Source organism: Durio zibethinus, chromosome 11, assembly GCF_047325235.1.
Source record: "Durio zibethinus cultivar Kanyao isolate XHJ-2024 chromosome 11, ASM4732523v1, whole genome shotgun sequence".
NCBI lineage: Eukaryota > Viridiplantae > Streptophyta > Magnoliopsida > Malvales > Malvaceae > Durio > Durio zibethinus.
Window position 1 is genome coordinate 11127997 of NC_143172.1, and position 144179 is coordinate 11272175.

At 42.3% G+C, this 144179-nt stretch overlaps 6 non-coding genes and 19 pseudogenes across 6 annotated transcripts; 11 read left to right on the plus strand and 14 right to left on the minus strand.

Annotated features, from left to right (window-relative positions):
- Nucleotides 1–2110: 2110 nt before the first annotated feature.
- Nucleotides 2111–4239, minus strand: LOC149516103 (25S ribosomal RNA; annotated as a pseudogene).
- A 230-nt stretch (nt 4240–4469) lies between these two features.
- On the minus strand, nt 4470–4625 carry LOC149516104 (5.8S ribosomal RNA). Its single transcript, XR_016346715.1, has one exon. It is a non-coding gene; the product is annotated as a 5.8S ribosomal RNA (ribosomal RNA).
- A 288-nt stretch (nt 4626–4913) lies between these two features.
- Nucleotides 4914–6707, minus strand: LOC149516105 (18S ribosomal RNA; annotated as a pseudogene).
- A 14551-nt stretch (nt 6708–21258) lies between these two features.
- On the minus strand, nt 21259–24621 carry LOC149516106 (25S ribosomal RNA). Its single transcript, XR_016346726.1, has one exon. It is a non-coding gene; the product is annotated as a 25S ribosomal RNA (ribosomal RNA).
- Nucleotides 24622–28651: 4030 nt separating this feature from the next.
- On the minus strand, nt 28652–30486 carry LOC149516107 (25S ribosomal RNA; annotated as a pseudogene).
- Nucleotides 30487–30738: 252 nt separating this feature from the next.
- Nucleotides 30739–30891, minus strand: LOC149516108 (5.8S ribosomal RNA; annotated as a pseudogene).
- Nucleotides 30892–31187: 296 nt separating this feature from the next.
- LOC149516109 (18S ribosomal RNA) lies at nt 31188–32983 on the minus strand (annotated as a pseudogene).
- A 1853-nt stretch (nt 32984–34836) lies between these two features.
- LOC149516110 (25S ribosomal RNA) lies at nt 34837–37668 on the minus strand (annotated as a pseudogene).
- Nucleotides 37669–37898: 230 nt separating this feature from the next.
- Nucleotides 37899–38054, minus strand: LOC149516111 (5.8S ribosomal RNA). Its single transcript, XR_016346766.1, has one exon. It is a non-coding gene; the product is annotated as a 5.8S ribosomal RNA (ribosomal RNA).
- A 290-nt stretch (nt 38055–38344) lies between these two features.
- LOC149516112 (18S ribosomal RNA) lies at nt 38345–40144 on the minus strand (annotated as a pseudogene).
- An 867-nt stretch (nt 40145–41011) lies between these two features.
- LOC149516113 (25S ribosomal RNA) lies at nt 41012–42683 on the minus strand (annotated as a pseudogene).
- Nucleotides 42684–42915: 232 nt separating this feature from the next.
- LOC149516114 (5.8S ribosomal RNA) lies at nt 42916–43071 on the minus strand (annotated as a pseudogene).
- A 283-nt stretch (nt 43072–43354) lies between these two features.
- LOC149516115 (18S ribosomal RNA) lies at nt 43355–45152 on the minus strand (annotated as a pseudogene).
- Nucleotides 45153–56647: 11495 nt separating this feature from the next.
- On the minus strand, nt 56648–58028 carry LOC149516116 (25S ribosomal RNA; annotated as a pseudogene).
- Nucleotides 58029–61053: 3025 nt separating this feature from the next.
- Nucleotides 61054–62506, plus strand: LOC149516117 (18S ribosomal RNA; annotated as a pseudogene).
- Nucleotides 62507–62797: 291 nt separating this feature from the next.
- On the plus strand, nt 62798–62953 carry LOC149516118 (5.8S ribosomal RNA; annotated as a pseudogene).
- Nucleotides 62954–63182: 229 nt separating this feature from the next.
- LOC149516119 (25S ribosomal RNA) lies at nt 63183–66447 on the plus strand. The gene has a single exon (XR_016346728.1). It is a non-coding gene; the product is annotated as a 25S ribosomal RNA (ribosomal RNA).
- A 31843-nt stretch (nt 66448–98290) lies between these two features.
- LOC149516120 (25S ribosomal RNA) lies at nt 98291–99400 on the plus strand (annotated as a pseudogene).
- On the plus strand, nt 99401–100904 carry LOC149516121 (25S ribosomal RNA; annotated as a pseudogene).
- Nucleotides 100905–108965: 8061 nt separating this feature from the next.
- Nucleotides 108966–110739, plus strand: LOC149516122 (18S ribosomal RNA; annotated as a pseudogene).
- Nucleotides 110740–111029: 290 nt separating this feature from the next.
- On the plus strand, nt 111030–111185 carry LOC149516123 (5.8S ribosomal RNA; annotated as a pseudogene).
- Nucleotides 111186–111412: 227 nt separating this feature from the next.
- Nucleotides 111413–114791, plus strand: LOC149516124 (25S ribosomal RNA; annotated as a pseudogene).
- A 20217-nt stretch (nt 114792–135008) lies between these two features.
- Nucleotides 135009–136811, plus strand: LOC149516125 (18S ribosomal RNA; annotated as a pseudogene).
- Nucleotides 136812–137101: 290 nt separating this feature from the next.
- LOC149516126 (5.8S ribosomal RNA) lies at nt 137102–137257 on the plus strand. The gene has a single exon (XR_016346714.1). It is a non-coding gene; the product is annotated as a 5.8S ribosomal RNA (ribosomal RNA).
- A 229-nt stretch (nt 137258–137486) lies between these two features.
- Nucleotides 137487–140850, plus strand: LOC149516127 (25S ribosomal RNA). Its single transcript, XR_016346716.1, has one exon. It is a non-coding gene; the product is annotated as a 25S ribosomal RNA (ribosomal RNA).
- Nucleotides 140851–144179: the final 3329 nt, after the last annotated feature.

Below are 144179 nucleotides of genomic sequence, written 5' to 3' on the forward strand. Positions count from 1 at the left end.
TAGCTTATAGTCTTTCTTGCCCTTGCCTTTCCCCTTAGGCTTGGAAGACTCAAACTTGTTTTGTGGCTTAAACTCCACCAAAGACTCAGCAACAGTCATGGCCTTGGCCAGATCATGAACTTCCCTTCTTTGTAGCTCGTGATTCACTTATAGCTTAAGTCCATCCATAAAGGTGAAAAGATCCTCAATCTCAGTCAAATCTAAAATCTGTAATATCAAGTCAAAGAACTTCTAGACATTCTTCCTTATCTCACCCTATTGGGTAAGTCAATGTAACTTTGCATGTGCCTTATCATTGGCATACTCAGGGTAAAATTGCTCCCTGAATTCCTTTTAAAACTCCTTCTAAGTTCTAATCAAGGCAACATCGCACCTCACATCATCACACTTGTGCCTCTACCACAACAAAGGAACATTAGTAAGATACATAAAAGCAGTGCTTACCTTAGTAGCATCATCGTAAATGCCTGTGGCTCAAAAGTACTGGTCCATTCCCCATAGAAAGTTGTCCACTTCCTTAGCAAACCTAGTGCCCTTGAAATCCTTAGGCTTAGGGACAACCATGCAGGGCCTAGGCACTTTGACAATCATGCCATTCCCAATGGCTATTTTGCAAGTAGTGAGCTCTTAATTGAGCTCCTCCATCTCCTTAAGCAATGGTCTCCACTAGGGCCTTCAAGGCCTCGTTCCGTTGGGTGAACATGTCAATGGTCTAATTTAGAGTAGATTACAGCTGATTTGAGCACCTCCTCCTTGGAGTCCAAATCATCAATGTGAGTCTCCACCTTGTCAAGCTTTTCCTTCACATCAGCCATTGTCACTTCCACCTTGGCTAACCACCCATCCATGGTAGACCAAATATCCCTCGAACCAGCTTTCATGCCCTTTCTATGGCCCTGCACCTGGGCCTCTAGTTGTTAGCTAGAAACATCGCTCTGAGATGCCATTTCCTTAAATGCCTTGAGTGTGACCTAAACACAACCTCCAAACAGAACTTGCTCTAATACCAACTGTCAGGGGCTCTAATTTTAAGCTAAACTTTGTACGACCTCTAGTTGGGAATATACTCTATATGCCTAAGTCGTCCTACAAAACAAGCGTGCGAGCACAAAACTAACACCAAAAGGTAGAATATACAAGATTAAGAGCATAAGGGAATGCTAGAATGCTTTATATATTACTCAATGGTGAATGCTTACAAATGAGGATAGGGTGGCCCTCTATTTATAGTTGAGGCCTCAGCTATGGTATTTTAGTTCCTAATATCAAATGATTACAATTTCAAATTCAAAAAATACAAATTATATAGATTATATTATGAACCTAAGAATTGACTTGGTCCCCTTTTGTGTGTTGCAAATCCAAAAGGCTTCTAGATGGTTCTAGGTCGACCCTACTCTTTGTGCCCACTTGGGTGTGGTGCGGGTATGTTACGATCTTGGTCCTGATACTATGAGTAAGCCTAACTATCAAGTAGGTAGCCTGGATGCTTTTACCATGATTATTGTATGAATCCCCACCTTTGTCTCTGGTGCTCAAGCCTTAGCCGCTAGGGCACAGTCCTCAACACTTGGTGCCCCCACTCAGGTTGTGACACCATTATCTACCAAAAGGGTGTTCGAGGCAACAACTTGCACCAAGTGCCAGAATCTACCATAAAGGTGCCTGAGGCAACAACCCATGCCAAAAGTTTGCTTACATGAAAAGTGGCTGAGGCAAGCACCCACAATAAGTGTCTATATTTGGCGATGGTGTTGAAGGCAACATCTTGCCCACATTTAGGGCCTAAAATCTGCTAATGTTGTCTAAGGCAACAACAGGCCAGCATTTGGTGATGGTATCTGACATAACAACCCACCCAAAGTAAGGGCTAGTGTGTGAGGGTAGAAGGAGTTTAAGGCAAGTACCTGTATCAAGGGCAAGCCCATGCCACTATAATGAATACTAAAGGCATTTAGTTGTCATTTAATTGGACACTTGAGAGAGGGATGTCATTGCCTAAGCGAATTGATCACAATAGAGAACACCATTTATCCTCAACCCTAGAGGGGTGTAATGTAAAAAAATAAAGTGAGAAGGCTTTGGTAGGTGTGGAGTAAGGAAGGATGAATCAAAGCGAAAAAAGGTTGAATCTCAATGAATCATGGCAACCAAGCCACTCTGCCACTTACAATGCCCTTGGGGGCCATAGGCCCCTATTGTGGGTCTATAATCAGGTAATAGGCACATGTATCGCTTTTAGCTTGAATTTTGACTTAGAGGCATTCAGTCATAATCTAGCACATGTATCTTCATGCCATTGGCTTTTCCCGAGGTTATGGATCCATTTTGTCGACTTTCCTTGCCTATATTATTCCATTGACCAGAGGTTGTTCACCTTGGAGACCTATTGCAATTACAAGTATGATCGAGTGCAGATGGCACTCAATTCTGTAGATTTTCAAGGGTTGTCAGGGACCAATGGACACCATGCGATTTATGGTGCTCTTCTGGCCACTGGACCCTACCTCTGGTTATGCTGTTTCCAGGGTGGGTAAGCCATTAAATAGAAAAGATAATGCTACTTGAGGCCCTTGCTGATGTCTCTAAAATCCCTAACATTGCTGTCAGCCACCACATTTCAGTTTAAGAATTTTAACCTAATTCCCTTTCAAAGCTCATGTCAGATGCACTATCAAATGGACTTCCCTCATCTCTTCAGATCGATTAACCCATGTGCAAGTGTCGCTCATAAGGAACCTTTCACTTCTTTAACCTTCAAAGTTCTCATCTGAATATTTACTACTATAACGAAGATCTAAACAAATGGCTACTTTGCTCGAGCTCGCACCTCAGGTTTTATGGCAACCACCGTGCCTTCCTACTCATCGAGGCCTAGCCCATGCACTGACAATCGAGTGTAGGTCATACACTTAAGCACCATCCATTTTAAGGGCTAGCTAATTCAACAAGTGAGTTGTTGCACCCTCTTTAGAGGATTTCAACTTTCATCACCATTGTCTTACTGTCTTAATCGACTAACACCCTTTATGGGTTTTAGGTTAGTGCACAGTTAGTCACCGTAACCCAACTTTTGGTTCATCTCATATCACTAGTTTTGCTTACTAAAAATGGCCCACTTGGAGCTCTTGATTTTGTGGCATGGCTCAATGAAGTAGCTGCATCATCCTCCCTATTTGAAGTTTGAGAATAGGTCAAGCATGTTGCACCCCCGATGCCTCTAATAATTTACTTTACCCAATAGAACTTGCTAAGGGCTCTAGCTACCTTAAGGGAAACTTCAGAAAGAAACAACTACTAGACAATTCAATTAGTTGTTTGCCCCTATACCTAAGTTAGATGAATGATTTGCACATCATTATCGTTGTAAGCCACTGCCAGAGTTTGCTTTGGCTTCATCTCGTTTAGGCATAGTTCACCATCTTTTAGGTATCGACAAGCATGTTCACACTCAAACCCTTCTCAAAAGATCAAGATTGGTCGGTGGTGCACCTGCGAGGGATTTTATCAATCAGCTTCCTTGTGCCTTATGGGTTTTCTAGCCTATTGACTAACACACATTTCAAATTCTTTGGTCTATGCTTCAAGATGGGCTGGATAGAGAACCCGTAGGTTGATGCTAGAATCACGTCGATGCCAAGGCATGCCAAGATAGTGGATGCTGCATTCCATGATCACGATGACAATGTCTCTATAGGCAAATCGAAAGCCCGAGCTTGGACCACTATCACAACCTGTGTCAATCCACGCCTTGAGCTGATTAGTAGATCGGTGCTTGTTGTTCCGCATCTAATCAAGGTGCATTGCTAGCCCCATCGACTTCCTTCCTAACAATTTTAAGCACTCTTTGACTCTATTTTCAAAGTCCTTTTCATCTTTCCCTCATGGTACTTGTTCGCTATCGGTCTCTCACCTGTATTTAACCTCAGATGGAATTTACTACTTGATTAAGGCTGTATTCCTAAACAACACAACTCATAAATAGTGCCTACTGGTGTGACAATGTCCAGGCAAAACAGGGCTCTTACCCTCTTTGACACCCTTTTTTAGGGGACTTGGGCCCCATCCACTACTGAGGATGCTTCTTTAGACTACAAGTTGGATGCTGGGGGTGCTCAATTCTCAAGTTGGACTCTTCTCGGTTCACTTGCCATTACTAGGGGAATCCTAGTAAGTTTTTTTTCTTTTGCTTACAGATATCCTTAAACTTAGTGGGTAATCTCCCCTGACCTAGGTCACAATGCAAGCATCGACTGAGCAATGCAGGAGGTTTAATGGGGTTTAGATGGATAACAACCATGCATCACCAAAAACAAGGCATACCAGAAGTTTTACCACCAATGATCATGGCACTGTCATTGCCAAGGACTTGCTTTTAAACTAACCATGACTAATGAGATCACAAGAGGCCATATTCCACCCCCTGATCTACAACCTGATGGATAGGGGTTAGAGGGGGCAACAATGCATGACACCCAAGTAGACGTGCCCTTGGCCTAATGGCTTAAGGCACAACTTGCATTTAAAGACTTGATGGTTCACAAGATTCTACAATTCACACCAAGTATTGCATTTTGTTACGTTCTTCATTAATGCGAGACCAGAGATATCCATTGTCGAGAGTTATTTTGGTTTTTCAAGACAAAAGGAGTCACGGTGCCCCCTACGTACATTGCGAATGAGATGGCAATGGCATACGTGCTCTTTTTCATTCTAGTTCCTTAGCATGATTCGCATTGGGGTTCATTATTTATCTATGGCCAACAACACTGATTGTTTCACTCACTCAAGTGGTGGAATGAAGTGACCATCACCCCTGACCAGGGACAAAAGGGACTCGGGGTATAGAGGCATGCTTACCCCTTTAGTATTTCTTTAATGCATTCACATGTCATTCATTTAGTGGGTTTTGACAATAATCCTTTTACAGGTTCACCTATGAAAACCTTGTTACAACTTCTCCTTCCTTTAAATGATAAAGCTCAATAGATTTCTCCTGACATCATGAGTAGCGAGTCATCCACATTGCCATGATCTGAACACTTCACCAGACCATTCAATCATTATAAGTGTCAAGCAGTTTGTACAAAGGGTAGAGACATAGTCAACATGAGCTGATGACTCGCGCTTACTAGGAATTCCTTGTTAAAAACCAATAATTACAATGATCTATCCCTATCATGATGAAATTTCAAAGATTACCCAAGCTTGTTGGACAAGGCTATAGACTCATTGAATACACCAGTGTAGTGTGCATGTGGCCTAGAACATCTAAGTTTATCATAGACTTATTATTGCCTCAAACTTTCTTGGCCTAAGCAGCCATAATCCCTCTAAAAAGCTAGCCACGAAGGATCACCTCTGTGTAGCTAGTTAGCAAGCTGAGGTCTTGGTTATTAACAAAATTAACCAAACAAAGTGCTTCACCAACTAAGAACGGCCATGCACCACCACCCATAGAATTAAGAAAGAGCTCTCAGTCTATCAATCCTTACTATGCCTGGACCTAGTAAGTTTCCCTATGTTTAGTCAAATTAAGCTTAAGCTCCACTTCTAGTGGTGCCCTTCCATCAATTCCTTTAAGTTTCAGCCTTGTGACCATACTCCCTCTAAAACCCAAAAACTTTGATTTCTCATAAGGTGCCGACGGAGTCCTAAAAGTAACATCCATAGATTCTTGGTCGGCATCATTTATGGTTGAGACTAGGATAGTATCTGATCATTTTTGAGCTCTCAACTTTTGTTCTTGATTAATGAAAACATCCTTGGCAAATGCTTTGGTAGTTGTTCGTCTTTCATAAATCTAAAAATTTCACTTCTGACTGTGAAATATGAATGCCTCTAACTATCTTTGTTCATCATTACTCCGATCTTGACGGCTAACATAATAAGATCAAAATCCTATGATGTTATCCCATGCTAATGTATACAAGCATAGACCTGCTTTGAGCAATCTTGTTTCTTCAAAGTAATAGAGCTGGGAGAATGACTTGACTAGTTAAGACTAGAAGTGCATCATCGGTAATAAAGACGAGTAGAACAGTGCTCACCATGAGGCAGCTAGACAACCTAACTATGAGCTTTTTAATTGCAATAACTTAAATATATGCTATTGGAACTAGAATTACCGCGACTGCTGGCACCAAACTTGCCCTCCAATGGATCTTCATTAAGGGATTTAAATTGTACTCATTCCATATTCTAGACTTATAGAGCCCAATATTGTTATTTATTATCACTACCTACCCATGTTAGGATTGGGTAATTTGCGCACCTACTATATTCCTTGGATATGCTAACCATTTCTCAAGCTCTTTTTTCAAAATCAAACCCTAATTCTCCATCACCCGTCACCAACATAGTAGGCCACTATCCTACCATTAAAAGTTGAATGGGCAGAAATTTGAATGCTACATTGCCAGCACAAAGGTCTTGCGATTCATCGAGTTATCATGAATCATCAGAGCAATGGGCAAAACCTATGACAACCTTTTATCTAATAAACACATCCCTTCCAAAAGTCAAGGTTTGTTGCATATATTAGCTCTAGAATTACTATAGTTATCCAAATAGTAGATACCATCAAACAAATTATAATTGATTTAATGAGCCATTCACAGTTTCATAGTCTAAATTAGTTCATACTTACACATGCATGGCTTAATCTTTAAGAGAAGCATATAACTATTGGCAGGATCAACCAAGTGGCATTACTTTGAGACATTGGCACCACATTGGCCTTAATGCACCGACCGAGCAATGTAGAGAGCCAATAAAAAGCACAAGTGTCAAGCACATAAAATGCATGGTATTGGACTAACAAGGGCCAAGACCCCATGCCTACAAAACATTTTGCATTTGAAAGCACGATTGAATACCGATGCACTAATACAACCACTGAGGTTTGGGTGGCACACTTGGGACACAAGGCACAATTGAGGTCTAACTCGTAGCCCTTAAAGACATAAGCTGGATGAGAGATTGCAAGACATCCAGTTTCTATCAATTTAGGTATGCAAAATTGGATCCTGATTGCACCCCCAGGGTACGATGACCATATGAAAGGAGATTGAAGAGGATGATGGGTCGTTAGGTCGATGCATCAAGCATGGAGCCAGCCAACTTGCACAACCATAGCATGACTCATATGTTCATTGCATACAAGTGGCAACATCCACGCACACCAGTCCACAATGAACCCAATCGATTACTCGATGAGAGAGTGGATGAAACAATGTATGAGCCCATGCACAATCGCTTGGCATAGGAAAAATGCATGCAAGGGCCATGAGACTACCACTGCCATCTAACAGGCAACAACGGCATGGCATCACCAATGCTTGGTCTAGCCAAGACTGCACATGCAAACTTTATTCTCACCACCCTAGAGGGACATTACCTAATTTTAGGACTTGTTCGTAGGGTCTTAGGTAGCATCAGCTATGTGCACAAGCTTAACCAAGCTAAGGCATTTTTGTAGTCAATGAGAAGGGACCATGATACTACCAAATACCTAAAAGACTTAGCCAAGCCAAGCCCACAACCATAGCTTTTGCTTACACGACCCAATGAAGCCTTTGCCCGATTCAAGGACTTAGGCTAAGGACTGGGCCATCATCAGCCCTAAGCACGGTCTTGAGCTCAGCACAATCAAGCTTTTTTTTGCATGTACACCAACTGATCAAGGCCATGGGTGCCTGTGGGTTATCGGAGTAATCAGTCATCGGATAAAATGGCTAGAAGGCATGCATGGCTTGGATTTTGCTCCAAGGACATTGCCATGGATGTACCTAATGATAGGCCCATCATGCACACCTACTCCTCTCATGGGAAGAGAGGGTAGGCTTAGGCAACCACCTCTTAAAGAGCATGAGAGATTTTATAGATATGCTAGTAGTAGACATTAAAGTGTGTGAAATAGGGGCACTATTTTCAAACATGCATATCTCACATTGAAGGTCCACAGGTGCCAATGGTGGTCAAGGCATATGTCTGTACCAAAGCCTAATAGGTGGTAATAAAGTTTGAGCAATAGCTCACACCAAGGGCCATCTTTTACTGATGCTATTTGAGGCATGTTTGTGCATTAGGTCCAGATTGTGCCAATGTTGATCGAGGCATGTGCCCACACCAAGGCCTAGCATATGCTGATAGTGGTCAAAACAAGTGCTTGTACCAAAAGCTGGCATGTGCCGATAGTGGTCAAGGTAAGTACCCGTACCAAAAACCAACTTATGCTAATGATGGTCGAGACATGTACTTACACCATGCACCAGCATAGGCCATTAATGATTAAGGCCTTGGCTAAAGTTCAAATCTAGGCCATGATGTACGTGCTGCGCTCAGGCATGTGTTGGTTCCACATTTTTTTGCTTCGGGCACATTGTTGAAGAACCTAATTGACGGTATTGGGAGTTCTAGGGATTGAAGGTTTGGGGCTAGAGGGTATGCACACATGATGTGCGATGGGTGCTAGTCTTTGGCCTTTATATTAGTCCCCTACCCCCAAGAAATCTTGACAACTGACACCCCCATAAAGAGCATAAGAGCTTTTATAGGTTTGCAGCTAGTAGTAATTTTAGTGTTTGAAATGGGAATGCTTTTTTCAAATGGCCACAAAATCTTCCACACTTTGATTTTTTAGCTAATTTTTTTATGGATGCTAAAAAAAAAAGAACAAGGATCATGAATACCATTTTTAGGGCCAAAAAACCTTTTTAAAAAGTTAAAAAAAATATTTTGAACCATAAAAAATTTTGAAAAAAATAGAAAACAAGTCATCTTGCCACGAGACTTCACAAGAAAGCTTAGGAGACCTTTAAATGAATTTACAAGCCATAAAAATGGCATTGGCATAGCAAAAATATGAAACTATGTGTGAACCCATCTATTGCTTGGACGTGGTGTAAATGGTGCATGGCCCAGGCTTAGGATACCTATATGTGGTTTGTGGCCCAGCATGTGCTAATGGTGTTTGACAGAATTACCTACACAAAAGGCAAGCATGTGCCAATGGTGGTCGAAGCTTATGCCAAGACTAAGGGCCAACATGTCCCGATGGTGGTTGAGACATCTACATGTGTCATAGATTGCAAGGTAGTCCAAGCCCAGGGGTTCAAGTGGGATAGGGTTTGATAGATAGAGGGACCAAGCCTTGAGTCTTTCTAAAGGCCCAAGTCATGGGGAACTAGCCTGAAATAGTGGCATGGATACTATCGAGACTCAAGAGGCTCAAGCATAATGTTCATGTTTGATAGAATTGAGACAAGCCTAGTTGCGGGTGCTGGTGAGTGCTTACATGAATTTACAAGCCATGAAAATGTCATTGGCATGAAAGAAATATGAAGATGTACCTGAACCCACCCATTGCCCAGTTGTAGTGCACATTGGTGCCCATCCTGGCCTAGGATACCAGTGCGTGGTGTACACCCCAGGATGTGCCAATGGTGTTTAAGGGAACTGCCCGTACAAAAGGCCAGAATGTGTTGATGGTAGTCAAAGCTTATGCCAAGACGAAGGGCCAACATGTCTCGATAGTGGTTGAGGCATATGTATGTGTCACGGTCTACAAGCTGGTTTATTCCAACGGGTTCTAGTGGGATAAGGTCTGACAGCCAAGGGGACCAAGCCGTGAGGCCTACTAGAGTCCTAGGTCACAGGGAACTAGCCTAGAACAATGGTATGGGTAGTGATTAGGACTCAAAAGGCTCAGGCATAGGATTCATGTTTAACAAAATTTAGCTAGGCCCAGATGCGAGCACTAGTGAGCACTTATATGAATTTAAAGCCATAAAATTGGCATTAGTAAGGTAAAAATATAAACATGTGCCCAAACCTACCACTACTCAGTCATGGTGCACATGGTGTGTAGCCCAGGCCTAGGATACCCATCTGTGGTGTTCAAGGGAACTGCCCACGTAAAGGGCTAGCATGTGCCTATTATGGTTGAAGCATCTACCGAGACTAAGGGTAACCATGTCCCGATAGTGGTCGAGGCATATGCTTGTGTTGCACTCCACAAGCTGGTCTGCGTATAAGGGTTCTAGCATGATACGGTTTGACAACTAGGGGGACCAAGCCTAAAGGCCTACTGGAGGCACAGGTTTTAAGGAACTAGCTTGAAATAGTGGATGGGCAATGATCGAGACTCAAGAGGCTTAGGCACGGTAGTTCATGTTTGACAAAATTGAGTTGGGACCAAGTATAGGTGCTGGTGAGCATTTATATGAATTTATAAGCCATAAAAATGGCATTGGAATGGCAAAAATATGAAGATGTGCCTGAACCCACCCACTACCTAGTCATAGTGCACATGGTGCATAGCTAGGGCTCAAGATTCTCACATATGGTGTGTGGCCTAGCATATGCTGATGGTGTTCAAAGGAACTACTTGCACAAAAGGCCAGCATGTTCCGATGGTGGTCGAAGCATGTGCTGGGACCAAAAGCCAACATGTCTTGATAGTGGTCGAGTCAAGTGTATATGTCATGGTTCGTAAGCTGGTCCACACTTAAGAGTTCTAGCAAGATATGGTTCGACAGCCAAGGGGACTACGCCTTGAGGCCTGTTGGAGGCCTAGGTCATAAGGAACTAGCTTGAAATAGTGGTATAGGTTGTGATCAAGACTCTAGAGTCTTAGGCACAGTGTTCAAGTTTGGCAAAATTAAGCCAAACCCAGGTGTTGGCACTGGTGAGTGATGCATAGGGACACAATTAGTCCCAAGTGCAGGCATTGATTATCGAGGTGCAGGCATATGGTCAGACCCAAGTGTAGGCATGCCTAAACACAATCATGGTTCAGATTAGACTTGTTGGCTTCTGGAAGACCTTATACTATAAGATAATGTTTGACAGGCTGGAATTATGCAAAGCACTTGAGTTTTATAGGTTGACTTAGGTAGGCAGAGTCAATTCCCTATCCAAGGCCACATGGAGTTTGGCTTAAGAATAGAGCCAGTGACACATACACTGAGCATTTTTTAGTGTAGATGGCAATCAAGGGTAGACAAGTGCTTTAGGTAGGAGGGTCTCGGTACACATGCTACACCAAGTGCTGGCTTCTACCAAGGTGGTGTCTAAGGCAATAACCTGCACCAAGTGTAGGCATCTGCCAAAAAGGTGTCTGAGGTAACAACTTGCTCTAAGGGCCTGCTTGTGCAAATGATGGTCAAGGCAAGTGCCTGCACTAAGTGCTAGCATCTGGCAATGGTGTTCGAGGCAATATCTTTCCCACACCAAGTGGCCAACATCCGTTGATGACGTCTAAGGCAACAACGGGCCAGCATCTAGTGATGGTGTCTGAGGCAACCACCTGCCTGCAGCAAGACTAGCATATAAGGGTGGGAGGAGTTCGAGGCAAGTGCCTACGCTAAAGGTGAGCCCATCCCTATAATGAATACTAAGGGTATTTAGTTGTCATTTACTTGGACACTCAAGGGAAAAATGTCATTGCCCAGGCAAATTGGTTGCAATGGAGAACACCATTAATCCCCAACCTTAGTGGGGTATAATGTAAAAAAAATGAAGTGAGAGGGGTTTGGTGGGTGTGGAGGGGGGAGGGATGAATCAAAGAGACAAAGGTCTAAATCTCAGCGGATCATGGCAGGAAGGCCACTTTGCCACTTACAATACCTCGTCACATATTTAAGTTGTATGCAAAGGATTCTACCCATCGCTTGGTGTGAATTGAGCTCTAAAGAAGCATCTATGGCTTGTTTGCAACTGTGGCTACACATACAACATGTGCCCTTAGGGCCCCTTAAGGGCCATAGGCCCTTACTACAGGTTGGCAATCAGGTAGCAAGTGTGTTCATCACTTCTAGCCTAGATTTTGACTTAGAGGTGTTCAATCATAATCCAACGCATGGTAGCTTCATGCCACTAGCTTTTAAACCAAGCACAATGACCAATTGTGTGAATCAATGGTTCCCCTTGTACTAGGTTGAATTACTATTGCAATGTTACCATCAATAAGGTAAAACTAACTTGTCTCACAATGGTCTAAACCTAGCTTCTGCATTTCATGAGCTCGACACAGTCTAAATGAGTTCATAATTACAAATGTATGGCTTAGTGTTTGAGACAAGCATATGACTACTGGCAAGATCAACTAGGTAGCATTCCTTCAGGATATTTGCACCACGTGGGCCTCAATGGACTGACTGAGTGATAGAGAGAGCCAACATGAAGCACAAGTATCGAGCACGTGAAATGCATTACATTAGACAAACAAGGGCTGAAAGCCCATGCCCACAAAATGTTCTGCATCTAAGAGCATGATCGAACATCAGTGCACCAATACAGCCATGGAGATTTAGGCAACACACTTGGTACACGGGGCACAATTGAGGTCCAACCATAGCACCTAAGAACACAAAAAGGATGAGGTATAACAAGACATCTAGTTTCCATCAATTTATGTATGCAGTATAAGATCTCAATTGTGCCCCTAAGGTACGATGACCATATAAAGGGAGATTGAAAAGGATGATAGGTTGATAGTTCAATGCATCGAGCATAGGGCCTACTAACACACACAACCATAGCACCACTCATATGCCCATTGCATAAAAGTGGCAACATCCACGCACACTGGTCCATAATGCACTCAATCGGTTACTTGACAAGCAAACAGAGGAAACAATGTCTGAGTCCATGACAAAATCGCATGGCATGGGAAAAACACAAGCAAAGGCCACAAGACTACCTCTGCCATCCAACGGGCAACAACGGTATGACACTACCAATGCTAGGTCTAGCCAGGACTACACATGCAAACTCTGCTGTTACCACCCCAAGGGACATTGCCTGATTTGAGGATTTTTTTTTTGGAGTCTTGGGTAGCTTCAGTTGCATGCACAGGCTTGGCTAGGTCAACACATTTTTGTGGTTGATGAGAAGGGACCACGAAATTGCCAAATCCTGAGAGACTTGGTCAGGCCATGTCAGCAATTGTAGCATCTGCTTACACCACTTCATGGAGTTATTGCCCAATTTAAGGACTTAGTTTGGGGTCTAGAGTAGCATCGGCCATAGGTGCAGGACTAAGCCCTTTTTCGCATAGATGCCAACCGATCGAGGCCATGGGTGCTTGCAGGTAACCATAGCAACCTGTCACCAAACAAAACAGCTAGAAGGCATGCACAACTTGGATTTTGCTCTAGGGACATTGCCATGGATGTATGCAATGCTAGGCCCATCACGCACACTTACTCCCCTCTGTGGGGGGAGAGGGGAATCGAACAACCACCCTTTGAAGAGCATCAGAGATTTTATAGATATGCCAGTAATAGACATTAAAATGTCCAAAATGGGCACACTTTTTTCAAAAGCATATCTTGCATCAAAGGTCAGTAAGTGTCGATGGTGGTCAAGGCATGTGCTAGCACCAAGGCCCAGAATATGGCGATAATGTTCGAGACAAGTGCCCATACCAAAGACAAGCTTGTGCCAATGATGTTTGAGGCATGTGCTCGTATTATGCATTAGCAGGGGCCATTAATGGTTGAGGCCTTGGTCGAAGTTTGATTCTAGGCCACGGTGCAAATGTTGGGGTTGGGCATGTGCTGGTGGTGCATTTTTTTGCTTGGGGCACCTTCACTGGAAAACATGACTAACGACATTAGGGGGTTCTATCGATTGGGGGTGGAGGGTCGGGGGTGTGCGCACATGATGTTCAATGTGTGTTGGTCGTTGGCCCTTATATCGACCCCCTATCCCCCAAGGAACCTCAACAACTTAAACCCTCTTAAAGAACATAAGAGCTTTTACAGGTTCATTGCCAATTACCGTTCAAGTGTTTGAAATAGGGATGCTTTTTTCAGATGACCACAAAATCTTTTACACTTCAATTTTTTAGTTGAATTTTTTTATGGATGCTAAAAAAATAAGAGGATCACATATACCAAATTTAAGGCCAAAACTTCTTTTAAAAAAATTTAAAAAATTTTGAACCACAAAAAATTTTGAAAATCATGAAAAATAAAAAATAATATCTTGCCATGAAACTTAACATGAAGGCTTCAGGGACCATTATATGAATTTACAAACCATAAAAATGGCATTGGCATGATAGAAATATGAAAATGTGGCTGAACCCACCTATGATCGTGGTACATATGGTGCATGGCCCTATCTCAGGACACTCATGCATGGTGTATAGCCTAGTATTCGTCGATGGTGTTTGAGGGAATTACCTATGCAAAGGGCTATCATGTGCCGATGGTGGTTGAAGCATGTGTCGAGACAAAGGGACAACACATCTCGATGGTGGTCGGGGCATATGTAAGTGTCACGGATTGTAATCTGGTCTAGGTTCAGGGGTTCTAATGGGATAAGGTTTGACAACCAGGGTGACTAGGCCATTGAGGTCTACTAGAGGCCTAGTTCACGAGGAACTAGTCTGAAACAATGGTATGGGTAGTGATCGGGACTTAAGAGGTTCAAGCATGATGTTCATGTTTGGCAGAATTGAGATAGGCCCAAGTGTGAGCGTTGGTGAACGGTTATATGAATTTAGAAGCCATGAAATGGCATTTGCACAACAAAAATAAGAAGATGTGCCTAAACCCACCCACTGCTTGATCATGTTATGCATGGTATGCAGCCTGAGCCTAGGATACCTATGCATGGTACATGCCCCAACATGTGTTGATGGTGTTCGAGGGACAGCTCACACAAAGAGCCAGCATATGTCGATTATGGTCAAAGCATGTGCCGAGACCAAAGGCCAACATGTCCCCATGGTGGTTAAGGCATATACACATGTCAAGGTAAGCAAGCTAGTCCACGTCTAAGGGTTCTAGTAGGATAGGGTCCAACAACCAGAAGGACCAGGCCTCGAGGATTATTAGAGGCCTAGGTCATGGGGAAGTAGCCTGAAACAATGGTATGGGTAATGACCAGGACTTAAAAAGCTTAGGCACGGTGTTCATGTTTAGTAAAATTGAGCCATGCCCTGATGTGAGTGCTGGTGATTGCTTATATGAGTTTAAAAGCCATAAAAATGGAATTGGCATGGCAAAAAAAAAATAAAGATGTGCTTGAACCCACCCATTGCTTGATCGTGGTGTGCATGGCGTATGGCCCAGGCCAAAGATACCATGCGAGATGCATACCCCAACATGTGCCAATGGTGTTTAAGGGAAATGCTTACTCAAAGGGCCAGCATATGCATATGGTGATCAAAGCATGTGCCAATACCAAGGGCCAACATGTCCCAATGGTGGTCGAGACACGTGTTTGTGTCACGATCTACAAGCTGGTCCATGCCCAAGGGTTCTAGCGGGATACAGTCTGACAACCAAGGGGACCAAGCCTTAAGGCCTACTGAAGGCCTAAGTCATGGGGAACTAGCTTGGAACAATGGTATAGGTAATGATCAGGACTCAAAAGGCTCAAGCATGGTGTTCATCTTTGATAAAATTAAGACAAGCCCAGGTACGGGCACTGGTGAGAACTTATATGAATTTACAAGCCATGAAATTGGCATTGGCATGGTAGAAATATGAAGATGAGCTTGAACCCACCCACTACCTGGTCGTGGTGTGTATCGACTATGAAATATGAATGCCTCTGACAATATTTATTAATCATTACTTCGATCCTGAAGGCTAACACAATAGGACCGAAATCCTATGATGTTATCCTATGCTAATGTATACAAGTGTAGGCTTACTTTGAGCACTGTAATTCCTTCAAAGTAATAGCACTAGAGGAATGACCTAGCCAATGAAGGCCAGAAGTGCATCATCGGTAGTAGGGATGAATAGACCAGTACTTACCATGAAACAGACCAAAACTAGTTCCAACTATGAGCTTTTTAATTGCTACAACTTAAATATATGCTGATAGAGCTAGAATTACTATGGCTATGGCAATAGACTTACCCGCTAATGGATCTTCATTAAGGGATTTAGAATGTGCTCATTCTAGTTACTAGACTAATGAATCCCGATATAGTTATTTATTATCACGACTTCCCCATGTTAGGATTGGGTAATTTGCGTGCCTAGTGCCTTCCTTGGATGTGGTAGCCATTTTTTAGGCTCCCTCTCTAAAATTGAATGTTAATTCTCTATCACCCATCACCACCATAGTAGGCCACTATCCTACCATCAAAAGTTGATAGGGTAGAAATTTGAATGATGCATAATTGGCACAAAGGTTGTACGATCCATCGAGTTCTCATGAATCATCAGAGTAATGGGCAAAGCTTGGGTCGACCTTTTATCTAATAAATGCATCCCTTCCAAAAGTTGAAGTTTAGAGTTTTTTGCACATATTTGCTCTAGAATTACTATGGTTATCTGAGTAGTAGATACAATCAAACAAACTATAACTAATTTAATGAGCCATTCATAGTTTCACAGTCTAAATTACTTTATACTTACACATGCATGGCTTAATCTTTGAGACAAACATATGACTACTAGCATGATTAACCAGGTAGCATTCTTTAAGATGTTGGCATTATGTGGGCCTCAGTGCACTGATGAAGCAGTGGAGAAAGCCAAAAACAGAGCACAAGTGTCGAGCACATGAAATGCATGGCATTGGATGAACAAGGGTTGAAAGCCTGCTCACATAAAATGTTTCACATCTAAGAGTGCAATCAAACACCAGTGCACCAATAAGGCCATTAAGGTATGGGTGGCACACTTAGGATACAAGGCACGATTAAGGTTTAAACCATAGCCTTTAAAGACACAAGATGGATGATAGATGGTAAGACATCCAATTTCCATCGATTTAAATATGCAGCATAGTGTCCCAATTATGCCCCCAAGGTATGATGACCATATAGGGAAGATTGAAAGGGATGACAAGTTGATAGTTCGATGCATCGAGAATGGAGCCTACCAACATATGAAACTATAGCACCACTCATATGCCTATTGCATACAAGTGGTAGCATCCACTTACATCAGTCCAGAACTTGATCGATTACTCAATGAGCAAATAGAGGACACGATGTGTGAAGCCATGCCATAATCACTTAACATGGGAAAAACACAAGCGAGGGCCACTGCCTTACCATTCAATAAGCAACAATGGCATGACACCACCAATGCTTAGTCTGGCTAGGATTGTACACACAAACTCTGCTATCACCACCCTAAGGGGCAGTTGCTCGATTTGGGGACTTGTTCTTGGGGTCTTAGGTAACATTGATTGCATGCACAAGTTTGGCCAAGACAAGTCATTTTTGTGGTCAATAATAAAAGACCATGAGATTGCCAAATACCTGAGAGACTTGGCCAGGCCAAGCCCACAAATATAGCTTCTGCTTGCACCACCTTATGGAGTCATTACCTGATTCAAAGACTTGGTCTAGGGCTTAAGGTAGCATCAACCATAGGCATAAGCTTGAGTTCAGCACAACCACAGCCTTTTTTCTGCATGTACACCAACCGATCGAGGACATGGGCTCCTATAGGTCACCAAAGCAACCAGTCGCTAGACAAATGGCCAGAAAGCATGCACGGCTTAGATTTTGCTTCAGGGATATTGTCATGGATATAAGCAATGATAGGCCCATCATGCACACCAATAAGTGAAAGGGTCCCAGACAACCACCTCCTAAAGAGCATGAGAGGTTTTACAAATATGCTAGCAGTAGATATTAAAAGGTCTAAAAAGAGGACACTTTTTTCAAATAGGTATATCCTACACTAAGGGTCCACAGGTGCCGATGGTGGTCAAGGCATGTGCTTGCACCAAGGCCCAGAATATGGCGGTGGTGTTCAACGTAACTGCTTGCACCAAGGGCCATCTTCTATCGATGCTGATCAAAGTATGTGCCTACACAAAGTCTAGATTGTACCGATGTTGATCAAGGCATATAGCTGTAGCAAGGGCCAAATGTGTCGATGGTGGTCAAGGCAAGTGCCTGTAGTAAGGGCCAATATGTGCCGATGGTGGTCGAGGCAAATGCCCTTACCAAGCCAACTTGTGCTGATGGTTGAGACATGCGCCTAAACCATGTGCTAGCATGGGCTTTTAATGGTTGAGGTCTTGGCCAAAGTACAATTTTGGATAATGGTTCACATGTTGGGCTCCAGCATGTGCTGATGTTGTATTTTTTTATTTAAGGTACCATTACCAAAGAACCTGATCGACGGCATTGAAGGTTCTGACGATTAGTGTTGGGGGGCCAGGGTGTGTGCGTATGATGTGCGATGGTGTTGGTCTTTGGCCTTTATATTGGCCCTTTATCCCCCAAGAATCCTCAACAACTGACACCCCATTAAAAAGCATAAAAACTTTTACAAGTTTGCAGCCAGTAGCCATTCAAGTGTTTGAAATGGGGGTATTTTTTTCAAATGGCCACAAAATCTTCTATAGTTTTGATTTTTTAGCTAATTGTTTTTTGTGGATGCTAAAAAAATACAAAGATCACGTATACCAAATTTTGGGCCAAAACACCTTCTAAAAAAATTTGAAAAAATTTTGAACCATAAAAAATTTCAAAAATCATGAAAAATAAAAAATAAATAATCTTGCCATGAAACTTCTCTTGAAGGCATAGCGGGCTATTATATGAATTTATAAGCCATAAAAATGCCATTAGCATGGCGAAAAAATGAATATGTGTCTGAACGCACGTATTGTCAGGTCATGATACACGGTCTGAGCTCAAGATACTCGCATGTGGTGTGTGGCCTAGCATGTGCCGATGGTGTTCATGAAAACTGCCCACACAAAAGGCCAGCATGTGTTGATAGTGGTTGAAGCATGTACTAAGACAAAGGGCCAACATGTCCAGATGGTGGTCAAGGCATATACATATGTCTCAGACCACAAGTTGGTCTAAGCCCAAAGGTTCTAGTGGGATAGGGTCCAATAGCTAGCGGGACCAAGCTTTTAGGTTTACTGGAGGCCCAAGTCATAAGAAACTAGGTCATAATAGTGCTATGGGTAGTGATCGAGACTCAAGATGTTTAAGCACAATATTCATGTTTCGTAAAATTTAAACATGCCTAGGTACGGGCACTAGTGAGTGCTTATATGAATGTACAAGCCATGAAAATGGCACTGGCATGGCAAAAATATGAAGATGTGCTTAAACCCACCTACTACCTAATAGTGGTACGCATGGTGTGTGGCTTGGGCTCAGAATACTCGTGCATAGTGCATGCCTTAGCATGTATCAATGGTGTTTGAGGGAACTACCCACACAAAGGGCTAGCATATGCTGACGGTGGTCGAAGCATGTGCAGAGACCAAGGGCCAACTTGTCCCAATGGTGGTTAAGGCATGTGCATGACTCATGGTCCATAAGCTAGTCTACGCCCAAAAGTTTTAGAGGGACAAGGTCTGACAGCATAGGGGACTGGCCATTGAGGCCTACTGGAGGCCTAGGTTATGGGGAACTAGCCCAAAATAATGGTATAGGCAGTGATTAGGACTCAAGAAGCTCAAGCACAGCATTTATGTTCAGGTGTTCATGTTTTGCATAATTGAGTTAGGCCTAGGTACGGGTGCTAGTGAGTGTTTATATGAATTTACAAGCCATAAAAATTGCATTGGCATGGCAAAAATATCAATATGTGCCTAAACCTACCAACTGACTAATTGTGGTGTGTAGGGTGCACAACCCAGTCTTAAGATACCCATGTGTAATGCGTGCCATAGCATGTGCTGATGGTGTTCAAGGGAACTACCCGTACAAAAGGCCAGCATGTGCCTATGGTGGTCGAAGCATGTATTGAGATGAAGGGCCAACATGTCCCATTGGTGGTCAAGGCATGTGAATAGTCCACAGTCTACAAGCTAGTCTAGGCCTAAGGGTTCTAGTGGGATAGGGTTGATAGCCAGGGTACCAGGCCTTAAGGACTACTAGAGGCCTAAGTCACTAGAAACTAGCTCGAAATAGTGGTATGGGTAGTGATCAAGACTTAAGCGGCTCAGGCATAGTGTTCATGTTTGACAAAATTAAGCCAAGCCAAGGAACGGGCATTGGTGAGTGCTTATATGAATTTACAACTCATAGAAATGGCATTGGCACAAAAAAAATATAAAGATGTGCCTAAACCCACCCATTGCCCGATCGTGGTGCGCATGGTGCATAGCCCAAGCTCAGGATACCCACGCATGGTGCGTGGCCCAACATGTGTCAATGGTGTTTGATGGAATAGCCTGCATAAAGGGTTAGCATGTGCCAAAACCAAGGGCCAACATGTCCTAATGGTGGTTGAGGCATGTGTATGGTCACGGTCCAGAAGCTGGTCCATGCTAGGGTGCTCTAGCAGGACAAGGTATGTTAGGCAGAGAGACCAAGCCTTAAGGCCTACTAGAGGCCCAAGTCACAAAGAACTAGCTCAAAATAATGGTATGGGTAGTGATCAAGACTCCAAAGTCTTAGGCACATTATTCAGGTTTGGCAGAATTGGGCCAAGCCTAGGTGCAAGCATTGGTGAGCAATGTGCAGGGAAACAATTAGACCCTAGTGCAGGCACTAATGACTGAGGTGTAGGTGCATGGTCAAACCTAGGTGTGGGCATGCCTAAACATAGTCATGGTTCGAATCAAATTTATGGGCTTCTAAAAAACTTGGTACTGTAGAACAATGCTTGATAAACTAGAATTATGCTAAGCACTTGAGTTTTGTTGGCTAACTTGTTCCCTATCCAAGACCATACAGAGTTTGTCTTAAGACCAAAATTGGTGACACATACACTGAGTGTCATTTGGTGTTGATGGCGATCGAGGGGTAAACAAATGCCTTAGGTGGGAAGGTCATGGTACACATGCTACACCAAGTGCTAGCATCTACTAAAGGGGTATCCAAGGCAACAACTCACACCTAGTGCTAGCATCTACCAAATAGGTTTCTGAGGCAATAATCCGTTGCGTGGATGATGGTCAAGGCAAGTGCCAACACCAAGTGTTGACATCTAGCAATGGTGTCCAAGGAAATGTCCCACCCACTCCAAGGGGCTAGCATCTACTGATGGTGACTGGGGCAACAATAAGCCAGCGTCTGGAGATAATGTTTGAGGTAACAACCTGCCACACCAAGGGCCAACATATAAGGGCAAGAGAAGTATGAAGCAACTGCTTACGCTAAAGGTAAGCCTATCTCTATAATGAATACCAAGGGCATTTAGTTGCCATTTACTTGGACATTCAAGGGAGAGATGTCATCACACATGTGAATGGGTTACAATGGAGAACACCATTCCCTAACTCCAAAGAGGTGCGATCGACGTAAAAAAATGAAGTGAGAGGGCTTTGGTTGGTGTAAAATGGGGAGGCATGAATTGAAGTGACAAAAGGCTGAATCTTAGTGGATCATGGTAGCATGGCCACTCTGCCACTTACAATACATGATCATGTATTTAAGTTGTCTACAAAGAATTTTACCCACCGTTCGGTGGGAATTGAGCTTCGAAAAGACTAGTACGCCTTGTCTACAGTTAGAGCTACACCAACGACACGTGGCTTTAGGTGCTATAGGCCCCTATGCAAGTAAGCAATTGGGCAGCAGGTGCATGCATCACTTCTAGCCTACATTTTGACTTAGAGGCGTTTAGTTATAATCCAGAGCTTGGTAGATTTATGCAACTAGCTTTTCAACCAAGTGTGATGACTAAATATGCAAATGAATAGTTCTTCTCGTGCTAGGTTGAATACTATTGCAACCTTACCGTTAGTAAAGTAAAATTAACCAATCTCATGATGGTCTAAACCCAACATACATTCCCTATTGGTGGGTAAACAATCCAACACTTGGTGAATTCTGCTTCACAATGGTAGGAAAGATAAGAAGGCAACATCATTATGAATGCTTGGCTACCACAAGCTAGTTATCCCTATGGTAACTTTTCTAATACCTCTAGTTTTAATATTTGAAAGTCTAAAGGATCGATAGGCCATGCTTTCATGGTTTGTATTCATACTAGAAATCAAAATCAAACAAGCTTTTACCCTTTTATTCCACTTGAGATTTTTGTAATCATTGAGCTCATCTTAGGAAACCTGCATTATCTTTTAACAAATGTACTACCCCAGCCAAATGCCTACTTGAAAATGTTTTTTGCCTGAATCAACTAATCGAAGCTAGCATTGGGACCAAAAGAAGAAGTTGTACCTTGCCTCTAATTCATGGAATAAGTAAAATAAAATTAAAAGTAGTGGTATTTCAATTTTGCCCAAGGGCTTCCATATATCCTACACCTCTCAAGTAATTTCACAAAGTTAGACTAGAGTTAAACTTAACAGGGTCTTCTTTCCTCACTGATTCCATTAAGCCTATTCCCTTAGTTATGGTTTCATTGGATAGTAGATAGGGATAGTGGGAATCTCATTAATCCATTCATATGCATAACTAATTAGGTGATGAGGCATTCGGCTACCTTAAGAGAGTCATAGTTACTCCTGCCATTTACCCACACTTGGTTGAATTTCTTCACTTTGACATTTAGAGCATTAAGAAGAAATCACATTTCATGAGCATCCGTAGGGACCATTGTAATGCTTTGTTTTAATTAAATAGTTAGATTCCCCTTGTTCATACTAGTTTTGAGTCAACTATTCATTGCCCGGGGAAGGCCTCTGAGGGAGCCATTCCTAGTTCATCCCTCGACTAACATGCATCATCATGCTCTTGCCAGAAGAACAGCTCAAGTAGTGCACTGGTAGCTGATAGGTTAGGGACTAGGACCTCCATGCACAACCTTCAGAGCCATCCTTTTCTTGAGGTTACGGATCCATTTTGCCAACTTCTCTTCTTTACATTATTCCATCAACCAGAGGCTATTCACCTTGGAGACTTGATGTAGTTATAAGTATGACTAGATGCAGATGGCACTTGGTCCTTAAGATTTTGGCAGACCATTAGAGGCACACTAGACACCATATGATGTGTAGCGCTCTTTTGACTACTAGACCCTACCTTTGACTAAGCTATTCTAGGATGGGTAAGCCGTTAAATAGAAAAGATAACTCTTCTTGAGGTCCCTACTGATGTCTTCAAACTCCCTAATGTTGCTCTTAGCTACCATGTTCTAGTTCAAAAATTTTAACCTGATTCTTTTTTAAAGCTCATGTTAGACATGCTATCAAACAGGCTTCCCCTATTTTTTAAGATCGACTAACCCCTATGCAAGTGCCGTTCACATGGAACCTTTCCCTTTTTTAGCTTTCAAAGTTCTCATTTGAATATTTGTTACTACCACCAAGATCCGTACCAATAACCATTTCACCCGAGCTCACACCTTGAGTTTTATGGTGATCATTGCACCCTTCTACTCATCAGGGCCTGGCCCCTACCCTGAGAGTTGGGTATAGGTCGCACGCTTAAAAGCCATCCATTTTCAAGGCTAGTTGATTTGGCAAGTGAGTTGTTACACACTCCTTAGTGGATTTTGACTTCAATGACCATTGTCTTGCTGCCTTAATCAACCAACACCCTTTGTGGGTTTTAGGTTAGCACACAGTTGGGAATCGTAACCTAGCTTCTAGTTCATCTTGCATCACTAGTTCTGCTTACCAAAAATGGCCCACTTAGAGCTCTCAATTTTGTGGCGCTTCTCAATGAAGTAGCTGCATCATCTTACATATTTAAAGTTTAAGAATAGGCCAAGTGCATTGCACCCTCGATGCCTTTAATCATTGGATTGACCCGATAGAACTCGCTAAGGGCTCCAGCTATCTTAAGGGAAGCTTTAGGGGGAACTAGCTACTAGACGATTCAATTAGTTTTTTGCCCCCATAATGAAGTCAGACAAATTTTTTGCACATCAATATCACTGTCGGCCTCCATCAGAGTTTCTTTTGGCTTCGCCTCACTTAAACATAGTTCACCATCTTTCAGGTCCCAATAGGCATGGACACACTCAAACACTTCTTAAAAGATCAACGGTTGGTGGTGCACTCATGAGGGATCTTGCCAATCAACTTTTTTGTGTCTTAAGAATTTCTAGCTCGTTGATTAGCACACATGTTAGACTCTTTGGTTCATTTTTTAAGACAGGTTGAATGGAAAGCCCGTAAGCTAAAGTCAAGAGTCTATCGGTGAGGAGGCATGTCAAGATTGCATTTGTTGCATTCCATGATCTTAGCAATGATGTCTTTGCGGGCATGTCGAAAGCCCGAGTTTGGGCCATCACCACCACCTGACTCAATCCATTTCCCAAGCTAATTGGCAAACTGGCTTTTGTCATTCCACAATCAACCATGGAATATCGTCGATCCCTATCTATTTCCCTTCCAATAATTTTGAGCACTCTTTGACTCTCTTTTCAAAGTCTTTTCATTTTTCTCTCATGGTACTTGCTCGCTATCAGTCTCTGGCTCATATTCAGCCTTGGATGAAATTACCACCCGATTGGGGCTGTATTCCTAAACAATCTAACTCGTAAATAATGCCTTATGGTGCAATAGGGCCCCAGCAAATGGGGCTCTTACCCTCTTTGACACCTTTTCTAGGGGACTTGGGCCCAGTCTACCACTGAGGACACTTTTTTAGACTATAATTCAGATGCTGAGGGTGCCTAATTCTCAAGTTTGGCTCTTCCTAATTGATTCACCATTAGTAAGGGAATCAAGGTAAATTTATTTTCCTTTGCTTATTGATATACTTAAACTCAGTGAGTAATATTGCCTGACTTGGGCTCACGATATGAGCATCAACCTAGTGATGTAAGGGATTGATGATGTCTGAATGGACAATGAGTGTGCATCACCAGAGACGAGGCACACCGGGAACTTTATACGAATTTACAAGCCCTAAAAAAGGCATTAGCATGTAGAAAAATGAAGTTTTGCCTACACCCACATATTGCTTGATCATGATGGACATGGTGAAAAGCCCAGGCTCATGATACCTGTGTGTGGTACATAGCTTAGCATGTGCCAATGGTGTTCGAAGGAACTGTACGCACAAAGTGCTAGCATGTGCTGAGACCAAGGGCCAATATGTCTAGATGGTGGTTGAGGCATGTACATGTGTCACAGACCACGTGCTGGTCCAGGCCCAGAGGTTCTAGTAGGATAAGGTTCGATAGTAAGGGGGCCAGGCCTTGAGGCCTATTGAAGGCCTAGGTTATTGGGAACTAGTGCAAGACAGTGGCGTGGGTTGTGATTGGGACTCAAGAGGCTTAGGCACGGTGTTCATGTTTGGCAGAATTGGGATAGGCCTAGGTATGGGTGTTGGTGAGCACTTATATAAATTTACAAGCCATGAAAATGGCACTGGCACAGTAGAAACATGAAGATGTGCCTGAACCCACCTACTGCCTGATTGTGGTGCACATGGTGCATGGCCTGAGCCTAGGATACCCATGTATCTTATGTACCCCAACATGTGCCAATGGTATTCAAGGGAGCTGCCTGCATAAAGGGCTAGCATGTGCTAATGGCAATCGAAGCATTTGCCAAGACCAAGGGCCAACATGTCCCAATGGTGGTTGAGGCATATGCATGTGTCACGGTCCATAAGCTGGTCCATGTCTAGGGGTTCTAGCAAAATAGGGTCTGACAGCCACGGAGAGCAGGCCTTAAGGCTACTGGAGGCCCAGGTCATGGGGAACTAACCCATAATAGTGGTATGGGTAGTGATCGGGACTCAAGAGGCTTAGGCATGGTGTTTATGTTCAGCATAATTGAGCCATGCTAAGGTGCGGGTGCTTGTTAGCACTTATATGAATTTACAAGCCATAAAAATGGCATTGGTACTAAAAAAAATGAAGATGTGCCTAAACCCACCCACTGCCCAGTCGTGCTTTGCATGGTGCACGGTTGGGCCCCAACATACCCATACGTGGTGCATACCCCAACATGTACTGATGGTGTTTAAGGGAACTGCTTGCACAAAAGGCTAGCATGTGCCTATGGTGGTCAAAGTATGTGTCGAGATCAAGGGCCAACATGTCCCAATGGTGGTCGAGGCATATTCATGTTTCACGATCCACAAGCTAGTCCACACCTAGGGGTTCTAGTAGGACAAGGTCTAATAGCCAGGGTACCTGACCTTAAGGCCTATTGGAGGGCCAAGTCATAGGAAACTAGCCTAGAACAATGGTATAGGCAGTGATCAAGACTTAAGAGGCTTAGGCATGGTGTGTATCTTTCGTAAAATTGAGGCAACCCCAGTTGTAAGTGCTATTGAGTGCTTATATGAATTTATAAGCCATGAAAATGGCATTGGCACTACCGAAATATGAAGATGTGCATGAACCCACCCACTGCCCAGTTATTGTGTGCATCTGACCATGAAATACGAATGCCTCCAACTGTCCCTATTAATCATTACTCCAATCCCAAAGGCCAACACAATAGGACCAAAATCTTATGATATTATCCTATGCTAATGTATACAAGCATAGGCCTACTTTGAGTACTCTAATTTCTTCAAAGTAATAGCACCAGAGCAACGACCTACTAGTTAAAGCCAGGAATGCATCACTGGCAAAAGGGACAAGTAGATCGATGCTCACCATGAGGTAGATTAGACAACCTAATCCTAGTTCCAACTATAAGCTTTTTAACTGCAACAACTTAAATATATGCTATTGGAGCTGGAATTACTACAGCTATTGGCACCAAACTTACCATCTAATGGATCCTTGTTAAGAGATTTAGATTGTCCTCATTCTAATTACTAGGCTCATAGAGCCCAATATTGTTATTTATTGTCTTTACCTCCCCATGTTAGGATTGGGTAATTTGAGCACTTGCTGCCTTCCTTAAATGTGGTAGCCATTTTTTTTCATCCTTCTTCAGAACCAAACCCTATTTCTCTATCACCCATCACCACCATAGTAGGCCACTATCTTACCATCAAAACTTGATAGGGCAAAAATTTGAATGTTGCATTGTGGGCACAAAGGCCATGTGATCCATTGAGTTATCATGAATCATCAGAGCAATGGGCAAAGCCTGTGTCAACCTTTTATTTAATTAATGCATCCCTTCTAAAAGTTGGGGCTTGTTGCATGTATTAGCTTTAAAATTACTATGGTTATCCAAGTAACAAATACCATCAAACAAACTATAACTGATTTAATGAGCCATTTGTAATTTCATAGTCTTAATTAGTTCATACTTATACATGCATGGCTTAATCTTTGAGACAAGCATATGACTACCAATAAGATCAACCAAGTAGCAATGTTTCAAGATGTTGGCACTACATGGGCCTCAATGCACTGACCAAGCAGTAGAGAGAGCCAACACGGAGCACAAGTATCAAGCACGTGAAATGTATAACATCCGATGAACAAGGGGTAAGAGCCTACACCCACAAAATGTTTCTCATCTGAAAGCACTATCGAACACCAATGCACCAATATGGCCATGGAGGTTTCGGTGGCATACTTGCGACACAGGGCACGACTAAGGTCCAACCCACAGCCCCTAAAGACACAAGATGGATCAAAGATGGCAAGACATCTGATTTCCATCGATTTAGGCATGTAGCACTAGATCCCAATTACACCCCTAGGGTATGATGACCACATGAGGGGATACTGAAGAGGATGACAAGTTAACAGTACAATGCATCAAGCATGGAGGCTACCAACACATGCAACCATAGCACCACTCAATGCCCATTACGTACAAGTGGTAGCATCCATGCACACTATTCTATAATGCACCCAATCGATTACTCAATGCGTGAGCAAAGGAAATGACATATGTGGCCATGATAGTCCCATCACGCATACCTACTCCCCTCATAGGGAGGAGAAGGGGCGCTCAGACAACCACCACTAAAGAGCATGAGAGATTTTACAAATACGCTAGCAGTAGACATTAAAGTGTCTGAAATGGGGACACTTTTTTCAAAATGGCATATCCCGCATTGAGAGTCCACAAGTGCTGATGATGGTTGAGGCATGTGCCCGCATAAAGGCCTAAAATGTGGCAATGGTGTTTGAGGCAACTGCCCACACTAAGGGCCATCTTTTTATTGATACTGATCAAGGCATGTGCCTACACCAAGTCCAGATTATACCAATGCTAATCAAGGCTTGTGCTAACGGTGGTCAAGGCAAGTGTTCATACCAAGGGCCAGCTTGTGCCAATGGTGGTTGAGGCAAGTGCCCGTACCAAAGGCCAGCTCATGCTGATGATGGTTGAAACATGTGCACACATTATGTGTGATGGGTGCTGGTCTTTGGCCCTAATATTGGCCTCCTATCCCTAAGGAACCTCAACAACTCATACCTTCTCAAAAAGCATATGAGCTTTTATAGGTTCATACCAATAGCCATTCAAGTGTTTGAAATAAGGATGCTTTTTTCAAATGGCCACCTTAAGAGAGTCAAAGTTACTCCTGTCATTGACTCGTGCTTGGTTGAATTTCTTCACTTTGACATTCAGAGCACTGGGTAGAAATCACATTGCATGAGCATCCACAGGGACCATCGCAATGCTTTGTTTTAATTAAATAGTTGGATTCCTCTTGTCCAAACTAGTTTTGAGTCAACTATTTGTTTCCCGTGGAAAGCCCTCGAGGGGGCCATTCCTAGTCTATCCCTTAAGTGGCATGTGGTTACCTGATTTCACTATAAGAGTAGCTTAAGCAGTACACTGGTTGTTGATAGGCTTGAGCTAGGACCCTCGTACCTAGCCCTCAGAGCCAATCTTTTTTCCAACGTTATAGATCCATTTTGCCAACTTCTTTTGCCTACTTTGTTCCATTGACCAGAGGCTATTCAACTCAGAGACCTGATACGGTTATGAGTATGATCGAGCATGAATGACACTTTGTCTTCTAGATTTTCAAGGGCTATTAGGGGTGCACTGGATACTACATAATGTGTAGTGCTCTTCTAGTCACTAGACCCTACCTTTAACTGAGCCATTTCCAAGGTGGGCAGGGTGTTAAACAAAATCGATAACTTTTCTCGAGGCCCTTGTTGATGTCTCTAGACTCCTTAACATTGCCATCAGCTATTGCATCTTGGTTTAAGAATTTTAACTTGATTCTTTTTTAAAGCCACACCATACGAATTGTTGGACAGGCTTTCCCTATCTTTTAGGATCCACTAACCTATCTATAAGTGCCATTCACATGGAACCTTTCCCCTCTTTGGCTTTCAAAGTTCTTGTTTGAATATTTGCTACTACCACTAAGATCTACATCAACGGTCACTTTGCCCAGGCTCGTGCATCAAGTTTTGCAATGACTGCTACACTTTTCTACTCATTGCAGCCTAGTCCTTACCCCGATGGTAGGGTATAGGTCATGCGCTTAGGCACCATCTATTTTTTAGGCTGGTTGATTCCGTAGGTGAGTTATTAGACACTCGTTAATGAATTTCAATTTCCATGACCACCATCTTATTGTCATAATTGACGAACACCCTTTGAGTGTTCTAGGTTAGTGTGCAATTAGGCATCGTAACATGGCTTTCGATTCTTCTTGTATCACCAATTCTACTTACCAAAAATGGCCCACTTGGAGCTCTCGATTCCATAGTGCGGCTCAACAAAGCACTCACTCCATCCTACCTATTTAAAGTTTAAGAATTGATCAAGAGCATTGTGCCTTCGATGCCTTTAATCATTGGCTTTACCTGATAAAGCTCATTGAGGGCTCAAGCTATCTTAAAGGAAATTTCAAAAGGAACCAGTTACTAGATGGTTTGACTGGTCTTTCAACCCTATACATAAGTCAAATGAATGATTTGCATGTCAGTATCATTGTGAGCCTCCACCAAAGTTTCCTTTAGCTTTGCCCTACTCAAGCATAGTTCACTATTTTTTGGGTCTCGGCAGGCATGCTCACACTTGAACCCTTCTTAGAAGATCAAGATCAGTTAGTGGTGCACTCACGAGGGATCTCATCAACTAGTTTCCTTGAACCTTACAGGTTTTCTAGCCTGTTGACTTGCATACATGTCAAACTCTTTGATCCATGTTTCAAAATGGGCCAAATGAAGAGCCTATTGGCTGAAGCCAAGAGCACACTAGTGCCTGGGCACACCATGATCGTGGCGATAATGTCTCCATAAGCATATTGAAAGCCCGAGCTTGGGCTGCCACTACGACCCATGTCAATCCATCCCTTGAGCAGATCTATAGATTAGCTTTGGACATTCCATATTCGATTGAGGCACATCGCTAGCCCCTAGACGCATCCCTTCTAACAATTTAAAGCACTCTTTGACTTTTTTTTCAAAATTCTTTTCATTTTTCCCTCATGGTACTTGTTCGCTATCAATATCTTGCCCGTATTCAACCTTGGACAAAATTTACTATCCGATTAGGGCTATATTCCCAAACAACCTAACTTACAGATAGTGCCTCATGCTATGATAGGTTCCATGCATAATGGGGCTCTAATCCTTTTTGACACCATTTTCTAAGGGACTTGGGCCCAATCCATCACTGAAGACACTTCTCCAAACTACAATTTAGATGCTAGGGGCACTCGATTCTTAAGCTAGGCTCTTATCAATTCTCTCATCATTACTTAGGGAATCTTGGTAAGTTTCTTTTGTTCCCCTTATTGATATGCTTAACTCAATGGGTAATCTTGCCAAACCTGGGGTCACGATGCGAGCATCAACCAAACGATATGGGAAGTCTAATAAGGTTCAGATGGACAATGAGAGGCATCACTAGAGATAAGGCATGTCAAAAGCTTTACTACCAATGGTCGCGATGCTATCATTGCCAAGGATGGGTTTTGGGCCAACCACGACTGATGAGATCATGAGAGGCCATCTTCAACCCCCTCACTAAAGCCCAATGGGCTAGGGGTTGGAGGGGGGTGATGATGTATGACACCCAAGTAGGCGTGCCCTTAGCCTAATGGCTTGGGTGCAACTTGTTCAAAGACTCAATGGTTCATGGGATTCTACAATTCACATAAAGTATCACATTTTACTACTTTCTTCATCAATGTGAGAGCCAAAATATCCATTGCCAAGAGCATTTTGGATTTTCATGACAAAAGGAGTGACGGTGCCATCCATGCCCACCCCACGAATAGGATGGTGATGGCGCACACGCTCTTTTTCATTCAATTGCTTGGCACAATTCATGTCAGGGTTTGTTATTTGGCTTCAGGGGATGACATTAATCATTTCATCCATTTGAGAGGCAGAATGAAGTTATCTTCACACTCGTCTAGGGCCGAAAGGGGTTCAGGGCATAGGGGCACCTTTGCACCATTGCACCCTTGGTGTTTCGTTAACACATTCACAGGTCGTTCATTGAATAGGTTTCAATAATAATCCTTCTCCAGGTTTGCCTTTGGAAACCTTGTTATGACTTCTCCTTCCTTTAAATGATAAGGTTTAGTAGACTTTTCACAATGTCACAGGTAGTGAACTGTCCACTTTGCCATAATCCAAACACTTTACTGGACCATTCAATTAATAAGAGCAATGAACAATGTGTACAAAGGATAATGATATAATCAATGTAAGTTGATGACTCATGCTTACTAGGAATTCCTTATTGAAGACCAACAATTGCAATGATCTACACCCATCATGATGAAATTTCAAAGATTACCTGAGCTTGTTAGCCAAGGCTATAGACTCATTGAATACATTTGTTCAGCGTGCATACGACCCAAAGCATCTAAGGGCGTAATAGACCTTTATTGCCTTAAACTTTCTTTGCCTAAGTAGCCATAGTCCTAATAAGATGCTAGCTAAGGATCACCTTTATGTAGCTAGTTAGCAGGCTAAGGTCTTATTCGTTAATGGAACTAACCAGACAAATTGCTCCACCAACTAAGAACGACCATGTACCACCACCCATAGAATCAAGAAAGAGCTTTTAGTTTGTCAATCCTTACTATGTTTGGACTTGGTAAGTTTCCCCATGTTGAGTGCAATTAAGCCGCAGGCTCCACTCCTGGTGGTGCCCTTCCATCAATTTCTTTAAGTTTCAAACTTGTGACCATACTGCCTTTAGAACCTAAAGAATTTGATTCTCATAATGTGCTGATAGAGTCCTAAAAGTAACATCCATCGATCCCTATCAATATCATTTATGGTTGAGACTAATATGGTATTCGATCATCTTTGAGCCTTCAACTTTTGTTCTTGATTAATGAAAACATCCTTAGCAAATGCCTTCATAGTTGTTCATCTTTCATAAATCCAAGAATTTCACCTCTGACTAAGAATATGAATGCCCCTGACTGTCTTTGTTAATCATTACTTTGATCCCAAAGGCCAACACCATAGGAATGAAATCCTATGATGTTATCCCATGCTAATGTATACAAGCGTAGGCCTTTTTAGAGCACTCTAATTTCTTCAAAGTAATAGTGTGAAGGAATGACCTGGATAGTTAAGGCCAAAAGTACATTGCCAATAGCAGGGACAAGTAGACCAGTGCTCACCATGAATGAACTGAGCGAACCAACCCTAGGCCCAACTACAAGCTTTTTAACTACAACAACTTAAATATACGCTATTAGAGCTGGAATTATTTTGACTGTTGGACTAGAATTGCCTTCCAATGGATCCTCGTTAATGGATTTAGATTTTACCATTCCAATTGCCAAACTCATGAGCCTAATATTGTTATTTATTGTCACTATCTCTCTATGTCATGATTGGGTAATTTGTGTGCTTGCTGCCTTCCTAGGATTTCATAGCCATTTTTTAAGCTCTTTCTCTGTAATCGAACCCTAACTCTTTGTCATCCATTACCACCATAGTAGGCAACTATCCTAACATCGAAAGTTGATAAGGTAGAAATTTGAATGATGCATCACCGATATAAAGTCTATGTGATCCGTCAAGTTATCATGAATCATTAAGGCAATAGGTAAAGCCCGCATTGACCTTTTATCTAATAAATGCATCCTTTCCAGAAGTTAGGGTTTGTTGTATGTATTAGCACTACAATTACTATGGTTATCTAAGTAATAGATACCATCAAATAAACTATAACTGATTTCATGAGCCATTTGTAATTTCATAGTCTGAATTAGTTCATACTTACACATGCATGGCTTAATCTTTAAGACAAGCATGTGGCAACTGAAAGGATCAACCAGGTAGCACTCCTTCAAGATGTTGGCATTGTATGGGCCTTAATGCACCAACCGAGTGGTAGAGAGAGCCAATATAGAGCACGGGTGTCAAGCACGTGAAATGCATGGCATCGGATGAACAAAGGCTGAGAGCTTGCACCTATAAAATGTTTCACATCTAAGGGCATGATTGAAAACCAATGCACCAAATGGCCATGAAGGTTTGGGTGGCACACTTGGGACATAGGGCATGATTGAGGTTCGACCTATAGCCTCTAAAAACACAAGATAGATGAGGGATGGCAAGACTTTGATTTCCATCGATTTAGGTATGTAGCACAGGATTCTGATTGTGCCTTTAGGGTACAATGACCACATGGGTTGATAGTTTGATGCATCGAGCATGGAACCTGCTAACACATGCAACCATAACACCACTCATAGGAGGATCTGGCCTTGAGGCCTACTGGAGGCCTAGGTCATGAGGAGCTAGCCTGAAATAGTGGTATAGGTAGTGATCAGGACTCAAGAGGCTCAAGCACGATTGAGCTAGGCCTAGGTGTAGGCACTAGTGAGTCCTTATATGAATTTACAAGCCATTAAAATGGCATTGGATGGTAAAAATATGAAGGTGTGCTTAAACCCACCCATTGCTTGGTCGTGGTGCGCATGGTGCATACCCTGGGCCTAGGATACCCATGCATGGTACGTGCCCTAGCATGTACCGATGGTGTTTGAAGGAACATGCCACACAAAGGGTCAACATGTGCCTATAACAGTCGAAGCATGTGCCGAGACCATGGGCCAACATGTCCCGATGGTGGTCGAGGCATGTGCTTGTGTCACAATTTACAAGCTAGTTCATGCCCAGGGGTTTTAACGAAATAAGGTCCAATAGCTAGGGGGACTACGCCTTGAGGCCTACTAAAGGCTCGGGTCATGGGAAACTAGCCCAGAACAATAGTATGGGTAGTGATCATGACTTAAAATGCTTAGGCACATTGTTCATGCTTGGCAAAATTGAGCCATGCCCAGGTACGAGCATTGGTGAGTGCTTATATGAATCTACAAGCCATAAAAATGTCATTGGCATGGTAGAAATATAAAGATGTGCCTGAAACCATCCACTACCCAATCATGGTGCGCATGGTGCATAGCCATGGCTTAGGATAACCATGGGTGGTGAGTGGCCCACTATGTGTCGATGATGTTCAAGGGAACTGCCTTCACAAAGGGCCAACATATGCCAATGGTGGTCGAAGCATGTGCCAAGACCAAGGGCCAACATGTCCCGTGGTGGTCAAGGCATGAGTATGTGTCATAGTTTGTAAGCTGGTCCATGCTGGGGGTTCTAGCAGGATAAGATCTGATAGCTAAAGGAACTAAGCTTTCAGGCCTATTGGAGGCCCAGATCATGGGGAACTAGCCTAAAACAATGGTATTTGTAGTGATCAAGACTCTAAAGTTTGAGGCACGGTGTTCAAGTTCAGTAGAATTGAGCTAAGCCCAAGTGCAGGTGCTGGTGAGCGATGCACATGGACACAGTCAGACCCAAGAAAGGGCACTGATGATCAAGGTGTAGGTGAATGGTCAGACCTAAGTGTGGGCATGCCTAAACACAATCATGGTTCGAATTAAATTTGTGGCTTAGGCAGGTGAAGTCAATTCCCTGACCAAGGCGACATAGAGTTTGGCTTAAGATTAGAGATGCTGACACATGCATTGAGCATTATTTGGTGCCCATGGTGATTGAAAGGCAAACAAGTGCCATGGGTGGGAAGGTCATGGTACACATGCTGCACCAAGTGCTAGCATCTACCAAAGGGGTGTCCAAGGCAACAACCCACATCTAGTGTCGACATTTACCAAAGAGTTGTTTGAGGTAACAGCCCACACCAAGGGCCTGCTTGCACAGATGGTGGTTAAGGCAAGTGCCCACACCAAGTGTTGACATCTGTAAAGGATTCTACCCATCGCTCGATGGGAATTGAGCTCTAAAGAGGCTCACATGGCTTGTCTACCACTAGGGCTACACCTACAACATTTGCCCTTAGGGGCATGAGCCCTTACTATAGGTCAGCAATTGAAGGTAGGCACATGCATCACTTTTAGCCTAGATTCTAACTTAGAGGCATTCAATCATAATCCAACACATGTTAGCTTTAGACCACTGCCTTTTCAACCAAGCATAATGACCAATTGTGCAAATCAATGGTTCCTTCATAGTAGGTTGAATTACTATTGTGGCATTTACCATCAATAGGATAAAACTAACCTGTCTCATGATGGTCTAAAACCAACTCACATTCTCTATTGGTGGGTGAACAATCCAATAGTTGGTGAATTTTGCTTTATAATGATAGGAAAGTCAACATCAAAGGATCAAAAAGCAATGTCATTATGGTTTCACAAGATAATAGGCAAGGATAGTAGGAATCTCATTAATCCACTCATTTGCATCACTAATTAGATGATGAGGCATTTGGTTACCTTAAAAAAGTCATAGTTACTCTTGCCATTCACCCGCACTTGGTTGAATTTCTTCACATTGAAATTCAGAGCACTGGGTAGAAATCATATTACATGAGCATCCATAAGGACCATGGTAATGCTTTGTTTTAACTAAACAATTGAATTCCCCTTGTCTGTACTAGTTCTAAGTTGACTGTTTGTCGCCCTAAGAGGGCCCCTAAAGGAGCCATTCCTAATCTGTCCCTTGGTCTACACACAATGACCCACTCTCACCATGGGAGCAACTCGAGTAGTGCACCAATAGCTAATGGCTTTAAGTCTGGGACCCCAATTCCTAACCTTTAGAGCCAATCCTTTTCTCAAGGTTATAGATCCATTTTGTCGACTTCCCTTGCCTACATTATTCTATCAACTAGAGGCTGTTCACCTTGGAGACCTAATGTGATTATGAGTACGATCGAGCATAGACACCACATAATGAGTGGAGCTCTTTCGGCCATTGGACCCTACCTCTGGCTGAGCCATTTCTAGGGTGGGCAAGCTATTAAATAAAAAATTTAATTTTTTCTGAGGCCCTTACTGATGTTTTCAAACTCCTTAATGATACCATCAACCATCGTGTCTTAGTTTAAGAATTATAACTCAATTTTGTTTCGAAGCTCACACCAGATGTGCTATCGGATGGGCTTTTCCCATTTTTTAGGATCAACTAACCCATGCGCAAGTGCCATTCACATGGAACCTTTCCTTTATTTAGCCTTCAAAGTTCTCATTTGAAAATTTACTACTACCACTAAGATCTACATCGATGGCCACTCCACTAGGGCTCTTACCTTGGGTTTTACGGTGATCGCTACGCCCTGTACTCATTAGAGCCTAGCCCTTACCCTGATAGTCGAGAATAGGTCACGTGCTTAAGCGCCATCCATTTTTTAGGCAAGTTGATTTGGTAGGTGAGTTGTAACACACTCCTTAGTGGATTTCAACTTCTATAACCATCGTCCTACTATTTTAATTGATCAACACCCTTTATGAGTCTAGGTTAATGCATAATTGGGCACCATAACTTGGCTTTTGGTTTTTCTCGCATTGTTAGTTTTGCTTACCAAAAATGACCCACTTGGAGCTCTCAATTTTGTGGCATGGCTCAGTGAAGCAATCGTGCCATCCTACCTATTTAAAGTTTGAGAATAGGTTGAGGGTGTTGCACCCCTAATGCCACTAATCATTGGCTTTACCAAATATAACTCGCTAATGGCTCTAGTAATTCTAAAGGAAACTTTGGAGGGAACCAGCTACTAGATAGATTGATTAGTCTTTCACCCCTATACTCATGTTAGATGAATGATTTATATGTCAGTATCGCTGTGGGCCTTAACTAGAGTTTCTTTGGCTTTGCCATGCTTAAGCATAGTTCACCATTTTTTGAGTCTTTATAAGCATGCTCACACTTAAACCCTTCTTAGAAGACCAAAGTTGATCAGTGGTGCAGTTGTGAAGGATCCCGTCAATCAATTTCCTTATGCCTTATGAGTTTTCTAGCTCGTTGACATGCAAACATGCCAAACTCCTTAGTCCATGTTTCAAGATAGGTCAAATGGAGAGCCTGCAAGTAAATGCTAGGAGCACATCAGTGCCAAGGCACACCAAGATGGTATGTGCTACATTCCATGATCATAGAGATGATGTTGCCATAAGCATATCGAAAACCCAAGCTTAGGCTGGGGCCATGACCTATATCGGTCCCATGCCCTGAGTCGATCGATAAATCGGCTCTCATTGTTCCACATCCAATTGATGTGCTTCACCAGCCCCTATATGTTTCCCTCTTGACAATTTTAAGCACTATTTGACTCACTTTTCAAAGTCCTTTTCATCTTCCCTCATGGTACTTGTTCACTATCGATCTTTCATCTGTATTTAGCCTTGGATAGAATTTATCGCCTGGTTGAAGCTACATTCCCAAACAACCCAACTCACTTGTAGTGCCTTATAGTGCGATAGAGTCCAAGCACATTTGGGCTTTCATGCTCTCTAATGCCCTTTTTTAGGGGACTTAGGTTCAGTTTGCCATTGAGGACACTTCTCTAAACTGTAATTCAGACATTGAGGGTGCTCAATTCTTAAGTTAGGCTTTTCAAAGTTCGCTCACCATTACTAGGGAATTCCTTGTAAGTTTCTTTTCCTTTGCCTATTGATATGCTTAAACTCATCGAGTAATTTTGGTTGACCTAAGGTCACAATGTGAGCATCAACCATGTGATAAGGGGGTCCGATGGGGTCCAGATGGACAACAAGCATGTGTCATCGAATATGAGGCATATTGGGAGCTTTACCACCAATGGTCATAGCATTATCATTGCAGAGGACTCGGTTTTGGGCCAACTATGACCAATAAGATCGCGATAGGCCATCTTACACTCCTTTACCCAGAGCCTGATGGGTAAGGTGTTAGAGGGGTGACAATGCATGACAACCAGGTAGGCATGCCCTTAACCTAATGGTTTGGGGTGCAACTTGCATTCAAAGACTCAATGGTTTGCAAGATTCTACAATTCACACCAAGTATCACATTTTGCTATGTTCTTTATTGATGCACAAGCCAAGATATCCATTATTGAGAGTCATTTTGGTTTTTCATAATAGAAGGAGTCGTAGTCCTATTCGCACACACACCACGAATGGGATAGTGATAGTGCATGCACTTTTTTTCATTTCGATTCCTTCCGTGATTCAAGTTGGGGGTTTGTTATTCAGCCACGGGTAATGGTAGTTATCGTTTCGCCTATCTAGGAGGTGGAACAAAGCAATCATCATGCCTGTCTAGGGCTAGAAGGGGCTCGAGGCATAAAGGCACCCTCGCCCCCTAAATGTTTTGTTAATGCATTCGTAGGTCATTTATTGAGTGGGTTTTGACAATGATGCTTCTGTAGGTTCACCTACGGAAACCTTTTGCGACTTCTTCTTCCTTTAAATGATAAGGTTGAGTGGACTTCTCGTGACATCATGGCCAATGAACCATCAATGTTACCATGATCCAAACACTTCATCAGACCATTTAATTGGTAAAAGTGTCGGGCAGTGTGTACAGAAGGCAATGACATAGTCCATCGAGTTGATGACTTGCACGAACTAGGAATTCCTCATTGAAGACCAACAATTACAATGATCTATCATTTTCATGATGACATTTCAAAGATTACCCAAGCTTGTCGACCAAGGCTATGGACTTGTTGAATACATCAATGTAGGGTGCATGTGGCCCAAAACATCTAAAGGCATCACAAACTTGTTATTGCCTTAAACTTCTTTGGCCTAAGTGACCATAGTCCTTCTAAGAAGCTAGCCACAAAAAATCACCTTCACGTAGCTAGTTAGCAAGTTGAGGTCTCATTCATTAACAGAATTAAGCAGATAAATCACTCCATCAAGTAAGAATGGCCATGCACTACCACCCATAGAATCAAGAAAAAACTTTCAGTTTGTCAATCCTTACTATATCTATACTTGGTAAGTTTCCCCATGTTGAGTCAAATTAAGATGTAGGCTCCACTCTTGGTGGTGCCCTTCCATCAATTCCTTTAAGTTTCAGCCTTGTAACCATACTCCCCTCTAAACCCAAAGACTTTGATTTCTCATAAGTTGTCGATGGAGTCCTAAAAGTAACATCCATCGATCCCTGGTCGGCATTATTTATGGTTAAGACTAGGACAATATCTGATCATCTTCAAGCCCTAACTTTTATTCTTGAATAATGAAAATAGCCTTGGCAAATGCTTTCATAGTTGTTCATCTTTCATAAATCCAAGAATTTCACTTTTGACTATGAAATACGAATGTCCCTGACTGTCCCTTTTAATCCTTACTCCGATCCTGAAGGCCAACACTATAGGATCAAAATCCTATGATGTTATCCCATGCTAATGTATATAAGCATAGGCTTGCTTTGAGCACTCTAATTTTTTTCAAAATAATAGTGCCGGAGGAATAACTCAACTAGTTAAGAATAGGAGTGCATTACTGGTAGTAGGGATAAGTAGATCAGTGCTTACTGTGAGGCAAATCAGACAATGCAAACCTAATTCCAACTATGAGCTTTTTAACTGCAACAACTTCAATAAACGCTATTAAAGCTAGAATTATCATGGCTATTGGCACTAGACTTGCCCTCAAATGGATCCTTATTAAGGGATTTAGATTGTACTCATTCCAATTACCAGACTCATAGAGCCTAGTGTTGTGAATTATTGTCACTAGCACCCTATGTCAGGATTAGGTAAATTGTGCACTGCTGCCTTCCTTGGATGTGGTAGCCATTTCTTAGGCTCCTTTTCTAAAATCAAACCTTAATTCTCCATCACCCATCACCACCATAGTAGGCCATTATCCTACCATCAAAAGTTTATAGGATAAAAATTTGAATGATGCATCATCGACACAAAGGCCATGCAATCCATCGAGTTATCATGAATCATTAGATCAATAGGCAATGCTTGCGTCGACCTTTTATCTAAAAAATGCATCATTTTCAGAAGTTAGGGTTTGTTGCATGTATTTGCTCTAGAATTACTATAGTTATTTAATTAGTAGATACCATTAAAAAAACTACAACTAATTTAATGAGCCATTCATAATTTCATAGTCTGAATTAGTTCATACTTACACATGCATGGCTTCATCTTTAAGACAAGTGTATGACTACTGATCAACTAGGTAGCATTCTTTCAAGACATTGGCACCATATGGGCCTTAATTCACTGATTAAGCAACAAAGAGAGCCAACACAGAGCACAAGTGTTGAGCACATGAATTCATGGCATCGGACGAATAAGGGTTGAGAGCCCACACTGATAAAACATTATGCATCTGAGAGCATGATTAAACACTAGTGCACCAATATGGCCATGAAGGTTTGGGTGGCACACTTAGGACACAAGGAATGATTGAGGTCTGACTCATAGCCCTAAAGGATGCATGATAGTTGAAAGATGGCAAGACATCTGATTTTCATCGATTAGGTATACAGCATAAGATCCCGATTGCACCCCCAAGGTAAGATAACCACATGGGGGGAGATTGAAGAGGATGATGGGTTGATAATTTGATGCATCGAGCATGAAGCCAACCAACATCCACAACAATAGCACCTCTCATATGCCCATTACGTATAAGTGACAATATCTATGCACACTGGTCTATAATGCACCCGATCGATTATTCAAATAGCAAACAGAGAAAACAACGCATGAGTCCATGCCATAACTGCCTGGCATGAAAAAACATAAATAAAAGCCATAAGAGTACCTCTACCATCTAACGACAACAACAACATGGCATATCAATGCTTGGTCTGGTCGAGATTGCACATGCAATCTCCACTGTCACCACCTTAGAAGGATGTTGCCCAATTCGGGGACTTATTCCTAGAGTTTTAGGTAGCATCGACTGCATGGATGTACTTGGCTAGGCCAAGGCATTTTTATGGTTGACAAGAAAGGATAATGAAATTGTTAAAAACCTGAGAGACTTGGCCAAGCCAAGCCAGTGATCATAGTTTTACTTGCACCACCCCATAGAACTGTTACCCAATTCAAGGACTTGGTCTGGGGTTTGGGGTAGCTTCAGTTACGGGCATGAGCTTGAGCTCAGCACAATCGAGCCCTTCATTTGCATGCATGCCAACTGGTCAACTTTGCATCTAGTATAGGAATTACCAATTCCCTTTTAAAGCTCACACCAAACACACTATCGAATAGGCTTCCCCCATCTCTTTGGATCAACTAACCTAAGTGAAGGTGTTATTCACATGGAACTTTTCCCCTTTTTAGTTTTCAAAGTTCTCATTTGAATATTTGCTACTACTATCAAGATCTGCACTGATGGTCGCTCTGACCTCCTATTCATTAGGGCCTGGCCCTTGCTTCGATGGCTAGGTATAGGTCACGCGCTTAAGTGCCATCCATTTTTTATGCTAGTTGATTTGATAAGTGAGTTGCTACACACTCCTTAGTAGATTTCAACTTTTATGACCATCATCCTACTATCTTAATTGACTAACACCTTTTATGGGTTCTAGGTTAATGCACAGTTGGGCATTGTAACCCTACTTTTGGTTTATCCCACATCGCCATTTTTACTTACCAAAAAAAAAGCCCATTTGGAGCTCTTGATTTGTGGCACGGCTCAACAAAATAGCCACACTATCCTACCTATTCAACATTTAAGAATAGGTCAAAGGTGTTGTCCTCCCAATACTTCTAATCATTGGCTTTACCTGATAGAACTCGCTAAGGGCTCTAGCTATCTTGAGGGAAACTTTGGAGGGAACCAGCTACTAAACCATTCGATTAGTCTTTCACCTATATACTCAAGTTAGACAAAAGATTTGCACATGAGTATCACTGCAGGCCTCCATCAGAGTTTTCTTTGGCTTTGCCTTACTCAGACATAGTTCACCATCTTTGAGGTCCCGACATGCATGCTTACACTTAAACTTTTCTTAGAAAATCAAGGTTAGTCAGTGGTGCACCCACAAGGGATCTTGCCAATTAGGTTTTTTATGCCTTACGGGTTTTCTAGCCCATTAACTCACACAAATGTCAAACTCTTTGGTCTGTGCTTCAAGATAGGCTAGATGATGAACTAGTAGGCTAACGTCGGGAGCACATTGGTTCTGAGGCACACTGAGATGGTGTGTGTTGGATTCCATGATCATGGTGATGACATCTTCACTACTATATCAAAAGCTTGGGTGTCAATCCATGCCTCAAGTCATTCGATAGACTAGTTCTTGTTGTTCCTTATCTGACTAAGGCACATCACTAGCCTTTATCCACTTTCTTTTTGACAATTTCAAGCACTCTTTGACTCTTTTTTCAAAGTCATTTTCATGTTTCCCTCATGGTTCTTATTCACTATCAGCCTCTCACCTGTATTCAGCCTTGGATGGAATTTATTGCTCAATTGGGGCTGTATTCCTAAACAACTCGACTTACAAATAGCGCCTTATGGTGTGATAGTGTCTAGGCACAATGGGGCTCTCACCCTCTCTGGTACCATTTTCTAAGGGACTTAGGCCTAGTCTGCCATTGAAGACAGTTCTCCAAACTATAATTCGAATGTTAGAGGTGCTTGATTCTCAAGCTAGGCTCTTCTCGATTCATTCACTATTACTATAAGAATCCTAGTAAGTTTATTTTCCTCTTCTTATTGATATGCTTAAACTCAGTGGGTAATCTCACCTAACCCGAGGTCATGATGTGAGCATCGATTGAGTGATACAAGGGGTCAATGGGGTTTAGATAGAGAATAAGCGTGCATCATCAGAGACGAGGCACATCAAGAGCTTTACCAACAATGATCATGGTGCTATCATTGTTGGAGTCTTGCTATTAGGCCAACATCGATCATTGAGATGATGAGAGGCCATCTTCTTCTCCTCTCACCTAAAGCTTAATGGGTTAAGGGTTAGAGTGGGCAATGATGAATGACACCCAGGCAGACCTACCCTCGATCTAATGGCTTAGGGTGTAACATGCGTTCACAAACTTGATGGTTCATGGGATTTTGTAATTCACATATAGTATCGCATTTTCCTATGTTCTTCATCAATGTGAGAATATAGATATCTATTGCCATGAGTTGTTTTAGTTTTTCATGACAAAAGGAGTTACGGTGCTACTCGCACATACACCTTGAACGAAATGGTGATGGTGCATGTGCTTTTTTTTATTCTGGTTCGTTGGCTTAATTTGCATTAAGGGTTTGTTATTTAGCCACAGGTGATGACGCCAACTGTTTCACCTTTTTGGAAGGCAGAACAAAGCTACAGTCACACTTGTCTAGGCCAGAAAGGGGCTTAAGGCATAAAGGCACCCTCGCCCCCTTAGTGTTTTGTTAACGTGTTTGTGGGTCATTCATTGAATGGAATGATCCTTCTACAGGTTCACCTATGGAAACCTTGTTATGACTTGTGTTTCCTTTAAATGATAAGGTTCAGTGAACTTCTCGTGACATTACAGGTAATAAACCATTCACATCACTGTGATCTAAACACTTTATTGGACCATTCAATTAGTAGGAACGATGGGTGGTGTGTACAAAGGGTAAGGACATAGTTCACAAGCTAATGACTTGCACTTACTAAGAATTCCTTATTGAAGACCAACAATTGCAATGATCTATCCCAATCATAATGAAATTTCAAAGATTACCCAAGCTTGTCAGCCAAGGCTATAGACTCATTGAATACATTAGTGTAGCGCACGTGCAGCCTAGAACATTGAAGGGCATCATAGACGTATTATTCCCCTAAACTTCCTTGGCCTAAGCAGCCATAGTCCATCTAAGAAGCTAGCCATGAAGGATCACCTCCGCATAGCTAGTTAATAGGCTGAGGTCTTTTTCATAAATAGAATTAACCAGACAAATTGCTCCACCAACTAAGAACAGCCATGCACCACCACCCATAAAATCAAGAAAGAGCTTTTAGTTTGTCAATCCTTACTATGTTTGGACCTAGTAAATTTTCCCATGTTGAGTCAAATTAAGCTACAAGCTCCACTCCTAGTGGTGCCTTTCCATCAATTCTTTTAAGTTTCGACCTTGTGACCATTCTCCCCCTAGAACCCAAAAACTTTGATTTCTCATAAAATGCTGATAGAGTCCTAAAAGTAACATTTGTCAATCCTTGATAGGCATCATTTATGGTTGAGACTAGGATGGTATCGGATCATCTTTGAGCCCTCAACTTTTATTCTTGGTTAATGAAAACATCCTTGGCAAATGCTTTTGCAGTTGTTTATCTTGCATAAATCCAAGAATTTCACCTCTAACTATGAAATACAAATGCCTCCAACTGTCCTTATTAATCATTACTCCAATCTTAAAGGCTAACACAATAGGACCAAAATTCTATGATGTTATCCCATGCTAATGTATACAATTGCAAGTTGCTTTAAGCACTTTAATTTCTTCAAAGTAATAGTACTGTAGGAACAACATAGTCAATTAAGGTGAAAAGTACATCGTCAGTAGTAGGGACGAGTAGATCGGTGCTAATTATGAGGTAGATTGGATGATCCAACCCTATTTCCAACTATGAGCTTTTTAACTGCAACAACTTAAATATATGCTATTAGAGCTATAATTACTGTGGCTGCTAGCACCAAACTTGCCCCTCAATGATCCTTATTAAGGGATTTAGATTGTACTCATTCCAATTACCATACTCATAGATCCCAGTATTATTATTTATTGTCTCTACCTCCCGTGTCAAGATTGGGTAATTTGCACACCTACTGCCTTGGATGATGTAGAAATTTCTGAGGCTCCTTATTCAGAATCAAACCCCAGTTCTCTATCACTTGTCACCACTATAGTAAGCCACTATCCTACCATCAAAAGTTCATAGGGTAGAAATTTGAATGATGCATGGCCGGCATAAAGGTCGTACAATCCATCAAGTTATGATGAATCATTAGAGCAACAGTCAAAGGCCACGTTGACCTTTTATCTAATAAATGCATCCTTTCCAAAAGTCAAGGTTTGTTGCATGTATTAGCTTTAGAATTTCTATGGTTATTCAATAATAGATACCATCAAACAAACTATAACTGATTTAATGAGCCATTCATAGTTTCATAATCTAAATTAGTTCATACTTACACATGCATGGCCTAATGTTTGAGATAAGGCTATGGCTACTGGTAGGATCAACCAAGTAGCATTCTTTTAGGCCATTGGCACTACTTGGTTGTCAATGCATCGACTGAGTGGCAAAGAGTGTTAACACTAAGCACAAGTGTTGAGCATATGAAATGCATGGCATCGGATGAACAACGGCCAATAGCTCACGCCCACAAAACATTTTGTATTTGAGAGCATAATCAAACATCGGTGCACCAATATAGCCACATAGGTTTGGATGGCACACTTGGGGCACAAAGTAGAATTGAGGTTTGACTCATAGCCTTTAAGGACATAAGATGGATGAGGGATGGCAAGACATCTAGTTTCTATTTATTTAGGTATGCAGTACAAGATCTCGATTGTGTCACCTAGGTAAGATGACCACATGGAAGGAGATTGAAAAGGATGATGAGTCAATAGTTTGATGCATCAAGCATAGGGTCTAGCAACACATGCAGCCATAGAACCACTCATATGCTAATTGCATACAAGTGGCAACATCCATGCACATCAGTCTACAAATCGATTACTTAACAAGTAAGCGAAGGAAACAATGTATGAGGCCATGCCATAACTGCTTGGCCTAAGAAAAACACAACCAAGGGCCATGAGACTACCCTTGCCATCCAATAAGCAACAATGGCATAACACCACCAATGCTTGGTCTGGTCGGGACAACACACACAAACTCCACTATCACCACCTTAAGGGGATGTTGCCCAATTTAGGGGCTTGCTCCTAGGTCTTTGGTAGCATTAGCTACATGTGTGCATAATGCCCCTAGTGAGTGTAATAGAAGCTAAAAACCACACCCCAATGGCCAAGGCTTGTGCACTAGAGACAGAGGCAGGGGTTCATGCAATAATCATGGTAGAAGCATCTAGATCACCCATTTGATAGTTAGGCTTGCCCACAGTACTAAGACCAAGCCCACAACATGCTCTACTACACCCAGGTAGGCCTAAAGGAATGGGCCTGACTAAAAACCATTTAGAAGTTCTAAGATTTATAGCATACAACGGGGGACCTAATCAATCCTTAGGATCAAAATGCAATCTATGTAATCTATATTTTTTAATTTAAAAATGTAATCCCTTGATATTAGGAACTACCATACAAGAGCTGGGGCCTCAACTATGAATAGAAGACCACCCTTTCCTCATTTGCAAGTATTCACCATTAAGTAATATATAGTGCATTCTAGCATTCCCTTGTGTTCTTTGGCTTGCATATTTTTTCTTTCAATGTTGGTTTTATGCTTGCATAGTAGTCTCTTGGGTTGACTTAGGCATACGAAGTCTATTCCCAGTCTAAGGCTACAAGGAGTTTGGCTTAATATCGAAGCCTATGATAGTTGATATCAGAATAGGTTCTACTTAAAGGTTATGTTCGGGTCGCACTTAAGGCATTTGAGGAAATGGCATCTCAGAGCAATGTTGCTAGCCAACAACTAGAGGCCCAGGAGTAGGGCCATGAAAAGGGTGAGAAAGTGAGTTCAAAGGACATTTGTCTACCATGGATGTGTGGTTAGACAAGGTAGAGGTGACAATAGCTAATGTGAAAAGAAAGCTTGAGAAGGTGGAAACTCACATTGAGGACTTGGACTTCATAGATGAGGTGCTTAAAGGTGAGATGCAAGTTGCTGTAAACCAGACCATTGACATGTTCACCCAATGAAATAAAGTCGTGAAGGCCCTGGCTAAGACCATACATAAGGAAATGGAGGAGTTCAAAGGGGAGCTCATTACTTGCAAAATAGTTATTAGGAATGGCATGATCGTTGGAGTGCCTAGGCCCCACATGGATGTCCCCAAGCCTAGGGAGTTTAAAGGGATCAAGGCTGCCAAAGAAGTGGACAACTTTCTATTAGGGAAGGACCAGTACTTTTAAGCCACAAGCATGTAGGATAATGCTACTAAGGTAAGCACTACTTTGATGTATCTCACTGATGTTGCCTTATTATAGTGGAGGCAAAGGTGCGATGATGTGAGGCATGGTGATGCCTTGATTAGAGCCTGAGAAAAGTTTCAAAAAGAATTTAGGGAGCAGTTCTACCCTAAGTATGCCAATTATGAGGCGTGTGCAAAGTTACACTAGTTTACTTAGTAAGGTTAGATAAGGGAGTTTGTCTAGAAGTTCTTTGAATTGATATTATAGATTTCAGATTTGAGTGAGGCCCATGGTCTTTTCACCTTTATGAATGGACTTAAGCCATGGGTAAAGCACGACCTATAGAGAAAGTGAGTTCATGATCTGGCCAATGCCATTACTGCAACTGAGTCCTTAGTGGAGTTTATGCTATAGAACAAGTTTGAGTCTTCGAAGCCCAAAAGGAAAGTAAAGGGCAAGAGGGACTGGGAATGATAGTCCAAAGGTAGAAACTATGATCAATAAGCCAAAGATGAGGACTGAGACTATTCAACCAAGGATGGGTAGGGAAGGCAACCAGCAGGGAAGTGGAAGGCTAGGAGAGATTGGGAATCAATCACTTACCTTTTATGTGGAGGACCACATGTAGCACAACACTGCCCCAAGAAAGGCAAGCTGGCTGTCATAGACAAAAGGTCAGATGAGGAGCCAGAAAAGGGACTACAAAGCTTCACTCAGTTATGCTCAATGCAGTCTAAGGTAAAGGGAGTTACAAATTAAAAGATTGATGTATGTGAATCTATTGGTTGCGAGCAACAAAATGAATGCACTGGTGGACACAAAAGCTTCACATTTGTTCATATCTGGTGATGGAGCCCAAAAACTCAACCTGAAGGTGCACAAGGGGATTGGTACTATCAAAATAGTTAACTTCAATGAGGTCCCAACCATTAGAGTGGCACATAGGGTAGAGCTACAACTTGGAGATTGGAAGGCTAAAAAGATCATTGAGGTAATACCCTTAGATGATTATGAGTTTATGGTTGGTTTTGATTTCCTTGTTTGAATTAATGCCTTTCTTGTGCCTTTTGCCAAATGCATATGCATTCTTGATGCATGGTGCTAATGTCTTGTACCATTGAGGCATGGGTCTGGGCTTAAGACCAAGGTGCTATCAGCCATTCAATTTGCCAAGGTGGTGAGAAGGAATGAAGATACCTTCTTGGTGGCCCTGAAGCATGATAAACCTAATGAGCTAGAGTTTGACACCCTCTTGGAAGTGCTATAGGTGTTGGAGGCCTTTAACAATATGATGCCTGCATAGTTACCTAACAAGCTACCACTTAAGAGAGAGGTGGACCATAAGATTAAGCTGGTGCTTAAGGCTAAACCACTAGCCAAGGCCCTCTATTGAAGTTCACCCCTATAGTTGATGAGTTAAGGAAGCAACTCAATGAGCTAATTGATGTTGGCTACATCAGGCCATCCAAGGTCGCATATGGTGCCCTAGTTTTGTTTCAATGCAAGCATGATGGGTTCTTATGATTGTACATTGAATATCGACCACTGAACAAGCTAACTGTCAAGAACAAGTATCCTATCCCCTTTATTGCTAACTTATTTAACCAACTTGGAAGTGCAAGGTGGTTTAACAAGTTGGATTTGTGGTTAGGGTATTACCAAGTTAGGATTGCAAAGAGAGATGAGCCCAAAATCGCCTGTGTTACCCGCCATGGCTTTTATGTGTTCTTGTCATGCCATTCAGACTCTCTAATGCACTAACAACATTCTACATGCTCATGAACAACGTACTGCAACCATTCATTAATCATTTTGTTATGGTTTATCTTGATGACATTGTGATCTATAGCCAAACATTGGAGGAGCATGTAGACCACTTGAGGTATGTGGGTGAACGAACTATTTGTAAACAAGGAGAAGTGCTCATTTGCCCAATGAGAGGTATCATTTCTAGGCCATATAGTGAGAGGTGGCAACATATGTATGGATGCCAGCAAGGTCCATGCAATTCTGGATTGGGAACTAGCATCCAAGGTCACCAAGCTGAGATCATTTTTTAGGCTGGTTAAGTACTATCGACACTTCATCAAAGGTCACTCATCCATCGCCAGACCATTGATTAACTTGCTCAATAAGGAAAGAGTGTGGGCCTAAAGCATCGACTACTAGCAAGCCTTTGAATAGTTGAAGCAGGCAATGATCGAAAAGCTAGTCTTAGACTTACTAGACCATGTCAAACTGTATGAGATGCATACAGATGCATAGAAGCATGTGGACTACTTGAGGTAGGTGTTCTAGGTTCTGTGAGTGAATAAACTATTTTGCAAGCAAATGAACTATTCATAAAGAAAGAGAAGTGCTCATTTGCCCAATAAGAGGTATCATTTCTAGATCACATAGTGGGAGGTGGCAAGATACACATGGATGCTAACAAGGTCCATGCAATTCTAAGTTACATACAGATGCATCAAACTTTACGATTGGGGGTGTTCTAATACAGGAGAACCATTTGGTTGCATTTGAGAGCTAAAAGCTCAACAAAACTGAGTGCAGATACATAGTTCAAGAGAAAAAAGTGACAGTAATGGTGCACTACTTGCACACTTGGTAGCATTACCTGTTAGGGTTGAGGTTTGTGGTTAGAATCAACAACATTGCAACTAGCTATTTCTAAACACAGAAGAAGCTATCCCTCAAGCCTGTTGGTAAAACTTTCTTACAGAATTTGATTACTGGTTGGAGTATAAGCCTAGGCGTGCAAACACAGTAGCTACCACCATTAGCCAACCAGAACGGTAATTGGGGCCATGTATCAAAGAAGGGCTATCTCATGATCCTACAGCAAAGCCTCTCATCAGGCATGCCAAGTAAGGTAAGACTAGATAGTTTTGGTTGTAGGATGATTTATTATACACCAAGGGTAATCGATTATTTTTTTTATAACACGGGAAGCTTCATAGGAAGGTTATGCAATAGTACCATAATTTAAAGTGGGCTGGTCACTTGAGCTTGCACCACACTTTAGCCTTGGTAAAGTATCGATACTACTAGCTACACACAAAAGATGATGTTTAGGCCTATGAGAAAACCTATCTTGTGTCTTAACAAGACAAAGTAGAGCTCAAGCCATCAACTGATCTCTTAAAGCCTTTACCCATACCATAGTGACCATGGGAGAATGTCACTCTAGATTTCATAGTTAGTCTACCTAAGGTGGATGGGTTTTAGAGCATGATGCTAGTGGTGGATAGATTTTCTAAGTATGAAACTTTCATTCCAGCAACTAAAGAGTGCCCAGCAAAGGAGATAGCCTATTTGTTGCTAAAGAATGTGGTGAAGTACTAGGGAGTACCATAGACCATTGTTAGTGATTGGGATGAACAATTCACAAGGCAATTCTAGGCTGAGTTGCTCAAGCGGTTGGGGTTAGACTTCAACTTTTCCACCAGCATGCAACTCGTAGATTGATAGGCAAACTAAATGAGTAAATGAACTATTAGAGGTCTACCTTAGGCATTATTTTAACACCACACAATGGGATTGGCCTAAGCTACTTGATGTCACCCAGTTCTCATACAACCTGTAATAGAGTAAAATAACAAACCGTAGCCCTTTTGAGATCATGATAGTGCAACAACCACTAACACCAGGTTTGATAATAGTAAGTTACACAGGGCCTAACCTGATAGCATATAAATTTGCCAAGGTTTGGCAGGAGTAGGCCAACCTAGCTAGAGTTTGTCTACATAAAGCAGCAAAAAAGTCCAAGCAGTGGGTAGACCCAAAAAAAAGGGATGTACAGTTCCAAGTAAGGGACTTGGTCTTGGTGAAGTTGCACCCCATCATGTGTAACAAAGGTCTACATAAAGGCCTAGTCTAAAAGAATAAGAGACTTTTTAAAGTTCTTAAAAGGGTAGGCAAGGTTGCCTACAAGCTGGATATGCCACCAAAGTTGAATGTACACCCAATTTTCCATGTTAGCATGCTCAATTCATTCCATAAGGACTAAAGGGATCCAAGGAAGGCAGAGTCAAGGCATGAACCATTGAGAGCTAGGGCCTTATATGAGAAAGATATCCAATGCATTATTGTTGACTAGGTCATAAGGCATCAAAGTTATAAACCAAGATAGAAGTACTTGGTGCAATAAAAGAGGCTTTTAGATAGTGAAACTAGTTGGGAACCAGCTAAAGACCTATGGTAGTTTTAGGACCAAATCAAGTAGTTCAACATAGAAGACATGATAAGGGCATCATGAGATCAAGTGAAAGAGAATATCATGCCCTAAGTAGGTACACCAAGAACTAAGGACTGCACCCTTAGTGGCCAAGGCTTAAGCACTAAATATAGAGGTAGGGGTTTATGCAATAATCATGGTAGAAACATCTAGATCACCCACCTAACAATTAGGCCTACCCATAACACTAGGACCAGGCCCACAACATGCCTGCACCATACTCAGGTGGGCCTAGAAGAGTGGGGTGGGCCTAAAAGAATAGGGTTAACCTAGAACCATCTAGAAACCTTCAATATCTATAGCATAGAAAGACGGACCTAGTCAATCTTTGGAATCAAAATGTAATCTGTGTAATATGTATTTTTGAATTAAAAATGTAATCCCTATACATTAGGAACTACCATCCTAAGTTGAGGCCTTAATTATAAATAGAGGGCCACACTTCCCTCATTTGTAAGCATTCAGCATTGAGTAATATACAAAGCATTTTGGCATTCCTTTATGTTCTTAAACTTGTGTATTCTACCTTTCGATGTTGGTTTTGTGCCCACACGGTTCCCTCGTAGGCTAACTTAGGCATACAAAGTCCATTCTTAGTCTAAAGCCACATAGAGTTTGGCTTAAGACTGGGGCCTGTGATACATGGGCTTAGCCAGGCCAAGGCATTTTTATGGTCAATACCAAAGGAACATGAGACTACCAAATACGTGAAAGACTTAGCTAAGACAAGCCCATAATTGTAACTTTTGCTTGCACCACCCCATGAAGCCATTGCCCTATTTTAGGATGTAATCTAGGGTCTAGAGTAGCATCAATTATAGGCACAAGCTTGAACTTGGCATAACCAAGCCCCTTTTCTACATGCACACCAATTGGTTAAGGCCATAAGAGCCTGCAGGTCACCAGAGGAACCAATCACTAGAAAAAATGGCTAGAAGGCATGCACGACCTAGATTTCACTCCAGAGACATTGCTATGGATGTACACAACAATAGGCCCGTCACACACATACTCCCTTTGTGGAGGGGGAGAGGGAGACTCGGATAACCATTGCTTAAAGAACATGAGAGATTTTATAGATATGCTAGCAGTAGACATTAAAGTGTTTGAAATGGGGACACTTTTTTTAAACAAGCATATTGCATATTTCGCACTGACCATCCACATGTGCGAATGGTGGTCAAGGTATATGCCTGTACCAAGGGCCAGCATGTGGCAATGGTGTTCAAGGTAACTACCAACACCAAAGGTAATTTTTTGTCGATGCTGACTGCGGCATGTGCCCACATAAGGGCCAATATGTGTTGACGGTGGTCGAAGTAAGTGCTATGCCAAGAGCCAGCTTGTGCTAATAGTGGTTGAAGCAAGTGCCTATACCAAAAGTTAGTTTATGCCAATGATGGTCGAGGTATGTGCCTGCAACATGTGCCAACATGGGCTATTGATGGTTAAAGACTTTGCTAAAGTTTAATTCTGGGCCATGATGCACATGCTAGGCTTAGACATGCGTTGGTGCCACATTTTTTTTTGCTTGGGGCACCACCATTGAAGCATCATAGGAAAACCTGACTAGTAGCATTGGAGGTTTTGATGATTAGGGGTGAGGGACCAAAAGGTGTGCGTACTGATGTGTAATGAGTGCTGGTCCTTAGCCTTCATATTGGCACCCTATCCCTCAAAGAATCTTGACAACTCACTCCCTCTTAAAGAGCATAAGAGCTTTTTTAGGTTTATAACCAGTAGCCATTTAAGTGTTTGAAATGGGGACAGTTTTTTCAAATAGCCATAATATCTTCAAATGGCAATTAAAGATATGCTAGAACCCACTTATTGCCCAGTCATGGTAGACATGGTTCATAGTTCGAGCTCAGGATACCTATGCATGCTACTACTTTGATTAGCATATGTCGATGGTATTCAAGGGAACTACCTGTACAAAGGGCCAGCATATATTGATGGTGGTCAAAGCATGTGCCAAGACCAAGGGCCAACATATCTCGATGGTGGTCATGGCATGTACATATGTCACAGACCACAAGTTGGTCCAAGCCCAAGGGTTCTAGTGGGATAGAGTCTGACAGCTAGGAGAGCCAGGCCTTGAGGCCTACTAGGGGTCCAAATTGAGGGGAACTAGCCCAAAACAATGGTATAGGTAGTGATCAGGACTAAAAAGGCTCAAGCATGATGTTCATGTTTAACAGAATTGAGACAAGCCTAAGCACGAGCACATGTGAGTGCTTATATGAAATTACAAGCCATGAAAATGGCATTGGCATGATAGAAATATAAAGATATGCTTAAACCCATCCACTGCCCATCATGGTGCACATGGTGCATGGCCCGAGCCTTGGATACCTATGCATAGTTCACACTTTAGCATGTGCTAGTGGTGTTCAAGGGAAGTACCTACACAAGGGGTTAGCATGTGTAGATGGTAGTCAAAGCATATGCTGAGACCAAGGGCCAACATGTCCCGATGGTGGTTAAGGCTTGTGTATGTGTCACGGTCAACAAGTTGGTCCATGCCTAAGGGTTTTAGTGGGATAGGGTTTGACAGCTAAGGGGACCAGGCCTTGAGGCTTACTAGAGGCTTAAGCCTTGGGGAACTAGCCCAAAATAGTGGTATGGGCAATGATAGGGACTTAAAAGGCTCAGGCACTGTGTTTATGTTTGGCAGAATAGAACCAAGCCCAAGTGCAGGCACTAGTTAGTCTTATATGATTTACAAGCCATAAAAATGGCATTAGCATGGCAAAAATATGAATATGTGCTTAAACCCACCCCTTGTCCGATTACGATGTGTATGGTGCATGGCCCACACCCAAGATACCCATGTGTGGTGCATGCCCCAGCATATGCCAATGGTGTTCTAGGGAATTGCTTGCACAAAGGGCCAACATGTGCCGAGACCAAAGGCCATCATGTCCCTATAGTGGTCAAGGCATATGCTTATGTCATGGTTTGCAACTGGTCCTTGCCTAGGGGTTCTATCGGTATAGGGTCTAGTAGCCAAGAGAACCAGGTACTGAGGCCTACTAGAGGCCCAAGTCATGATGAGCTAGCCTAAAACAATGGTACAGGCAGTGATCAAGACTTTAGAGGCTCAGGCATGGTGTTCATGTTCGATAGAATTGAGCCAGGCCTAGGTATAAGCACTAGTGAGTGCTTACTGAACTTACAAGCCATAAAAATGGCATTGGCTTGGCAAAAATATGAAGATATGCCTAAACCTACCCACTAACTGGTTATGGTGAGCATGTTGTATGACACATGCCTAAGATACCCATGCATGATGCGTACCCCAACCTGTGTCGATGGTGTTCGAGGGAACTGTCTGCATAAAAGGTCAACATGTGCTTATGGTAGTTGAAGAATGTGTCAAGACCAAGGGACAACATGTCTCGATGATGATCAAGGCATATGCATGTGTCACGATCCCTAAGCTAGTCCACAACTAGGGGTTCTAGCAAGACAAGGTTTGATAGACAAGAGGACTAGGGCTTGAGTCTTATTAGAGGCCCAAGTCATAGGGAACTAGCCTAAAATAGTGGTATGGGTAGTGATCGAGACTCAAGAGGCTCAGGTACAGTGTTCATGTTTGGCAAATTTGAGCCAGGCCTAAGTGTGGTAGATGGTAAGTGGTTATATGAATTTACAAGCCATAAACATGGCATTGGCATGGCAAAAAAATGAAGATGTGCCTAAACCCACCTACTGCCTGGTCATGGTGCACATGGTGCATAGCTTGGAACCAAGATACCCAGGCATGGTGCATGGCCTAGCATGTGTCAATGGTGTTTGAGGGAACTGCCCATACAAAGGGCCAGCATGTGCCAATGGTGGTCAAAGCCTGTGTCGAGACTAAAGGCCAACATATCTCAATAGCAGTTGAGGCATGTGCATGTCCATGGACCAAAAATTGGTCCAGGCCCAAGGGTTCTAGTAGGATAATGTTCGACAACTAAGGGGACTAGGCCTTGAGGCCTAATAAAGGCCCAAGTCATAGGGAACTAGCCTAAAATAGTGGTATAGGCAATGATTAAGACTCAAGAGGCTCAAGCATGGTGTTCATGTTCTACAAAATTTAGCCAATCCTAGGTGCAAGTGATGGTGAGTGCTTATATAAATTTAAAAGCCATGATAATGGCATTCACATGACAAAAATATGAAGATGTGGTTGAACCTACCCACTATCAGATCATGGTATGCACGGTGCATAGCCCGAGCCCAAGATACCTGGGCATTGTGTGCACCTCAACATGTGCTGATAGTATTAAGGGAACTGCCTGCACAAAATGTCAACATTTACGGGTGGCAAATGAAGCATTTGCTGAGACCAAGGGCCAACATGTCTTGATGGTGATCGAGGCATGTGCATGTGTCATGGTTTACAAGCTAGTCCATGCCTTGGGGTTCTAGTGAGATAGGGTTTGACAACTAGTGGGACTAGGCATTGAAGCCTACTAAAGGTCTAGGTCATAGGGATCTAGCCTAAAACAATGGTATGGGCAGTGATCAAGTCTCTAGAGTCTTAGGTATGGTGTTAAAGTTTAGCAGAATTGAGCCAGGCCTAAGTGCGGGCATTAATGATCGAGGCACATGTGCATGGTCAGACCTAGGTGCAGGCATGCTTGAACATAGTCATGGTTCAAATTAGATTTGTGGGGTTGTAGAAAGCCCAGAATTGTAAGACAATGTTTAACAAGCTAGAATTATGCTAAGCACTTAAGTTTTGTAGGTAGACAGAGTTAATTCCCTATCTAAGGTTGCATGAAGTTTGGCTGAAGATTGAAGCTAGTGACACATGCACCGAGTGTTATTTTTTGCTAATGGTGATCAGGGGGTAGACAAGTGCCTTGGATGGAAGGGTCATGGTACACATGCTGCACCAAGTGCCAGCATCTACCAATGGGGTGTCTAATGCAACTACATGCATCAAGTGTTAGTATCTACCAAATAAGTGTCTAAGGTAACAACCCGTGCCAAGGGCCCGCTAGCAGGAATAGTGGTTGAGGCAAGTGCTCTCACCAAGTGCCAACATCTGGTGATGGTGTCCAAGGTAACATCTTGGCTGCACTAAGGGCCCAGCATCCACTTATGGTGTCTAAGGCAACAATGGGCAAGGATTCAGCAATGGTGTCAAAGGCAACAACCTACCCACTCTAAAGGCTAGTGTGTAAAGGTAGGAGGAGTTCAAGGCAAGTGCCCAACCAAGGGTAAGCCTATCCCTATAGTGAATACCGAGGGCATTTGGTTATTGTTTTCTTGAATCCTCAAGGGAGGGATGTCATCACTCAGGTGAATCAATTACAATGAAAAACTCCATTCATTCCCAACCCTAGAGGGGAGAGTGTAAAAAAATAAAGTAAGACGGCTTCAGTAGGTGTGGAGAGGGGAGGGACAAATCAAAGTGACAATGGGCTGAATCTTAGTAGAGCATGACAGCAAGGCCATTATGCCACTTACTATACCCCATAGCATATTTAAGTCATCTGCAAATGATTCTACCCACCGTTCAATGGGAATTAAGTTCTAAGAAGACCTATATGGCTTGTCTGCCACTAGGGTTATATCTATGACACATGTCCTTAGTGGTAATAGGCTCCTACTATGGGTCAACAATTAGGCTTAGAGACATTCAATCATAATATAGCACATAGTAGCTTTGTGTTATTGGCTTTTCAACCAATTGTGATGACCAATTATGTGAATTAATGGTTCCTCCCGTACTAGATTGAATTAATATTGTGACGCTACCATCAGTATGGTAAAACTAACCTATCCTACAACAGTCTAAACCCAGCTCATATTCCCTATTGGTGGGTGAGCATTCCAACACTTGGTGAATTTTGCTTTACAATGATAGGAAGAGACAACATCAAAGCATCATAAAGCAGTGATGCTATGATGCCACAAGCTAGTTATCTATGTGGTAACTTTTTTAACATCTCTAGCTTCAAAATTTAAAGGTCTAAAGGATTGATAGGCCTCACTTTCATGGTTCATATTTGTACTAGAAATCAGAATCAAATGAGCTTTTACCTTTTTGTTCCACATGAGATTTTTGTTCTCGTTAAGCTCATCTTAGGACACCTGCGTTATTTTTTAACGATGTGCTACCCCAACAAAACCCTTTAACTGACAATGTCTTTTGCCCAAATCGACTGATCGAGGCCAGGCTTAGGTCTAAAATAAAGGGTCGTGCCCCACCTTTGATTCACAGAATAAGTAAAATAATGTCAAAAGTAATGGTATTTCAATTTCACCCAAGGGCTTCCACTTATCCTACACTTCTCAAGTCATTTCACAAAGTTGGACTAGAGTCAAGCTCAATAGGGTCTTCTTTCCCTGCTAATTTAGCGAAGCCCATTCCTTTGGCTATGATTTATTTGGATAGTAGATAAGGATAGTGGAAATCTCATTAATCCATTCATGCACATCATTAATTAGATGATGAGGCATTTGGCTATCTTAAGAGAGTCATAGTTACTCTTGCTATTCACCCATGCTTGATTGAATTTCTTCCTTTTGACATTTAAAGCACCAGATAAAAATCACATTGCATAAGCATTCATAGGGACATTGCAATGCTTTGTATTAATTAAATAGTTGGATTCACAGGGATTGGCACATTGTCACCTGCTCACTGTAAGAGTAGCTCAAGTAGTGCATCGATAGCTGATAGGTTTAAAACTAGGACCTCGTGCTCGGCCCTTAGAGCCAATCCTTTTCTTGAGGTTACGGATCCATTCTATCTACTTCTCTTGCCTACACTGTTCCATCAACCAAAAGCTATTCACCTTAGAGACCTAATGAGATTATAAGTATATCTATATACAGACAGTACTCGATCTTTTGGATTTTCAAGGGCTTCGAAGGGCATATCGGACACTAGATGATGTGTGGTGCTCTTTTAGCCACTAGACTTTACCTTTGGCTAAGCCATTTCTAGGGTGGGAAGGCTATTAAGCAGAAAAGATAACTCTTTTTGAGGCCCCCATCGATTTCTTCGAACTCTAAAATGTTGTCGTCAGGCATCATATCCTAGTGTAAGAATTTTAACCCGATTCCTTTTTAAAGTTATCAATTGAATATTTGCTACTACCACCAAGATCTATACCGATGGTCACTTAGCTTAAATAAAGGGCACCCCTCCCTCATTTGTATCCAATTCACCACTAAGTAATATATAGAGCATTCTAGCATTCCTTTATGTTTTTAGCTCATGTATTCTACCTTTTGGTGTTGGTTTTATGCCCGCATGCTTGTTTCATAGGCTAACTTAGGCATACAGAGTTCATTTCCAATCTAAGGCCATATGAAGTTTGGCTTAAGACTAAATCCCATGATACGTACATGCAGCCAATGCCCCCAAGACCTCAAGAACAAGTCCTTAAATTGGGCAATGTCCTCTTGGGGTGGTGATAGCGGAGTTTACATGTGCGATGTTGGCTAGACCAAGCATTGGTGGTATTTTGCCGTTGTTGCCTATTGGATGGCAGGGGTAGTCTCATGGCCTTTACTTGTGTTTTTCCCATGCTAAGCAGTTATGGCATGGCCTCGTACATCATTTCCTTCACTCACTCATCTAGTAATTGATCGGGTGGATTATGGACTGCTACATATGGATGTTGCCACTTGTACTCGGTGGGCATATAAATGGTGCTATGGTTGTACATGTTGGCAAGCTCCATTCTTGATGCATCAAACTATCAACCCATCATCCTCTTCAATCTCCCCCTATGTGGTCATCATACCCTGGAGGCGTAATCGAGATCTTGTGCTACATACCTAAATTGATGAAAATTGGATGTTCCGCCATCCCTCATCTATCTTGTGTCCTTAGGGACTATGGTCGAACCTCAATCATGCCTCGTGTCTAAAGTGTGCCACCCAAACCTCCATTGCCTTATTAGTACACTGGTGTTCGATCATACTCTCAGATGTAGAATGTTTTGTAGGCATAAGCCCTTAGCCCTTGTTCGTTTGATGCTATGCTTTCATATGCTTGACATGTAAGATGTTTGTCCTCTGTGTTGGCTCTCTCTACCACCCAATTGATGTGTTGAGGCCCATGCAATGCCAATGTCCTGAAAGAATGCTACCTAGTTGATCCTACTAGTAGTCATATGCCTGTCTTAAAGATTAAGCCATGTATGTGTAAGTATGATCTAATTGAAACTACGAAAATATGAATGGCTCATTAAATCAGTTATAGTTTGTTTGATGGTTTCTACTACTTGATAACTATAGTAATTTTAGAGCTAATACATGCAACAAACCCTACATTTTGGAAAGAACGTATTTATTAGATAAAAGGTCAACATGGGCTTTGTCTGTTGCTTTCATGATTCATGATAACTCAATAGATCTCACAACCTTTGTGTCGGTGATGCATTATTCAAATTTCTACCCTATCAACATTTGATGGTAGGATAGTAGCCTACTATGGTGGTGATAGGTGACAAAAAATTAAGGTTCGATTCTGGAGAGGAAGTGTCATGGTCAGGCCCGAGTGTGCCTCGATCTTACCATGACTGACCTTAAGCTAAATAGTAATATAAGCCTTATTGGAGGGATGATGGTTCTAAAGCTGTGTTTGGGCATTTTAAGCATAGGAACATGTTACTGATATTATGAGTGAGAAGTGTGAGCCTTAGGCCCTAAGATGTGTGGGTAAGTGTGAGCCAGTAGGGGGCACCCTAGAGTTGGATAGTCAGTTAGGTGCAATCGGTTAAAGCTGTGTGCAAGCACCTTAATATGGATTGGTGGAGCAATGAGTGGAATACTAAAATTATGATGACCAAGAGAAAGGTCATTAGGCCCTGAGTTGGGTGAATAAAGGCCCTAAGATGGCTAGGGAGAAAAGTATCCCCATTTCAAACATTCTTACGATTCCTGGTAGGAGGCCTAGAAAAGCTCTTATGCTCTTTATAGGGGGATGACTGGTGTTAGCTCTCCACCACCCCTTGGGCTAGTAGACAAGTGGGAGGCTGGCTAGTATAAAGTGAGCTACCCCTAGGCACATGTGATGTCTAGGTTGGTAGGTATCATAGGGTCATAAGTGTGGCACAGTGTCTCCTTGCGTCATGGTAAGGGTGAGGATGGTTGGGGTTGATGGTCTTTATATCATGCCTTTGCATTAAACTATTAAGTAGTAGCATTGACTATGACCATCAGTTTCCCTTCTTGAGCAGGAAGGATCATGAGATGGTGTTTGCATAAGAAGGGCAGCATTGAGCCTGAAAGATGAATGGGCTAGTAGGTAGGCATGCTACTAGACCCTTGTGACCAATCAGTAGAGGGGTGCTACAGCTAGGGTAGAACACTTGAGTCCTCGAGGTAGGATGGGAATGATGTTGAGTGTCCATCATGAGTTCGGCTAGCCTAAAATGAGGCTAAGGGCTAAGGTCCTAAAAAATGTATTTCATAAGACGAGGTAAGCATAGTGGCTTTGGGCTAGTTGCTGACCAGTATCTGTGTTATGCTTACAAGATCTTGGCATGAGAGCTTGCATACAATGTAGATGAGCATGGTATTGGGTTCTCACCAGGCCATAAAGGAATAATATTATGAGAACTAGGGTTACAGGCCGCTATAAGAATTTAAGGGTCAGTGCTTGGGACCTTGATGTTATGGGTAGAAATAGGTGTTAGGGGCCACCCTAAGAATCATGGGCTAGTGAGTTGATGGGAGTTGGGTTCCTTCCCATCGAGGTATGACTGTACGGGGTCAGAGACAGGAAAGGCTCATGAGTATGCAAATTGAAGGATCAACATTGAGTTGTCCATGGGAAAATTGATTTGTGAAAGTTTGACCTTAACTATGAGTAGTCTTGGTGCGACACGGACATGTAGTTTTGGTCTAAAGAATGCATAGTTCATGATAGGGAGATTGAGAAATGGCTACCACATCCAAGGAAGGCAGTAGGCACACATATTAAATAACAATACTGGGCTCTATGGTAATTAGAATGAACACAATCTAAATCCCTTAACGTGGATCCATTAGAAGGCAGGTCTAGTGCCAGTAGCCATAGTAATTCTAGCTCCAATAGCATATACTTAAGTTGTTGCAATTAAAAAGCTCATAGTTAGAACTAGGATCGGGTTGTCTAATTTGCCTCAAAGTGAGCATTGGCCTGCTCATCCCTACTATTGGCGATGCATTCCAAGCCTTAATTGGCTAGCTCGTTCCTCTAGCATTGTTACTTTAAAGAAAATAAAGTGCTCAAAGTCAGCCTACACTTGTATACATTAGCATGGGATAACATCATAGGATTTCGATCCTATTGTGTTTATCTTTGGGATTGGAGTAATGATTAACAGAGACAGTTGGGGGCATTCGTATTTCATAGTCAGAGGTGAAATTCTTCGATTTATGAAAGATGAACAGCTATGAAGCATTTGCCAAGGATGTTTTCATTAATCAAGAATGAAAGTTGGGGGCTGAAGATTATTAGATAACATCCTAGTCTCAACCATAAATGATGTTGACTAGGGATCTACAAATGTTACTTTTAAGACTCTGTTGGTGCCTTGTGAGAAATCAAAATCTTCAGGTTCTAGGGGGAGTATGGTCGCAAGGCTAAAACTTAAAGGAATTGATGGAAGGGCACCACCAGGAGTGGAGCCTACAGCTTAATTTGACTTAATATAGGAAAACTTACTGGGTCCAAACATAGTAAGGATTGAGAGAAACTGAGAGCTCTTTCTTGATTCTATAGGTGGTGGTGCATGGCCATTTTTAGTTGGTGGAGTGACTTGTCTAGTTAATTTCATTAGCAAATGAATCATTAGCCTGCTAACTAGCTACTCGGAGGTGATCTTTCATGGCTAACTTTTAAAGGGACTTGGCTACTTAAACAAATGAAGTTTGAGGTAATAGTAGGTCTGTGATGCCCTTAGATGTTTTGGGCCACACCACGCTACACTACTATATTCAACAAGTTTATAGCCATGGTCAATAGGCCTAGGTAATCTTTGAAATTTCATTATGATAGAGATAATCATTGTAATTTTTGGTCTTCAATGAGGAATTCCTAGTAAGTGCGAGTCATCAGCTCGCATTAACTACATCCCTGCCCTTTGTACACACACCTATCACTTCTATTGATTGAATGGTCAGTGAAGTGTTTGGATCATGGTAATGTGGATGGTTCATTGCCTATGACATCATGAGAAGTCCACTGAACCTTATAATTTATAGGAAGGAAAAGTTATAACAAGGTTTTCATAGGTGAACCTATGTAAGGATCATTGTTAAAACTAGCTCAATGAATGACCCACAAACATGTTAATAAAACACTGAAGAGGCAAGGGTGCCTTCATGCCTTGAGCCCCTTCTAGTCTAGGGCGGGTGTGATGGTCACTTTGTTCCACCTCTCGACCAGGTGAAACAATCAACATCATTACCCATGGTCGAATAATGAACCCTTGACATGAATCATGCCAAAGAACCAGAATGAAAATGAGTACGTGCGCTATTGCCATTCCATTAGTGGTTCATGTGTAGGTAGCACTGTGACTCTTTTTATAGTGAAAAACCAAAATGACCAATAGCAATAGATATCTCAGCTCTTACATCAATGAAGAACATAGCAAAATGAGATGCTTGGTATGAATTGTAGAATCCTATGAACCATCAAATCTTTAAATGCAAGTTGTACCTTAAGCTATCAGATCGAGGGCATGTCTGTTGGGGTGTCATGCATCATTGCCTCCACCAAGCCACCACCCATCAGGCTCTAAGTGAAAGGGTAGAAGATAGCCTCACACGATCTCATCGATAGTGGTTGGCCAACAATAAGTCCTCAGGAATGATAGCACCAGACCATCAGTGGTAAAGCTCCCAGTATGCCTCATCTTTGGTGACACATGCTCATTGTCCATCTAGACAACATCAGACCCCTACATCACTTCGTCGATGCTCGCATCGTAACCCCAGGTCAAGCAAGATTACCTACTAACTTAGTAGGATTTTGCTAGTAATGGTGAGTGAAGTAGGAATAGTCTAGCTTGAGAATTGGGCACCCTTAGTGTCTGAATTGTAGTCTGGAGAAGTGTCTTTAGTAGTGGTCCAGGCCCAAGTCCCCTGAAAAAAGGCTTCAGAGAAGGTGAGAGCCCTATTATGCCTGGATCCTATCACACATGAGCCACTATCTATGAGTCAGGTTGTTATGGGCATGCAACCCTAATGGGGTGGTAAATTCCATCCAAGGCTGAATAAGGGCGAGAGACCAATAATGAATAAGTACCGTAAGGGAAAAATGAAAAGGACTTTAAAAAGAGAGTCAAAGAGAGCTTGAAATTGTTAAAAGGGAAGCGGATGGAGGCTGGCGATGCACCCCAATTAGATGTGGAACTACAAGAACCAGTCCACAGATCAGTTCGAGATATGGACCATCATGGTCTTGATGGTGGCCCAATCTCGAGCTTTTGATATGCCTATGAAGATGTCATTGCCATAATTATGGAATGCAGCACGCATCATCTTGGCATTCCTCAGCACCATCATGCTCCAACAGGCTAGAAAACTTGTAAGGTGAAAGGAAGTCAATTAGCAAGATCCCTCGCAAGTGCACCATTGATCGACCTTGATCTTTTAAGAAAGGTTCAAGTGTGAGCATGCTTGTTAAGACTCGAAAGATGGTGAACTACGCTTGAGTGGGACGAAGCCAGAGGAAACTTTAGTGGAGGGCTGCAGTGATACTGATGTGCAAATCATTTGTCTGACTTAGGTATAAGGGCAAAAGACTAAATAAACCATCTAGTAGTCGGATCCCTCTAAAGTTTCCCTCAGGATAGCTGGAGCCCTTAACGAGTCTATCGAGTAAAGCCAATGATTAGAGGCATTAGGGCCGCAACGCCATCGACCTATTCTCAAACTTTAAATAAGTAGGATGGCATGACTGCTTCATTGAGCCATGCCATAGAATTGAGAGCTCCAAGTGAGCTACTTTTGGTAAGTAAAACTGGTGATGATGGATGAACCAAATGCCAAGTTACGATGACTAACTTCGCCCTAACCTAGAACCCATAAAGGGTGTTGGTCAATTAAAATAGCAGGATAGTGGTCATGGAAGATAAAATTTGCTAAAGAGTGTGTAACAACTCACCTGTCACATCAACTAGCCTTGAAAATGGATGGCGTTTAAGCTATGACTTATACCTGGCCGTTGAGGTAAAGGCCAGGCCTCTATAAGTAGCAGGGCATAATGGTTGTCAAAAAACATAGGGTGCAAATGTGGGAAGAACAACTATCAGTGCAGATCTTAGTAGTAGTAGCAAATATACAAATGAGAACTTTGAAGGTCGAAGAGGGGAAAGGTTCATATAAACGGCACTTACACATAGGATAGTGGATCTAAGAGACTGGGGAAGCTCGTTCGATAGTGCATTTGGTGTGAGCTTCAAAGATGAATCAGGTTAAAAATCTTGAACTGAGACATGGTAGCTGATGGCAAAGTTAGGGAGTCCAGAGACATTGGTATGCCCTTGGAAAGAGTTATCTTTTCTATTTAATAGGCTACCTACCTTGGAAACAGCTCAGTCGAAGGTAGGGTCTAGTGGTTAGAAGAGCAATGCACATCATGTGGTGTCCAGTGCACCCCTGATGGCCTTTAAAAATCCTAAGGATCGAGTGCCATCTACCCCTAATCGAACTTATAACCGCATCAAGTTTTCAAGGTCAATAACCTCTAGCCAGTGGAACAATGGAGGCAAGAGAAGTCAGCAAAATGAATCTGTAACCTTAAAAAAAGGTTTGGCTAGGAGGGCTAGGCATGAGGGTCCCAGTCCTAAACTTGACAACTGTCAGTGCATTGCTTGAGCTACTCCTATAGTGAGAATAGGTCACTACATGTCAGCTAAGGAACAAACTAGGAATAGCTCCTTCAGGGGCCTTCCTCAAGTGATGAAGACTCAAAACTAGTATGTACAATGGGAATCCAATTGTTTAATTGAAACAAAGCATTGTGATGGTCCCTATGGATGCTTATGCAATGTGATTTTCACCCAGTTTTCTGAATGTCAAAGTGAAGAAATTCAACCAAGCATGGGTAAATGGTAGGAGTAACTATGACTCTCTTAAGGCAGCCAAATGCTATGTCATCTAATTAGTCACGTGCATGAATGGATTAACAAGATTCCCACTAACCCTATCTACTATCTAGTAAAACCACAGCCAAGGGAATAGGCTTAGCAGTATCAACAGAGAAAGAAGACCTTGTTAAGCTTGACTTTAGTCTGATTTTGTGAAATAACTTGAAAGGTGTAGGATAAGTGGGAGCCCTTGGGTGAAGTTGAAATACCACTACTTTTAATGTTGTTTTACTTATTCCATGAATCAGAGGTAAGGCACAATTGCTTCTTTATGACCCAAAGTGACCTCAATTGGTTGATCCAGGTGGAAGACATTATGAAGTGAGGAGTTCGGTTAGGGTGGCACATTTGTTAAAAGATAATGTAAGTGTCCTAAGATAAGCTCAACAAGAACATAAATCTCTTGCGGAACAAAAGGGTAAAAGAACATTTAATTTTACCAAAACAAATATGAACCTTGAAAGCATGGCCTATTGATCCTTTAGACCTTTAAAATTTAAAGCTAAAGGTGTCAAAAAAGTTACCACAAGGATAATTGGCTTATGGCAGCTAAGCATTCATAGCAACATTACTTTTTGATCTTTCAATGTCGGCTCTTCCTATCATTGTGAAGTAAAATTCACCAAGTGTTAGATTGTTCACCCATCAATAGGGAACGTGAGCTAGGTTTAGACTGTCATGAGAAAGGTTAGTTTTACCCTATAAATGGTAGTGTCGCAATAGTAATTCAACCTAGTATGAGAGGAATCTTTGATTCACACAATTGGTCATTGTGCTTGGTTGAAAAGCCAATGGTGTGAAGCTATCATGCACTGGATTATGACTGATCACCTCTATGTCAGAATCTAGGTGACAAGTGACACACACGCCTATCTCTCGATTGCCAACTCGTAGTAAGGACCAATGCCCTTAAGGGCATGTGTCATAGGCATAGCCCAATGGTAGATAAGCTGTGCGGGCCTCCTTGAAGCTTAATTCCCATTAAACGGTAGGTAAAATCCTTTGTAGATGACTTAAATACATGATGGGGTATTGTAAGTGGTAGAGTGGCCTTACTGCCATGATCCACTAAGATTCAGCCCTTGGTCACTTCGATTCATCCCTCTACCTCACCATTCCCATGAAGTCCTTTCACTTCAATTTTTACACTGCACACCTCTGGGGATGGAGATGAATAGTGTTCTCTATTGCAACCTATTCAACCAGGAAATGATGTCCTTCCCTTGAGCATTTGAGTAAATGACAATCAAATGCTCTCGATATTCATTATAGGGGTAGGCTTGTCCTTGGTGTAAACACTTGCCTTAAACTCCATTGGCACCCACTGGCCCCTGGTGTAAGTTATTGGCCCAAACACCATTGATAGCATCTAGCCCTTGGTTGATACGTGCAATCACATCCAACACCATCAGTAGATGCTAGCTTATAGTTGCCTCAAACACTATCACCAAATACAGGTACTTCATGTAGGTGTCATACCTTGGGTGGGCACACTAGGAGTTAAGGCCCAAGCACTCGCGGCCAAGGCTCAAGCACCAAGGATAGAAGTGGGGGTTGGCATAATAAGCATGGAAGAAGCATCCAGACCACTTGCACAGCAGCTAGGCCTACCCGAACAACTAGGGCTAGGCTTGCAAGATGCTCTCATTGCACCTAGGTGGATCTAAGGGAGTCTAGTCGATCCACAATCATCCAGAAGCATCCATCTAGGATTGGTAGCATTTAGTAGGAGATATGGTCAACCCATAAAAGTAGGAGGGGATCCTTAGAATCAGGGTGTAATATGTGTATTGATGTGTAATCCCCTTATTTTTAGGGATCATGAAATCCTTTGATTTTAGGAAGCAACCATAATTAGTGCTAGGACCTCAACTATAAATAGAGGGTCACCCCACCCTTAGTTATAACGTCATTCACACCCAGTAATATATAGCATATTCTATCATTCTCTTGTTCTCTTAACTTGCATATTCTACCTTTCTAGTTGGTCTAGTGTCACATGCTTGGTTCATAGGTTGACTTAGGCATAAGAAGTCAATTTCTAACTTAAAGCCACATGGATTCTAGTCTAAAGGTCAAAGCCTATGATAGTTGGTATGAAAACAGGTTTTGTTTAGTGGTGTTCAGGTTGCACTCAAGGCATTCACAAAAATGGCATCCTAAAGTAATGTTGCTAGCCAACAACCAGAGACCCAAGAGCAAGGTTATGGAAAGAGGGAAGAAAGCTAGTTCAAGGGACATTTGGTCTACTGTGGATAGGTGATAGTGGATGACGTGAAGGAGAAGCTTGATGAGGAAAGAAGTCCCTCTTCTTGGACCCTTAAATCCACAAGTATCTATAGAGGAACATTCATATTAAGGCATTGGACTCCGTGGAAGAGGAGCTCAAAAGTGAGTTACAGGTGGCTCTGAATCAGACCATTGACATGATCACCAATGAAATGAAGCCTTGGAGGCCCAGGTAGAGACCATGCACAAGGAGATGGAAGAGCTTAAGGGGGAGCTCACTGCTTGCAAGATGGCCATTAGGAATGGCTTGATCACTAGAGTGCCAAAGTCCCATATAGAAATCCCTAAGCCTAAGGAGTTCAAGGGGACTAGGTCTATCAAGGAAGTCGATAACTTTTTATGCATGATGGCCCAATATTTTTGGGCCATGGGCACGTAGGATGATGCTACTAAGGTAAACACCACTTCAATGTATCTTAATAATGTTACCTCATTGTAGTGCAGGTGTAGGTGTGATGATGTGAGGTGTAGAGGTGCCTTGATTAGAATCTAGAAGGAGTTCCAAAAAGAGCTCAGGGAGCAGTTCTACCTCGAGTATGCCAATGATGAGGTATGGGCAAAGTTATATTGGCTTACTCAGTAGGGGGATATAAGGAAGTATGTCGAGAAGTTATCTAAATTGATGCTATAGATTTCATATCTGAATGAGATCAAGGGTCTATTTGCTTTCATGAATGGGCTCAAGCCATGGGTGATGCACAAGCTATAAAGGAAAGGAGTTCGTTACTTGGCCAAGGCCATGACCACCGCTGAGTCTTTAGTAGAGCTGAAACGACAAAATAGGTCAGAGTTTAACAAGCTTAAGGGGAAGGGCAAGGACAAAAGGGATCGAGAATGACAGTCCAAGGGTGGAGATGGTGACTAATAGTCCAAAGAGGGAGACCAAGATCATTCAGACAAGGACGTCCAAGGTGAGCCACCAGTAGGGAAGTGGAAGGCTAGGAGAGATTAGGAGCTAGTCTTTTGTTACTTACATGATAGGTCACATAGAGCATGAAACTACCTTAAAAGGGGCAAGTTGGTTGCTATAGACAAAAGGTCAGATGAGGAGCTAAAAAAAGAGGCTATAAGGCTTGGCTCGATTGTGCTTAATGTAGTTCACGGTAAAGGGTGCCGCAAGCCATAGGGACTGTTGAATGTAGATCTTTGGGTTGTAAGAAAGAAAGTGAGCCCACTTGTGGACACAGGTGTTTTGTATTTATTTATTTCTAGTGAAGGAGCCCAGAAACTCTGCCTGAAGGTGCACAAAGTGATTGGTACCATCAAGACAATCAACTTTAAGAAGGTTCTAGCCATTGAGTGGCATAAGGGTTAGAGATATACCTTGGAGATTGGAAGGGCAAGGAGACCACTAACATAATACCCCTGGATGACTATGAGTTTGTAATTGGTTTAGATTAGCTTGTTTGGATTAATGCCCTCCTTGTGCCTTTTGCCAACTATTTATGCATTCTAGATGCATGGTGCCAATATTTTGTACCACTAAGTCATGGGTTCGAACTTAGGACCAAGGTACTGATGGCCATTCAATTTGCCAAGGTGGTGAACAAGGATGAAGAGACCTTCTTGGTTGCCCTAAAGTATGATAAGCCTAGTGAGATAGAGACTGATGCCCTTTTGGAAGTGCTAGAGGTGCTAGAGGCCTTTAACGATGTGATGCCTGCACAGTTGCTTAACAAGCAGCCATCCAAGTGAGAGGTGGACCATAAGATCCAGTTGGTGCCTAAGGCCAAGTTGCCAGCTAAGGCCCCTTATAAAATGTCACCCCCAGAGTTAGAAGAGTTGAGAAAGTAGCTCAGAGAGCTGGTTGATGTTGGCTACATTAGGCCAAACCATGCTAAGCAGTATGATGTGCATACAGATGTATCAAACTTTGCAATAAGGGGTGTGCTGATGTAGGAAAACCATTTAGTTGCATTTGAGAGCCAAAAGCTTAACAAGATTGAGTGCAAATACACATTCCAAGAGAAGAAGATGATAGCAGTGGTACACCACTTGTGCACTTAGCGGTAATACCTATTAGGGTTGAGGTTCATATTTTGAGCTGACAATATGGCAACTAACTAGTTCTAGACATAAAAGAAGCTATCCCCCAAACAAGCACATTGGCAAGACTTTCTTATGAAATTTGATTACAGGTTGGAGTACAAGCCTTAGCATGCAAACATAGTGGCTGACACCTTGAGCTAAAAGTTAAGCCTTGCTGCCATTAGCCAACTGAAAAGATCATTTGGTTCCATGCATCAGAGAGGGGCTATCACATGATCCTATAGCAAAAATTCTCATCGACTATGGCAAGTAAGGTGAGACTAGATGGTTTTGCTTGCAAGATGATTTGTTATACACCAAAGGCAGTAAGTTGTTTGTGTCGTAGCATAAAAAGCTTCGCAGGGAGGTTATGCAAGAGTGCCATGATTCCAAGTGGTCTAGTCACTTGGGGGTGAGCCATACCTTAGCCTTGCTAAAGGATCATTACTACTAGCCACACATAAAGGATGATGTCAAGGCCTATGTGAAGACTTATCTTGTGTGCCAACAGGACAAGGTAGAGCTCAAACCACCAAGTGGTCTCTTGAAGCCTTTGCCCATACTAGAACGAACATGTGAGGGCGTCACTTTGGATTTCATAGTTAGTCTACCAAAGGCAGAAGGGTTTGGGAGCATCAAGGTAGTAGGGGATAGATTTTTCAAGTATGGGATTTTCATTCTAGCAACCAAAGAGTTCCTAACCAAGGAGGCAACCCATTTGTTCGTAAAGAATGTGCTGAAGTATTAGGGAGTACTATAGACCATTGTTAGTGATTGGGATAGGCAATTCACAAGGCAGTTGATTGAGCTATTCAAGCTGTTAGGGTCAAACTTGAACTTTTCCACTAGTATGCATCTACAAACTAATGGGCATACTAAATTAGTGAATGGTTTGTTGGAGGTCTACCTCAAGCAGTATGCGAGTGCCACACAATGGGACTAGCCCAAGCTACTTGATGTCACCCATTTCTCCTATAACCTGTAGAGAAGTGAAGCAATGAATCAAAGTTCTTTTGAGATTATGATAGGTTAACAACTACTAACACTCGATTTGATTGTTGTAGGTTATATAGGGCCTAATCCAATAGCATATAATTTTGCCAAAGCTTAGCAGGAGCAAGCCGATTTGGCCAAAGTTTATCTACATAAAGCCATAAAGAAGATGAAGAAGTGAGCAAACCAAAAGAAGAAGGACATGCAGTTCCAAGTAGAGGACTCAATCTCAGTGAAGCTATACCCCATCATGCGTCACAAGGGCCGGTATAAGGGCTTAGCCCGAAGGTATAAGGGACCTTTCAAAGTTCTTAAGAGGGTAGGCAAGGTTGCCTACAAGCTAGATATACCTCCCAAGCTGAAGGTACCCTTAATTTTCCATGTTAGCATGCTCAAGCCATTCCATGAGGACTATAGGGATCCAAGATAGGTAGAGTCAAGACGTGCAACATTGGAAGCCAAGGCCTCATATAAGTAGGAGGTCTAAAGCATTCTTGCTCATTGGGATGTAAGGCAATAGAATTATCAATCAAGGTAAGAGTACTTAGTGTGATGGAAGAGATTTATAGACAATGAAGCTAATTGGGAACCAGCAAAGGACTTATGATAGTTTCAAGACCAGATCAAGCAATTCCACACAAAGGACGTGAAAAGGGTATCACACAATCAAGTGAGGGAGAATGTCATGCCTTGGGTGGCTTCACCAAGAGTTGAGGCCCGAGCATTGGCAGCCAAGGCTCGAGCACTAAGGATAGAAGTAGAGGTTGATTCAATAAGCATGAAAAAAATGTCTAGACCACCCACATAGTAGTCAGGCCTGTCTGCATAGCCAGGACTAGGCATGCAACATGCTTGCATCACACTTAGGTGGACCTAGTGGAGTTTGCATGATCTAGAACATTTAAAAGCATATAAGATTGATAGCATTCAGTAAAAAATCTTGTTAACCCCTAGAATCAGGAAGAGATCCTTAGAATTAGGGTTTAATCTATGTATTGATGTGTAATCTTTTATTCTTAGGAATCGTGCAATCCCTTGATTTTAAGAAGTAGCCATAATTAGCGCTGGGGCCTCAATTATAAATAGAGGGTCACCCTACCCTTAGTTGTAACATCATTCACACTCAGTAATATATAGCATATTTGTTCTTTTAACTTGTGTATTTTGCCTTTGTAGTTGGTCTAGTGCCCGCATGTTTGGTTTATAGGTTGACTTAGGAATAAAAAGTTAATTCCTAGCCTAATGTCGTATGGATTCTAGTTTAAAGGTCAGAACCCAAGACACAGGCACTTGTCCCGACCACCATAAGTGCAAGCTGACCCTTGGTTGGTGTGGGTTATTGCCTTGGACACCTCTTTTTGGCAAGTGCTGATGCCACCTAGGTGTAGTGTCGGCATGTTACAAGCATGGTCCCAGTGCTGCAGATAGGCCTGACTATCAGATGGGTAGTCCTAATGCTTTTACCAAGATTATTTCATGAACCACACCTTTCTCTCCGATGCACAAGCCTTGGCCATTGAGGCACGGTCCTTAGATCCTAGTGTGCCTACCTGGGGTATGACACTAGTGCTTGGTACGACATGCGTACTGTGACCCCCCCACCTAAGGCACTTGTCCACCCCTTCATCACCATCGGTACCAAATGATGCTTGGTGTATGTGTCATGAGCTCCAGTCTGAAGCTAAACTCCATGTGGCTTTGGATAAGGAATTGACACCATCTACTTAAGTTGGCCTAAAAAACTCAAGTGCTCAACATAATTTTTGCTTGCCAAAGATTGTGCTATAGTACTGGGCCTTTTAGAAGCACACAAATCTGATCCAAACCAAGATTATGTTTAGGTGTGTGCACATTTGGGTTTGACCATGTGCATGCACCTCGATCATCAGTGCCTGTACCTGGGTCTGACATGTGCCCACACATCACTTACTAGCACTTGTGCTTAGGCTTAGCTCAATTTTGTCAAACCCAAATACCATGTTTGAGCCTCTGGAGTCTTGATCACTATTTATACCAATATTCCAATCTAGTTTCCCATGACCTATGCCTCGATTAAGCACCAAGGCCTGATCCCTCTGGCTGTCAGACTTTATCTTGCTAGAACCCTTGGGCCTAGACTAGTTTACAGACCACGATGCATGTGTCATGGGCTCTAAATTTAAATCTGAATCCTTACAGCCTAAGGCTAGGAATTGACTCCATATGCCTAAGTTCAACTTACAAACCAAGAGTGTGGGTAGTAGACCAACTAGAAAGGTAGAATACACAAGCTAAAAAACATAAAAGAAGGCTGAAAATACTCTTTATATTATTGAAGATAAATGTTTCTGATAATATACAAATGAGGGAGAGGTAGCCCTTTATTTATAGCCCCAACACCAAATGGCTACTCCTAAAATCAAGGGATTACATAATTTTTAGAATTAAGGGATTACGCATTAAGATGCAGATTACACCTAGAATCTAAGGATCCCCTCATGATTTTAAGAGTTGACCAAGTCTTTTACTGAGTGCTACCAATCTTGGATGCTTCTAGATCATTTGGATTAGTCTAACTCTCTTAGGTCCACCTAGGTGCAGTGTGGGCAAGATGCGAGCCTAGTCTTGATGTGCGGGTAGGCCTGAGTGATATGCGGGTGGTCTAAATATTTCTCCCATGCTTATTGTGCAAACCTTCACTCCTATCCCTAGTGCTTGAGCCTTGGTCGTTGGTGCTTAGCCCTCAGCTCCTGGTGCACCCTCCTAGGGCATGACATTTTCCCTCACCTGATCTCACAATGCCCTCATCGCATCCTCTACTTGGAACTGCCTAATCTGGTCTTGAAACTACCATAGGTCATCTGCTGGTTCCCAACTACCTTTGCTATCTGGAAGCCCCTTCCATTGCACCAAATTCTCTTGTCTTGGTTGATAATTCTACCACCTCACAACCCTATCGGCCAAAATGCAATGGACCTCCTTCTCATATGAGGCCTTGGCTCCCGATGGTGCATGCCTCAACTCTGCCCATCCTGGATCCCTTTGATCCTCATGGAACGGCTTGAGCATGCTCACATGAAAAACTGGGTGTACTCTCATCTTTGGTGGCATATCTAGCTTGTAGGCAACCTTGGCTACCCTCTTAAGAAATTTGAAAGGTCCCTCATACCTTTGGACTAAACCCTTATGCAAGCCTTTATGGCACACAATGGTGTGTAGCTTAACCAAGACCAAGTCCCCCACTTGTAATTACATGTCTCTCCACTTCTAATGTATCAACTTCTTTGACTTCTTTATGGCTTTGTGTAGACAGATTCTGGCTAGGTCAGCTTGCTTCTACCAAGCTTTAGCAAACTTGGATGTTGCTGGATTAGGCCTTGTATAACCTACAGTAATCAAACTAGGAGTTAGCGATTGCTAATCTGTCACAATCTCAAAAGGACTCTAGTTCATTGCTTGACTCTTTTGCAAGTTGCATGAGAATGGGGTGACATAAAGTAGCTTTGGCTAATCTCACTGTGTGGCACTCACATAGTGCTTGAGGTAGACCTCCAACAATCCATTCACTCATTCAGTTTGCCCATCAATCTATAGATGCATGCTAGTGAAAAAGTTTAAGTCTGACCCCAATAGCTTGAACAACTTAGTCCATAACTGCCCTATGAATTGCCCATGCCGATCACTAACAATGGTCTATGGTACTCCCCAATAATTCACCAAAATTTTCAAGAATAAACGGGTTGCCTTTTCGGTTAAGCACTTTTTGGTTGTTGGAATGAAAGTTTCATACTTGGAAAATCTATCCACCACTACCATGATGCTCCTAAACCCCTTTACCTTGGGTAGATTGACTATGAAGTCTAGAGTGACACTCTTCATGGTTGTTGTAGCATGGGCAAAGTCTCCAAGAGACTTCTTGGGGGCTTGAGCTCTATATTGTCCTGTTGGCACATAAGACAAGTTTTTACATAAGCCTTAACATCATCCCTCATGTATAATCAGTAATATTGATCCCCTAGCAAAGCCAAGGCATGGCTAACCCTTAGGGGACCAGCCCACTTGGAATCATGGCACTCATGCATAACCTCCTTACGGAGCCTTTCGTGCTATGGCACAAACAATTTACAACCCTTAGTGTAAAACAAATCATCCTACAGCCAAAACTACCTAGTCTTACCTTACTTGGCATGGTCGATAAGAGTCTTTGCTATAAGATCGTGTAACAACCCTTCCCTAATGCATAGCATCGAGGACTTCTTTTGGATGGCTAATGACTGTAATGCTTGCCTTTAGACTCAAGGCATCAGCCACTATGTTTGCACACCTAGGCTGTACTCTAACCTATAACTAAATTTTGCATGAAAGTCTTGCCAGCAGGCCTATTTTGGGGATAGCTTCTTCTGTGTCTAGAAGTAACTGGTTGCAACATTGTCAGTTTAGACCACAAACTTTAACCCCAATAGGTAATGCCATCAAGTGCACAAGTAGTGAACCACTGCTATCATCACCTTTTCTTAAACCATGTATCTGTATTCGATCTTATTGAGCTTTTGGCTCTTAAATGTAACCCGATGGTTCTCTTGCATCAGCATGCCCTTATTGTAAAGTTTGATGCATCAGTATGCACCTTATATGGTTTAGCATGGTTTGGCAAGGCTAACAATGGCTTTTCTGTCACTACTCACTTCAACTGATCAAAGGTTTACTGGCACTCAATGCTCCAGTCCTACACTCTCCCCTTCTTGAGCAAATTGGTCAATGTTGTGGGGATGGTTGAGTGGCCTTTGATGAAGCGTCGATGGTAGTTGACCAGCCCAAGGAATGATCTCAGCTTAGTGATTTTGGCTGGTAGTTCCCAATTTAAAATTGCATAGACCTTGCCTACATCCATGTGTATCTTGCAACCTCCCATTATGTGGCCTAAAAATATTACCTCTCACTAGGTAAATGAACACTTTTACTTCTTCATATATAGTTTGTTTGCCCACAACGCTTCAAGCATCTATCTAAAGTGGTCTACATGTTTCTCCAATGTTTGGCTATAGATCACAACATCATTAAGATAAACCATAACAAAACGATTAAGGAATGGTTGCAGTACCTTGTTCATAAATGTGCAGAATGTTGCCAAAGCATTGGTGAGTCTGAGTGGCTTAACTAAAAACTTATAAGAGCCATAGCAAGTGACACGCGTGATTTTTGGCTCATCTCCCCTCGCGAGCTTGGTGAACCAGCTTGCACCTCGAAATTGGTCAAACAAGTTCGTAATGAGGGGGATAGGATACTTGTTCTTGACGTTCAGCTTGTTTAGCACCCTGTAGTCAATACACAACTACAATGACCCATTATGCTTGCATTAGGACAAAATTAGGGCACCATATGGGGCCTTTCATGGCCTAATGTAGCCAGCATCAATTAACTCACTAAGATGCTTCTTCAGCTCCTCCAACTCTAGGGTTGACATTCAGTAAGGGGCCTTGGCTGCTAGCTTGGCCTCGAGCACCGACTCTATCTTATGGTCCACCTTTCTCTTGGGTCATAACCTATTAGGGAACTGTGTAGGTATCACATTGCTAAAGGCTTCTAGCACCACTAGGACTTCCAAGGGGTTGTTGGTTATTGTTTCACTAGGCTTATCATACTTTAGGGCAACCAATAAGGTGTCTTCATCCCTATTCACCCCCTTGGCAAATTGAATTGTTGACAGTACCTTGGTCCCAAGCCTAGACCCATGCCTAAGTGGTACAAGGCATTGGCACCATGCATCCGGAATGCATAAATGGTTGGCAAAAGGCACAAGGATGGTGTTAATCCAAACAAAGAAATCTAAACCAATCATTAACTTATAATCATCCAAAGGTATTACATCGATGGTCTTCTTGCCCTTTCAATCTTTAAGCTATAGCTCTACCCTATGTGCCATTCCAATGGTTGGAACCTCTTTGAGTTGACTGTCTTGATGGTACCAATCCCCTTATGCACCTTCAAGCTGAGTTTTTGGGCTGCATCACCTGAAATGAACAAATGTGATGCTCCTGTGTCCACCAGGGCATTCACCTTCTTGCTTACAACCAATGGATCCCCATACATCAGTCTCTTTGACTTATGACTTCCCTTACCTTGGACAACATTGAGCACAATCGACCTAAGCTTTGCTATCTCCCTCTCTGGCTCCTCACCCAACTCTTTTTCTATGGTAGCTAGCTTGCTCTTTTTGAGGCAGTCTTAAACTCTATGCGATTCTTCACATAGGTAACAAGAAATCGAGTTATGATCTCTCCTAGCCTTTCACTTTCTTACAGGTGGCTTTCCTTGGCCATCCTTGTCCAAATGGTCTCAGTCTTTTTAATTGGGCTATTGTTCCTAATCCCTCTTGCCCTTGCCTTTCCCCTTCGGCTTGGAAGACTCGAACTTGTTCTATGGCCTGAACTCTACTAAGGACTCAATTGTGGTCATGGCCTGGCCAGATCATGAACTCCTTCCATTATAGCTCGAGCTTTACCCATAACTTAAGCCCATCCATAAAGGTAAATTAACCCTTGATCTTACTCAGATCTAAAATCTAAAGCATCAATTTAGAGAACTTTTGGACATACTCCTAACCTCTCTTGCCAAGTAAATCTAACAATGTCTGTGCCTCATCATTGGCATACTCAAGGTAGAACTACTCCTCAAATTCTTTTTTAAACTTCTCCTAGGTTCTAATCAAGGCACTACCATGCCTTACATCATCATACTTGTGCCTCCACCATAATAAGGCAACATCAGTAAGATACATTAAAGTAATGCTTACCTTAGTAGCATCATCCTGTATGCTTATAGCCTAAAAGTATTGCTCGATCCCCCATAAAAAGTTATCCACTTCCTTGGTAGCCCTAGACCTCTTGAACTCCTTAAGTTTAGGGATATCCACATGAGACTTTGGCACTTTAGCAATCATGCTAGTCCCAATGGCTGTTTTGCAAGCAGTGAGCTCCTCGATCCCCTTACGCAGGTTTCCACCAGGGCCTCCAAGGCTTTATTCTACTAGGTGAACATGTTGATGGTCCCATTTAGTGTAGCCTGAATCTTACCTTTGAGCTCCTCCTCTTCGAAGTCCAAATCCTCAAAGTGAGCCTCCACCTTATCAAACTTCTCCTTCACATTGCCCACTATCACCTTCACCTTGGCCAACCACTTATCTATCGTAGACTAGATGTCCCTTAAACTAATTTTCTTGCCCCTTCCACAGCCTTGCTCTTAGGCCTTTAGTTGTTGCCTAGCAACATCACTCTAAGATGCCATTTTCGCAAATGCCTTGAGTGTAACTTGAACAAAACTGAATAGAACATGTTCTGATACCAATTGTCATGGGCTCTAAATTTAAACCTAAATTTGTGAGGCCTTAATTTGGGAATTAACTCTGTATACCTAAGTTAAGCCTAAAAAACAAGCGTGCGGTCATTAAACCAACTAGAAAGGTAGAATACATAAGCTAAAAAACACAAGAGAATGCTAAAAATGCTCTATCTATTAATGAAGACAAATGTGTCTGATGAAGCATAAAGGACCAAGGGGCAACCCTCTATTTATAGCCCCAACATCATATTGCTACTCCTAAAATTAAAAGATTATATGATTCCTAGAATTAAGGGATTACACATTAAGATATAAGTTACATCTTGATTCTAAAGATCCCCTCTTGATTCTAAGGATCCCTTATTGATTCTAAGGGTTGACTAGATCCTTTGCTGAGTGCTACTCATCCTGGATGCTTCTAGATGATTCTAGATCGATCCCACTCTCTTGGGTCCACCAAGGTATAGTACAGGTAGGATGTAGGCCTGGTCCTGGTTATACGGGCATGCCTACGTGATGTACGGGCGGTCTGGACACTTCTTCCATGCTTATTAAGCAAACCCCTACTTTTGTACCTTGTGCTCAAGCCTTAGCTCCTAGTGCACCTGCCCATGGTGTGACACATGTGTCACGAGCTCTAGACTTTTAACCTAAATCCATATAGCCTTAGACTAAGAATTGACTCCTTATATCTAAGTCAACCTATGAACGAAGCATGGCACTAGACCAACTAGAAAGGCAAAATACACAAGTTAAAATAACATAAGAGAACATTGGAATATGTTGTATATTATTAAATGTGAATGATGATACAACTGAGGAAGGGGCGACCCTCTATTTATAGGCTCAGCACTATATAGCTACTCTTAAAATCAAAGGATTACATGATTTCTAGAATTAATAAATTACACATTAATACACACATTACACCCTGATTCTAAGGATCCCCTCTTGATTCTCAGGCTGACCAAATCCTTCAGCTACATGCTGTCAATTCTAGATGCTTCTAGATGGTTTTGGATTGGTCCCACTTTTTTAGATCCACCTAGGTATGGCACGGATATGATGCAAGCTTGGTCCTAGTTGTGTGGGTAGGCTTAGCTGCTGTGCAGGCGATCTCGACACTTTTTCCATGTTTATTACGCCAACCCTAGCTTTTGTCCTTGGTGTTCCAGCCTCGGCTTCTGGTCACTCACCTTGAGCATGACATTCTCTTTACCTGATTGTGTGACATGCTCATCGCATCTTCTATATGGAACTGCCTAATTTGGTCCTAGAACTACCATAGGTCCTCTACTGGTTTCCAACCCATTTCACTATCTGGAAGCCCCTTCCATCGCACCAAGTACTCCTATTTTGGTTGATAATTCTGTCACCTCACTTCTCGATAAGCAAGAATGCTTTTGACTTTCTTCTTATATAAGGCCTTGGCTCCCAATGGTTCATGCCTTAACCCTACCTATCCTAGATCCCTTTGGTCCTCATAGAATGGCTTGAGCATTCTAACATGGAAAATTGGGTGTACCCTCGACTTGGGTCACTTTCTAGCTTGTAGGCAACCTTGCCTACCCTCTTAAGAACTCTAAAAGGTCCCTCCAACTTATAGGTAACCTTACCTATCCTTTTAAGAACTCTAAAAGGTCCATCATACCTCTGGACTAAGCCTTTGTGTATGCCTTTATGGCACACAATAAGGTGTAGCTTTACCAAGACCAAGTTCCCCACTTGGAACTGCATATCCCTCCTCTTTTAGTCTACCCAATTCATTAACCTTTTCGTAGCTTTGTGTAGGCAGGCCCTGGTCAAGTTAACTTGCTCTTGCAAAGCCTTGGCAAACTTATACATTGCTAGATTAGGCCCTATATAACATGCAACAATGAAACAAGATGTTAGCAATTGCCGACTTGTCATAACCTCAAAAAGACTCTGGTTCATTGCTTCACTTCTTCACAAGTTGTATGAGAACTGGGTGACATCAAGTAGCTTGGGCAGTCTCATTATGTGGCACTCACATAGTGCTTGAAGTAGATCTCCAACAATATATTCACTCACTCAGTCTGCCTATCAGTTTATGGATGTATGCTAGTGGAAAAGTTTAAGTCTGATCCCAATAGCTTGAGCAAGTCAGTCTAAAATTGCCCTGTGAATCACCTATCCCAATCACTAATAATAGTCCTTAGTACTCCCTAATATTTCATCATGTTTTTCAGGAATAAACAGGCTACCTCTTCAGCTAGGCACTCCCTAGTTGCTGGAATGAAAATCCTATACTTGGAAAACCTACCCACCACTGCCATGATGCTCCCAAACCCCTTTACCTTCAGTAAACTGACTATGAAATCTAGAGTGACACTCTCTTATGGTCACTCTGGTATGGGAAAAGGGTCTAAGAGATCGCCTAGTGGCTTGAGCTCTACCTTATCCTATTGGCACATAAGACAAGTTTTCATATAGGCCTCAACATCATCTCTTATGGCAACCAATAGTATCAATCCTCTAGCAAGGCTAAGGTGTGGCTCACCTTCAGGTGACCAACCTACTTGGAATTATGGCACTATTGCAAAACCTCCCTGTGAAGCTTTCCAAGCTATGGCATAAAGTACCTAATATCTTTGGTGTACAACAAATCATCTTGCAACCAAAACCATCTAGTCTTACCTTGCTTGGCATGCTAGATGAGAGTCTTGACTATAGGATCATGTGATAGCATCTTTCTAATGCATGACACCAATGACCCCTCTGGTTGGCTAATGACAGCAAGGTTTGCCTACCTACTTAAGGCATCAACCACTGGGTTTACACATCTAGGCTTGTACTCCAACCTGTAACCAAATTCCATAAGAAAGTCTTGCCAATAGGTGTATTTGGGGGATAGCTTCTTTAGTGTCTGGAAGTAGTTGGTTACCATATGTCAATTCAACTACAAGCCTCAACCCTAACAGGTAATGCTACCAAGTGTGAAAGAAATGCACCACTATCATTATCTCCTTTTCATGGACTATGTATCTGCACTTAGTCTTATTGAGATTTTAATTTTCAAATGCAACTGAATGTTTCTCTTACATCAGCATGCGTCTTATCGTAAAGTCTGATGCATCCGTATGCACTTCATACGGTTTAGCATGGTCTGGCAAGGCTAATACTGGCTCTTCTATCACAACCCACTTCAATCGAACAAAAGCCTTCTGGCACTCAATGCTCCACTCCTACACTCTCCCTTTCTTAAGTAAATTAGTCAATGGTGTGGCTATAGCTTAGTGGCCTTAAGTGAAGTGATGGTAACAGTTGACCAGCCCAAGAAATGACCTTTGTTCGATTACTTTTGCTAGTGGTTCCTAATCTAGAATTGCATGGACCTTGCATGCATCCATGCGTATCTTGCCACATCTCACTATATAGCTAAGAAATGGTACCTCTCACTGGTCAAATGAGAACTTCTCTTTCTTTACAAATAGTTTGTGCACCTATAACACCTCAAACACTTATCTCAAGTGGTCTACATGCTCCCTTATTGTCTGGCTATAGATCACAATGTCATCAAGATAAACTATAACAAAATGATCAAGGAACAATTGTAGTACCTTGTTCATAAGCATGTAAAATGTTACCGAAGCATTGGTGAGTCTGAATGGCATAACCAAGAACTTATAAGAGCCATAGTGGGTGACACATATAGTTTTGGGCTCATCTCCCTCGGTGGTCTTGAAAAATATGGTAAAGTACTAGGGAGTACCGCAGACTATTGTTAGTGATTGGGACAGATAATTCATAAGGCAATTTTGGACTATGTTGTTCAAGCTGTTGGGGTCAGACATGAACTTTTCCACTAGCATGCATCCATAAATCAATGGGTAGACTAAATGAGTGAATGGATTATTGGAGGTCCACCTTAGGCAATAAACGAGTGCCATACAATGGGATTGGCCAAAGCTGCTTGATGTCACCCAGTTCTTATACAACCTACAAAGAAATGAAGTAATAAACTAGAGTCCTTCTGAGATTGTGATAGGTCAACAATTGTTAACACCCAATTCAATTGTTGTAGGTTATACAGGGCCTAATCTAATAGTATACAAGTTTGCCAAAGCTTGGTAAGAGCAAGTTGACCTAGCCAGAGTCTATCTATATAAAATAGCAAAGAGGTTAAAGAAATGGGCAAACAAAAAGTGGAGGGACATGTAGTTCTAAGTAGGGGACTTGGTCTTGTTGAAGATGCACCATATTGTACATGACAAAAGGCCTACACAAAAGTTTAGGCTAGAGGTATGAAAGACTTTTTAGAGTTCTTAAAAAGGTAGGCAAGGTTGCCTACATGTTAGATATGCCACTAAAGCTGCGAGTAAACCCAACTTTCCATGTTAGAATGCTCAAGCCATTCCATGAGGACCAAGGGGATCCAAGATAGACACAGTTAAGGCGTGCAACATTGAGAGCCAAGGCTTCGTATGAGAAGAAGGTCCAATGCATTCTAGCTGATAGGGTTGTAAGGTGGTGAAATTATCAACCACGATAAGAGTACATGGTACAATGAAAGGGTTTTCAAATAGCAAAGCTAGCTAGGAACTAACAGATGACCTATGGTAGTTTCAAGACTAGATCAAGTAGTTTCACATAAAGGATGTGATAAGGGTGTCATAAATCTGGTCAGAGAGAATGTCACACCTTGGGCAGGCACACCAGGAGCTAAGGCCTGAGCCTCAGTGACCAAGGTTTGAGCACTAGGGATAAAAGTGGGGGTTTAAGCAATAAGCATGGGAGAATTTTCCAGATCACCTACATATCACTCAAGCTTGCCCACATAACTAGGACCAAGCCTGTATCTTACCTGCGCTACACCTAGGTGGACCTAGGAGAGTGGAACTATCTAAAATCATCTAGAAGCATTCAAGATCAGCAACACTCAGCAGAGGATCTAGTCAACCCTTATAACCAAGAATAGATCCTTAGAATCAAGATGTAATCTATGTATTAATGTGTAATCCCTTATTTTTAGGAATTATGTAATCCCTTGATTTTTGGAGTAGTCATATAGTGCTGGGACTATAAATAGAGGTCGCCCCTCCCTCTTTTATACATCATCAGATACATTTGTCTTCAGTAATATATAGTGTGTTTCCAACATTCTCTTATGTTTTATAGCTTGTGTATTCTGTATTTGTAGTTGGTCTAGTGTCCGAATGCTTATTTTGTACGCTAAACTTAGGCATATGAAGTCAATTCCCAGCCTATGGTCACATGGATTTAGGTTTAACTTCAGAGCCCATGACACAGCACATGCCTCAACCATCAATGGCACATGCTGATGTCATGGGCCGAGAGTTTAAACCTAGTTACCATTTGGCCTTAGGTGGGAAACTTTCATCTGTATGCCTAAGTAAGCCTTTAATTGACTCTTTGTGCCATGCACTAACTGACTGTGCTATTCACTTATGTTGAAACTCGATTAACCTCCTATGAGTTTAAGAGAAAGCTATAAAGGGAAGGATTAAGGCAAAAGTAGTATAGTTACTTGATGGATTATGTACACTTGCTCCTGAAATAGAGTCCCTATGTGTTCTTTACAAAGGCTTTCAAGGGCTAAGTCCCTAAAGCATTGCACTCTTACTTCTCTTGTTGTCACTTATTCCTTATGGCTTTTCTATCTATGGAAAAATGAGAGGGAGGCTCTCCTATTTATACTTGAGCTCTTTTGGCACTTATGATTACAATGGATCCAAGTGTATGGCCATTAAAGGCCTTTTAGATAGTTTAAAGGTGCCTAAGCCCCAACAAGGATGGTTAAGGCCATTCTAAACTCTTGTGGGTTTCAAGCTCCCTACTGAACCCCTGGGTCTAGAAGCGTCTGGGCACTTCTATTGAGTGCTCATGCCTAATGGGTTCCAAAGCCTTGTCTATCTAAGTGCATTTTACTTGTAGCTAGAGCCTTTTAGAAGTTTCCTCATTTGGGTGCCGTAATGCCCAACACTATACCTACACCTAGCTTGTATAGAACTTTTGGTGCACAAACACCTAGCCTACCTCTGGGCCTCTCTAGACCTTTTTGTGCTCGACAGCCTAGCCTATCTCTAGGCAGTTCTAGGCCTTTCCATGCCTACTTGCCTGGCCTATCTCTAGGTGATTCTAGGCCTTTTCTGTGGCTAACTGCCTGTACCACATCTTGAGGTGTTCTAGAACCTTCCAATAAGTAGTCCCCATGCCTGGCACCATACAGTTCACCAGGAGTGTACTTATACACTCTGGCCTTAGCCTTGGCCCACATACTTGGGTAACTTATATGCCTTTATGGCCTTAATTTCAATCCTTCCTGGTGCTTCATCCATACCATCTCAAGCAAGTCCTATCACATGACCCTCATAGTTTAAGACTCATGTGTGGTCAATGACACTGGCATATGGTGTGGGCACATGCCTCAACCATCAATGGTACATGCTCGTACATGGTGCAGGCACATGTCTTGACCACCATCGACACAAGCTAGCCCTTGCTACAGGTGTCACTAGCTTTGACTTTGACTCAGAATCTAGGTGACCTTAGACCAAGGATGTGTTCCTTAGGTCTAAGTCAGCCTAAAAACCAAGCATGCAAGCAAACAAACAACTGGAAAAGCAGAATATATAAGTTAGAGGAAAAATAGAGAATGCTAAAATATACAATTTATTACTAAAGAATAGTGTGTCTAATGATGTGCAACTAAGAGGGCAACCCTCTATTTATAATTGAGGCCCCCAGCTCTACTTATGGCTATCTCCTAAAATAAAGGGACTTACAAGATTCCTAAAAATTAGGGATTACACATTATTACACAAATTACATGAGGCTCTTCCTGATTTTCAAGGTCAACTAGATCCTCTCACTAAATGCTATCAATCTTGATGCCTCTAAAAGATTCTGGATCAGCCAAGCTCCCTTGTGTCCTCCTAGGTGTAGTGCGAGCATGTTGCGGGCCTGGTCCTGGTGATGTGCGTAGGCCTGCAAGCTAAGTGGGCGGTCTAGATTTATCTCCTATGCTTATTACACTAACCTCTACAATGATCTTTGGTACTCGAGCCTTGGCCGTAGGTGCTTGGGCCTCAACTCCTGGTGCACCCACCTAGGGTGTGACATTCTCACCCACCTAATTGTGTGATGCCTTTATCATGTCCTCTATGTGTAATTACCTGATATGGTCCTAGAATTGCCATAAGTCCTCTGCTAGTTCCCAGCTCACCTTATTATCTATAAGTCCCTTCCAATTTACTAAGTACTCAAATCTTGGCTGATAATTATTCTACCTTTCTTTCCAGCTAGCAATAATGCTTCGGATCTCTCTCTCATATAAGGTCCTAGCTCTCAATGGTGCATGCCTTGACTTAGCTCATCTTGGATCCCTCCTCATCTTCATGAAACAGCTTGAGCATGCTAAAATGGAACACTGGGTGAACCTTTGGCTTGGGTGGCATATCCAGCTTGTAGGCAACCTTGCTTACCCTCTTTAGAACTCTTAAAGGTATCTTATACCTCCTAACTAAGCTTTTATATAGCCCTTTATGGTGCGTGATGGGGTGCAGCTTCACCAAGACCAAGTTCCCTACTTAGAATGGCATGTCCCCCTTGTTTTGGTCTGCCCACTTTTTTGACCTCTTCACGGCTTTGTGTAGACAAACTCTGGCCAAGTTGGCTTGTTCCTACCAAGCCTTGGCAAACTTGTACATTGCTAGATTGGGCCCTATATAACTTGTAGCAATCAAATCAGGTGTTAACGATTGTTAACCTATCACAACCTCAAATGGACTCCGGTTCATTACTTCACTCCTTTGTAGGTTATATAAGAATTAGGCAACATCTGGCAACTTGGCCAGTTTTCTTGCATGGCACTCACATAGTGCCTAAGGTAGACCTTCAATAGTCCATTCACTTACTCAATCTGCCCATCAATCTATGGATGCATGCTGGTGAAAAAGTTTAAGTTTGACCCCAATAGCTTGAACAACTCAGTCCAAAACCACCCCATGAATCGCCTACCCCAATAACTAACAATGGTCCTCGGTACTTTCTAGTACTTCACCACATTCCTCAAGAAGAATGGGCTTCCTCTATGACTAACCACCCCTTGGTTGCTGGAATGAAAATCCCATACTTGGAAAACCTATCCACCACTACCATGATGCTTCTAAACCCCTCTACCTTGGGTAAACTAACTATGAAATCCAGAGTGATGCTCTCTCATGGTTACTTTATTATAGGCAACAGCTTTAAGAGACTACTTGGTTTCTTATCCTATTGGCATAGAAGACAAGTCTTCACATAAGCCTCCATATCGTCCCTCATGTGTGGCCAGTAGTATCAATCTTTTAGCAAGGCTAAAGTGCAGTTCACCTCTAAGTGACCTACCCACTTCGAATCATGGCACTCATGTAAAACCTCCCTATGGAGTTTCTCATGCTATGGCATAAACAACCTACTACCCTTGGTATATAACAAGTCATCCTACAACCAAAACTGTCTAGTCTTACCTTGCTTGGCATGCTCGATGAAAGCTTTGGCTGTAGGATTATGCATAAGCCCTTCGTTGATGCACAGCACCAAAAGCCCCTCTGGTTGGCTAATAGCAACAAGGTTCACATTTCTCCTTAAGGCATCAACCATTGTGTTCACCTGTCCAAGCTTATACTCTAACCTATAATCAAATTCTATAAGGAAATCCTGCCAATAGGCCTATTTAGGGGACAACTTCTTCTACATTTAGAAGTAGCTGGTTGCCACATTGTCCATTCTGACCATGAACGTTGACTCCAATAGGTAATGCCACCAAGTGTGCAAAGTGTGCAAGTAGTGCACCACTGCTGTCATCTCTTTCTCCTAGACCGTGTACTTGTATTTAATCTCATTAAGCTTTCAGTTCTCAAATGCATGGTTCTCTTGCATTAGAACTCCCTCTATTGCAAAGTCTGATGCACCTTATATGGCTTCACATGGTCTAGCAAGGCCAAGACTAGCTCTTTGGTCACTACCCTCTTTGACCAATCAAAGGCCTCTTGGCACTCAATGCTCCACTCCCATGCTCTTCCCTTTTTAAGCAAATCAGTCAAGGGTGTGGCTATAACTGAGTGGCCTTTGATGAAGTGCCTATAATAGTTAACCATCCCAATGAATAACCTTAACTCAGTTACCTTGGCTAGCAACTCCAACTCTAGGATGGCATGGACCTTGCTTGCATCCATGTGTATCTTGCCACCTCCCACTATATGGCCTAGAAATGGTACCTCTTGTTAGGCAAATGAGCTCTTCTTTTTCTTCACATATAGTTCATGCACTTATAACACCTCGAACACCTATCTCAAGTGGTCTACATGCTCTCACAATGTTTGGCTGTAGATCACAATATCATCAAGATAAACCATAATAAAACATTCAAGGAATGATTGAAGTACCTTGTTCATAAGGGTGCAGAATATTACTAGGGCATTGGTGAGTCCAAATGGCATGACTAAGAACTTATAAGAGCCATAGTGGGTGACACACTATCTTGGGCTCATCTCCTTTTGTGATCCTAACCTAGTAATAACATGACCCCAAATCCAGCTTGGTGAACCACCTTGCACCTCCAAGTTGGTTGAACAAGTCAGCAATGAGTGGGATAAGATACTTATTCTTAATGGTTAGCTTGTTCAAAGCTTGGTAGTCAATATATAACTACAAGGATCCATCATGCTTGCATTAGAACAGAACCAAGGCTCCATATGGTGCCTTAGATGGCCTGATGTAGCCATCATCAATTAACTCCCTAAGTTATTTCTTTAGCTCTTCTAACTCTGGCGAAGACATTCGGTAAGGCACATTGGCTGGTGGCTTAGTCTTGGGTACCAGTTCGATCTTGTGGTCCACTTTTCTTTTAGGTGGTAGATTGCTAGGCAACTTTGTGAGCATCACATCGCTAAAGGTCTCTAACACCTCGAGCACATCCAAGAGGGTGTTAGTCTTATTTTTTATTGGTTTCTCATACTTCAAGGTAGCCAAGAAGGTGTTTTTATCCCTACTCACCACCTTGGCAAATTGAAGGGCTGATAGCACATTGGACCCAATCTCGAACCTACATCGTAGTGGTATAAGGCATTGGCACCATACATCTAGAATGCATATGCAGTTGGCAAAAGGCACATGAAGGGTATTAATCCAAACATGGAAATCTAACCTAATCATAAATTCATAATCATCCAAGGGTATTACCTCGATGGTTTCCTTGCCTTTCCAGTCTTTAAGCTGTAACTCTATTCCTCGCACTACTTTAATGGCTAGAACCTCCTTGAAGTTCACTATCTTGATGGTGCCAATCCCATTATGCACCTTTAGGCAGAGCTTTTAGGCTCTTTCACCTGATATAAACAAATATAAGGCACTTATGTCTACCAATGCTCTCACATTCTTACCTGCAACTATCAATTTTGCAAACATCAAGCCCTTTGGCTTCTAGCTCCCCTTACTCTGGACAATATTAAGCATGATTGAGCTAATCTTTGCTATCCTAGTCTCTAGCTCCTCATTTGACTTCTATGGTAGCTAGCTTACCTCTCTTTAGGTAATTTTAAGCTAGATGTGCTTCTCCCCATAAGTAGCATGAGATCAACTCCTGATCTCCCTTTACTTTTACTTCCCTGCTGGTGGTTTGCCTTGGATGCCCTTGTCTAAATGGTCTTGGTCCCTATCCTTGGACTAGTAGTCACGGTCCCTTTTCTTAGACTACTTCTCCTAGTCCTTCTTGTCCTTACCCTTCCTCTTGGGCTTAGTAAACTCTGACTTATTCTACAACTTAAACTTCACCAAGGACTAAGTGATGGTCATGGCCTTGGGCAACTCACAAACTCCTTTCCTTTGTAGCTCGTGCTTCACCCATGGCTTGAGCCTATCCATGAAGGCAAATAAACGCTTGGTCTCACTCAAATATGAAATCTGAAGCATCAATTTAGAAAACTTCTAGACATACTCCCTTATGTCCCCTGCTAAGTAAGTTGGCTTAACTTTGCCTACATCTCATCATTGGAGTATTCTGGCTAAAACTACTTTTGTAACTCTTCCCATATTTGAATCATAACACCTCCGTGCCTGACATCATCACACTTGTGCCTCCACCACAATAAGGCAACATTAGTAAGATACATTGAAATGGTGCTTACCTTAACAACATTGTCCTGCATGCCTATGGCATGGATATACTGCTCCATCCCTATAAGTAGTTGTCTATTTCCTTGGCCACCCTAGTCCCTTTAAACTTTTTGGGCCCACATGTGTCTTAAACATTCCAACAAACACGTCATTCCTAATGGCTATCTTGCAAGCAGTAAGCTCTCTCACAAGCCCCTCTATCTCCTTGTGCATGGTCTTCATCTTGGCCTCTAAAGCTACATTCTGCTAGGTGACCATGTCGATGCCCTCATTCAAAGTAGCTTGTAACTCTCTTTTGAGTTCCTCTTCCATGAAGTCTATCTCCTTATAGTGAGCATCTACCTTGTCAAGCTTCTCCTTTACATCACCTATAGTCACTTCTATCTTGGATAGCCTCCCATCTATGGTAGACCAAATATCCCTCAAACTGGCTTTCTTGCCCTTCCATGGCCTTCCTCTTGGGCCTCTGGTTGTTGGCTAGCAACATCACTCTAGGATGCCGTTTTCATAAATGCCTTGAGTGTGATCTGAACACCATTGAACAGAACCTACACCGAACCTGCTATGATATCAACTGTCACAGGTTTCGACCTCTGACTTAGAATCCATGTGGCCTTAAACCAAAGATGTGTTCCTTAAGTCTAAGTCAGCCTAAAAACCAAGCGTGCAGGCAAACAAACAACTGGAAAGGCAGAATACTTAAGTGAGAGAGAAAATAAAGAATGTTGGAATATACAGTGTATTACTAAAAAACAGTGTGTCTGATGATATACAACTAAAAGTGGGGTGACCCTCTATTTATAGTTGAGGCTTCCAACTCTACTTATGGTTATCTCCTAAAATAAAGGGATTTACAAGATTCTTAAAAATCAAGGATTACACATTATTACACAGATTACATGAGGCTCTTTCTAATTTTCAAGGTTAACCAGATCCTCTTACTAAATGCTACTGATCCAAGATGCCTCTAGAAGATTCTAGATCAGCCAGGCTCCTTTAAGTCCACCTAAGTGTGGTGCAGGCACATTGTGGGCTTGGTCCTAGCTATGTGGGTAGGACTACATGCAATACGTGCAATCTAGGCTTATCTCCCATGCTTATTATGCTAACCTTCATAGCGATCCCTGGTACTCAAGCCTTGCCCATAGGTGCTCAGGCCTCAACTCCTGGTCCATCCACCCAGGGCATGACATAGGCACTTACCTTGACCACTATCGACACAAGTTGGCCCTTGGTACGAGCACTTGCCATGACCACCATCGGTACATGTATGCCTTGATCAACATCAACACAATCTAGAATTGGTGCTAGCACATGCCTCGATCAACATCGCTAAAAGATGGCCCTTGGTGTGGGTAGTTGCCTCAAACACCATCAGTACCTATGGACCCTCAATGCGGGATATGCCTATTTGAAGAAAGTGTCCTTTTTTAGACACCTTAATGTCTACTATTACTATATTTGTAAAATCTCTCATGCTCTTTAAGAGGTGGTAGTCTGGGCCACCCTCTCCTCATGAGGGAGCAAGTGTGTATAATGGGCCTATCATTGCACACATCCAGGCCATGCATGTCTTTTGGCCATTTTGTCTAGTGACTAGTTGCTTTAGTGACCCACAAACACCGATAGCCTTGGCCAGTTAGCGTGCATACGAAAAAAGAGAGTTATGCTTAAGCTTGTGCCTGTGGCTGATGCTAACCCAAACCCTAAACCAAGTCCTTGAATAAAGCAATGGCTCTTTCGGTTGGTGCAAGTAGAACCTACGATCACAAGCTTGGCTTGGTCAAGTCTTTCAAGTATGTGCCAATCTTGTGGTCCCTTCTTGTCAACCATAAAAATGCCTTAGCCTAGCCAAGCTCATGTGTCATGCCACGGGTAGGCATATAAGGAGCTAAGGCCTACGTACCAATAGCCTAGGCTTGAGCACCAAAGATAGAAGTGGGGGTTCATGCAATAACAATGGTAGAAGTGTCTGACCACATGCCTAACAACCAAGCCTATCGTAGCACTAGGACCATACCCGTAACATGCCTACACCTCACCTAGGTGGGCCCAAAGAAATGGGGTAGAACCAAAACCATCTAGAAGCCTTCAAAATTTGTAGCATACAAAAAGGGACCTAGTTAATCTTTAAGATTAAGATGTAATCTATATTTTTAACTTTGAAATCGCTATCCCTTGATATTAAGAACTACTGTACCAGAGCTAGAGCCTCAACTAAAATAAAAGCTAGGGCCTCAACTAAAATAGAAGGCCACCCCTTCCTTATTTGTATCCAATTCCCCATTGAGTAATATACAGAGCATGCCAGCATTCCTTTATGTTTTTAGCTTGTGTATTCTACCTTTTGATGTTACTTTGTGCTTGTACACTTGTTTTATAGGTTGACTCAAGCATATGGAGTTCACTCCCAATCTAAGGATAAATGAAGTTTGGCTTAAGACAAGAGCCTATGATAGCTGGTATCAGAGTAGGTTCTACTTGGCAGTTGTGCTCAGCTCACAGTCAAGGCATTTGTGAAAATGGCATCTTAGAGTGATGTTGCTAGCCAACAACTAGAGGCCCAAAAGCAAGGCCATAAAAGGGGCAAGAAAGCTAGTTCAAGGGACATTTGGTCTACCATGGATTGGTAGTTATCCAAGGTGGAAGTGACAGTGGTTAATGTGAAGGAGAAGCTTGACAAAGTGGAGACCGACATTAAGGATTTAGACTCCGTGAAATAGCTGTTCAAGGGTGAGATACAAGCTACCTCAAACCAAACCATCAACATGTTCACCTAGTGGAACAAGTCCTTGGAGGCCCTGGTAGAGACCATGTGCAAGGAGATGGAGGAGCTCAAAAGGGAGCTCACTATTTGCCAAATAGCCATTGGGAATGGTGTATTTGTTGGAGTGCCTAGGCCTCATATAGATGTCCCCAAGCCTAAAGAGTTCAAGGGGACCAAGGTTACTAAGGAAGTGGACAATTTTCTATAGGGGATGGACTAGTACTTTCGAGCCATGGGCATGCAAGATGATGTGACTAAGGTAAGCACTACTTTGATGTATTATACTGATGTTGCCTTATTATGGTGGAGGCATAGGTAAGATGATGTAAGGCATGATGGTGCCTTGATTAGAACTTGGGAGGATTCCAAAAAGAATTTAGGGAGCAATTCTACCTCGAGTACACCAATGATGCGACACATGCAAAGTTATGCCAGCTTACTCAGTAGAGTGAGATAAAGGAGTATGTCCAAAAATTCTCTAAATTGATATTATAGATTTTAGATTTGAGCGAGACTAAAGGTCATTTCACCTTCATGGATGGACTAAAGCCATGGGTGATGCACGAGTTACAAAGAAGGGGAGTTCATGATTTGGACAAAGCCATGATCGTCGCTTAGTCCTTGGTGATGTTTAAGCCATAGAAAAAGTTTGAGTCTTCCAAGCCCAAAAGGAAGGGCAAGGGTAAGAGGGATCGAGAATGATAATCCAAGGGTAGAGATTGTGACTGACAAGCCAATGATGGGGACTGAGACTGTTCAGCCAAGGATGGCCAGATGAGGCCACCAGTAAAAAAATGAAAGGCTAGGAGAGATCGAGAGCCAATCTCTTGCATCTTATGTGAAAATGCTTATGTAGCACAAGATTGCCTAAAGAAGGTCAAGCTAGCTACCATAGACAAAGAGTTAAATGAGGAACTAGAAAATGAGACTACAAAGCTTGGCTCAATTATGCTCAATACAGTCCAAGACAAAGGGAGCCACAAGCTAAAGGGATTAATTATGGATTTGTTAGTTGTGGGCAAGAAAGTGAATGCTTTGGTAGACACAAAAGCTTCATATTTATTCATATTTGGTGATGGAGCCTAAAAACTTGGCTTAAAGATACACAAAAGGATTGGTACCATCAAGACAGTCAACTCTAAAAAGGTCCTAACCATTACAGTGGCACATGGGATAGGGCTACAACTTGGAGATTGGAAAGGTAAGGAGACCATCAAGGTAATACCCTTAGATGATTATGAGTTTGTGGTCGTTTAGATTTCCTTGTACAGATTAATGCCTTCCTTGTGCCTTTTGTCGACTCATATGCATTATGGATGCACAGTGCCAATGCCTTGTATCACTAAGGTACAGGTCCAGGCCTAGCACCAAGGTGCTATTAGCCATTCAATTTACCAAGGTGGTGAGAAGGAATAAAGATACCTTCTTGGCTACCCTAAAGTATGATTAGCCTAATGAGATAGAGTCTGACCCCTTTTGGAAATGCTAGAGGTACTAGAGGCTTTTAGCGATATGATGCTTGCATAATTGCCTAGCAAGCTACCACTAAGAGAAAGGTGGACCATAAGATTGATCTAGTGCCTGAGGCCAAGCCACCAGCCAAGGCCCTTTACCCAATGTCACCCCCAGAGTTAAAAGAGTTAAAAAAGTAGCTTAGGGAGCTAATCGATGCTAGCTACATCAAGCCATCTAAGGCCCCATATGGTGCCTCAATTTTATTCCAATGCAAGCATGATGGATCCTTATGGTTGTGTATTGACTATCAGGCACTGAACAAGTAGATTGTCAAGAACAAGTATCCTACCCCACTCATTGCTAACTTGTTCAACCAACTTGAAAGTGTAAGGTGGTTAATCAAGATGGATTTATGGTTAGGGCATTACCTGGTCAGGATCGCAGAGGAAGATGACCTCAAAATCGCTTGTGCCACCCACTTGGCTCTTATGAGTTCTTGGGCATGCCATTCAAGCTCACGAATGCATGGGTAACATTTTGCACACTCACCAATAAGGTACTACAACTGTTCCTTGATCATTTTGTTATGGTTTATCTTGATGATATTGTGATCTATAGCCAAACATTGGAAATGTATGTGGACCACTTGAGGCAAGTGTTTTGGGTTTTACGAGTGGCCAAACTATTTGTAAAGAAGCAAAAATGCTCATTTACCGAGTGAGAGGTACTATTTCTATGCCACATAGTGGGAGGTGGTAAGATACGCATTGATACTAACTAGGTCTGTACAATTTTAGAGTAGTAACTGCTAGCCAATTCACTGGACTAAGACCATTCCTTGGGCTAGTTAACTACTATTAGTGCTTCATCAAAAGCCATTCATCCATTACCACACACACATTGACTGACTTGCTCAAAAAGGGAAAAGTGTGGGACTGGAGCATTAAGTGCCAACAGGCTTTTGATCAGTTGAAGTGGGCAGTGACCAAAAGGCTAGTCTTAGCCCTACCAGACCATGCTAAACCATATGAGGTGCATATGGATGCATTGAACTATGCGATAAAGGGTGTGCTGATGCAAGAAAACCATCCGATTGCATTTAAGAGCCTGAAGCTTAATGAGACTGAACATAGATACACAGTCCAGGAGAAAGAGATGATAGCAGTGGTGCATTACTTTTGCACTTGGTGGCACTACCCATTGGGGTCAAGCTTTATGGTCAAAACTGACAACGTTACAACCAACTACTTCCAAACATTAAAAAAGTTATTACCTAACTAGACCCATTGGCAAGACTTTCTTATAGAATTTGGTTACAGGTTAGAGTACAAGCCGAGGTGTGCAAACATAATGGTTGACACTTTTAGCCAAAAAGTGAGCCTTGCTTTCATCAGCTAACTAAAAGGGTCATTGGTGTCGTGCATCAGAGGAAGGCTATACCATGATCCTATAGTAAAGACTATCATCAACCATGCCAAGCAATGTAAGACTAGATGGTTTTAGCTATAGGATGATTTATTATACATGAAGGGCAATGAGTTGTTTGTCCTATATCATGAGAAGCTTCATAGGGAGGTTATGTAGGAGTGTCATGATTCAAAGTGTGCTGGTCACCCAGGCATGCATTGCCTCTTAGCCTTGCTAGCAAATCGATGCTACTGGTTATACATGAGGGATAATGTTGAGGCCTATGTGAAAACCTATCCTATGTGCTAGTAGGATAAAATAGAGCTCAAGCCACCAATCGATCTCTTAAAGCCTTTGTCCATACCAAAGCAACCATGGGAGAGCATCACTTTGGATTTCATAGTTAGTTTACCTAAGGTGGATGGGTTTGGGAGCATTATGGTAGTGGTGGATAGATTTTCTAAGTACTGGACTTTCATTCCAACAACTAAGGAGTATCCAATAAAGGAGGTAGCCAGTTTGTTCTTGAGAAACATGGTGAAGTACTGAGGAGTACCACAGACCATTGTTAGTGATCAAGATGGGTGATTCACAAGGCGATTTTAGACTAAGTTGTCTAAGCTGTTGGCATTAGACTTGAACTTTTCCAGTAGTATGTACCCCCAAATTGATGAGTTGACTAAATGAGTACATAGACTATTGGAGGTCTACCTCAAGCACTATGTAACTGCCATACAATAGGACTAGCCCAAGCTACTTGATGTCACGCAATTCTCATACAACCTGTAGTAGAGTGAAGTAATGAACCAGAGCCCTTTTAAGATCGTGACTGGGTAATAGTTGCTAACACTAGGTTCAGTTGTAATAGGTTATACAGGGCCTAACCCAGTAGCATATAAGTTTGCCAAGACTTGGTAGATACAAGCTGACCTAGCTAGAGTCTATCTATACAAAGTAATAAAGAAGTCCAAGAAATGGGTGGACCAAAGAAGAAGAGATGTGTAGTTCCAAGTGAGAGACTTGGTCTTGGTGAAACTACACCCCATCATTAATAACAAGGGTTTGTATTAGGGCCTAGTCCGAAGGTATGAAAAACCTTTCAAAGTTTTTATAAGGGTATGCATGGTTGCCTACAAGCTAGATATGCTAGCAGAGCTGAAGATACATCTAATTTTCCATGTTAGCATGCTCAAGCCATGCCATGAGGACCAAAGGGATCTAAGACAGGCAGAGTCAAGGCATGCACCATCAGAAGCTTAGGCCTCATATGAGAAGGAGCTCCAAAGCATTCTTACTAACTGGGTAATGAGGTGGCAGAGTTATAAACCAAGACAAAAATACTTGGTGTCATGGAAGAGGCTTTCAAACTATAAAGCTAGTTGGGAACTAGCAAAAAACTTATGGTAGTTTAAGGACCAGATTAGGTAGTTCCACAAAGAGAATTAGATGAGGGCATTGTGAGATCAGGGGGAAAATGTTATGCCTCAGGCTAGGACACTAAGAGCTAAGGCTTGCGCACTAGCAGCCTAGGCTCAAGCACTAAAGATAGAAGCAAAGGTTCGCATAATATCCATAGTAGAAGCATCTAGACCACCCATCCAATAGTCAGGCCTACTTGCAACACCAAGACCATACTTGCAACATGCCCACATCATACCCAAGTGGGCCTAAAGGTGTGGGGCCAAACCAAAGTAATCTAAAAGCCTTCAGGATCTGCAACACATAGAAGAGGACTTAGTTAACCCTTAAGATCAAGTTGTAATCTGTATTTTTAAATTTGAAATTGTAATCCTTTGATATTAGGAATTACTATACCAAAGTTGGGGCCTTAACTATAAATAAAGGGCCACCTCTCTCTCATTTATATCCAATTCACCATTGATTAATATATAGAGCATTTTAGCATTCTCTTGTGGTCTTAGCTTGCGTATTTTGCCATTTGGTGTTGGTTTTGTGCCCGCATGCTTGTTTCATAGGTTGACTTAGGCATACGGAGTTCATTACCAGTCTAAGGTCACATAAAATTTAGCTTAAGACCAAAGCCCATGACAAGTGCATGCAGCTGATGCTGCCTAAGACCTCAGGAACAAGTCCCTAAATCAGGTAGCAACCCTTTGGGATGGTGACAGCGAAGTTTGCATGTGCGGTCCTGGCTAGACCAAGCATTGGTGGTGTCACACAGTTATTGCCTATTGGATGGCAGGGGTAGTCTCATGGCCCTTGCTTATGTATTTACCATGCCAAGCAATTGTGGCATGGCCTTATACGTCATTTACTCTACTCACTGATTGGATAATCGATCAGGTAGGTTATGGATTGATGCACGGGGATACTACCAATTGTACGTAATGGGCATATGAGTGGTGCTATGGTTGTGCATATTGGTAGGCTCTATGCTTGATGCATCAAACTATCAACCTATCATACTCTTCAATCTCCCCTTATAGGGTCATTATGCTATGGGGGCACAATCAGGATCCTGTGTTGCATACCTAAATCGATGGAAACTGGATGTCTTGCCATCCCTCATCCATCTTGTGTCCTTAGGGGCTATGGGTAAGACCTTAATCATGCCTTGTGTCCCAAGCGTGCCGCCTAAATCTTCATGGCCTCATTGGTGTACTAGTGTTCAATCATGCTCTTGGATGCAAAATGTTTTGTGGGTATGTGCTCTTGGCCTTTGTTTTTCCAACGCTATGCATTTCATGTGCTCAACACACATGATACTTGTGCTTTATGTTGGCTCTTTCCGCTGCTCAGTTGGTGCGTTAAGGCCCATGCAATGCCAATGTCCTAAAGGAATACTACCTGGTTGATCTTGCCAGTAGTCATATGCTTGTCTCAAAGATTAAGCCATGCATGTGTAACTATGAACTAATTTAGACTATGAAACTATGAATGACTCATTAAATCAGTTATAGTTTGTTTGATGGTATCTACTACTCAAATAACTATAGTAATTCTTGAGCAAATATGTGCAACAAACTTTGACTTCTAGAAGAGATGCAATTATTAGATAAAAGGTTGATATGGGCTGTGCCCGTTGTTCTGATGATTCATGATAACCTGACAGATCACATGGCCTTTGTATGGGCAACGCATCATTCAAATTTTTACCCTAACAACTTTGATGGTAGGATAGTGGCCTACTATGGTGGTGATGGGTGATAGAGAATTAGGGTTCAATTTCTAAGAGGGAGCTTAAGAAACAGCTACCACATCCAAGGAAGGCAATAGGAGCATAAATTACCCAATCCTGACATGAGGAGCTAGTGACAATAAATAACAATACCATGTTCTATGAGTCTGGTAATTGGAATGAGTACAATCTAAATCCCTTAACGAAGATCCATTTGAGGGTTATATGCTCTAATGATTCATGATAGCTCGACGGATTGCATGGCCTTTGTGCCAGTGATGCATCATTCAAATTTCAACCATATCAACTTTCAATGGTAGCGATTTTGGAAAATGAGTGTTATGGTCAGTCCCTGGTGTGCCTCGGTCCTGTCATGACTAACTTTGAGCTAAAAAGTGATCGAGGCCTTATTAAAGGGATGGTGCTCCTGGAGTTGTGTGCGGGCATTTTAAGCAAAAGAATATGTTGCTGATATTATGCATGGGCAATGTGAGCCCTAGGCCTCAAGATGCATGGGCAAGTGCAAGCTGATGTGCAAATCATTCATTTAACTTAGGTATATGGGTGAAAGACTGATCAAATTATCTAGTTGTTGGTTCCTTCCAAAGTTTCCCTTAGGATAGCTGGAACCCTTAGCGAGTTCTATCGAGTAAAGCCAATTATTAGAGGCATTAGGGGTACAATGCCCTTAACCTATTCTCAAACTTTAAATAGATAGGACAGCATGACTGCTTCATTGAGCCATGCCCCAAAATCAAGAGCTCCAAGTGGGCCATTTTTAGTAAGCAAAGCTGGTGATGTGGGATGAAGCGAAAGCCAAGTTATAGTGCCTAATTACATACTAACCTAGAACCCACAAAGGATGTTGGTCGATTAAGATAGTAGGATGATGGTCATGAAAGTTAAAATCTGCTAAAGAGTGTGTAACAACTCATCTACTGAATCAACTAACCCTAAAAATGGATGGTGCTTAAGCCTATGACATATACTCGACCATCAGAGCAAGGGCCAAGCCTCAATAAGTATGAAGGCATGGTAGTTGTCACAAAACCTAAGGTGTGAGCCTAGGCGATTAGTCATTGGTGCAAATCTTATAGTAGTAGCAAATATTCAAATAAGAACTTTGAAGGCCGAAAAAGGAAAAGGTTCCATGTGAATGGCACTTGCGCATGGGTTAGTCGATCCTAAGAAATGGGGGAAACTCATCTAATAGCATATTTGATGCGAGCTTTGAAAGGAAATCAAGTTAAAATTTTTAAACTGAGATGTGATGGCTAATGGCAACATTAGGGAGTTTGAAGACATCGACAAAGGCTTTAGGAAGAGTTATCTTTTTTGTTTAATAGCCTACCGAACCTAGAAATAGCTTAATTAGAGGTAAGGTCTAGTAGCGAAAAGAGCATCGCCCATCGCATGGTGTCTAGTGCACCCCTGGCAACCTTTGAAAATCCAAAGGATCGAGTATCATCCATGCCTGATCATACTCATAACTGAGTGCCAAGGTGAACAACCTCTGGTTAAAGGAACAATATAGGCAAGGGAAGTCAACCAAATGGATTTATAATCTCGGGAAAAAGATTGGCACTAAATTCAAGGCATGAGGGTCCTTGTCCCAAACCCATCAGCTGTTGATGCATGCTCAAGCTACTCTCATGATGAGAGCTGGTTGTCATGTGTCGACCGAGGGACAGCCTGGGAATGGCTCCTTTGGGGGCCTTCCCCGGCCAATAAACAATCAACTTAAAATTGGTATGAATAAGGGGAATATGACTTTTTAATTTAAACAAAGCATTGTGATGGTCCCTGCAAATGCTCATGCAATGTGATTTTTGCCCAGTACTTTGGATGTTAAAGTAAAGAAATTCAATCAAGTGCAGGTAAATGGTTGAAATAACTATGACTCTTTTAAGGTAGCCAAATGGCTCATCATCTAATTAGTGATGTGTATGATTAGATTAATGAGATTCTCGCTATCCCTATCTACTACCTAGCAAAACCATAGCCAAAAGAATAGGCTTGGCAAAATAATAGGGAAAGAAAACCCTGTTGAGATTGACTCTAGTCCAACTTTGTGAAAGGACTTGAGAGGTGTAGGATAAGTGGGAGCTCTCGAGCAAAATTGAAATGCCACTACGTTTAACTTTATTTTACTTATTCATGAATCAGATGTGGGGCATAACCTTTTCTTTTGGACATAAGGCCAGCTTCAGTCAATCGATCTAAGTGGAAGACATTGTCAAGTAGAGAGTTTGGCTAGGGTAGCACATCTATTAAAAGATAATATAGGTGTCTGAAGATAAGCTCAACGAGAACAGAAATCCCATGTGGAATAAATAGGTAAAAGCTTATTTGATTTTGATTTTCAATACTAATACGAACCATGAAAACATGGCCTATTGATCCTTTAGACCTTTAAAATTTAAAGCTAGAGATGTCAAAAAAGTTACCACAGGGATAACTGGCTTGTGGCAACCAAGTGTTCATAGCGTCATCATTTTTTTATCCTTCGATGTCAGCTCTTCCTATCATTATGAAGCAGAATTCACCAAGTGTTGGATTATTCACCCACCAATAGGGAATGTGAGCTAGGTTTAGATCATTGTGAGACTTGTTGGTTTTATCCTACTGATCACAACATTGCAATAGTAATTCAACATAGTATGAGAATAATCATTGATTTGCATAATTGGTTATCACCCTTGGTTGAAAAGCTAGTGGCATAAAGTTATCGTGAGCTAGATTATGATCGAATGCCTCTAAGTCAAAATCTAGGCTAGAAGCGATGCACGTGCCAGTCGCCCAATTGTTGACTAGTAGTAGGGGCCCAAAGCCCCCAAAAGCATGTCTCATAGACGTAGCCCCCATGGTGGACAAGCTGCGCGGGTCGCTGTGGAGCTCAATTACCATTGAGCAGTAGGTAGAATCCTTTATAGATGACTTAAATATGTGACCAAGTATTCTAAGTGATAGAGTGGCCTTGCTACCATGATTTACTAAGATTCAGTCCTTTGTTGCTTTGATTCATCCCTCCTTCCTCCCTAAACCCACCAAAGTCCTTTCACTTCATTTGTTTACACCACACCCCTTTGGGGTTACGAATGAATGATGCTCTTTGTTGCAACTGATTTAGCTAGGCAATGATGTCCTTCCTTTGAGCATCCAAGTAAATGACAATTGAATGCCCTTGGTATTCATTACAAGGATGGGCTCATCCTTTGTGCGAGCACTTACCTCAAACTCCATTGGCACCTGCTCGCCCCTGGTGCAAGTTGTTACCTTAAACACCATTGATAGCATCTAGCCCTTAGTTGGTACAGGCAATTGCATCCAACACCATTGGCAAATGCTTGCCCATTGTTGCCTTGGACACTATCACCAAATGCTTACCCCTTAATGTGGGATGTTCTTCGGGCACCATCACCAAATGCTAACATTTTATGTGGGCACTTACCTTGACCATCATTGGGGTGAATAGACACTTGGTTGGTGCAGGTTGTTACCTTGGATACCTTTCAATCAAGTACTGGTGTCACCTGAGTGTGGTGCAAGCATGTTGTAGGTATGGTCCCAGTGTTGTAGGCAAGCTTGACTATCAGATGGGTGGTTCTGATGCTTCTACCATGATTATTGCATGAATCCCTACCTTTATCTTTAGTGCTCAACCTTGGCCTCTGGGGTGCGATCCTTAGCTCCTAGTGCACTTGCCCAAGGTGTGACATTGGCACTTGGTGTGGCATGTGTACTATGACTCCCCACCCCTTGGTAGTTGTCCACCCCTTAATTGCAATGATACAATCACTTACTTTGACCACCATCAGTACATGCATGCCTTGATTAGCATCAACACAATATGGATTTAATGCTGGTGTCACAAGCTCTAACTTTAGACTCAGAATCCGTGTGGCCTTAGGCTTGGAATATCCTCCTTTATGCTTAAGTCAGCCTAAAACACAAGCGTGCGGGCACTAGAATAATGGGAAGGGCTGATTACGCAAGTTAAAGAGAAACAAGATAACAAGGCAGAATGCTGGAAATATGCTCTGTATTCATTAAAATAGAAGTGTTTGATGTGTACAAATAAGGGTGGAGCAGCCCTCTATTTACAGTTGAGGCTTCAGCTACACTTAATGGCAATATCCCTAGAATAAAGGCTAAAATCAAGGAATTACAAAGATTACAATCAATCAAGATTCTAACTCCTAAATTCTAGGGTCAACCAAATCTACCAGGAGGCTCCTACTGATCCTGCAGGCTTCTAAAAGAATTTGTGTATCTCTCCCCCTTGGGACCCTTTAGATGTGGTGCAGGCATCCTACAGGCCAGGTCCTAGCCTCACGGGTTGGCCTGCAAGCTAGGCGAACGTTCTGGCCTTGTCTCCTAGGCCTTATATGTAAATACCCGCCAATGCGCTTGGTGTGCGGGCCTCAACTTCTGGCTCACGTGCTGGTGTGCCTGATGTGCCTGGTGCTCCCACCCAAGGCATGACATTCTCCCTCACCTGATTGCGCAATGCCCTTGTTGTGTCCTCTGCATGGTATTGCCTGATCTGGTCCTTAAACTACCATAAGTCCTTTACTGGTTCCCAGCTCACCTCACTATCTGAAAGTCTCTTCTAGTGCTCTAAGTACTCTTATCTTGGTTGGTAGTTTTTTCATCTCACCTCCTGATCAGCTATGATGCTATGGACCTCCTTTTCATATGAGGCCCTTGCTCTCAATGGCACACGCTTTGACTCTACCCATCCTAGATCTCTCTCATCCTTATGGAATGGCTTGAGCATGCTTACATGGAACACCAGGTGTAGCCTCAGCTTGGGTGGCATATCCAGCTTATAGGCAACCTTGTCTACCCTTTTGACTACTCAAAAGATCCCTCATACCTCTAGACTAGGCCTTTGTCCAGCCCCCTATGCCGTACAATGGGATGCAGCTTCACCAACACCAAGTCTCCAACCTGGAACTACACGTCTCGCCTATTCTGGTCTACCCACTTCTTTGACCTCTTTGCCACCCTGTGTAGATATACTCTAGCCAAATCTGTTTACTCTTGCCATGCCTTGGCAAACTTGTATGCTGCTGAATTTGGCCTTATATAACCTGCAGCAATCAAACTGGGTGTTAGTGGTTGTTGCCCTGTCACAACCTCAAATGGGCTCTGGTTCATTGCCTCACTCCTTTGCAAGTTGTAGGAAAATAGTACAACATCTAGTAGCTTTGGCTAGTCCCTTTGTGTGGCACTCACATAGTGCATGAGGTAGACCTCTAATAGTGCATTCACACGCTCAATCTACCCATCAATCTGTGGATGCATGCTGGTGGAAAAGTTCAAGTCTGACCCCAACAGGTTGAACAACTCAATCCAAAACCTATTCGTGAAACGCCCATCTCGATCACTAACAATGGTCTTCTGCACTCTCTAGTACTTAACCATTCTTTTTAGGTATAATCGAGCTGCGTCCTCGACTGGGCACTCCTTGGTTGCTGGAATGAAGATTCCATAATTGGAAAACCTGTCCACCACTACCATGATGCTTCTAAACCCCTCTGCTTTAGGTAAACCGACTATAAAGTCTAGAGAAACACTTTCCCATGGTCGCTCTAGCACTAGCAATGGCTCCAAGAGATTGCCTGGTTTCTTGAGCTCCACTTTGTCCTATTGGCACACAAGACAAGTCTTCACATAGGCCTCCACATCATCCCTCATGTGTGGCTAGTAGTACCAATCCTCGATCAACGCCAAGGTGTAGCTCACTCCGGGGTGTCCAACCCACCTTGACTCTTGCAAAACTTCCTTGCGGAGCTTCTCATGCTGTGGCATAAATAGTCTACTGCCCCTGGTGTACAACAAACTATCTTGCACCCAAAATCACCTAGTCTTACCTTGCTGGGTGTACTCCATAAGAACCTTGACTGTAGGATCGTGCGCAAGCCCCTCCTTGATGCGGGGCACTAGTGACCCCTGTGGTTGGCTAATGGCAGCAAGGTTAGCCTTCCTACTCATGGCGTTTGCCACCAGGTTTGTCCGTCCTGGCTTGTACTCTATCTGAAAATCAAATTTCGTAAGAAAATCTTACCATCTCGCTTGCTTGAGGGATAGCGTCTACTGCATCTGAAAGTAATTGGTTGCCACATTGTTCATCCTAACCAAGAACCTTAACCCCAACAGGAAATGGTGCCAAGTGCGAAAGTAGTGCACCACTACAGTCATCTCCTTCTTCTGGACCATGTACTTGCACTCAGTCTTGTTTAGCTTCCTGTTCTCGAATGCGACTGGATGTACTTCCTACATCAACATGCCCCCTATGGCAAAGTCTGATGCATCCGTATGCACTTCATACTGCTTGCCATGGTCTGGTAAGGCCAAGACTGGCTCCTTGGTCACAGCCTGCTTCAACCTGTCAAAGGCTTCCTGGCACCCTGTGCTACACTCTCATGCTCTCTCTTTCTTGAGCAAGTCAGTCAATGGCATGGTTATTGTTGAATGACCTTTGATGAAGCGCTTGTAGTAGTTGACCAACCTAAGGAATGACCTCAACTCAGTGACCTTGGTAGACGGTTCCCACTCCAGGATGGTGTGCACCTTGCTTTCATCCATGCGTATCCTGCCACCTCCCACTATGTGGCCTAGGAATGGGATCTCCTGTTGGGCAAATGAGCACTTCTCCCTCTTAACAAACAGCTTGGGCACCTGCAACACCTCGAACACCTGTCTCAAGTGGTCTACATGCTCTCCCAAAGTCTGGCTATAGATCACAATGTCATCCAAATAAACCATAACAAACCGATCAAGGAATGATTGAAGTACCTTGTTCATAAGGGTGCAAAATATTGCTGGGGCATTTGTGAGTCTTAATGGCATAACCAGGAACTCATACGAGCCATACCGAGTGACACATGCTGTCTTGGGCACATCTCCCTCCGTAATCCTGACTTGGTAGTAGCCCGACCTCAAATCTAGCTTGGTCAACCACTTTGCGCTCCCAAGTTGGTCGTGGGATAGGGTACTTACTCTTGATGGTTAGCTTGTTCAAAGCTCGGTATTCTATGCACAGTCACAACGACCCATCATGCTTACGTTGGAATAGAATCGGTGCACCATATGGTGCTTTTGATGGCCTGATGAAGCCAGCATCAACTAACTCTTTGAGCTACTTCCTTAACTCCTCCAACTCTGGTAGAGACATTCGGTGAGGGGCTCTAGCTGGTGGCTTGGCCTCGGACACCAGCTCGATCTTGTGGTCCACCTCCCTTTTAGGTGGTAGCCGGTTAGGCAGCTTTACGGGTGTCACATCACTAAAGGTCTTCAACACCTTTAGCACCTTCAAGGGTGACTCGATCTCTTTCTCCCTTGGTTTCTCAAACTTCAGAGCTGCCAAGAAGGTGTCTTCTTCTTTGCTTACTACCTTGGCAAATTAGATGGTTGACACCACTCGTGACCCAACTCCAGACCCTATCCTCAATGGTACTAGGCATTGGCACCATGCATCCAAGATGCAAATACAATTGGCAAAAGGCACAAAGAGAGCGTTAATCTGAACAAAGAAATCCAACCCAATCACAAATTCATAGTCGTCAAGAGGTATTACCTCTATGGTCTCTTTGCCTTTCCAGTCTCCAAGCTATAACTCCACTCCCTGCACTACTCTAATGGCTGGAACCTCCTTGGAGTTCATCATTTTTAATGGTACCAGTCCCTTTCTACACCTTTAGTCTGAGCTTCTGGGCTCCATCACTTGAAATAAAAAGATGTGAAGCACTTGTGTCCACCAGTACGCTCACCTTCTGACCTGCAACCATCAGATCCGTAAACATCAAGCCCTTTGGTTTATGGCTCCCCTTACTCCGGACAGCATTGAGCACCAATGACCCAAGCTTTGCTACCTCTGACTCTGGCTCCTTGTCAGACTCCTTGTCTACAGCAGCCAGCTTGCCCTTTTGTGGGTAATTGCACGCTATGTGGCTCCCTCCATATAGGTAGCATGCTAGTGGCTCTCGATCTCCCTTTGCTTTCCACTTGCCTATTGGTGGCTTTCTCTAGCCATCCTTGGTTGAACAGTCTCGATCCCATCCTTGGACTCCCAATCACGGTCTTTCTCCTTGGACTACTTCTTTCAGCCCCTCTCGTCCTTACCCTTACCCTTAGGCTTGGAAGACTCGAACTTGTTCAGAGGCTTAAACTCTATCAAAGACTCAGTAGTAGTCATGGCTTTAGCCAAGTCATGAACTCCCTTCTGTTGTAGTTCATGCTTTACCTACGACTTCAGCCCCTTCATGAAAGTAAATAAGGCATTTTTCTCACCTAGATTTGAGATTTGTAGCATCAGTTCAAAGAATTTCTAGACATACTCTCTTATGTCCCCTTGTTGGTTCAACCTGCGTAACTTTGCCTGCACCTCATCATCGGTATACTCTAGGTAAAATTACTCTCTAAACTCTTTTTGAAACTTTGCCTAAGTTCCAATCTTGTCGCTCCCATGCCTAACATCATCACACCTGCACCTCCACCATAATAAGGCTACATCAGTGAGATACATAGTAGCTGTGCTTACCTTTATTATCTCGTCCTGCATGCCCATGGCCTAGAAATACTTCTCCATACCTCATAGGTAGTTGTCTACTTCCTTGGCTGCCCTAGTTCCTTTGAACTCTTTAGGCTTGGGGACATCCATCCTGGACTTAAACACTCCAGCAAACTTGTCATTCTCAATGGCAGTCTTGTAAGCAATGAGCTCACTGGCAAGCTTCTCCATCCGTTGGTGCATGGCCTCCATGCCATCATGCAAGGTCACTACTTTAGCCTTTAAGGCCTCATTCCTTTGGGTGATCACGTCTATGCCTTTATTGAGAGCAGCTTGTAGCTCACCTTGGATCTCTTCCTCCATGGAGTCTAGCAATGCAATGTGAGTTTCCACTTCCTCAAGCTTCTCCCTCATGTCGCCCATGGTTACCTCCACCTTGGCCAGCCTACCGTCCATGGTAGACCATATATCTCTTGAATTGGCTTTCTTGCTTCTTCTACACCCCTGCTCTTGGGCCTCTGGTTTTTGGCTAGCAACATCGTTTTGGGATGCCATCTCATCAATCATGATCTAACCTGCACGACACAAACACGCAGAACCAAACTTGCTCTAATACCAACTATCACAGGCTCTGACCTTAAACTCAGAATCCGTGCGGCCTTAGGCTTGGAATATCCTCCTTTATGCTGAAGTCAACCTAAAACACAAGCGTGCGGGCACTAGAACAATGGGAAGGGCTGATTACGCAAGTTTAAGAGAAATATGATAACAAGGTAGAAAGCTAGAAATATGCTCTGTATTTACTGAAATAGAAGTGTTTGATGGTGTACAAATAAGGGTGGAGCAGCCTTCTATTTATAGTTAAGGCTCCAGCTACACTTAATGGCAATATCCCTAGAATAAAGGCTAAAATCAAGGAATTACAAAGATTACGATCAATCAGGATTCTAACTCTTGAATTTTAGGGTTAACCAAATTTGCCATGAGACTCTTTTTGATCCTGCAGGCTTCTAGAAGAATTTGTGTATCTTTCCCCCTTGGGCCCCTCTGGATATGGTATGGGCATCTTGTAGGCCAGGCTTTGGCCTCACAGGCTGGCCTGCAAGCTGGGCAGGCGTTCTGGCCTTGTCTCTTAGGCCTTGCGTAAAAATACCCGCTAGCACCCCTGGTGTGCGGGCCTCAACCTCTAGTTCGCGTGTTGGTGCACCTGATGTGCCTGCTGCACCCACCCAGGGCATGACACTAGCACATGCCTAGATCAACATCGATAGGAGATGGCCCTTGGTGTAAGCAGTTGCCTTGAACACCATCAGTACATGCTAGGCCTTAGTATGGGTACATGCCTCACCACCATCACCACTTGCAAACCTTCAGTGTGGGATAAGCCTATTTGAAAAAGGTGTCCCCATTTCATACACTTTAATGTCTGTAGCTAGCATATTTGTAAAATCTCTCATGCTCTTTAAGAGGTGGTAGTTTAAGCCCCTTCTTCCCTCATAGGAGGAGTAGGTGTGCGTGATGGGCTTGTCATTGCATACATCCAGGTTGTGCATGCCTTCTAGCCATTTTGTCTAGCGACTAGTTGCTTTAGTGACCCGTAGGTGCCCATGGCCTCAGTTGGTTGGCATGCAAGTAAAAAAAGGGAGCAAAACTCAAGCTTATGCTAATGGCTGATACTGCCCTAAACCCCAAACCAAGTACCTAAATCGTGCAGTGGCTCCCTAGGGTGGTGCAAGCAGAACCTGTAATCATGGGTTTAGCCTAGCCAAGTCTCTCAGTTATGTGGTGATCTTGTGGTCTTTTCTTGTTGACCATAAAAATGCCTCAACCTAGCCGAGCCCATGCACGCAGTAGATGTTGCCTCAGACCCCAAGAACAAGTCCCCGAATTGGGTAATGTTCCCCTAGGGTGGTGATAGTAGAGTTTGTATGTATGGTCCTGGCCAAACCAAGCATTGTTGGTGTTGCATCGTTGTTGCTTGTTGGATGGCAGGGGCAGTCTCGTGATCCCTGCTTGTGTTTTTCCCATGCCAAAGGGTTGTGGCATGGCCTTGTATGTCGTTTCCTCTGTTTGCTCATTGAGTAATCGATCAGGTGCGTTATGAACCAGTGCACGTGGATGCTACCACTTGTATGCAATGGGCATATAAGTGGTGCTATGGTTGTGTGTGTTGGCAAGCTGCATGCTCGATGCATCAAATTGTTGACCTATCATCCTTTTCAATGTCTACCCATGTAGTCATCATACTTTGGGGGTGCAATCAAGAACTTTTCTACAAACCTAAATTGATGGAAACCAGATGTCTTGCCATCCCTCATCCATCTTGTGTCCTTAGGGCTATGGGTCAAACCTCAATCATGGCTCGTGTCCTAAGTGTGCCACCCAAACCTTTATGGCTGCATTGGTACATCAAAATGTTTTGTGGGTGTGGGCTTTTGGCCCTTGTTCGTCTGATGCTATGCAATTCATGTGCTCAACATGTATGATGCTTGTGCTCCATGTTGGCTCTTTTTGTCACTCAGTAGGTGTGTTAAGGCCCATGCAATGCCAATGTCTAAAGGAATGCTACATGGTTGATCCTACTAGTAGTCATATATTTCTCTCAAAGATTAAGCTATGCATGTGTAAGTATCAACTAATTTAGACTATGAAATTATGAATTGCTCATTAAATCAGTTATAGTTTGTTTGATGATATCTACTACTCAGATAATCGTAGTAATTTTAGAGCTAATAAGTGCAACAAACTCCAACTTCTGAAATATAAAAAGTTGACGCGGGCTTTGTCGATTGCTCTAATGATTCATGATAACTCGATAGATCGCATAGCCTTTGTGCTAGTTACACATCATTAAAATTTTTACCCTTTCAACTTTTGATGGTAGGATAATGGCCAACTATTGTGGTGATCGGTGATAAAGAATTAGGGTTCGATTCTAGAGAAAAAGCCTAAGAAATGGCTACCACATCCAAAAAAGGTAGCAAGCACGTAAATTACCCAATCCTGACACAAGGAGGTAGTACAATATCGAGCTCTATGAGTTTGGCAATTGGAATGAGTACAATCTAAATCCCTTAATAAGGATCCATTGGAAGGCAAATTTAGTGCCAATAGTCATGGTAATTCCAGCTCTAATAGTGTATATTTAAGTTGTTGTAGTTAAAAAGCTCATAGTTGGAACTAAGGTTAGGTCATCTGGTTTGCCTCATGATGAGCATCAATTTACTTATCCCTACTACCAGTGATGTGCTCTTGGCCTTAATTAGCTGGGTCGTTCCTTCGGTACTGTTACTTTCAAGAAATTAAAGTGCTCAAGTAGGCCTACGCTTGTATACATTAGCATGAGATAACATCATAGAATTTCGATCCTATTATGTTGGCTGTCAAGATCTGAGTAATGATTAATAGGGATAGTTAAGGGCATTCATATTTCATAGTCAAAAGTGAAATTCTTGGATTTATGAAGGACAAACAACTATGAAAGCATTTGCCAATGATGTTTTCATTAATCAAGAATGAAAGTTAGGGGCTCAAAAATAATTAAATGCCTCATAGTCTCAACTATAAACGATGCCAACCAGGGTCGGTGGATGTTACTTTTAGGACTGCTAGCACTTTATGAGAAATCAAATTCTTTGGTTCTAGGGGGAGTATGGTTGCAAGGTTAAGATTTCAAAGAATTGATAGAAAGGCACCACCAAGAGTGGAACCTACAACTTAACTTGACTCAACATAAGAAAACTTACCAAGTTCAGACATAGTAAGGATTGATAGACTGAGAGCTCTTTCTTGATTCTATAGGTGATGGTGCATGGCAGTTCTTAGTTAGTGGAGCGATTTGTCTGGTTAATTCTATTAACGAAGGAAACCTTAGCCTACTAGCTAGCTATGCGAAGGTGATCCTTTGTGGCTAGCTTTTTAATGGGACTATGGCTACTTAGGCTAAGGAAATTTGAGGCAATAATAGGTCTATGATGCCCTTAGATGTTCTAGGCTACATACACAGTACACTGATGCATTTAATAAGTCTGTAGCCTTAGCTAATAGGGCCGAGTAATCTTTGAAATTTCATCATGATAGGGATAGATCATTGTAATTGTTGGTCTACAACGAGGAATCCCTAGTAAGCACGAGTCATCAGCTCATGTTGACTATGTCCCTACCCTTTGTACACATCACCCATCGCTCTATCGATAAAATGGTTCGATGAAGTGTTTGGGTCATGATGACATAGATAGTTTACTGCCCATGATGCCATGAGAAGTCCATTAAACCTTATCATTTAAAGGAAGGAAAAGTCGTAACAAGGTTTTTGTAAGTGAACCTATGAAAGGTCATTGTTGAAACTAGCTCAACGAATGACCCATAAACACATTAACGAAACACCAAGGAGGTGAGGGTGCCTCTGCGCCTCAAGCCCCTTCCAATCATAGGCAAGCACAACGATTGCTTCATTCCACCTCTAGGGTGGACAAAATGATCGGCATCATAGCCCACAGTCAAATAATGATAACTCAGTGCAAATCATGCCAAGGAACTAAAATGAAAATGAGAGCATGCACTATCACCATCCCAATCACAGTGCATGTGCGGGCGGCATCGTGACTCTTATTGCCATGAAAAACCAAAACACTATCAGGATTGGACATCTCAGCTTTCACATCAATGAAAAACATAGTGAAATATAATATTTGGGGTGAATTGTAGATCTTATGAACCATCGAATCTTTGAAACGCAAGTTGCACCTCAAGCCATTAGGCTGAGGGCACCCGTGCCTGGGTGTCATGCATCATCACCCCTTCCAACCCCCCACCCATTAGGCTCCGAATGAAGGGGTAGAAGATGGTCTCTCATGATCTCATTGACCATGGTTGGCCCAAGAGTCCCTGACAATGATAGCGCCATGATTGTCGGTGGTAAAGCTTCTAACATGCCTTATTTCTGGTGATGCACACTCGTGTCCATTCGGACCTTATTAGACCCCCTACATTGCTCGATTGATGTTTGAATTGTGACCACAGGTTAGGTGGGATTACCCGCTGAGTTTAAGCATATCAATAAGAAAAGCAAAAAAACCTTACCAGGATTCCCCTAGTAATGGCGAAAGAATTGAGAAGAACCTGGCTTGAGAATCGGGCACCTTAACATCCAAATTATAGTCTAAAGAAGCATTCTCAATGGTGGACCAGGTCCAAGTCCCTTAGAAAAGGGTACCAGAAAGGGTGAGAGCCTATTATGCTTGGACCTTGTCATATCATGAGGTGCTATCTAGAAGTTGAGTTGTTTGGGAATGCAACCCTACTTAGGTAAAAAATTTCATTCAAGGCTGAATACAAGTGAGAGACTAAGAGTAAACGAATACTGTAAGGGAAAGATGAAAAGGACTTTGAAAAAAAAGTCAAAAAGTGCTTGAAATTATCAAGAAGAAAGTGGAAAAGGGTCGATAATGTAACTCGATCAGATGTAGAATGACGAGAGCTAGTCTATTGATCAACTTGAGGCATAGATTAATGTGGGTCATAGTGGCAGCCCTAGCCTAGGCTTTCAATAAGCCCACGGAGACATCATTTCCATGATTGTGGAATGCAACACATGCCATCTCGATATACCTCAACATCGATGTGCTCTTAGCTTCAGCCTGCGGGCTCCCCATCTAACCTATTTTGAAACACAAACCAAAGAGTTTGACATGTTTACGAGTCAACCTACTAGAAAACTCATAAAGTGTAAGGAAGCTAATTGGTAGGATCCTTCGTAGGTGCACTGCTAACCGACCTTGATCTTCTAATAAGGGTTCAAGTGTGAGTTTGCCTATCGAGACCCAAAAGATGGTGAACTATGCATGAGTAGGATGAAGCCAAAAGAAACTTTAGTAGAGGCTTACAATGATACTAATGTGCAAATCATTCATTTAATTTTAGGTATAGGGTTGAAAGACTAATCGAACCATCTAGTAGCTGGTTCCCTCTAAAGTTTCCCTCATGATAGCTAAAGCCCTTAGTGATTTCTATTAGGTTAAGCCAATGATTAGAGGCATCGGGAGAGCAATGCCCTCGACCTATTCTCAAACTTTAAAAAGGTAGGACGGCGCGACTACTTCATTGAGCCATGCAATGGAATCTAGAGCTCCAAGTGGGCCATTTTTGGTAAGTAAAACTAATGATGCAAGATGAACTAGAAGCTGGGTTACAGTGCCTAACTACATGCTAACCTAGAACCCATAAAGGGTTTTGGTCGATTAAGATAGTAGGACGATTGTCATAGAAGTCAAAATCTAGTAAGAAGTGTGTAACAACTCACCTGCCAAATCAACTAGCTTAAAAAAATGGATGGGGCTAAAGTGCACAACATATACGTAACCATTGGGGCAAAGGCCAAGCCCAATGAGTAAGAAGCTACAACAGTCACCATAAAACCTAAGGTTTAAGTCCAAGCGAAGTAGCTGTCGATGCAGATCTTGGTGGTAGTAGCAAATATTCAAATGAGAACTTTGAAGTTTGAAGAGGGGAAAGGTTCCATATGAATGGCACTTGCACATAAGTTAGTCGATCCTAAGAGATGAGGGAAGCCTATTCGGTAATGCATCCAGCATGAGCTTCAAAAAAGGATCTAGTTAATTCTTAAACTAGGACACAGTGGCGGATGATAACGTTAGAGAGTCTAAAGATGTCAATGAGGGCATCGAGAAATGTTATTTTTCTATTTGATAGCCTACCTCTCTTGGAAATAGCTTAACTGAAGGTAGGGTCTAGCAACCAAGAGAGCACTACATATCACATCATGTTTAGTGCACCCTTGGTGGCCCTTGAAAAGTTGAAGGATCGAGTGTTGTCTACACCCGGTCATACGCATAACCACATCAAGTCTCCAAGGTGAAAACCTTTGGTTGATGGAACAATGTTGGCAAAAGAAATCGGTAAAATGGGTCTACAACCTTAGAAAAAAGATTGGCTCTAAAGGCTGGGCATGGAGGTCCTAGTCCTAAACTCATTGCCTATTGATGCACTACTCGAGCTACTTCCGTAACAAGAATAGGTCACCATGTGTCCGCTTGGAGATAGACTAGGAATGGCTCCCTCAGGTGCCTCCCCCGGATATGAACACTCAACTCAAAATTGGTACGAATATAGGGAATCTAACTATTTAATTAGAATAAAGCATTGTGATGGACCCTAAAGATTCTCATGCAATGTGATTTCTTCCCAGTGCTCTAAATGTCAAAGTGAAAAAAATTTAACCAAGCATGGGTAAATGATGAGAGTAATTATGACTCTTTTAAGGCAGCCAAAAGCCTTGTTATCTAATTAGTGACATGCATGAATGGATTGATAGGATTCCCACTATCCTTGTCTACTATCAAGTGAACCACAACCAAAGGAATGGGCTTGGCAGAATCAATAAGGAAAGAAGACCCTATTAACCTTGACTCTAGTCTGACTTTGTCAAATAACTTGAGAGGTGTAGGATAAGTGGGAGCCCTTAGGCAAAATTGAAATACTACTATTTTTAACATTATTCTACTTATTATGTGAATCAAAGGTAGGGCACAACCCTTTTCTTTGGACCCAAGGCTAGCCTTGGTCGGTCGATCTAAGCAAAAAACATTGTCAGGTGGAGAGTTTGGCTAGGGTAGCACATCTATTAAAAGATAATGTAAGTGTCCTAAGATGAGCTCAACGAGAACAAAAATCTCATGTGGAACAAAAAAGTAAAAGCTCAGTTGATTTTGATTTCCAGTATGAATATGAACCATGAAAGTGTGACCTATCGATCCTTTAAACCTTCAAAACTTGAAGCTAGAGGTATCAGGAAAGTTACCACATCAATAATTGGCTTATGGCAGCTAAGCGTTCATAGCGATGTTACTTTTTGATCCTTTGATGTTGGCTCTTCCTACCATTATGAAGTAGAATTCACCAAGTGTTAGATTGTTCACCTACCAATTGAAAATGTGAGCTGAGTTTAAACTATTATGGGATAGGTTAGTTTTACCCTACGATGGTAGCCTCGTAATAGTAATTCAACCTAGTATGAGAGAAATAATTGATCCGTATAATTGGTCATCGTGTTTGGTTGAAAAGTAAGTGGTGCAAAGCTACTATGAACTAAAGTATAACTGAATGCCTCTAACCTAGAATTCAAGCTAGAAATAAGGCATGTGCCCTTCTCTCGATTGTCGAACCATAGTATGGGCCCATAACCCTCAAGGGCACGTGTCATAGGTGAAGCCCCTATGGTAGACAAGCAATGCAAGCCTCTTTAGGGCTTAACTGCCACCAAGCGAAGGGTAAAATCCTTTACAGATGACTTAAATATGCAATAAGGTATTGTAAGTGATAGAGTGCCTATCATGGTTATTCTTTGGTGTGCCTTAGTCTTATCATGACTAACCTTAAGCTGAGCAGTGGTTAAGACCTTATCGACGGGATGATGGTCCTGGAGTTTGTGTAGGCATTTCAAGCATGGGAACATATTGCTAATATTATGTGTGGGCAGTATGAGCTCTAGGCCCCATGATGCAATGGCAAGTGCAAGGCAGTGGGTGGACAACCTAAAGCTAGTTAGCCAGTCAGTTGCTATCGGCCAAAGCTATGTATGGGCACCCTCAAGTGGGTTGAAAGAGCAACAAGTGGAATGATGGAATTATGGTGACCAAGAGAAAGGTCACTAGGCCCTGAGTTGGGTGAAGAAAGGCCTTGATGTGGCTGGGGAGAAAAGATTCCCCATTTCAAACATTCTTACAATTCCTAGTATGAGGCCTAGAAAAGCTTTTACGCTCTTTATAAGAGGACAACTGTTGTCAACTCTCCATTACCCCTTGGCTAATGGGCAGGTAAGGGCCTAGCTAGTCTAAAGTAAGCTACTCTTAAGCACATGTGGTGTCTAGGTGGGTGGGCATCATAGGGTCATAAGTGTGGCATGATGTCTCATCGGGTCATGGTATGCTTGAGGATGATTAGGGCTGACGGGCCTTCTATTTTGCCTTTACATTGAATGACGGGGTTAGGTGGTAGCATTCACTATGCCACTTGGTTTCTCTTTGTTTAGTTAGAAGGATATGCTATTTATGTAGGAGGGGCACCATTGACCCTGAGAGATGGGTGGGATACCAAGCTAGCATGCTATTAGACCTTTATAGCCAATCAGTAGAGGGTTGCTATAGTTGGGGTAGCACACTTGAGTCCCTAAGGAAAGATGTGCATGATGTTAAGTGTCCATCATGCATACAAGCATTAGCCTTAAAAAATGAGTTTCGTAGGACAAGATGAGCCTAAAGGCTCTAGGCTAATTGTTAACCAACATCTGTGTTATGCCCATGGGACCTTGGCATAAGAGCTTGCATGTGATGCGGATGGGCATGTTGTTGGGTTCTCACTATGCCAAAAAGCAATAATATTATGAGAATCGAAGCTGCAGGCCCCTATGAGAATTCAAGGGTTAGTGTTCAAGACCTTGATGCTTGTAGGTAGAGATGGACACTTTGAGCCCCTAGAGTATCATGGGCTGATGAATTAGTGGGAGTTAGGTTCTTCCCCATCAAGATGCGACCCTATGGGGTCATAGCTAGAGAAAACTTAAGAGTATGTGGCTTGAAAGATCAACATTGAGCTATCGATGAGAAAACTGACTCATGAAAGGCTAACCTCGACTATGAGTAGTATTGGTGCCGCATAGATGTGTGGTTTTAGTCTAAGAAACACAGCCCATGAAATTTTGGTATCAGATCCATGTTTGGCTCAGTGGTGGGACTAACGTGGCCTTAGGTGTGCGTATAAAAATGTGAAATTAAGGTGGTGCTAAGCTTAAAGAGAGCTATTGAGATATGAATGCGGTTCTATGGCTATAAGGGCTCAAGAATGAGCTAATGATGCATGCTATAGGAAAATTTGGTTGAGATGGAAGGCCCTTTAGTAGGCTCTTAGATGCCAAATAAAAGGGCATGGGAGTCTAACCTCACCTAGTGAAAGGTGTTGGCACATGTGGGCCTATGATGCCCTTATGGTGAAAAAACCATGGTGAGACCAAAATGTGAAAGAGGCATACACCATGAAATGGTGTTGAGTAGGGCCTTAAGGGCCAAAATGAGTTTTGTCCTGTGGGACTCAAGTCATGCATATTAAGATCAGTTACTAACATGTGCACTTATTGTATGGTGTAAGTGCCCTAACAAGGGTAAAATTGAGTTTCTAGGTCAAAGTGTGGAGTTTTTTTGTAGAGGCAAATGAGTTTGTGTTGGCCAAGGGAAAATGCTTTACGAGATATGGTGGTCAGTGGACTACAACAGTGTGCAGTTCAGTGAAGCGAGCAAGCAGGAATTGGCTAGTTTATAAGGCCTTATGAGCTATGTTGGTTAGAGGAGCAAACGTGTTGAGTAAGCTAATGGTATAAGCATTCAAGTGACATCAAATTAGTGGACTAGATAAGTTTGAGGAAGGCAGAGATAAGTCGATTGAGCTAAGCTGAATATGGAGTCTTTGAGTAAGATGTCAGTTTATGGGATGGACTTGAGTTCGAATGGGTCAGTAGACCTTGAGTATCAACTAGGTTAGTGAACCCTAGAGTTGAGCAAGTCAATGGACAGTATGATTGATTGGATCAGTGAATCCTTAAACACTTTGCCAGCGTCAACGTAAAAGAGTTGTGGAACCATCATGGAGACATGGTGACATGGAAAGCCAAGTCAAGTTTGAGAAAAAAGTGGGGGAAACTTGTAATTTCTTACAGAACTGAGCCAAGGTAGTAAAGCCTATGAGTTTATTGAGCAAGAGTTTGAGTTCGAGATAGCATGCACTAAGGTACCACCATGAAGGCAGTTGGCTAGAGGGCTTGGAGAGGCTGAAAGGACCCAAGTTGTGAGATGACCAAAGTGTTTGAATGCCACCATGCTATGGTTTATCGTGGGTGGTGTCGTATGAGTTGGTTGACCTAAGCACCATGTCTAGTGGGCCACATCAAAGAGTTGGTGTCATACGCATGCAATTCATGTGATGGTTCACATCCAGTGGGGCATACCAATGTGTGACAAAGCAATGGTCATTCATTCTACTACGGGTCATGTTCGACAAGGGTGTCTTGAGGTCATAACTTGATGTGATCATCGATGAAGCAGTGTAGTGGTGCCAACAAGAAACGAATTGAGTATAGACTAGAAATGGAATCAGCATAAAGGTGTATTAGAGCTAAGATGATCCCTTTACATTAGCAATGGATGAGTACTATGGGTGGTGCCTTATGTGATAGGATCTCGACCCAATCCCTAAGAGCATAAGTGAGAAACATGGGAAAATGTCAACTATGTGCAACCAAAAAGTTAGGTGTGGTCTTGATGTTGATGAGGGCATCAACATAGTAAGTGGAAGAGAGTGTCATGGTCAAGCCTCGATGTCCCTCGGTCCTGCCATGACTAACCTTAAGATGAGCAGTGGTCATGCTTGGTTGGCAAGATAGTGGTCTTGAAGCTGTGTACAGGCTACAGGCATTTTAGGCATGGGAACATGTTGCTAATATTGTGTATGGGCAGTGTGAGCCTTGGGCCTTAAAATGCACGAGCAAGTACAATACAGTGAGTGGACACCTTAGAGCCAATTAGCCAATTAGGTGTTGTCAGTTGAAGCTGTATGCAAGCACCCTTGAGTGGGTTGGTGGGGCAATGAGTGGAATGCTAGAATTATAGTGACCAAGAGAAAAGCCATTGTGGCTTGAATTGGGTGAAGAAAGGCCTTGAGATGGCCAGAGAGAAAAGTGTCCCTATTTCAGACATTCTTATAGTTCCTGGTAAGAAGCTTGGGAAAGCTCTTATGCTTTTTATAAGGGGATGATTAGTGTCAGCTCTTCACCAACCCCTTGGCTAGTGGGCAAGTAAGGGCTTGGCTAGTCTGAAGTGAGCTACTCCTAGGCACATATGGTGTCTAGGTTAGTAGGCATCATAAAGTCACAAGTGTGGCATAATGTCTTCCTGGTTCATGATAAGCCTGGAGATAGTTGGGGCAATGGGCCTTATATCCTGCCTTTATGTTAACCCATGGGGTTAGGCGGTAGCATTCACTATGCCCTTCGATTTCCCCTCATGAGCCAGAAAGATCAATAGATGGCATTTGTGTAGAAAGGGCACCATTGAGCTTAAGGGATGAGCAGTCTAGTAGGGTGTCATAGGCATGTGGTTGGTGTGATGGGTCATATCCAGCAAGGCATACCAATGTGTGGCAAAGCAGGTGGTCATTCATTCTACTAAGGTTCATGTTTGACAAGGGTGTCTTGAGGTCATAACATGATGTGATCATGGGTGAAGCAGTGCAGTGGCGCTAATGAAAAATGGATTGAGTATAGACCAAAAGTGGAAATAGCGTAGAGGTGCATGGAGTAGAGGTGCATGGAGCTGGGGTGATCCCTCTATATTAATAATGGACAAGTACTATGGGTAGTGCTTTAGGTGATGGGATCTCAACCCAATCCTTGAGGGCATAAGTGAGAGACATATGGGAAAATGTTAACTATGTGCAACAAGAGAGTTGGGTGTGGTGTTAGCGTTGGTAAGGGCATAGACATAATAAGTGGGAGAGAGTGTCATTGTCAAGCCCTGGATTGCCTCGATCCTACCATGACTGACTCTAAGTTGAGTAGTGGTCAAGGCCTTGCTAGCGAGATGGTGGTCCTAAAGCTGTGTGTGGGCATTTTAAGCATTGGAATATGTTGCTGATATTATGTGTGGATAGTGTGAGCCTTGGGCCCCAAGATACATGGGCAAGTGTGAGGTAGTGGGCTAGTGCCCTGAGTTGGTTAGCCAATTGGGTGTTGTCCATCGAAGCTATTTGTGAGCACCCTTGAGTGGGTTGGTGGAGCAACAAGTGGAATGCTAGAATTATGGTGACCAAGAGAAAGGCCACCGAGCCCTGAGTTGGGTGAAAAAAGGCCCTGAAATGGTAGGGGAGAAAAGTGTCCCCATTTTAGACATTTTTATTATTCCTGGTAAGAGGCTTAGAAAAGCTCATTGTAGGGGGCAACAGGTGTCAGCTCTCCACCACCCCTTGGCTAGTGGGTAGACGGGGGCCTGACTAGTCTGAAGTGAGGTACTCCTAGACACATGTGGTCTCTAGGTGGGTGGGCATCTGGGGTCATGAATATGGCATGGTGTCTCCTCGAGTCATGGTAAGCCCAGGGACAATTGAGGCCTACAAGCCTTCTATTGCACCTTTGCATTGAATCATAGGGTTAGAAAGTAGCATTCGCTATGCCCCTCAGTTTCCCATCTTTGAGCCGAAAGGATCATGAGATGGTGTTTATGTAGGACAAGCACCATCGAGTCTGAGGAATAAGCAGGCTAATAGGCTGGCATGCCGTTGACCCTTGTGACCAATCGATAGAGGGGTGCTATGGTTAGGGTAGTACACCCAAGTCCCTAAGGTAGGACGAGCATGATGTCGAGTGTCCATCATTTGTGCAGGTAGCCTAAAATGAGGCTAAGGGTTGAGGCCCTAAGAAATGAATTTCATGGGATGAGATGAGCCTAGAGGCTCCGAACTAGCTACTGATCAGCATCTGTGTTGTGCTTGTGAGACCTTGGCATGAGAGCTTGTGTACGATGTGGGCAGGGATGGTGTTGGGTTCTCACCATGCCAAAAAGCAATAATATTATGACAACCAAGGCTACAGGCTCCTATGAGAATTTGATGGTTAGTGCTTGGGAACTTAATGCTTGTGGGCAGAGATGGGTGCTTAAGGCCACATTGAGTATTATGGGCTGATGACTTGATGGGAGTTGGGTTCTTTCCCATCGAGGTACGATCCTATGGGGTCAAAGCTTTCCAAGGCTTAAGAGTATGTGGCTTGAAGGATCAACATTGAACTATCCATGGGAAAATTTTCTCACGAAAGGCTAACCTCGACTATGAGTAGTCTTGGTGCTGCACGGATGTGTGGTTTTAGTCTAAGGAACACGTAACCTATAAAAGTGGCCTTGCTGCCATGATCCATTGAGATTCAACCTTTTGTTGCTTCAATTTGTCCCTCTTTCGTACCACTAAAGTCCACTCACTTCATTTTTTTACACCACACCCCTCTGGGGTTAAGGATGAATGGTGTTCTCCATTGCAACTAATTCAGCCAGGCGATGACATCCCTCCCTTGAAAGTCTACATAAATGACAATCGAATGCCCTTGATATTTGTTATAGGGATGGGCTCACCCTCAATGCAGACACTTGCCTCAAACTCCATCAACACCTATTGGCCTCTAGTGCAGGTTGTTGGCTCGATCACCATCGACAGAATCTAGCCCTTAGTTGGTGCAAGCAATTGTATCTAACAACATTGGCAGATGCTGGCCCAATGTTGCCTCAGACACCATTGTTAATGCTGGCACTTCATGTAGGTGTCACGCCCTGGGCAGGTGCACCAGGAGTTGAGGCCCAGGCACCCGAGGCCAAGGCTTGAACACCAAAGACAGTAGTAGGGGTTGGTGTAATAAGCATAGGAAAAGTATCCAGACCACTCGACCTACTTGCACAGTCAAGACCTAGCTTGCATCATGCTTGTTACTTGACCTAGGTGGATTTAGAAGAGTGAGATCGATCTAGAACTATCTAGAAGTATCCAGGATTGGTAGCACACAGTTGAAGGATCTAGTCAACCCTGAGAATCAAGAGAGGATCCTTAGAATCAAGGTGCAATCTGTATATTAATGTGTAATCCCTTAATTCTAGGAATCATGTAATCCCTTGATTTTAGAAGTAGCCATACGATGCTGGGGCTATAAGTAGAGGGCCACCCCTCCCTAAGTTGTATCATCATTTACATTCAGTAATATACAGCATATTCTCTTATGTGTTGAGGCTATAAATAGAGGGCCACGCTTTCCTGAGTTGTATCATCATTTACACTCAGTAATATACGACATATTCTAGCATTCTCTTATGTTTTCTTAGCTTATGTATTCTATCTTTCTAGTTGGTCTAGTGCCCGCATGCTTGGTTCATAGGCTGACTTAGACATAAGGAGTCAATTTTTAGTCTAAGGCCACATAGATTCAGGTTTAAAGGTTGAAGCTGATGACAATTGGTATTAGAGCAAGTTCTACTTGTTTGTGTTCAGGTCACACTCAAGGCATTCATAGAAATAGCATCCCAGAGTGATGTTGCTATACAACAACTAGGGCCCAAGAGCAAGGCCATGGAAGGGGGAAGCAAGCCAGTTCAAGGGACATTTGGTCTACCATGGATGGGCGATTGTCCAAGGTCGAGGTGGCAATGGGTGATGTGAAGGAGAAGCTTGATGAAGGTCTAGACTCACATTAAGGCATTGGACTCCATGGAGGAAGAGCTCAAAGGTGAGTTACAAGTGGCTTTAAATCAGACCATCAACATGATCACCCAGCGGAATGAAGCCTTTAAGGCCTAAGTGGAGACCATGCACAAGGAGATGGAAGAGCTCGAGGGGGAGCTTGTTGCTTACCAGATAGCCATTGGGAATGGCTTGATCACTGAAGTGCAGAAGTCTCATGTAGAGATCCCCAAGCCCAATGAGTTTAGGGCGACTAGGGCTGCCAAGGAAGTGGAAAACTTTCTATGTAGGATGGACTAATGTTTTCAGGCCATGGTTATGCAAGATGATTCTACTAAGGTAAGCACCACTTCAATGTATCTTACTGATGTTGCCCTATTATGGTGGAGGCACAGGTGTGATGATGTAAGGCACACAGGTGCCTTGATTGAAACCTGGGAGGAGTTCCAAAAGGAGTTCAGAAGCAGTTTTATCTCAAGTATGCCAATAATGACATACAGTAAAAGTTACGCCAACTTACTCAATAAGGGGACATAAGGGAGTATGTCTAAAAGTTCTCTAATTTGTGCTTTAAATTTGAGATCTGAGTGAGATCAAAGGTCTATTTGCCTTCATGGATGGGCTCAAGTCATGGGTGAAGCACAACTTATAGAGGAAAGGAGTTTGTGCACTACCCAAGACCATGACCATTCTTAAGTATTTGTTGGAGTTTAAGCTACAGAGCAAGTCAGAGTCTACCAAACCCAAAGGGAAAGGCAGGGATAGAAAGGACCTGGAATGACTGTCCAGGGTGGAGATCGTGACTAGCAATCCAAAAAAAGAGACCAAGACCAAGACCATTTGGACAAGGATGGCCCAAGGCAAGCTATTAGCAATGAAGTGGAAGGCTAAGAGAGATTAGGAGCCGATCTTTTATTACTTTTGTGATGGGTTGCATAAAGCATGAGACTGCCCTAAAAAGGGTAAGATGGCTAGCATAGACAAAAGGTTGAATGAGGAGTCAGAAAGGGAGGCTGCAAACTTAGCTTGATTATGCTCAATGCTATCTAAGGTAAGGGCAGCCACAAGCCAAAGGGATTGATGTATGCAGATCTATTGGTTACGAGCAAAAAGGTGAGTACATTGATGGACACAGGTGCCTTGCATTTATTTATTTCAAGTGATGGAGCCTAAAAACTCAATCTGAAGGTGCACAAGTAGACTGGTACCATCAAGATACTCAATTCTATGGTGGTTCTAGCCATTGGAGTGGCACATTGAGTAAAGCTACAGCTTGGAGATTGGAAAGGCAAGGAGACCTTTAAAGTAATACCTTTAGATGATTATGAGTTTTTGAATGGGTTAAATATCCTTGTTTAGAATAATGCTTGCCTTGTGCCTTTTGCCAACTGCATATGCATTTTGGATGCACGGTGCCAATGCCTTGTACCACTGAGGTACAAGTTTGAGATTTGGACCAAGGTGCTATTGGCCATTCAATTTGCCAAAGCGGTGAGCAGGGATGAAGACACCTTTTTGGCTACCCTAAAGTATGATAAACCAAGGGAAACAAAGTTTTACACCCCTTTAGAAGTGCTATAGGTGTTGGAGACCTTTAGCAATGTGATGCTCGCATAATTGCCTAGCAGGCTACCACCCAAAAGAAAGGTGGACCATAAGATCGACTTGGTGCCCGAGGCTAAGCCATCAACCAAGGCCCATTACCAAATGTCACCCCTAAAGTTGGAGGAGTTGAGGAAGTAGTTTAGGGAGCTAATTGATGCTGGCTACATTAGGCCATCTAAGGCCCTATATGGTGCCTTGGTTTTGTTCTAATGCAAGCATGATAGGTGCATGCAATTGTGTATTGAAGACCGGGCATTGAACAAGCTAGTAGTTAAAAACAAGTATCCTATCCCTCTCATTGCAGACTTGTTCGACCAACTTAGAGATGCGAGGTGGTTCACAAAGCTAGATTTATGGTCAAGCTATTATCATATCAGGATTATGGAGGGAGATGAACCTAAGATAGCATGTGTCACCCACTATGGCTCTTATAAGTTCTTGGTTATGCCATTCGAACTCACCAATGCTTTGGCAATAGTTTGCAACTTATGAATAAGGTACAACAATCATTCTTTAATCATTTTGTTGTGGTTTATATTAATGATATTATGATCTATAGTCAGACATTGAGGGAGCAAGTAGACCACTTGAGATAGGTGTTCAAGGTGTTACGGGTGAATAAACTATTTGTGAAAAGGGAGAAGTGTTCATTTGCCCAATAAGAGATACCATTTCTAGGCCACATAGTGGGAGGTGGCAAGATAACATGGATGCAATCAAGGTTCATGCAATTTTGGATTAGGAACTAACTGCCAAGGTAACCAAGCTGAGGTCATTGACTACTATCGGTGCTTTATCAAAGGTTACTCAGTTATAGCCACACTATTGACTGATTTGCTCAATAAGGGGAGAGCATGGAAGTGGAGCATCGAGTGCCAGCAAGCCTTTGATCGATTGAAGCAGACAGTGAAAAAAAGCCAGTGTTAGCCTTGCCAGACCATGCTAAACCATATGAGGTGTATATGGATGCATCAAGCTTTGCAATAAAAGGCATGTTGATGTAGGAGAACCATCTAGTTGCATTTGAGAGTTGAAAGCTCATCGAGATCGAGTACAAATACATGATCTAAGAGAAAGAGATGATAGCAGCAGTGCACTACTTGCACACTTGGTGGCATTACCTATTGGGGTCGAAGTTTGTGGTTAGAATCGATAATGTGACAACCAACTACTTCCAGAAGTAGAAGAAGCTATCCCCCAAACAAACCCATTGGTAAGACTTTTTTACAAAATTTGATTATAGGTTGGAGTACAAACCTGGGCAAGTGAAAACGTGGCTGACACCCTAGGTAGGAAGATGAGCCTTGCTACCATTAGCCAACCAGAAGGATCATTGGTGCTGCACATCAAAGATGAGCTGCTACACAATCTTACAATCAAGGCTCTCAATGAGCATAACAAGCAAAGTAAAACTCAATGGTTTTGGTTGTAGGATGATTTGTTATACACCAATGGCAATAGGTTGTTTGTGTCGCAACATGAGATGCTCTATAGGGAGGTTATGCAAGAGTGCCATGGTTTCAGGTGGTCTAGTCACCTAAAGGTGAGCAACACCTTAGCCTTGCTTGAGGATCGTTATTATTGGCCACACATGAAGGATGATGTTGAGGCTTATGTGAAAACCTATCTTATGTGCCAATAGGACAAGGTAGAGCTCAAGCCACTAGGTGGTCATTCGGAGCCTTTGCCCATACCAGAATGACCATGAGAGAGCATCACTTTGGATTTTATAATTAATTTACCCAAATGTAGACATTGAATTTTGTCTGAGGCATTTTTCAATATGATTGATCCAGGTCTTATTTGTGAACATGGGCTGAGACCATTTAGGAAGACCATTTACAACCCATAAAGGGCTCACAAATTTGCTTACTCAAAAATCTAAAGTCAACTCATGTCAAATTCGGTCAAACAAAGTCAAAATTGCACAAAGCCTGGGTTAATTCTAAAAATTCAAGACTAATTGAAATCAATATGGCTTAAAATTGAATTTGGGATTTTTTTCCAGAACACTAAAATTTTCATTGTACCCTGAGTAGGGCAAAATTGCCAAAATACCTTTATAAGGGGCATTTTTATAATTTGATCTTTTCAAGCTTAGATTTTCGTGAAACTTTTTAAATCTTAATTTCATAATAATTCATTATTTTTGGTGTATCTGAAATCATAGTAGTACCCCAAAAAGTGTGAAATTACTAAAACACCTTTATAGGGGTATTTTCATAATTTGGCTACCCAAGTTCAAATTTTTATGAACTTTCCATATCTTAATTTCATAATATTCATGATTTTTAGTGATTTAACTCTCAAAAATGACCATAGGAACATTGAATTCTAAGAAAATGACTATAAATACCAAAACTTTGCATTAGGGGTAAAATGGTCTTTTCATGGGTTTAAAGGGCATAAAAATTCAACCTTTGCAGTATGTAATGTGGGCCATTGGATCTTGTGCTGACTTTTGATCCAAGAGACAAAGGTGGCTCCTTGGAAAAAGAAAAAGGAGAAACCCTTAGATGAGATTTCATCTAAGGGACCTCATTGATCAAGATTGAAATCTTGCCTTTTTAGAGTTTTTGGCCGAAAGAATAAGAAGAAAAAGGGAGCTAGCTGGAGAAAGGGAAGAGTAGAGAAAGGCTTCTAGTAAAAAAAAAAAAGGGAGCAAAAACACAAAAAAAAAGAAGCTAGAAAAATAAAAAAAATTTAAAAGGTGAGTAGCCCATACAAGAGCGCATGTTGGCTATTTATATCTTTGTTCTTACTCCATTTTTGTATCGGTCATGATATTTGCTGCAAAATATTATTATTTGTTTCTTACATACTTTGACTTTAATGTGAATGTGGGTGAAGTTTGAAGCTTTACATGATACATGTTTTTGTTTTTTTTTTTTTTTTACAAAAGGGATGAAATTCTAGTTCTATTTTCTGTTTGGCCGAATGGCTCCTACCTCCTCTAGTGGCAGTTGCAGCAACCAGCCTTACACCACAAAGTTTCATAATCCTTGCTCTTCCATCTATCATGACTAGCCTCTAGTTAATAGAAGCTGAAAATAATAAAAAAATCTTGGGAAGTAGCTGTTGCCAAATCATGCTGTTTAAATTCCATAGGTAATCAAGGTTTGGTTGTTCTTCTACCTAGATTTTAAAAGTTGTCTCCTTTGTTGCCTAAAGAAGTTTTATAGGTTACTCCATCTCTATGTTTGTTTTGCTTGACTTTTATGACATGCTTCTATTTATTTGACTGGTACGAGCTTTCTATAGATGATGAAAAATGTTAAACACTACATGGTCCTACCATTATTTTGTTGCTTAGCTTTCTTGGTGTAAGGATAGTTTTACATACATTGCACGTTTCCTCGGCATGATAGTTGTAAGGGTAGATTAACTTTTCTTTTATCTTTGGCCTAATGGTTACTATATGATCTAAAAAATATAATAACAAATAAAATAAGGCTAAGGTGGATAACAAAACAATTAAGTTAGAAGAATATTTAAATATCCCTTTGCATAATAATTTTTAGCATGATAATCATGTTTATTTTTTGGATTATGCTAGGTTTTGAATGTTTAATCTCCTTATGTATGTGTTAGCTTTTAATTTGATTTATTTATGTTCTTTGAATATATTTTATGTATTTTAACTGTTATTTGCATTTTGAAATAATAATTTTATGTTGAAAATATAGTTAGTTATATAAAGAATTATAATTAATTTTTTTAGAAATTATAAAGATAAGCTTACTCTGAAAGTCTACCTAGATGTTGGAGACTTTTAGAGAGGTTCATAAAATCTTAAATTTAAACCCGAACTTACCTAAAAACTTAAACTCTTTTAAATTTATAAGGATTTGTATGAATACCTTTTTTAAAGTAATCTATTCCTGAATGCCGCCTAGATGTTGGGGTATTTAGAAAATTTTATTTCGTTAAAGATTTTCATACATTTCCATGGCTAAAAAATAAATTTGTTTAGTTAAAATCTTGTTTATAAAAATACAATAATACTAATAATCAGACAAGATTTTTAAATATAAAAATTCGCACCCAAACTTTACCTAGATATTGGAGAGTCCAAGTGATTTCCCTATATTTGAAATCCTGGTTCTTAAATTCTAATCATCATTTTGCATATGTTTCATTTTAAGTTAACGTCCTCATTCATAATGCACACATATATGTTTGTTTAGTTATGATTGTTTAATATTAATTATATTATTGTATTTTCGTTTTTTACCACATAAAAGTTCTCTTAAAATTTTAAATTTTTAAAGATTTGCAAGAAAACCTTTTATGAAATAATCTGTTTTCAAATGTCGCCTAGATGTTAGGGTATTCAGGAAATCTTATTTTGTTGAGAACTTTTATACATTTTCGCTATTCAAAATAAATTTGTTAAGTTAATAAAAGATACTCGGACAGGATTTTAAATATTAAAATTCACACCCAAACTCTGCCTAGATGTTGGAATGTTCAAGTGGTTTCTTTATCTTTGAAAACCCAATTCCAATATTTACTTAATCATCATTTTGCATATGTTTCATTCTTAAATTAGTATTTTCATTTATAATGCATATATATATATATATATATATATATGTTTGCTCTAGTAATAGATGTTTAACATTAATTATATTATATTCAGTTTTTTCACCACATCAAAATTTTTCTTAAAATTTTTAGTTTTAAACAAAATAAAATTAAAATAGCATTCTATTGAAATATAATTGATTAGTATTCTTTCTAGATGTTAGAGAGTTATTAATAATTATTATTTACAAAGAATGTTATTTTATCATTTTTAGGAGAAAAATTATGATAAATTTTAAATCAAAAAACTATTCTCGAAGTCTACCTTTATGTTGGAGACTTTAAAGGTGTTTCTTTAATTTGAAGATTTTCTTAATATTCCTCAATAAAATATTTTTTAAAAAAAAAACTAATTTTATTTCTTACAAACAAATGGAATTATAACTAAATTTCATATAGAAAACCATTTTTATCCAAAATTACAAATAGCACATAATTAATTGGTACCAATTTGTAGGTGTTGTGTGGGTGCTAATCCTTCCCTACACGTAATCGACTCCCAAACTCGATCGTGTTTTCATAGATGAAAATATCTTTTTAATAAAGCTTTAAACCCATTTTATTGATTGAAAAGATTAAATTGTTGGGTCGCCAATCACACCCTAAAAAAGATTGGTGGTGACTCATTCTATTTTTCACGATTTTTAAATTCTTACCTCTAGCGATTGAGTCTTCGATCGATACATTATGACACCAAGGTAGAGGGGTTTGGGAGCATCATGGTTGTGGTGGACAAGTTTTCCAGGAATGGGATTTTCATTCCAACAACCAAAGAGTGGCCAATCGAGGAGGCAGCCCATTTGCTCCTAAAAAACATAGTGAAGTACTTAGGAGTACCAAAGACCATTGTTAGTGATCGGGATAGGCGATTCACAGGGCAGTTCTGGACTAAGTTGTTCAAGCTATTGGGGTCAGACTTGAACTTTTCCACCAGCATGTATCCACAGATTAACAGGTAAACTGAGTGAGTGAATGGATTGTTAAAGGTCTACCTCAGGCATTATGTGAGTGCCATACAATGGGATTGGCCTAAATTGCTTGATGTCACCCAATTCTCACATAACCTATAGAGGAGTCAAGCAATGAACCAGAGTCCTTTTCAGATTATGATAGGTCAGCAACTTCTAACACCTAGTTTAATTGCTATAGGTTGTACAGGGCCTAATCCAATAGCGTATAAGTTTGCCAAGGCTTCGCAGGAGCAAGCCAGCTTGGCCACATTGTGTCTACAAAAAGCCGCAAAGAGGTCAAAGAAGTCGGTAGACCAAAAAAGGAATGACATGCGGTTCTAAGTGGGGGACTTGATCTTGGTGAAACTGCACCCTATCGTGAGCCACAAAAGCCTACATAAAGGCTTAGTCTAGAGGTATGAAAGACCTTTCAGAGTTCTTAAGAAGGTAGGCAAAGTTGCCTACAAGATGGATATGCCACTCAAGCCAAGGGTACACCTAGTTTTCCATGTTAGCATGCTCAAGCCATTCCATGAGGACCAGGAGGATCCAGGACAAGTAGCATCGACATGTGCACCATTAAGAGCTAGAGCCTTATATGAGAAAGAGGTCTAAAGCATTCTTGTTGACTAGGAAGTGAGGCAATGGAATTATCAACCAAGATAAGAGTACTTGGTGCAATGGAAGGGCCTTCTAAATAGTGAAGCAAGTTGGAACTAATAGAGGACCTATGGCAGTTCTAGGACTAGATTAGGCAATTTCACATAGAAGACACAATGAGGACATTGCCCAATCAGGTGGGGGAGAATGTCATGCCCTACAGTGCACTAGGAGTTGAGGCCCAAGCACCTGAGGCCAAGGTTCAAGCACTAGGCACAGTAGCGGGGGTTGGTGCAACAAGCATGGGTGAAGCATCTAGATCACCTAACCCGCCCACATAGCCAAGACTAGGCCTGCATCATGCCTACACCACACCTAGGTGTACCCAAGAGAGTGGGAACATTTTAAAACCATATAGAAGCATCTATGATCAATAGCACATAGTTGGAAGATCTGGTCAACCCTGAGAATCATGAGAGGATCCTTAAAATTAAGGTGCAATCTATGTATTAGTGTGTAATCCCTTAATTCTATGAATCATGTAATCTCTTGATTTTAGGAGTAGCCATACAATGTTAAGGCTATAAATAGAGGGCCACCCCTCTCTTAATTGTATCATCATTCACACTTAGTAATATATAGCATATTCCAACATTTTTTTGTGTTCTTTTAGCTTGCATATTCTACCTTTCTATTTGGTCTAGTGCCTACACGCTTGGTTCATAGGTTGACTTAGACATAAAAAGTCAATTCCTAGTCTAAGGCTGCACAGATTATGGTTTAAAGGTTAGAGGCTATGACATAGGCACTTGCCTCGACCATTATCGGCACAAGTAGGCCCTTGGTTGGTGCAGGTTGTTGCTTTTGACACCTCTTTGGTAGGTGCTAGTGTCACCTAGGTGTAGTGTAGGCATGTTGCGAGTATGGTCCTAGAGCTATAGGTAGTCCTGATTGTCAGGCAAATGGTCCTGATGCTTTTACCATGATTATTGCAAGAACCTCCTCTGCTATCTTTGGTGCTTGAGCCTTGGCCACTAAAGCATGGTCCATAGCTCCCGGTGTGCCCACCCAGGGTGTGACACTAGCGTTTGGTATGACATGTGTACCACTTGTTCACCCCTTAATCGCTATAGGCACCAAATGATGCTCGATGTATGTGTTATGGGCTTTGGTTTGAAGCCAAACTTTGTGCAGCCTTGGACAGGGAATTGACTCCATCTGCCTAAGTTCACCTACAAAACTCAAGTGCTCAACATAATTTTAGCTTGTCAAAGATTATACTGTAGACTAGGCCTTCCAAAAGACCATAATCTAATGTGAACTAGGAATGTGTTCATGCATGCTTGCACTTATGTCTGATTGTGTGCCCACATCTCAATCATCAGTGCCCACACTTGGGTTTGATTGTGTGCCCATGCATCACTCACCAGTGCTTGCATCTGGGCCTACCTCAATTCTACTAAACCTAAACATCGTGCCTAAGCCTTTGGAGTCCTAATCACTGCCCGTACTATGGTTTTGATCTAGTTCCCGATGACTTGCACCTCGAATAGGCCTTAGGCCTAGTCCCTCTGGCTATCAAACCCTATCCTGCTAAAACCTTAGGGCTTAGACTAGCTTGCGAACCATGACGCATGTGTCATACCCTAGGCCAGCACACTAGGAGCTAAGGCCTAAACAACTAAAGCCAAGGCTCGAGCACCAACGACAAAAGTGGGGCTTGGCATAATAAGAATGGGAAAAGTGTTATGCCTACCTGCACAAATAGAACCAGGCACGATCATGTCCACACCGCACCTAGGTGGACTAAGGGGAGCTTGACTGATCCAAAACCATCTAAAAGCATCTAGGATTAGTAGCATACAAATAGAGGATCTGGTCAACCCTAAAAATTAGGAGAGGATCCTCAGAATCAAGGTGTAATTTGTGTATTAATGTATAATCCTTAATTTTAGGAATCATGTACTCCCTTGATTTTAGGAGTAGCCATACAGTGCTGGGGCTATAAATAAAGGTCCACCCCTCCCTCTGTTGCATCATTATTCACAGTTAGTAATATATAGCATTTTCAACATTCTCTTGTGTTCTCTTAGCTTGCTTATTCTGCCTTTCCAGTTGGTCTAGTACTCATATGCTTAGTTCATAGGTTGACTTAGACATAAGAAGTCAATTCTAAGTCTAAGGTTGCATGGATTCAAGTTTAAAGTCTGGAGCCCATGACACATGCACATGCCTTGACCACCATCGGGATGTGTTGGCCCTTGGTCTCAGCACATGCTTTGACCACTATTAGCACATGCTAGCCTTTTGTGCAAGTAGTTCCCTTGAACTCCATCGACACATGCTGGGTCACACACGACACGTGGGTATCCTAGGCCCAGATTGCACACCTTGTACACCACGATTGAGTAGTAGGTAGGTTCAGGCACATCTTCATATTTTTGTTATGCTAATTCCATTTTTATGGCTTGTAGATTCATATGAACACTCACAATACCCACACTTGAGCCTGGCTCAATTCTACCAAGCATGAATACCATGCTTGAGCCTCTTGAGTCCTTATCACTAGGCTTGGACCAGCTTGCTTGCTGACCATGACACATGCATATGCCTTAACCACCATTAGGATATGTTGGCCCTTGGGCTCGACACATACTTTGACCACTATTAGCACATGCTGGCTCTTTGTGCTGGTAGTTCCCTTGAACACCATTAGCATATCTTGGGCTACACACTATGTGTAGATATCCTAAGCCCAGGTTGATCACCATGCGTACCATGATTGGGCAATAGGTGGATTCAGGCACATCTTCATTTTTTTGCCATGCCAATGCCATTTTTATGGCTTGTAAATTCATATAATGGTCCTCTAAGCCTTCATGTAAAGTTTCATGGCAAGATGACTCATTTTCTATTTTTCATTATTTTTAAAATTTTTATGGTTCAAAATATATTTTAAATTTTTTTAGGAGTTTGGGCCCCAAATTTGGTACACATGATCTTTGTATTTTTGTTGGCATGCATAAAAAAAACAGCTAAAAAATCCAAGTGTTGAAGATTTTGTGGCTATTTGAAAAAAGCATCCCTATTTCAAACACTTGAATGGTTATTGGCTGCAAACCTATAAAACCTCTTATGCTCTTTAAAGAATAGTGAGTTGTTAAGGTTCCTATAGGGATAAGGGGCCAACATAAGGGCCAAGGACCAGCACCCATCATACATCATGTGCGCACACCTCCCAGCCCCCAACCCTAATTGCTAGAACCCTTAATGCCATCGATCAAGTTCTCTAATGATGCTCTGGTGATGGTGCCCTAGGAAAAAATGTGGCACCAGCACATGCCTGAGCCTAGGATGTGCACTGCGGCCCAAAATTGAACTTTGACTAAGGTTTCGACCATCAACAGCACATGTTGGTGTATGGTGTGGGCACATACTGGCACATAGTGTGGGCACCTGCCTCGACTACCATTGGCACAAGCTAGCCTTTTGTACGAATACTTGCCTTAACCACCATCGACACAAGCTGGCCATTGGTATTGGCACTTACCTTGACCGCTATCAGTACATGCATGCCTCAATCAGCATCAGCATAATGTAGAACTGGTGCAGGCACATGTGTTGATAAATATCGGTAAAAAATAGCCCTTGATGCGAGTAGTTACCTCAAACACCATCGGCATATGCTAGCCCTTGGTATGGGCATTATCTTTAACATCATCGGTACATGCTGGTTTTTGGTGCAGGCACATTCCTCGACCACTATTGGCATCAATGAACCCTCAGTGCATGATATGCTATTTGAAAAAGGTGTCCTATTTTAAACACTTTAATATCTGTAAAATCTCTCATGCTCTTTAAAGGGTGATAGTTTAGGCCTCTTCTCTCCTCTCATGAGAGAAGTAGGTGTGCATGATAGGCCTATGATTGTGTACATCTAGGCTGGACATGCCTTCTGGCCATTTTATTCGATAACTGGTTGCTCCGATGACCCATAGGCACCTATGGGCTAAGCCAATTGGCATGCATGTGAAAAAGAAAAGTCGAGCTCAAGCCTATGCTTGGATTGATGTTGCCCTAGACCCCAAACCAAGTCTCTAAATCAGGCAATGGCTTCCTAGGGTGATACAAATAGAATCTACAGTCACAGGCTTAGCCTAGCCAAGTCTCTTAAGTATGTGGCGATCTCATGGTCCCTTCTTATTGACCGTAAAAATGCCTTGGCCTAGTCAAACCTATGTGCCATAGGCTGAGACTCAAGCTCCAGGCTTTCGTAGCTTTAAGACATGGGGATGGCACCTTTCGTATCCTAGATCAGCCTACTTATCATAGTTCACACCTTTGTGAGGTATTATCCACTTTTGCCCCCTTTGGACCTCACGATTTAATCCTACAAAAGGCATTTTACAAAGAGAAGGTGGTGTAAACACTTATATCCCAAGACAAACTCTTGTACACAGTAGATGTGGGATTCATGGCTCCTCTCTAGAATACTGACATCCTCTCACACTCTAATGAAGGCTCACCATCCTCAGTGGCATATCACTAGTACCCTCAGAGCTAGCTCTGATACGACTTGTCATAGATAGAGACTCAAGCTCTAAACTTGTGTAGCTCTAAGACACAAGGATAGTCTCTTCTATGTCCCAAATCAACCTACCTTTTGTAGTCCATACCCTTGTGAAGTATTATCCGCTTCAGCCCCTCCTGGACCTTATGAATTTGTCCTACAAAAAGCATTTCACAAGGAGAAGGTGGTGTGAACCCTTATATTCCAAGACCAACTTTAGTACATAGCTGATGTGGGATTCATGACTTCTCTATAGGACCATGACATGTGCACACAGTTGATGCTATACAAGACCCCAAAAATAAGTCCCTAAATCAGGCAATGTTTCCCTGGGGTGGTGACAGCAGAGTTTGCATGTGCGGTCATGGCCAAACCAAGTATTGGTGGTGTCATGCCATTATTGTCTATTGGATGACAAAAGTAGTCTTATGGCCCTTGCTTGTGTTTTTCCCTTGCCAAGTGGTTGTGACATGGCCTTGTACATCATTTTCTCTACTTGCTTGTCTAGTAATTGATCAGATGGATTATGGATTGGTGTAAGTGGATGCTACCACTTGTACGCAATGGGCATATGAATGGTGCTATGGTTCTGCATGTTGTTAGTCTCTATGCTCGATGCATCAAACTGTCAAGCCATCGTCCTTTTCAATCTCTCCCCATGTGGTCATCGTACCATAAGGGCACAATCGAGATCTTATGCTGCATAACCTAATTGATGGAAATTGGATGTCTTGCCATCCCTTATCTGTCTTGTGTCCTTAAAAGCTATGGGTCAGACCTCAATCATGCCTTTTTGTCCTAAGTGTGCCACCCAAATCTCTAGGGCCATATTGGTGCACTGGTGTTCAATCATGCTCTCGGATGTGAAACATTTTATGGGCTTAGGTTCTTGGCCCTTGTTCATCAGATGCTAAGCATTTCACGTGCTCGACATGCATGATGCTTGTGCTCTGTGTTAGCTCTCTCTGCTACTCAATCATTGTGTTAAAGCCCATGCGATGCCAATGTCTTAAAGGAATGCTACCAGTTGATCCTACCAATAGTCATATACGTGTCTCAAAGATTAAACCATGCATCTGTAAGTATGAAGTAATTCAGACTATGAAACTATGAATGGCTCATTAAATTAGTTATAGTTTGTTTGATGGTATCTACTACTCAGATAACCACAGTAATTCTAGAGCTAATACATGCAACCAATCCCAACTTTTGGAAGGGATGCATTTATTAGATAAAAGGTCAATGTGGGCTTTGCCTATTGCTCTGATGATTCATGATAACTCGACAAATCGCACAACCTTTGTGCCAGCGATGCATCATTCAAATTCTACCATATCAACTTTCGATGGTAAGATAGTGACCTACTATGGTGGTGATGGGTGACAGAGAATTAGGGTTCAATTCTAGAGAAAGAGCCTAAGAAATGGCTATCACATCCAATGAAGGTAGTAGGCATGCAAATTACCCAATCCTGTCATAGGGAGGTAGTGACAATAAATAATAGTACCATACTTTATGAGTTTGGTAATTGGAATGAGTACAATATAAATCCCTTAATGAGTATCCATTAGAGGGCAACTCTGGTGCTAGTAACTGTAGTAGTTCTAGCTCCAATAATGTATGTTTAAGTTATTGTAGTTAAAAAGCTCATGGTTGGAACTAAGGTTGGGTCATCCGATCTACCTTGCAATAAGCACTGGTCTACTCGTCCCTACTACCAGTGATGCACTCCTGACCTTAATTACTAGGTGGTTCTTATGGTGCTATTACTTTGAAGAAATTAGAGTGCTCAAAGCATGCCTACACTTGTATACATTAGCATAGGATAACATCATAGGATTTCGATCCTATTATCTTGGCCTTCGAGATCAGAGTAATGATTAACAAGGATAGTCGGAGGTATTCGTATTTCATAGTCAAAGGTGAAATTCTTGGATTTATGAAAGATGAACAACTGCAAAAGCATTTGTCAAAAATTTTTTCATTAAACAAGAATGAAAGTTTGGGGCTAAAAAATGATCAAATATCATCCTAGTCTCAACCATAAACAATGCCGACCAAGGATCAACAGATGTTACTTTTAGGACTCCACCGACACCTTATGAGAAATCAAAGTCTTTGAGTTCTAAGGGGAGTATGGTCGCAAGGTTGAAACTTAAAGGAATTGATGAAAGTGCACCACCAAAAGTGGGTCATGTGGCTTAATTTGACTTAACATGAGGAAACTTACCAGGTCCAGACATAGTAAGGATTGACAAATTGAGAGCTCTTTCTTGATTCTATAGATGGTGGTGCATGGTTGTTCTTAGTTGGTGGAGTGATTTGTCTGGTTAATTCTTTAATGAATGAGACCTCAGCCTACTAACTAGCTACGTGAAGGTGATCTTTCATGGCTAGCTTCTTAGAGGGATTATGGCCACTTAGGCTAAGAAATTTTAAGGCAATAACACATTTGTGATGCCCTTAGATGTTTTGGGTCACATGTGTACTACACCAATGTATTCAATGAGTCTATAGCCTTGGCCAATAGGCCCAAGTAATCTTTAAAATTTCATTGTGATAGAGATAGATCATTGCAATTGTTGGTCTTCAATAAGGAATTCTTAGTAAGCGTGAGTCATTAGCTCGTGTTGACTACGTCCCTACCCTTTGTACACACTGCCTATCACTTCTACTAATTGAATGGCTTAGTGAAGTTTTTAGATCATGATGATGTGGATGGTTTTTACCTATGACATTGCAAGAAATCCACTGAACCTTATCATTTAGAGGAAGGAGAAGTCATAACAAGGTTTCTGTAGGTGAACCTGCAAAAGGATCATTATCAAAACTAGCTCAATGAACAACCCATGAATGCATTAACGAAACATCGAGAGGGTGAAGGTGCCTCTGTGACCCGGGCCCTTTTTGACCCTAGGCAAGTGTGACAGTCACTTCATTCTACCTCTCGAGTGGGTGAAACAATTGACGCCATTGCCTGTGGCCGAATAACGAACCCCTAATGCAAATTACACCAAGAAACCAAAATGAAAAGAGCATGTGCACTGTCATTATCCCATTTATGGTACGTGAGTGGGTGGCACCATGACTCCTTTTGTCATGAAAAACCAAAACAACTCTTAGCAATGGATATCTCAACTCTTACATTAATGAAGAATGTAGTGAAATGCAATACTTGGTGTGAATTGTAAAATCTCATGAACCATCGAGTCTTTGAATGCTAGTTGCACCCTAAGCAATTAGGTCGAGTGCATGCTTGCCTGGGTGTCATGCATCATCGCCCCTCCAACCCTGTGCCTATCAAGCTCTTGGTGAAAGGGTGGAATATGGCCTCCTATGATCTTATCGATCATGGTTAGCTAAAAGTGAGTCCCCGGCAATGATAGTGCCATGACCATTAATGGTAAGCTCCTGACGTGCCTAATCTTTGGTGAAGCATGCTCGTTGTCCATCAAAACCCCATTAGACCCCTCGCATTGCTTAATTGATGCTCGTATAAAAACCCCAGGTTAAGTGGGTAATCCCACTGAGTTTAAGCATATCAATAAGTGGAGGAAAAAAAACTTACTAGGATTCCCCTAGTAATGGTGAGCAAACCAAGAAGAGCCCAGCTTGAGAATCGGGTGCCTTCAGTGTCTGAATTGTAGTCTAGAGAAGTATCCTCAGTGGCGTACTGATCCCAAGTCCCCTGGAAAGGGGCACTGGAGAGGGTGAGAGCCCCGTTGTGCCTGGACATTATCACACCGTGAAGTGCTATCTACAAGATGGGTTGTTTGGGAATGTAGCCCCAATCAAGCGATAAATTCCATCCAAGGCTGAATACGAGTGAAAGACCAATAGCAAACAAGTACCACATCTAAAAGATGAAAAATACTTTGAAAAGAGAGTCAAAGAATGCTTGAAATTGTCAAAAGGGAAATGGTTAGGGTTCAACGATGTGCCTTGGTCAGATGTGGAATGGTGAGAGCTAGTCCATCGATCAGCTTGAGGCATGGACCAACGCGGGTTGTGGTGGTGGCCAAAACCCAGGCTTTTGATATGCCTGCGGAGATGTCATCACTATGATTGTGGAATGTAGCACGCACCATCTTGATGTTCCTCGACACTAGCATGCTCCTAAAGTTAGCTTGCGAGCTCTCTATCTAACCCATCTTCAAACATAGACCAAGGAGTTTGACATATGTGCAAGTCAACAGGCTAGAAAACTTGTAAGACATAAGGAAGCTAATTCGTCAGATCCCTCACGGGTGCACCACAGATTGACCTTGATCTTTTAAGAAGGGTTTGAATGTGAGCATGCTTGTCGGGACTCGAAAGATGGTGAACTATGCCTGAGTGGGGTAAAGCCAGAGAATACTCTGATGAATGCCTATAGTGATACTGATGTGTAAATCATTCATCTGACTTGGTTATAGGGGTGAAAGACTAATCGAACCATCTAAAAGCTAGTTCCCTCTGAAGTTTCCCTCAAGATAGCTGGAGCCTTTAGCAAGTTTTACTAGGTAAAGCCAATGATTAATGGTATTGGGGGTGCAACACCCTTGACCTATTCTCAAACTCTTAAAAAGTAGGATGGTGTGACTGCTTCATTGACCTACACCACAGAATCGAGAGCTTCAAGTGGGCTAATTTAGGTAAGTAAAACTGGTGATGTAGAATGAATCAAAAGTTGGGTTATGGTGCCCAACTACGCGCTAACCTAGAACCCACAAAGGGTGTTGGTTGATTAAGATAGCAGGACGATGGTCACAGAAGTCAAAATCAGCTAAGAAGTGTGTAACAACTCACCTGCCAAATCAACTAGCCCCGAAAATGGATGGCGTTTTAGCACACAACCTATACCCAAATGTCAGGGCAATGGCCAGGCCCCAATGAGTTGAAGGGCATGATGATCATTGCATAACTCAAGGCGCAAGTGCAAGTAGAGTGCCCATCAATGCAGATCTTGATGATAGTAGCAAATATTCAAGTGAGAGCTTTGAAGGCTAAAGAGAGGAAAGGTTTCATGTGAATAGCACTTGCACATAAGTTAGTCGATCCTAAAAGACGGGGGAAGCCCATCCGATAACATGTCTAGTATGAGCTTCAAAAGGGAATCGAGTTAAAATTCTTGAATCGAGATACGATAGCTGATGACAACATTAGAGAGTCTAGAGACATCAACAAGGATCTTGGGAAGAGTTATCCTTTTTATTTAGCAACCTGCCCACCCTAGATACAGCTCAGCTGAAGGTAGGATCCAGTGGCCAGAAGGGCATCACATGTCACATGGTGTCTAGTGTACCCCTAATAGCCCTTGAAAATCTAGAGGATCGAGTGCCATCCATACCCAGTCATATCATAACCACATCAAGTCTCCAAGGTGAATAGCCTTTGGTCAATAGAACAATGTAGGCAAAGAAAGTTGGCAAAATGAATCAATAACCTTGAGAAAAAGGATTGGCTTTGAGGGTTAGGCACAGATGTCCTAGTCTAGAACCTATTCGCTACCGTGCACTACTTGAGCTACTCCTGTGGTGAAAGTATGTCATCACATGTTAGCCAAGGGACAAACTGGGAATGGCTCCCTCAAGGGCCTTCTATGTGTGATGAATAGTCGACTCAAAACTGGTATGGATAGTGGAATCTGACTATTTAATTAAAACAAAGCATTGTGATGATCCTTGCAATTGCTCATGCAATATGATTTCTGCCTAATGCACTAAATGTCAAAGTGAAGAAATTCGACCAAGTGTGGGTAAACGATGGGAGTAATTATGACTCTTTTAAGGTAGCCAAATGCTTCATCATCTAATTAATGATGCACATAAATGGATTAACAAGATTCCCATGCCCTTGTCTATTATCCAGCAAACCATAGCCAAGGGAATGGGCTTTGTAAAATCAGCAAGGAAATAAGACCTTGTTAAGCTTGACTTTAGTTTGACTTTGTGAAATGACTTGAGAGGTCTAGGATAAGTGGGTGCCCTTCAGCGAAATTGAAATACCACTACTTTTAAAGTTATTTTACTTATTTCGTGAATCGAAGTGAGGCATGACCCAAGGTTAGCCTCGATCAGTCAATCTGGGCAGAAGACATTGTTAGGTGGGAAGTTTGGTTGGGGTGGCGCATCTGTTAAAAGATAACGTAGGTGTCCTAAGATGAGCTTAATGAGAACAAAAATCTCATATGGAACAAAAAGGTAAAAGCTTGTTTGATGCTAATTTCCAGTATGAATACAAACCATGAAAACGTAACCTATCGATTCTTTAGGCCTTCAAAATTTAAAGCTAGAGGTGTCAGAAAAGTTACCACAAGGATAACTAGCTTGTTGCAGCCAAGCATTCATAGCAACATTACTTTTTGAACCTTTGATGTTGGCTCTTCCTATCATTGTGAATTAGAATTCACCAAGAGTTGGACCCACCAATAAGGAACATGAGCTGGGTTTAGACCATCATGAGACAAGTTAGTTTTACCCTACTAATGGCAACATCATAATAGTAATTTAACCTAGTATGAAAAGAATCGTTGATTCACACAATTGGTCATCATGCTTGGTTGAAAAGCCAATGGTGCGAAGCTACCATGCACAATATTATGATTGAATGCCTCTAAGTCAGAATCTAGGCTAGAAGTGATGCACACTCCCATTGTCTAGTTACCAACCTGCTGTAGAGGCCCATGCCCCCCATGGGCACATGTCATAGGTGCAACCCCTACAACGAACAAGCCACGTGGGCTTTCTTAGAGCTCAAATCCCACCGAGTGATGGGTAGAATCCTTTGCAGATGACTTAAATACACAATGGGATATTGTAATTGGTAGAGTGGCCTTGCTGCCATGATCCACTGAGATTCAACCCCTTGTCACTTTGATTCATCCCTTCCTCCCCTACACACCCACCAAACTCATTGCACTTCATTTTTTTTCACTGCAACCCTTTACGGTTGGGGATGAATGGTGTTCTCCATTGTAATCGAATTGGCTAGGCGATGACATCTCTCCCACAAGCATCCAATTAAATGACAACCAAATGCCTTTGATATTCATTACAGGGACAGGCTCACCCTAAGTGTGGGCATTTACCTTAAACTCCATCAGCACCCACTGGCCCTCGATGCATATTTTTGGCTTGAATGCCATTGATAGCATCTACCCTTAGTTGCTGTAGGTAATCACATCCAACACCATCGATAGATGCTAGCCCGTCATTGCCTCAAACACCATCTTTTGATACTAGACCCTTGGTATGGAATGTTGCCTTGGACACCATTGCTAGATGCTAGCACTTCGTGCATGCACTTACTTCAACCTCTACAGTGTAAGCAGGCCCTTGGTTGGTATGGGTTGTTGCCTCAGACACCTGTTTGGCAGGTGTTGGTGTCACCAAAATGTGGTGCGGGCATGTTGTAGGTATGGTCTCGATGCCGAGGGTAAGCCTAACTGTCGGGCAGGCAGTCCTAATACTTTTATCATGATTATTGTATGAACCCTCACCCCCATCTCTGATGCTCAAGCCTTAGCTATTAGGGTAGGGTCTTAACTCCTGGTGTGCCTACCCGAGGCATGACACTGGCACTTAGTGCTGTATGTGTACCATGACAGCCCACCCATGGCACTTGTATGCCCCTTGATCGCAATAGGCACCAAATAACACTCAGTGCATGTGTCATGGGCTCCGGTTTGAAGCTAAACTTTGTGTGGCCTTGGACAAGGAATTGATTCTGTTTACCTAAGCTAGCCCATGAAACTCAAGTGCTCAGTATAATTCTAGCTTGTCAAAGATTATGCTGTAGTACTGGACTTTCCAAAAGCCCACAAATTTGATCCAAACTAGGATTGAGCTCGGGCGTGCCTACACCTAGTTCTGATTATGTGCCCACACCTTGATCATCAGTGCCTATATTTGGGTTTAATTGTGTGCCCACGTATTGCTCATAAGTGCCCGCACCTGGGCGTGGCTCAATTCTACAAAACTTGAACATTGTGCCTGAGCTTCTGGAGTCCTGATCACTATCTGTGCCACTATTTTGATCTAGTTTTCCATGACCTATGCCTCGAGTAGGCCTTAAGGTGTGGTCCCTCTGGTTGTCGGACCCTATCCCCCAGAATCCCTAGGCCTAGAGCAGCTTGCGGATTGTGACAAATGCAAATGCCTTGGCCACCATCAGGACATGTTGGCCATTGGTCTCGGCACATGCTTTGACCACCATCGACACATGCTGGCCTTTTTTGTAGGTAGTTCCCTCAAACACCATCAACACATGCTAGGCTGTGCACTACACACGGGTATCTTGGGCCCTAGTCATGCACCATGCACACCACAATTGAGCAGTAGTTGGGTTCATGCACTTCTTTATATTTTTGCCATGCGAATGCCATTTTTTTAGCTTGTAAATTCATATGAGTGCTCACCAATGCCTACACCTGAGCCTAGATCAATTCTATTGAGCATGACCACCACGCTTGAGCCTCTTGAGTTTTGATCACTACCCATACCACTAGGGCTAGACTAGCTTGCTTGCTGACCGTGACACTTGCACATGCCTTGACCACTATCGAGACATGTTGGCCCTTAGGCTCTACACATGTTTCTACCACTATCGACACAAGCTAACCCTTTGTGCAGGTAGTTCCCTTAAACACCATCAACACATGCCAAGTTATGCACCATGCATGAGTATCCTGAGCCTGGTCCTTATGTCATGGGCTCTAACCTTAGATTCAGAATTTGTGCGACCTTAAACTTGGAATCACCTCATTCTAGCCTAAGTCAGCCTAAAACACTAGCGTCCAGACACTAGAACAAATGAAAAGGTAGAATGCGCAAGTTTGTGAGAAACAAGAAAACAAGATAGCTTGCTAGAATATGCTTTGTATTCATTGAAACATAAGTGTATGATGATGTACAAATGAGGGTGGAGCAGCCTTCTATTTATAGTCGAGGCTCCTAGCTACACTTATGGCTAAATCCCTAGTATCAAGGCTAAAATCAAGGAATTGCAAAGATTACAATCAATCAGGATTCTATCTCTTGATTTTAAAGGTCAACCAAATCTGCCAGGAGGCTCCTGTTGATCCTGAGGGCTTCTAGAAGATTCCCTTGCGCATCTCACCTCTTGGGCCCTTTTGGATGTGATGCGAGCATCATGTAGGCTAGGTTTTGGCCGTATGGACTAGCCTGTAGGCTGTGCAGGCGTTCTGGCCTTCCCTCCAAAGCCTTGGCCATAAACTCCCGCCAGTGCACTTGGTGTGCGGGCTTCAACCTCAGGTACGGGTGCTGGTATGCCTGATGTGCCTGGTACGCCCACCTAGGGCATGACATTCTCCCCCACCTGATTGCATAATGCTCTTGTTGCATCCTCTGCATGGTATTACCTGATCTGGTCCCCAAACTACCATAAGTCCTCTACTAGTTCCCAGCTCACCTCACTTTCTGAAAATCCTTTCTAATGCACTAAGTACTTCTATCTTGGTTGGTAGTTTTTTTGTCTCACCTTTTAGTCAGCTATGATGCTGTGGTCCTCCTTCTCATATGAGGCATTTTGCTCTCAATAGCGCACGCTTTGACTCTGCCCATCCTGGATCTCCCTTATCCTTATAGAATGGCTTGAGCATGCTTACATGGAACACCGAGTGTACCCTCAGCTTTGGTGGTATATCCAGCTTGTAGGCAACCTTGCCTACCTTCTTGACTACTCGAAAAGGTCCCTCATACCTCTGAACTAGGCCTTTGTGCGGCCCCTTGTGGTGCACAATGGGATGCAGCTTCATCAAAACCATGTCTCCAACCTAGAACTGCACATCCCGCCTATTCTGGTCTGCCCACTTCTTCAACCTTTTTGCCTCTTTGTGGAGATAGACTCTAGCCAAGTCAGCTTGCTCCTACCAAGCCTTAGCAAACCTATATGCTGCTGGATTCAACCCTGTATAACCTGCAGCAATCGAACCAGGTGTTAGTGGTTGTTGACCTGTCACAACCTCAAATAGGCTCTGGTTCGTTGCCTCTTTCCTTTGAAAGTTGTAAGAAAACTGTGCAACATCTAGCAGCTTTGGCTAGTCACTTTGTGTGGCACTCACATAGTGCCTGAAATAGACCTCTAATAGTCCATTCACCCACTTAGTCTACCCATCGGTCTGTGGATGCATGCTAGTAGAAAAGTTCAAGTCTGACCCAAACAGCTTGAATAACTCAGTCCAGAACTTGCT